The 141997-nt window shown below is 37.4% G+C and overlaps 13 protein-coding genes, 1 long non-coding RNA gene and 2 other non-coding genes across 34 annotated transcripts in view; 6 read left to right on the plus strand and 10 right to left on the minus strand.

The window, feature by feature from the left end:
* Window positions 1–7647: 7647 nt before the first annotated feature.
* LOC103721951 lies at window positions 7648–19858 on the minus strand. Of its 10 annotated transcripts, XR_003388503.2 has the most exons (16): window positions 19679–19851; window positions 19426–19590; window positions 17920–18018; window positions 17683–17814; window positions 17525–17593; window positions 17355–17451; window positions 17145–17247; window positions 15466–15676; window positions 13200–13313; window positions 11444–11575; window positions 10238–10318; window positions 9222–9439; window positions 9004–9127; window positions 8632–8829; window positions 8309–8418; window positions 7756–8226 (listed from the first exon to the last, which is right to left on the minus strand). XR_003388503.2 is itself a non-coding variant. In XM_026810364.2 (14 exons), exons 1-13 carry the CDS (start codon window positions 19778–19780, stop codon window positions 8332–8334), a joined length of 1509 nt encoding a protein of 502 aa, XP_026666165.1. In that variant the 5' UTR covers window positions 19781–19851; the 3' UTR covers window positions 7756–8214; window positions 8309–8331. The 10 variants fall into 10 exon arrangements, 4 of the variants coding, with proteins under 4 accessions (XP_026666165.1, XP_008810567.1, XP_008810566.1 ...); XR_003388502.2 differs by lacking the exons at window positions 8632–8829; window positions 9004–9127 and having other exon boundaries at window positions 7648–8023; window positions 8127–8214; window positions 9323–9439; XR_606383.4 differs by lacking the exons at window positions 8632–8829; window positions 9004–9127 and having other exon boundaries at window positions 7648–8023; window positions 8127–8226; window positions 9323–9439; window positions 19679–19850.
* A 2420-nt stretch (window positions 19859–22278) lies between these two features.
* On the minus strand, window positions 22279–31242 carry LOC103721950 (prosaposin-like). Of its 3 annotated transcripts, XM_017846377.3 has the most exons (6): window positions 31070–31242; window positions 29127–29225; window positions 24827–25023; window positions 24501–24698; window positions 23820–23879; window positions 22279–22711 (listed from the first exon to the last, which is right to left on the minus strand). In XM_017846377.3, the coding sequence occupies exons 2-6, from the start codon at window positions 29218–29220 to the stop codon at window positions 22556–22558; spliced, it is 705 nt and encodes a 234-aa protein (XP_017701866.2). In that variant the 5' UTR covers window positions 29221–29225; window positions 31070–31242; the 3' UTR covers window positions 22279–22555. The 3 variants fall into 3 exon arrangements, with proteins under 3 accessions (XP_017701866.2, XP_017701867.2, XP_026666163.2); XM_017846378.3 differs by lacking the exon at window positions 23820–23879; XM_026810362.2 differs by lacking the exon at window positions 31070–31242 and having other exon boundaries at window positions 29127–29236.
* A 215-nt stretch (window positions 31243–31457) lies between these two features.
* TRNAS-UGA lies at window positions 31458–31539 on the minus strand. Its single transcript has one exon. It is a non-coding gene; the product is annotated as a tRNA-Ser (tRNA).
* A 2255-nt stretch (window positions 31540–33794) lies between these two features.
* On the minus strand, window positions 33795–38936 carry LOC103721963 (WEB family protein At2g38370-like). Its single transcript, XM_039124917.1, has 2 exons — window positions 38329–38936; window positions 33795–35539 (listed from the first exon to the last, which is right to left on the minus strand). Exons 1-2 carry the CDS (start codon window positions 38530–38532, stop codon window positions 34022–34024), a joined length of 1722 nt encoding a protein of 573 aa, XP_038980845.1. The 5' UTR covers window positions 38533–38936; the 3' UTR covers window positions 33795–34021.
* Window positions 38937–49377: 10441 nt separating this feature from the next.
* Window positions 49378–50969, plus strand: LOC103721949 (LOB domain-containing protein 15-like). The gene is made up of 3 exons (XM_008812342.4): window positions 49378–49701; window positions 50044–50290; window positions 50398–50969. Exons 1-3 carry the CDS (start codon window positions 49688–49690, stop codon window positions 50767–50769), a joined length of 633 nt encoding a protein of 210 aa, XP_008810564.2. The 5' UTR covers window positions 49378–49687; the 3' UTR covers window positions 50770–50969.
* Window positions 50970–53320: 2351 nt separating this feature from the next.
* Window positions 53321–53401, minus strand: TRNAL-AAG. Its single transcript has one exon. It is a non-coding gene; the product is annotated as a tRNA-Leu (tRNA).
* A 3302-nt stretch (window positions 53402–56703) lies between these two features.
* LOC113463733 lies at window positions 56704–64748 on the plus strand. Of its 6 annotated transcripts, none has more exons than XR_005511195.1 (3): window positions 56704–58765; window positions 59969–64316; window positions 64398–64748. It is a non-coding gene; the product is annotated as an uncharacterized LOC113463733 (long non-coding RNA). The 6 variants fall into 6 exon arrangements; XR_003388508.2 differs by having other exon boundaries at window positions 59969–60120; window positions 60218–64748; XR_005511194.1 differs by having other exon boundaries at window positions 56704–58363; window positions 58488–58765; window positions 59969–64748.
* Window positions 64749–65325: 577 nt separating this feature from the next.
* Window positions 65326–67955, minus strand: LOC103721948 (peroxidase 4-like). The gene is made up of 4 exons (XM_008812341.3): window positions 67698–67955; window positions 67347–67538; window positions 67086–67251; window positions 65326–65976 (listed from the first exon to the last, which is right to left on the minus strand). Exons 1-4 carry the CDS (start codon window positions 67905–67907, stop codon window positions 65585–65587), a joined length of 960 nt encoding a protein of 319 aa, XP_008810563.1. The 5' UTR covers window positions 67908–67955; the 3' UTR covers window positions 65326–65584.
* A 7878-nt stretch (window positions 67956–75833) lies between these two features.
* Window positions 75834–84417, minus strand: LOC103721947. Its single transcript, XM_008812338.3, has 4 exons — window positions 84118–84417; window positions 82974–83169; window positions 81877–81952; window positions 75834–76413 (listed from the first exon to the last, which is right to left on the minus strand). The coding sequence occupies exons 1-4, from the start codon at window positions 84155–84157 to the stop codon at window positions 76273–76275; spliced, it is 453 nt and encodes a 150-aa protein (XP_008810560.2). The 5' UTR covers window positions 84158–84417; the 3' UTR covers window positions 75834–76272.
* Window positions 84418–85640: 1223 nt separating this feature from the next.
* On the plus strand, window positions 85641–86715 carry LOC103714403. The gene is made up of 3 exons (XM_008801642.4): window positions 85641–85878; window positions 86132–86225; window positions 86325–86715. Exons 1-3 carry the CDS (start codon window positions 85830–85832, stop codon window positions 86440–86442), a joined length of 261 nt encoding a protein of 86 aa, XP_008799864.2. The 5' UTR covers window positions 85641–85829; the 3' UTR covers window positions 86443–86715.
* A 4123-nt stretch (window positions 86716–90838) lies between these two features.
* Window positions 90839–93920, plus strand: LOC103714402 (BTB/POZ domain-containing protein At1g01640-like). The gene is made up of 3 exons (XM_008801641.3): window positions 90839–91137; window positions 91281–91454; window positions 93227–93920. Exons 1-3 carry the CDS (start codon window positions 90961–90963, stop codon window positions 93692–93694), a joined length of 819 nt encoding a protein of 272 aa, XP_008799863.2. The 5' UTR covers window positions 90839–90960; the 3' UTR covers window positions 93695–93920.
* A 1555-nt stretch (window positions 93921–95475) lies between these two features.
* Window positions 95476–97982, minus strand: LOC103714401. Its single transcript, XM_008801639.3, has 4 exons — window positions 97872–97982; window positions 96986–97093; window positions 96699–96869; window positions 95476–95735 (listed from the first exon to the last, which is right to left on the minus strand). Exons 1-4 carry the CDS (start codon window positions 97947–97949, stop codon window positions 95649–95651), a joined length of 444 nt encoding a protein of 147 aa, XP_008799861.2. The 5' UTR covers window positions 97950–97982; the 3' UTR covers window positions 95476–95648.
* A 17524-nt stretch (window positions 97983–115506) lies between these two features.
* LOC103714400 (protein NUCLEAR FUSION DEFECTIVE 4-like) lies at window positions 115507–118901 on the plus strand. Of its 2 annotated transcripts, none has more exons than XM_008801638.4 (2): window positions 115507–116991; window positions 118277–118901. In XM_008801638.4, exons 1-2 carry the CDS (start codon window positions 115850–115852, stop codon window positions 118701–118703), a joined length of 1569 nt encoding a protein of 522 aa, XP_008799860.2. In that variant the 5' UTR covers window positions 115507–115849; the 3' UTR covers window positions 118704–118901. The 2 variants fall into 2 exon arrangements, with proteins under 2 accessions (XP_008799860.2, XP_008799859.2); XM_008801637.4 differs by having other exon boundaries at window positions 115513–116991; window positions 118274–118901.
* A 4604-nt stretch (window positions 118902–123505) lies between these two features.
* On the minus strand, window positions 123506–126349 carry LOC103714398 (protein NUCLEAR FUSION DEFECTIVE 4-like). The gene is made up of 2 exons (XM_017844569.3): window positions 125104–126349; window positions 123506–124708 (listed from the first exon to the last, which is right to left on the minus strand). Exons 1-2 carry the CDS (start codon window positions 126216–126218, stop codon window positions 124300–124302), a joined length of 1524 nt encoding a protein of 507 aa, XP_017700058.2. The 5' UTR covers window positions 126219–126349; the 3' UTR covers window positions 123506–124299.
* A 905-nt stretch (window positions 126350–127254) lies between these two features.
* LOC103714397 (ADP,ATP carrier protein ER-ANT1) lies at window positions 127255–133298 on the minus strand. Its single transcript, XM_008801633.3, is given in 4 exon segments — window positions 127255–127620; window positions 127623–127893; window positions 128906–129277; window positions 132916–133298. Coding segments are annotated over 4 exon segments (987 nt in total). The 5' UTR covers window positions 133219–133298; the 3' UTR covers window positions 127255–127579.
* A 3028-nt stretch (window positions 133299–136326) lies between these two features.
* Window positions 136327–141997, plus strand: part of LOC103714396 (RNA-directed DNA methylation 4) — a 9613-nt gene continuing 3942 nt past the window's right edge. For both annotated transcript variants that reach the window (XM_008801630.4, XM_008801631.4), the window contains exons 1-4: window positions 136327–136684; window positions 136828–136911; window positions 137802–137896; window positions 140930–141004. In XM_008801630.4, the coding sequence (XP_008799852.2) occupies window positions 136567–136684; window positions 136828–136911; window positions 137802–137896; window positions 140930–141004 (372 nt within the window). In that variant the 5' untranslated portion in view covers window positions 136327–136566. The remainder of the gene's footprint in view (window positions 136685–136827; window positions 136912–137801; window positions 137897–140929; window positions 141005–141997) is intronic.

The raw sequence follows: 141997 nt of genomic DNA on the forward strand, positions 1-141997 counted from the left end.
AGTGTATTCAGCAATGATTTCTATCAAAGTTGAACAAAAACAGTATTCAACTATGCATCTTGCAGAATATATAAACATATAGATGAAACAATATAACAACGGTTTTAGAATGTTGATCTATCAAGATGCTTTGTAAAATATTTAAATCACATAAAAAGAAAATCTAACAATTATAATAAAATAGTGGTAAGAAAATATCTGGCCTGTGAGGTGTGAGAGGCACGCCAAAAGACGCACTGTCCTAAAACCGTTGTTGCCTCCCCACGTGCAGGTATTGGCGGTCAGCGACGGCTCCAAGATACAACCCAAACGGCTCACAGCGGGCCTAATCTACAGTGCACGTCTGTAGTAGGCAGATTACCTAGTCTATATCGGTTGCCCAATAATATAGAAAATTGTAAAAGAGAGAATGGTGGTAGAGAGAAACAATGAGAGGAAGAAGAAGGGTTTTGTATTGTATTTTTTGTTAGATACAAGGAATGGCTCTTTTATAGGCCTTTTGTCATCCAACCATAACGGTTGAATACTTATGGCCTCATTAAGGCCATAATGAAAGATAATGGGAAGTTTTGAAACTTCCAAATGGAATTTGAAAAACTTAAAGATTATAACAACTCTTTTTTAAAAAATTTGGGGGTTACAAAACTTTTCAAAATTTATTCAAATTCCAACACTTCCATGCTGCTTATAACTCTGTCATCAGAACCATAGCATCAAAAATCGTGACGCCACCATAAGGCATATCATACACACTTTTCAATTCTTAAATAGGATAACTACCGAGTTGCAGCTGCCACCGAGAGACACCAGTTTCGTGGCAGGGAAAGGGACCTGTTGGTTCACCTGCAACATCAAATTTAGTCCATTATATGGGACTATTCCTCTATCATTGCCTTTCTGACAACTACTGGTGGTCTAAATTGTTTGACGTATGACCTCTAAAACTTCATTCTAGTGTCAATAATTGATGGTTTTATAATGCCCAAATCACAAGGGACTAATTCAGCTGGCAGATTTCGAGTAGACATCAATTTTGCTCGAACAATTAAACCACATCCAGAATGAAAAGTATTTGTACTATATGCTTGAAACCAAGCTAATTTTTGTAAGGTTGAAGTACTGATGGTCAAATAGAAGCAAGTGGTCAGCAGTTTGTTTTACTGAAAAAAAAAAGCTGCAGCAGCAGGGCGATCGAGTTAATCTTGCAAAACTTTTGATTCCATACATGTTAAGGATGATGAAAAGTATCGATGGATAACGATAATGTGAGGAGAAGCATTCATTGATGGATATGATTCTCCTCTAGCAAACGAGCCCTTATTTTTAGTACCTTGGCAAGTGATTAGGTCTATATTGGGTCTCCAAGGATAAATGGTTAAAACATCGCTTAAACCGCCTACCAACCGTGTATGGCACAAAAAAAAACCCGGTTTGGTGATGATTCTAGGCTCGCATTTAGGTATACAAAGTAGTAATCTTTTTATTCATAATTTTTTTTTCTTCATTTCTCTCCTAAATGAACTTAATTATACAGATTTGGATTTTTTGCGTAAATACTATTCTAAATAATTTTGCATGAATATTCTTTCAAAATTGATATTTACATATATACCCTATTAAAATACTTGTTTTGTTATTCTACCCTCTTTTTATTCTTATTTTTGCATGTGTACCCACAATATCTAATATCGTTAAAAAATTAATAATTTTAAATTAAAATAACTAAAATACTCTTAATGAGCAGATGCGCAAAAAGAAACATTTATAAGGTATTCGCAACGGGAGATTAAAAAATAATTTTAATATTTTATTTTATTTTTTAATTAAAATACATATGATTTTTATTAAGTGTGTTAGAAAAATTGTTATATTAGAGGTATTTATGCAAAAATAGTGTTTTATGAGGGTACAGAAATAAATATAAATTTTAAGAAGCTATTCACGTAAATTTGAATTTTAGAAGGGTATTCAAGCAAAAATAAAATAAAATAAAGTTTATATATTTTTATAAAAATGCAGTTAAAAAGAAAAAAGACAGAGAGGGAGTAGTTATAATAAAGTGTCTCGCTGCTGACGGACAGATGGCATAATTGTAGAATAGAGGGAGGCTCATCAATTAGGTATCATGGACAATGCTTAGGTAAGCTTGTACAATAATAGCATGTAAAGTCGTACCGAGTCATGTCTTTGAATTATGGGGAATGTTAAATTTCTATTGGTTGATTAACTATATAATATGCCATTGAAGTTATCAATCATCTTTTAATATATTTATCTCAGTCACCAACCCACCTTAGCTTGCACTCAATTCCTTGTTTTGCCTTCATTTGAGTGGCCATTATTAGGGAATTTAAGTTTATCTTCCTACTAAATTTGACATGTGGCATATTCTTGATATATGCCCCCGGGGCATTCATTAACAGGACCCTTGAATTGCTTGGCCCATTCAATTTAATTCTGTTTTGGTCTGCCTTTTTCTTTCTCAACTTTGACCTTCTATTCCCATATCCCTTGTTAGGGTTAGGGATGATTGTGTCCTAAGATTGATAGTTTAAAGTTTAAGTCATTGCTGCAGGTTTTTTATCACTTTATTCTCTCTTATTTGTCAATGAGATTATCTTTCTTTTACTAACAAATAACAATGACCTCCTTTTATTATTCCAACTATAAGACCTTATTTTTGTCACCTTATTGTTCACAAGTTGCACCTTCACTCATCAATATCATTCTCTTTTACAGCACCAAAAGAAGATAAATAGAACAAAGTTTCTTCAATAATGGGGACAGCTTTCTGGAATGTAACTTCCTATGCCCAAATATTTTATGATACTCTTATGATTAGTAGATAGTTTGATTAGGGCTCTCTATCACTCATTACTTGGTGGTAAAGCATATAAATACACTCATATAACATACAAAGAGCCAAGTGCAATACTTCAGTAAAATCTCCTTAGTCATAAAGCATATAAATATACTCATATAACGTATAAAGAGCCAAATGCAATACTTCGGTAAAATATCCTTAGTCATATATTTGGAAGAGAAATATATGATTGAATGCGATGCTCAGAGATATTCTATTCTTTGATTTATATAACTGAGGAGCCTAATATTCCAATAGATTCTATAGTGTTTCATTTATATTGGACATATTTGTCCCTTGTGACCCTTTCCTTGGCTCGGAGGTTGGAAGGGCTTTAACATGCTGCGATGTAGATCCAACATTACTATATTTTTTCCCCCTTTTGTTTACTATGTCAGGTCGCTAAAAACATCTTCTTTTTTTTTTAAAAAAAATTTTTATTTGAACCTATTAGCATGCTATCTTCCATGAAAGCTCGAGTCTTGTAACCTTATATGTCATGCATCGCCAAGGTTTTGAATCTAGTGAATTATATGATAGATAATTCTCCTTCCCGTTATCTGAAAAAACCACTTGCATCCATGTTTCTAGAAGAAATAGAGAAAAAATCAATGCTCCCCTAACTCGGAAATCTCACTCAAGAAGTAAAAGATGTTCATGAGAATATCAAATAAGTATTGAACAGCACAATTTAAATAAATGTAAATGCTTAATTTATAGGTAACCTAAAATGAATAAAGCTCTAACCACCCAAATATTATAGAGCTCTTCGTGTCTTTCTTCTCAAGGTCCTCTAGCATCTAAAGCAATGTATTTTTCATGATTCTAATAAGTTAAATTTTCACATACTTCCTTCGTTTAAGTTTTCGCATCTTCGTCAGGCTAAAAGTTCAAATCTATTCAAATGTAATCACAAGTACCATGATTGGCCTATGGTTAGCTTCAATGGACTTGTGCTGCAGTATCTCCTAGTTCATATAGACTATGAGCCGGATTCACTCTGTTACCATTTGTAATAATTTAGGATCTCATTTAAAAAGACCAATCGAAAGATATTATCTGAATTTTTTGGTCCTATATAAAGATTCAAAATCTACTAAATGTATAGCTGATGTAGGATTAAACACATGTTCACACGGTTCCTCACAAATTTGAAAAGTGCTTATAAATCAAATTAGAACAATTCATGGGTAAGAAAGGAACAAATTAGTCTTATTTCTGGCTCGCAAAGAGAAGACCCTGGCTAATCATCATTCAAATGGGTTGGAAAGCAAACAAAACTTGCTGATGGCATTCAACCAAGGCATACTCTGATTTGCAGGAGGAGAATAAAATCCAATGCTAGATTTCAGGCCCTGCGGCCAAAGATTTATGCACGGCTTGTTCTGGAACACGTCGGGACACATGAAAGCAGCAGTGCTTGCCATTTTGTTTTATTGTTGATCCACTACATCCCTTGTCCATGCATCGTCAAAAGACACTTACAGAGCACCAGATGGATCAATCAACCACATCTTTTTTTTTTCTTTTGTTCTTTTATTTTATTCATGTTTTTAGATATTTTCATAACGAATGACATTTTAAGATATTGTAGCTCAGAATTTCTTTAAAAAATCAGATGTTCTTAAATACCTTGACGGAGACTCAGAATAAATAACCAACTAATCCACAGAGTGCTAACACACTGCCACTTGCTAAAAAATTACAAATGATTGGAGAAATGGAATGGTCATCAGAAACATCCTTTCAGAAATTCGAGAACAATGAAAAGAAAATTATGAGTTGAGAATAATCCTATGATCCAATTAAAAAAACCAAAATAAGCTCAAAATTGATTAAAGAAGGCAGATCTAAGACTGGATAACATTCACACCCGCAAAATGCTATAACTTGGTCTTGGTGTTACTGGTACACCGACTACTTGTACTATTTTTCTTTTTTTCATTTGTAATCATAATCTTTGTCATCACTTAGAATTTTTTAGTGAGGATTTGTCGCCCAATAATTGCCAACACATATAAGGCAAAATGTCATCACCATCCGTGCAATAATTGCCAACACTAGCACATTGAATGTGATTTTTTGATTTTCCTTTTTGATGGTACGCTTGTTTGAGAGTTTTGAATAGCTGACACCTAAATGACAGGTACGGCTACTGGTTACAAGTAAGAGGTCATTTCTACCACAAATAACAGTTTTGTATTTGACTAAGATTCTTCTAAGATCATTGCGCCTTGATGGATTTGGTTCTATAAAGATGATGCAAATCCTATCTTTTTCGCTATGTTTTTTTTTGATGGAAAAATTATCTTATAATTCGTTTCTTCTATATGGAAGGTTTTAGGTGATAATAAGTTTCTACCTTCACATTAACACGCCTGGAAGTGCCAAACTTTTTTAACAACAGGAACAATAATGGAGTTGAGATCAGGATTGGTAAGTGAATCTGGAACAGGGGTTTGGTGGTGGTGTTTTAATGCAGAAGGGTGCCATTGTCCGTCCACATCTTGGGGTCCCTTTTTTTAACAGCAGCAACTCCACTCAACAAGCAACAGAGACATGGGGGCACACCCATCCAGTGCTTGCAGGCCACGATACATAGCGACCAAAAGCCAAGGGCCGGTTTGCATTGCCTTTGTTTTCCGTTTCTGTTTTCAAAATACTAAGAACAAAAATAATGAATAAAACTGAAAAACATATATGATGAAACAGTTTTATTTTTTCGAAACTGCTAGAGAAATCTTAAGAACTTTGGTTGGCAAAATTCATTGTTTTCAAATTCTATCTTCAACGTCACCATCTTCATGCTTTTTTCAGGGACAAAAAAAAAAAAAGAAGAAGAGAAACCTTAATTCTCCTCGTGATAATTTTTTTTTATTGCTCAAAAAAATAGTGGTGCCAAACAGCCCGAGTATTTGAATCATTTGTGATGAGGTTATGGTGATCCCATGAGCTAAACCGAGCAACACAATTTAGAATTGAGGTTATGGCGGTCCAATGAATTAAGAATAAGTCATCTCCCATATTAATGTCTTATAAGGACCTATTATTCTTAGTTTCTATCAGAGAATGAGATGAATTTAATGATCTTCTAATAGGGCTTGGGACCATTTCTATCACCATCATATCATCCTTTCAGAGGATTGTCTCAATCAAGATAGCCAAGCTGGAAGCAACACAATGATCGAAGTGCTGACCAGAGTTCCTAGTCTTCAATTATGCCTTAGAAAAAGTGAATGGTAGTGTCCAATAAAATGAGTACTGAAGAAAGAAAAATTTGTCCTTACAATCGCACACAACATACGTTTCACAGGGAGATGTGATGTCAATTTGGCATTAAAAAAAAAGTTAGGACACCTGGCTGATAACTAACAAGGTGTCGACTCAAGACTGAACTTAGGGGATTTATCTGTAAGTCCAATAAAGAGATGAACAGATTTTAAAGGATCTGCAGGCCAGCTCTTTCTCATCCCTTCAGTAGCATCTTGCTTTTATCATATAACCTTACATTTTTATATGAGGTTAATGCAGATGCAATCCCTTCTAAATTTTTTGCTCTTAAATTATGCCTAAATTTTTTGCTCTTAAATTATGCCTAAATTTTTCGCTCTTAAAATGATTAATTGTTGGCGAACCCTGTTTCCACCGGTCTTCATACTTAATTAAGAGTTAAGTTAAACAAGGTTTTCTTCTAGATACTCACCAAGTTACTCTCCTTGGCACCTATACGGCAATATCCTCCGGTGATTTGGTAGGTAAGTCGGTTGGGACCGATCTATCTTCTCACGGGGGAGGGACTGATATGCCTTCTCCTACTACTTCCCTCTCACCTTTTAGCTGCCGATTCTGCCGACATTTTGTTTTCTCTTTATGGAATTCGGGCTGACCCCTCCAAAACTATTTCGGGATAATTCATGAATACAAGCCGAGCTCGGCATATATATCCTGTGATTTTGTTGGTTGTGCTAGTCCAATCCATAAATAATATAGAATTTTCAGCCGAATCTTATAGAAAAATCCAACTAGGCTCTTCCATAAACCTGAAATCCAAAATTATGATAAATCAAATAGGAACCACCGGGAAGAAAGAAAGTTTTGCGGCGAATCTTCCCACCTGATGACAGAACATCCATCAAATGAGATCCCACCAGATGGCAGAACAAAGAACTCGTTGAAGTAACTATCAAAAATTAAGCGAAGTTCTACAATCAATTATCAACCTGTTGTTTATCAACATTAACATCACTCCATCGTTCATAAGAGGGGAAAAGAACAATAAAGCTATCATGTCCCACTCACATCCCTTCCCACTTCCCCATGCTGATAGGGTGCTGGTGTGCATCTTAGAATCCACCGAACCCAAAGTGAATTACAGAGGAATTAAGTGAGCGTACAAACAATTGTGACAATTGAAACTTTGCAGTACAATTGCCGGCGAGAGCATGCACATGCAGTTACGTCAGCTGGCATATATCACGTCTTGTAATTGAGATTAAAGGCTGCCTGAGTGCAGTGTAAAGCTCAAACTGTTCTTGTGCTGCTTTACCCAGACCAACAAACAAAAAGAGATTGTTTTCATAAAGAGAGAAAAATAGAGACAACCAAACATAGGTAAGCACAAAACCAGACGAGGTTGTCATATGAGTATGCAAACTCCCATTATTCGAGTCCAACGGGTTTTGTCCAGAACCCAAACCATCACGTCTATCGATGTTTAACCATATTTCCATCCGCAAGTTCTTTTCCCTTGAAACCTCACAGAAATTTGAATCCTTTGAAGAAAATTTAGAATATCAACATCATGTTACCCTAAAACATGATGGTTAGATACATAAGCCATGATCAGATACATAAGCATACATCTTGCTGCTCAAATTTAAATGCCCACTTAATTATCGCGGGCTGTGAGCATAATAAAATATGACATTTGACAATACAAACTAAGCCATTGAGAATCCAGTTCCACTACCTGGTACAATACCTCCAAGCCAGACCTAATATTTTAATTCTGACATAGGCAAAAGATATACCTGATGGTCACATCACAAAGATTTCATTTACGGAGGGGTCAAGATCATTAACCCTCTGGATATCCGCACATGCAAGCAAATGAGAGGTACTTACAAGTAAAGCTCAATTGATGCCAATCAAGACAATTGCCTGACAAAGGCGGACCTAGTTGATGAATTGTGGAAGGAGCACGCTTTGATCATGTGTGAATATACAATAGCAGAAGAAACTTCAATAATATATAACAAGTCACCTGCTGTAGCACAAATCAACTACAATTTTCTGGTATTCCTGCTCCTTGCTGTTTGTCTTCATCTAAGAAGTGTATGTCATTTTTCTCTCTGCCACGTAGTCTACCAAAAAATTTCAGGGACATTATTCATTGATTCATCAATGGATGGACAAAGATGAAATAAAAAAGAATGCTGAACGTACCTGTTTGGTCCTTCTAAAGAAACTTAAGGTGTAGAAATCGCCTGTAGCTTTGCAAGTTTTGTTTGGCGCTGTCCCAAATGAAATGCTGTGGCTAACCACAAGATACATAGCTGAAATCAAAAGAAAATGACTCAGTCTAGCTGAAACCATACCATCTGATTTCATAAATATGATATGTATATGCAAGTCTTTCCTCATTATTTTCCTTAGAGTATTCTTTACAATGTTAATTTTCTTGTCCCCCTAAATTATATCACAACCCCAATAGACAAGGTAACCCTTTTTTTTTAAAAAAAAAAAATTCTCCCAGTTGAGAAAATAACCTTCCAATTTCAAACCCAGAACCCCTCACCAACAACTGAGCTGAGGAGAGGGGTAAACCTGTGGACCAAATCTCATTGGTGATTGCTAGCATATCAATGAACGGACCATTCAGTTAATATATCACTGCTTGCATCCTCTATAGCTATAATTTCGTGCAGATTGGATGACAACCTTCTGATCAGATATTGGCTGAAGACCTAATCCAGTTCAGATGGCTAAAGTCGTTAAATAGTAAGTTCTTAAAACTACTTTCAAAGAACAGTTCGAATTAATGTATCAATTGTAGGTAAGGGTTCCAAGTCAAGCTCCAAGACGAGATATTTACAACTTGGAAAGGTGCATTGTTTCATTCTATGAAGAATTCCATTTACCATCATTATCGGAAGAAGCCGCCTAGGATGGTACATCAATGGCTCCAACAACCAATTGGTGCAATGGCACATCATAGCAAACCAAAATACGCTAGAAGCAACATTTTGATTTTTTAATGAACTCCTAAGAAATGCAAAAATCTCATTATGGCCCACTTTAAACCAAAATCACCAATAAAACAGTAATGTTGGTAAGGTAACTATGTTTGTGGGCTAACCCGGACAGAGAAGAAGGTTTATACAACCCTCAAGATATCATGCATTCATCACTGCACACTATAGCTATAATCTATGTCTGAGAATGTAGAAAAAAACGTACTGGCAGTGCATAGAGAGATACTGCAGATGTATGGTTGTTAAGGTTGCCAAAGAGCAACTTGTATATTCCAGCTGCAGTTGCATCACCGAGTCTTTGAACTATAACATCTATGCATACCTGCAACAACATAGTTATAATGCGATAATAACAATAAAAGCTCACTGAGATACAAATACAATTGTACAGTTATAATGTAATAATAACAAAAGCTCACTGAGATACAAATACAATTGTACAACTTCGGAAAGAATATAACTGCAGAAAAGCAGACTAGATTCCTTATTATTTTACTGCTATTTAATCCAGACGGTGCACCTATCTCGGTGCATCTCAAACCATGACAATAGAACTGCCTCAGCAACTTACCCATCTAGAACGATCCTACTAAAATAGTGGGAGCTCCATGGATCAGATACAACCATATGTCCCAGCCTGATAAATTCTCTATTTCCTCCCTCTCTTGCCTCTTCTTCATTCATTTGCCTTCTGTTTAAATTCTACATGGCACTAAAACACATATGACCCTAAAGTTGAGAATCTTCCATGCCATCCTTAGTAAATTGTGTAGAAATCACTTTGCTTTTCTAGAGATATGACCAGCTGCAGAGAACGAGTTCTTGATTTTCACAAATTTATGTTTTATGTATGTCATTCATGTTTTACAATAACAGATTGCTAATTTCTGGTGTCAAACCTGTTTCCAAACCATGCCCCTACTTCCCCTTTCACTTTGAAGTGCTCCCATGCTTTCATTCCCATGTTCCCTCCACTACCTTCAAACATCTAGATTCAACCACGGAAGGGTATCCTAATAGGGAATCATGCACTGCATGTACTTTAGGTTAGTTTATTCCATACCACCATTTATCTTATTTTCTAAAACAAAGACCTTTAGCTGAAAGACACAACTATTACCTTGGCTTTGTACTTTTCATCCCGTGAGACAACAGTGAATAACAGTTCCCTTCCTGGTCTTGTTACAACATATGTAGTTACCTGCAGGGCATCAAAAAACATATAAGCAAATAATCCCATATAAGTCACTTATCAAGTCTTCAAATTTATATATCAATTTTTCCTGGAAAAAGTTGTTAGCTATTGGAAAGTACTACATATGAAACCTGAACTACAATTTACATTAAACCTCTTTTTGCTTAAATAATGAACTCAATATGATAATATAGGAGAAACAACAGGATAGAATTTTGGTTCATCTCGCTGATTTGACTCAGCATTGTATATATGTACAAAGGTGCTAAACTGCATTTTAAAGCAATTCACTTGGTATGGACGGTACGATACACTTGGTACAGACCAGTACAAACGGGTACATATAACCCTGATTGAAGTACTGGTTACTTTTGGAAGAAGGTAATTCTAAGTGTGATGATTTAACCTATTCTGGTTCGTGCATGTATACAAAGTTCTTAGATAGATGGGACTTGGCCTTATGGTTATAGTTAACAACATGAAGTTCTCTCTGAAATTACTAACTATAACTGTCAGAAAAAAATCTCTGGTATATCTGTAAATCCTTGCAAGTAGAAAGTATTGCTGGCTGACATCAGATTATTGATTAGATTATTCATTTAGTAACTACCAAGGTAATCAAGACCAGCATCTACTTGGCAGATTTGGGAGCAAAAAAAACTTGCCATAAGGAATGTGAATTTATAAATGAAACAGGTATTTTATTCATCAAGATAAAACAGAGTAATGCTATAGAAAGTAGGTAGTTGAAATGGTCTATTGGCATACAGAATCACATTTTGTCTCAATATGGGACCTTGTACCTGTAGGTTACCAGTATAGGTCACTACACCCCTCAACTGACACATGGTATAATGTTGACATAGCTTAGCACCTGTACCATGTGTTGACAGAAGGGTGTAATGGGTCATCATACTGTAACGGGTCGGCATAGTATGGCATCATGCACTGGCCAGTATGGGTCCATACTCGGAACCTTGAACAGAAGCCCCTATCAAGTAAAGGCGATTGGTCTGATGAAACGACAATTTTGGTTAATATGCCAACAAAGAATTGCTAGGAAAATGTTTTAGAAAGCAAAGGATTGTCAATTTGTGTAGGTCCAACCAAATGATTATTTACAATCCATACCTTTCTAATAGTCTCAGAGGCAGCGACTGCAATCCAAGTTGGCCATACAGCCAGAGCAACCATATTTAAAATTGCAACGAATGGTGCTGAGCAAATAGCAACAGTAACACCAGCAACAGTAAGAATGCGACCCTGTTTTGTTAGAAAAATATTTCAGAAGATGTTAAGAAAATAAAATATCACTCCCCTGTCACAAAGTAGTGACCACAATAGGCTAAATTATCCAAGTTCATCAAGATTCTGCACTGCAAACCATGCAAACCTTGAGCTCTCCATAAGCTGTTCAATTAATGTGCATCTATAAAGTGCTTAAAAGACAAAAACATTTTAAAAAAATTATACAGTATTGTAAACAGATCAATCAGAAAATGACAGAGCAAGCCTTCATCTTCCAATAGTTCAAGGGGTACACGGTACACCAGAAAAGAATGTCAGGTTATCTTTGGATTTTCATTGTCTACACACATGGGCCCTGTTTGGATGCATGTTTCCAGGATCCATCGGATACAACTCGAGGTTTGGAGTACATGGAATTAGGAGAAGCCAGCCATCCCACAACCCAGAATTTTTAGGAACGTAAATTCATACAAAAAAGGCAAGTTATGGTATCCCTAAAATTCAGGGATATCAAATTTCATTGTTCTCCTTGACCAGGCTTTTTTTTCCTGCTGACTTTGCTTCTGCTTATGAGACATCCACAGTATCATCTGGACCACCAGAATCAAAACAGGGTCTTAGTGTGTGTCATCTAATGTAACTACCAGCTCTCACTAATCAATAAGTTGCACTTTTTGAGCATAGACAATGAATACATAATTCATCATTTTGGGGATTAACTTTTTGCAAGGCTGATAGATAACTACCATAGTAAAAAAATCCTACAGACAGATTTCATTCTGTACACATGACACATGTGAATCTTCATCAGGAATTTACATATTCGAATTCATTCATGCAATTCCTCATCCAACCAATTTATTCCTTTCTTTTGAGCACAAAACAAAATCCTCCATGTTTGCACTTACTGATGCAAGTTGTCATCCAACGAATTAATTCCTTCGAAACTCATTCTTTCGAGAACAAGACAAAATCCTCCCATTTCATGTCACATGCTTTCTCAAAATCAACAATATCCACACAATTCAGCCCTATGTTGAGCACTGATACATTCATAACCAGTGAACAAGTTGCAAATGTTGCGACTTGCTTTTATTGATTGCCTCAAATAAGTGACCTAGTTTTCTTTTCCACCCACCAAGACAACATGGATCAAAATTTTATAAATTTAATTTGACAAGTTGTTTGATCTAAATTTCTAAAGTTCCACTTCATTTACTATCTGTTATAGCATTATGGATGAAAAAAATGTCAGCAAAGCTTTTCTGTTAGTATAGCTATTTTTTTCAGCCATTAAGTTATGGTCCCGGCAATCTGGGGTCCTAGGAGGGGTGGACTAAGACTAGACCTAACCTTTGGCCTTTTTATTAATAGAACTAGTATTTTAAGAAAAAAATGTAAACATCAAACATCTCTGAAATTATGCCAGAACATTCTCTTAAACAATAAACAGAGCCAAGTTTTGAAAGCTTAAAACCCCTGTAAAAGCTAAATATATAGATTTATGAATTCTCAAGTCCTAGAAATGCAAAGATCCTGCACTAAGCCAGTTCCAAGAGCTAGGTCATATTTAGTTTAAACACATCCAACAAGAAAAAGAAACTGAATCTTGGAAATGCCCTCGCCATAAATAGCATACCGTTAAAGTAAGTTGTCCAGCAAGAATAAAAACAGCAATGAAGCTGTTTATCAGTGCAAACGATCTTCTTCTAGCAAGAGGGCTCGTGACAGTCATGGCAATTATTGTTACCTTCTGCCATTGACAACAAGAAAAAAGAATTAGATAACTTACGACCAAATATTTTAGTATAAAGTAACCAAATACATAACAAGACAGGGAATACTATCAATAATTCTTAATGTTTCCAAATGACTTTCGGGTTAAGCAATTCTTTGGATATTTAAGAAGAGATCGAGAAATAAGTAGTACTCAATCTGTTAATAACATGAAGACAGGAAGCCCAAATATTTTTTGCCAGTATTATGCCACAAGACATCACACAAGCGATCCAATTTTTCCTTCGTTGATATCTGTGTTTTGATCAGACATAGTTGCTTACATGCAACTGGTGTTCATAATTTCCTGTATAACATGACTGCAGAAACATGTCACACACAGGTAGTTATATTGGTTCACATTTTCCTGAGATCTGCTTCAAATTATTGCTTCCGTCCACTCATTCACAGACACTTACAAAGACTTTTTTCTACCATCTTCTTTATGATTAACAGGTGTCCAGGGACTAAGAGGTTGATAAAACTAATTATTGCAGAATGGTTCTCCATGATCTATGGTGGAGAGGGAAAAGGTAGTCTGATCTGTTCGTGAAAGCTTGAGATCAGCATTGGCGGAAGCTTGTTTAGGTTCTATTCAGCTAGGAAATAAGCCGCTCAAATAGATTCTAAAGCTCAGCTCATAAATAAGCTGAGCCTGAATGTTAAAGGTTTGCAAAAACACATAGGAGCTTGGCCTGGCTTGTAAGAAGCTCATTTGAGCTCGGCTCAGGCCTCATACAAGTCGACCTTGAACATCTTCTGTTAAACTTGGCTCAAGCTTGATCTGAGATAGATTAACCCTTTCATATAGCTAGCTGAGCCTGAGAAGACTACTACTTGGCTCAGCTTGGCTTGTTTCCAGCCATTTAACAAAAAAAAAAAACAAATAGAGGAATGTGATGATATATCATATACGTTAGTTGTGATGTTAATTATAGGTGAATAATTTGTCAATACAGTAAAGGCAAGAAATAAGAAACTTGCTCAATAAAAGTGGAGAAAAGGACATTAAGGACTCACACACACACACACACACACACACACGCACACACACAGAGAGAGAGAGAGAGAGAGAGAGAGAGGGACTTTAATTGCTCTTTCATTCAAGAAGCAATTCTCAGTAGGGGCTCCATAGAGCCCTATAGGTACAGATGCAAACACACTGCAATCTTAATAACTTTCAGCATTTCCTCACCTTCTAACAGACCATACCTTACACTCGGAAGCTCAAGGAAACCAAAAGTCACCTTTCCTATTTGAAAATGAATTCCCAACAATTCAAAAGCTTAAGACAATTACTAAAGGAATTCCCAACAGCAATCCTCCATGGACCATCCTAATTTTGTTCATTTACTAACTTTGAATGAGATATGGATAATAAAATAATATAAAAATTCAAAATATACATAACACTCTTTTTAGTTTGAATCAATTCATTGTGACAGAAAACTCATCCTCGAACTATGAGAGCTTTGATTTTCCAATGCACTTAGAGCCCAAACAATTATTCTATTAAGGAATGTCAACCCTTACTATAACAATCGCAGCTTGATCTACACTAGATTGATATAGATTATGCAATTCACACCTTCAAATAGAAATTAAAAAGTAAGAGATAGGGAAGAAAGAATATATCATTGTACATCCTAGTTACACCATCCAGATCTTAAAAGCAAGATTTGCAATCTTGATACCATACACAAACCCGTACCATTTTGGTACAATGTCGGTATTGCCCAGTACAAGGTCAGCTCAGTGTACCGATACTCAGTATACCCCTTATACCGCGTACTAGCTCAATATTAGTATCGGTATGCATCAATATGGACCATGCTTAAAAGCTTATTATTGTATAAATCGTGTTATTCTTCAGCCTTAACCCATTCTCTTAATCAAGAACCAGAAATGATGAAGAAAAGCAAAATTTTTCATTTAATTTATGAAACCTGACTCAAATTAAACAAACTAGACAAATAAAAGTGAAGAAAGAAAGACAAAGAATCTTAGTGGCCTCATAATTTAACCTTCTAGAACAAGTAAAGCATGTACTAGACAAATATTATGAGATTATAAATTAACAACATATGAAAATATTTAACCTTATATCTTAAAATCATATAATAGCAAACCTGAAAATAGAAGAAGGAAGACACAACCGCACTCAGCCACAGAAATAAGGACACATAAAGGAGATACGTTGATGACATTATCAGCCAAAGCCCTTCCAACATGACAAAAAGGTGAGGTTTCACCGTATGAGCAAGTGATTTTGGAGAAGACTCTACAAGGACAGATGTCTCTTCTTCAGCATCAGTATGTTGATCTTGAATATCTTCTCTACTTAAAAATAGGTGAAGGCATTAATGAAAGTACGACTGTAGATGCATAAATAAAGATAAAAAATCTAGAGTTAAGTAATGAATATGAAGAAACAAATCAAAAATACCATGGTCATGTTACCTAGAAATCAGAGTCAATATGACTGCACAGGTTTATATTAACATGTCAATCCATACCATGGCCATGTTACCTAGAAATCAGAGTCAATATGACTGCACAAGTTTATTTTAACATGTCGATTCACAAGTTTATAAAATGCAACACATATAAGTTAAACCAGAAGGGGTATCTCGATGGAAGTTTACTAGTTTGGATCTCTAGAGTAGATTACTTGGATCTTTACAACAAAGCTTCATATGTGGTACTCCATGGTATCTAAACTAACTAAACTCTGTAATGGTTGCTTTGTAAGTTGAAACGATTCCATTTTGGAATCTCCTATATTAGCCATAGTTTCCTTGGCAAGCAAAGAATTGAACATTATTAGTATGGTGGCTCTAGTAAACAGAATTAATTAGTATATACAAGTAAACTTTTTTGCAAGCTATTCTGCACTTTTTAATATTCTCTCCTTAGTTGCCTTCTTGTGTTTATATCCATGTCAACCACTTTGCACAAAGTGCTTCCATAAGATTAAAGAATACAAAGAAAACCATAATTTCTTGAAGTTGTATCTTTTATAGATTTCGATTATGACGAGTATATTACATGGTGAGAGCAATTAGGCTTGCATAATCTTATCCGAAAAAAGTTCGTTGCATACGGAACGGGAGCCAAAGTGACATGGAATTGCGTAGCATATAAATTAGGCTACTCTGTTTGAATCCCCAGACCTTCCACCTGACTCTCCTCACCCTAAGGATCTTCAAATTCTAACTCAGGCCATTTCTTGCATCGCCTATATTTTCCTCCTTTTGTGTTAACTTTCTTTTCATGCCTTACTCTATTTTGTGTTTCTTTGAAGGTATGTCCTATTGCAGGAAGCATTAAATACGTGCATGTAGCTTGATGGAGTCATATGAGATGAAATATGTGTGATTTACTTGGTGCAACTAAAACTTTTCTAAGTTCCCATTAAATCATACTAAACCCAACTTATGGGCAATTCTAATTAAGACTTTATATGTACTCCTTGACCATATCATTTACTCTTGCAAATTAATGCTTTATGAATAGTCCCTGATTCTTTTCTTATTTACATGCATAAAAAAGTTCTCTTTTTTTTTAAAAAAAAAAGAGCTAGAAAAGGAATTCACATGCTCAAAAAGATTTGAAGCAAATGCATCACTGACTTCTGATTCACATGCTTAAATACACAAGAATTTTAGAGTCTGCAGTGTCCAGCATGCGACGTGAACTTAGAAAGGGAAAAAACTGTTCCAATTGCTTCCCCTAATAAGGAATCATACTGCACTATAATTTGCAAGTTCATTCAACGCAGAAAAGCAAAAAAAAAGTTATTTAATACCTGGTGGTAGATAATTCCACAGAATCATGGTGTGCATCATGGCTGATTCCTTTAGACGACTGTGCAGCAAGCTCCATCAAGAGAGCAGAAAACAGGAGCAGAACTAAGAGGACATCAGATGTTGATAAAAAGTCATATGTGGAATAGCAAAGTCAGGAGGTAGTATAATGGTATCATGAACCCTGTCTTTCTTCTAAAAGGTGTACATACATGATCCTAGCCAAGCCATACTTGCCGCACACAATGAGCCAAAGAGCTGACCAAGTGTAGCGCCAGCACCAACGAAGCCAAACAATCTTGAGCCTGACTGAACACTAATTGAAATTAAAGATTATAAATGTGATTGCAAATACTTGATTGCACTTTATTTACATAAATACCTCACTGTCCATGACATCAATTACTCGTGCCCAAGTTGATGAAATTGTAACAAGATTAAGCAACGCAACCTTCAGAAATTAAAGAAACTTCCATTCAAAATATTGTCTTTAGCTATTAACAAGATAAGAACTGACATTAGCAATTGTAACAGTCATACCCATAGAAACAAGCTTATTCTGACCATAATATAAAACCAACCATGGTTACCCCATCCTGCAGAATTGCTAGGACTATCTGAACTGACATTTTCTTTTCCATTTTCAGATGGGGCTGAATGAGGATCTGAGACCTAAATAAGGAAATGTTGTCTGGCACAAGTCAGAATTAGCAACAGAAATATGATCCTTAATAGAATATGACTTGAATGCCTAATTATACAGTTGCCGCTTCTTACCTTGGAGGCAGAATGAAGTTGTGCAGATGATGAGGCATGCCAAAGAATGAAGAATATAAGAAGGGATACACTAAAAAATCTGTGTATCAAAACCAAAGCCTGAAAGTTGAAGAACACGTATCAGCTGGGAACACCAAGGCAGTCAAAAACAATTACGATGAAAGCAAGTGCTCTTTTTTATTTCTGTTATTTTAACTATATAAAGGCACAAGTTCAGCAAATGATATAAAACTTTAAATCAAAAATGTACAAGCAGAACACTTGAGAGTTCATTATCAAACATGGAAAATTATTGACTGAATTCAGCCAAACACCTGCCAACCAAATGCAACCATATATTGATGTCTATTAGCAGACAAACAACTGGTATCGGTCTCACAGAGGTGAGTAAGCGATTTTAATTGGCAGCAACAAGGACACTGTGACATCTTTAACTTATGTGATGCACGAAACCAATATGAAAATTATACGTGTTTTTTCTTTTTAACTAGAATGCAATCAAAAGTTATTTACCTCAGCACAAAGACCAAATTTTACCTTATCACTTTCATGGCATGGATATCTAACAATTGATCCTTAAAAAAACATAAAGAAAATACTTAGAATGCTGATGGAAGTTGCAACATTCTAGTTTTAAGTTTGAGCAGAACTAAACTCTCTCAAGTTGCCTGTTCAGATGTAAGCAATTATTTCTTAAATTACCAAATCTTTTAATGCTTTGGATTACTGAGCTGCGATTTACCTCCAGACACATAAATGAGATGACAAAAGAAACACAAAAAAAGGAAAGCCCGATACATTGCCTAAATTATCTTTGATCAAGATTGCAGAACTCACGTTAAACTCCATCATCACTTTTCAAATAGTCTTCTACTTTGCATGCCACATCCACTCCAGAAACCCTATTTAACATACAACTCTATATGCTTCCAGGCTTTCTAATGCCCAAATCACTAACTGTCACACTGCAATTTCATCAAACGGATTCATAGTTAACTATCTGTATGCTATTCGACTTGACAATTGCCCCTTATCCAAATATATACCCCTGAAACCAATAATTTTGTGGAGCATACACCAAAGACTTCTTAGGCGTCCTTACTTCCTACAACTTTATCAGATCGGCCTTTCTTTGATCCCAATTTTATAATAAATCAATACCAAAAACAAAGACCCAAGACTAGCACAGAAAGAATACTTTCCAACCGTCTCCATATAGTCAGAGTAAACGTGCTGGGATTTAGTTTTACCCTTTATTCCTCTTTTAACCCTCTCCAATTTTTGTACACAGAATTACAAAGATGAGTAAACTTTGACACCCTTCACTCATTAGTTGTTCATTCTTCCAGAGCCCGCTAGGTTTTTCATCATAACAAACCAAATATCAACAAAGAAACAAAAGAAAACACACATATGAAAAGGAAAAGGAAAATCTTTTACATCAAGAGACGGTTAAAAGAAAAAAAAAAGGACGCATAGAAAGGGAAAAAGAGTCTTTTGTCGTACCCTAGATTTGGAGAGATTGGGAAGCGAAAAGATTAGGGTTGACAGCGGAGCAGCGACCAGCGTCAGGAGAAGAGAACCCACAAAAAGACCGGGAAGATTGTTCAGCCCCAAAGATATCGCCCCTTCGTCCCGAAGCGGAAGAATCACAAAGTAGGCGCTCAAGATCTGCAAAATTATTGCAAAAAACTTCGATTAGTTGAGGAAAAAAGAACGGAGCATTCAATTGGGGGTGAATTTTGGGGAGAGGAAATACGAAGAAGAAGCAGGAAGCGGAGTGGATCAGAGCCGAGATCTCGTGGGGATGGACGAAAACGATCGAAGAGATGATCGTCTCCATGCGAGATCTCATCCCCATCTTTTCTTCTTTCCAGCGTCGATGAGAAGGAGGGACGGGGATCGGATGCTCCGACCTCTGAAATCTTCCTAATAAGTAATAACTATGTTTTTAATTTTAAGACGGCATTGAAATTGCCGACTTCTTGTTGACGACTTTGTTTGCGACCTTCCGCCGCGAGAAAAATCCCTGTTTTTGGCGTTGATTTTAATATTTTTTTGGCTAAGAATGTCAAAATACTTTTGAAGTAAACTCCCGGCAAATGTGGTTTTGCCAAGACCATCCATGGCCGCCTTCCAAATTATACAGTACGTCTTTGATGTGTTGGATCAAGTAATTTGTTTAAACAATTGGTTCTTATCATCCTTGATGCTGATGACGGTGACAATCTGAAATCTTAAAAAAAATTAGTCAGAAGGTATTATATATATATTTTAGCCCCCTATAAATATCTATGATTTATTCAATTCATAGCCGATGTGGAATTAAATATACATCTGTATGAATCCTCACATATTTATTCTGTTTAAGTCTTAGCATCCTTATCAGGCTAAAAATTTAAATCAATTTATAAAAGTCATAAATACCATAATCAACTGGTGGTCAGCCCAAATGAATGACGTCTGTATCCTCATCAAATTTAAGAGAATACACCGTGTTCCTCACAATTTTCACCCAGATTACCCATGTAAAATTAGCTAGCCTTGATCTTTATCCGCTTTATCTCCGCACCAGTTTTATGGTGATCACGTAGGATACGAGCATGCCTTTGAATGAGCCCATGAAGCCCCTACGTTGGCGTCGCTTCCCGGCTTCGAATTTGACCATATCAATGGCGTCCTCTGCTCTTAGCCACATCTCCGAAGTCCCTCACCCAGCTCGCCACACTGTCATCTTCCTTTCTCCATTTGGACTCGGCATCTTTTAGAAAGCAATGAATCCGCTGCAATTCTGTTTTCACCCATTCAATCCGATTATGGATTCCATCCAAGAAAACAGCTTCTTGGTTGATGAGGTTACCCAGTTGAAAGATCACAGAAGAGAGAACAGATTTGTCCATCTCTTCCTCCCCTGGCTCAAAAGACATTGAGTGGCTTTAGACAATCTTGGACGACCTTTCCTGCAGCAAGCTTCAAGAGACCTCTATCATGGATGCTATCATCTTGCACTCGATTGCATTCGATTCACAGTGAACAAGCTTCTTTCTCAATATTTTTTTTTAAAAAAACTAAAAGGGGTATTTTGTCCGAGGGAAAGAAGTCCCTGCTCCCTCTCTCTCTCTCTCTCTCTCTCTCTCTCTCTCTCTCTCTCTCTCTCTGCTGTCAGAAGATGCTGTCTTCAACCTTCTTTCCTTCTCTTTAAAGACGAGGCAGGATGCTGACTTCGAGTAGGAATTCAATGTTAATTTCAATTAATCCCCAGCATTACACTATAGGCTCGTTTGGTTCGCGGGAAGCATTTTCTCTCCCTGAGAATCATATTCCTAGAAAGAGGATGCTTAGGAAAATACTTTTGGCATGTTTGGTTGATCATCGGAAAGTAACATATTTCCAAAATGTTTATGTTTGGTTGACCATCCACTTTCTTAAGAAAGTTATGTATAATTCCTATTATACCCTTAATAAAAATTAGGTCTTTAATGCCTCTTTAATGCTGAAGGGTCTTTTTGGAAAAAAATATAAAAATAGAGTGATTCCCGCCTTTTCCATTTCTCATAGAAAAGATTTTCCTATTAAATGTGGGAATCATATTCCCATGGGAATACAACTTTCCCATCTCTCTCCTTTGAAAACTCCAACCAAACAAGAGGCATCTCATTACTTTGCCATTGACCACACTTTCCTCCCTTCTTTTCTCGCGAACTAAACGAGCCCTATAGTAATTAATTAACTTCACACAGAGCAAAGTTACCCTTGCATTGAATTTGCTTTTTTGAGAGAAATGGAAGACTTAGGTTGCATCATTTTTTTCCGCTTTAGTCCATTTCATCTGGTTTTCTGTGTCTCGCCATTTCTTAGTTTTCTGTCTTCCGTATCTGCTGCTTTTCTTCATGTTGCATTTTCTGTCTCTCCATATCTTTCACTGCCTTGGTATTTCACTGCCTTCTACCAATACACCTAATCGACCTCTGGCTTCTCAAGTCAGTACAGCTTTGCTCATTGCATATCCTGTTAAATATCTTGCCCACAGGAGGAACTACCATCCATTGGCTTGCCAGGGATCGCTAACTAGCCAGTAACTTGTCTTCCCCTGCACAAGTGCATGGGATTACCAAAAAGTCCCATCACTCACATATTACTACTCAGAGATCAGTATCAGTCTCAAGAAAAAAAAAATAATTATTACCACCAAATTAAATTTTAACACATCTAGTAGGATGGGGGGGCAAGGAGTTGGTAAAGTCACTGGATATTAGATTTGAAAATAAATAAATAAATAACTTCATCCAATGCAAGAGCAAGCTGCTTTGATGAACTGGCGGGCTCAGATATTCACATCCCACAAATAACAAAGCGAACTACTGAGGAAGCTGGTAAGTGCCATAACATATTTCACAACCTGAATAGAGTACAAGAAACAACCAGGCTTGTTCCAACCAGTGACAGATCACGCAAATTATAGCTATGGAATATGAACACAGCAACGGATACTATGAATACAACAATAAGATGTCATTTGAAATTCACTCCTTCCCCGCTTCCAGAACCCCTTTCATATGATTTTTCTTGCATCCCCTCTCTCATTCTGTTAATGTTACATACCTTCTTGCATCAAGGATGTCTATAAATTCATACTTCATTCAAAGGATGTCTCCACCAGTAATCCAGTTCCAACGACATTTTCTTGGCTGGCCTCACAAGCATGGATGGAAGCACAGACATCAGTAGTCTCAAGAAACTTCTCACCATTGACCAGGATCAGTGGAACATAGCGGAAGACCAGCTTCTTGCACTGTTTAAAGAGAGGAAGAAATAAATAAAACTTCTCTAATTAGTTGATTGCAAAATCCAACTGAAAAGAGTCAAACCTTGATATCAAACTCCAGCAAGTTACTATGCAATATCAAACTTTAGGACTGATCCACAATATCTGGGTGAAATGTAAAGATGCCTACAAACTGGGCTAGAGCCCCGATATTGCACCCTTTTTCCACTTGCAGAATGTTCCCAGTTACAAACTTCTGAAGGTGTCCTAACCTGGGAAATTCTCATAACGTCTTCAAAATAAATGGCTCTGCCCCACCACTATGCTTTTAACAAAAAAAAAAAAGAAAGCATAGGAGCCTAGAATTGCATTTGCAATCAAAAGACAGGGCTATGTATCAATGCGTTAGACCATGGGTGTCTTTGTTCCCATTTATGCGAACAGCCTAAACTCCCTACTGGTCAGAAATCATTACTCAGCCCAAAGTGAGGAACTTGGGTTCTCAATTCAGGCATGTTTGGTTGTATGCAAGTACTTGGAAGCGTAGCAGGCATCCCCCCAAGTGATTTGAACCATAGGAAACATATGAAACAAGCATTTTCCACTGAAAATCCACTTTAGGCTTGTCACGTCCTCCCAGCCAAACAAGCTCTTTTCAGCAAATAACTGAACTAGACTTTGACCTAGGGACTCCAGAATCAAGTTCTATGTGGGTGAGCAAGGCATGTAGGCTGCTTTAATGACCTTCCACTCATTCCCTTCTTACAACGGGCTCTCTAAGCACCACCTGAATGATAATTGTCCTCAAATAATTTATGGACTACTTCAATGCCTAAAACTTTCTTTTCTTCCATCTGTTGTCCTCCAAAACAAACAACATGAACTCAAGTTCAAACACTTCTAACACCTGCATAGAAACAAAGATGACCTAATGTGAAGATGGTGACTACCAGGGCTACTACCAAACATGGACACCCCATTGTTTACAGCACTTCCATCCACTTTTCTAACAACCTCCAACTAACTTCTGCTGATGTTCAATTTATTCAGATACCAAAACTCATGCATTCTTTCTGCTTTCTTTTTTTTTGAAAAATAAAGTTATGGAGTATCAAAAAGGAGCTGAAAAGCTAACCTCTTGACCATAATGGTCCATCTTGTTGCATTCCTTCATAAGCATTTTAACTATCTCAAACTGTCAGTGTGCATGAAGAAATGGTCAGAATTACACATATTATAAAGCACCATATATGTTTATAGCAAGTGAAAATTCAAGACTAATTTCCAAATTATCTCGTATGACAGGGAAAAAATGGTATACATCAAACAAACACATACTACTGCTAAAGCTTCGTAAAATTTGCATACAAATCTTCAATCTAAAAGATATATAGGGTGAGAAAGAAAAGGAAGTGAATTAGGAGAACGTAGGAGAAGACAAAAGAACTGTTGAAAAATATTAGAACTAAAGCAGCCTAAAGAAACAAGATAAAACTTAGAAGCTCTGCTTAAGATAATGCCAGCCATCTGCCAATTAAACAAATAAAAAAGCAATATGCACAATATCACGACACAAAGGAGCTGGACAATATATTAGAAACAGAAAGAAAGAGTGAGAGTTTGCCTTTGATATGGCTTCTATCATTCTTGACATTTTCTAATTCTAAACGTTAAGAGCAACTGCACAATAAAATTTTCTAATGGGTTTCCCATCTTTCCTTTTAGCACGCGCACTCTACTCAATAGGTAGGTTTTGAAAGGCTTCTGAGAAATTGATTATGGAGCTACAAAGTTAGCCACACAAGGTGGTTATTACCTCCGCATCAGGATCTTTCAACTTGGTGGTTATCTCAGCAACAACACGATGGCAGAGTGTGCACGTCTCCTCACTCTTTTGTAGATTGACAGCAACCATTTTCTCACAGAGATTTACCTTTGTGCAGAACTCCTCTGGACGTATGTTAGTAATTTCACCGAAGAAAAGAGATGCATAATAGTCCACCAGCAAAATACACTGCCAGAAAAAAACAGAAGCTACAAAGGAGTTATTCATCATGATCATGCGTTGAATGACTTTTACCTGGCCTAGGAGCCTTATTAAGCATCAACCAGCTAATTGTCTAATATATAAGTAAAGATTGCCTGCTGTTCAAAAGGCTGCAGCTGGGAACATGCTTGATGAAGGGTCTCGATTATCTCAGTTTGAGTCTTGTTTTCACCAAGAAAATAGGCAGCCTGAGCAGTAAAATTTTCACACATTGCACAGAGTTGGTCATCCCTTAGGACTGCTTCAGAAATTTTATTCTCGTGTCTTGGTGCCTCAACGACTACTGGGGAAACTAGAAACAACGGAAATTAATCATCAGCTTTACGACTTTTACCAGCTTAACATAATTTAATTTCTACAATAAGTTAACAAGTGCATAATAGTGGGGAAATCATTAATTAAGCAGAAATAGGATTCCAAGGCCAACCAAGCTCAGCTCTGACCCTTGCATAACTAAAAAAGGATTTTGATGGGCAAAGTACCAGAAATAAATCAAAAAATTTTAACAATAACAAGAATAAGCAGTTCTTGTGCATATACAGGTTAGTTCATCAATTTCATTTGCACGTACACATATTACCTCTTTTGCCTAAAACACTGGAACCACTTTTACTACCAAACCAGCAATATTTAGTCTCATTAATATTTGGCAATCACCAAATAATTCCATGGAAAGATCTCTACATATTTTCCCATACTCTCGTAGCATGAAGATGTGGTAGGCATAGTCACCAGTATAACTTTATCAGCATAAATACTTGTGCTACTATTGAATTTATTGTACTTTGGCTTGGTTGAATAGGTACTGAAATTTGGGAAGGTTGAATGGTTATGGTTTAATATGTTCTGAAGTTCAATACGGGCCTCCTTGCCACAACCTCCATATCAGTTGCAAACAATTTTAGCAAAATACAGATAGCTAATTTAACAAATGCTGTCTCACAAAGGTTATCCCCGACATTAAAATTAACAATGACATAGATACCTTTCATTACTCCCTTGATCAGATTGTATGATACTTAATACAGCAGAAACTCCTAATATTTTGAAAAAAGAAAAACATGATACTAGAAAAATCTTCATTGTAGGACTACCCATAGTAATAAATAAAATTACAACATCAATTTATTAGTTACAGATGAACTCTGCTGGTATTTTTCATAAAAGTTGAACTCAGCTATTGACAATGCTCTAGATTGGGAAGGCTGCAGATAACAATGAACAATTTCTTATTACTAAGAGTAACAGGTATGATCACAAAATAGAAATTCAGCAACAAAACTTAAAAACTTGATTCATATACAGATGGCAAGCTGGTCAACATTGAAATATGATACAGGTGCCTGGTTTCAATGAAGCAACTAGCACTATCATTACCCTCGATTCCACCTAGAAAACATCTATGGAGTCCAGGTAGCACATTTATTGTGAACTGGAACGCAAAATCCTCCACTATTGATTGGACTTACATGATTGAAATCCCAACGCAATATTAACTTTTGGGCTGAGCCACCATAGACAGGAGCCAGAAGTCACAAGAATGAATTATCAATTCTAAAATGAACAGTTAGTCATTCAACTTCAAGCAGATCTTTTGGTGTCTATTTTACTTTACCATAAATGCAGGTTTCATCTGAACATGAAAAATACAAGGCTATTCAACATATTGGTACATATAATAACATAATCACTTGTTAAAATTAGCAAAAAGGATTATCATAAGACCAATATTGTTATATAGACCAGAACATCATATGGTAATTAGAAAATAAAATCATGTCTCTGTTCCCTAAAGACTAGCACAAATCTATATGTCAAATTTCAGATTCTTCCCTCTTGTTTAGACTCAAGGTCTGTTGAACTGTGCCGAACTGGCCAATTACCAGCACAGTTCATTCCATCAGTTCAAAACGTAATCCTAATTTTTTTGGCGATTTTGAATTGAAATCAGTGAAAAAAATTATGCGCTGGGTTTTGCGGTTGCGATTGGGTAAGAGGGGATCCCCTGTTTTGAAATGAACTAGGGGATCGTTGTTTCGATGAGCTTTCGAGCCCCCCCTTCTCTCTCTCGGCCTCTCTGTCCCCCTCCTATCCCTTCCTCCGTCCCTCCCCTCCCCCTTTCCCTCCCTCTCTTCCTCTCTCTCCTTTTCTCTCTCTCTCTTCTTCTCTGGCTCTCCCTGCATTGGTATGCCCTAGATATGGTTCCGTATCATGCCAAATTGATTGCCGACTAGTACCCCCTGCAGTACCGGTTTGTTGAACCTTGCTTAGACTCTTTTACAGTCCTAGCGGAACCATGGAACGATGCAACCATGCAGCTTACATAAATACGAATGAGAGAATATATAAAACCTTAAGGGCCCATTCTTTGGTAGGTAAATATCATGGAAAAGTTGGTCAACTTTTCCATTGACTAACTTATCCTTGTTCTCATACTTCTCTAGGTGGGTAAGCTATTTTTCCATAGGTAGCATTTACCCATGGGGGGAAAGTCTTACCCACCTGGGAGGTGAATAAGTCATTTTTCCATCAGGTGGTAAAATAACCTTTCTATTTTGTTCTCAAAATACCCCTAACATTAATATTATATTATATTATTATTACATAATAATATATATTATATATCATATATATATTATATATTATATATTATTATATATTTATTATTATAAATGTATATTATATATAGAGAAAGGGTATTATGGAAAATATGGATAGATCTCAGCCGGAAAAGTAGTAATGCAAAAGAATATGAATAACAAATTCCGAAGCCACTTTCCAATGCATAAAAGAACATGGATAAATTATTTTTTACCTAAATATTGCTTAAGAGACACTTTTCCAGAAAAATACAGATTTCCAAGCAAGTTTCTTAGCCCCCCAAAAAACGAGCCCTAAATATAAAGGTTCGGTTAACAAACAGAAATTAGATGACATCTTTGGTAACTAACTAAAGGGCCTTTTGTAATATTGCTAAAAATTTGCATTTTACATATACTAATTGTATCATATAAAAATGGTGCTACATTGGAATAATTACAAAAAAGCAATTGCAGTTTAGGAAAAAAATTTACTATATCCATGACTCAACCACTATTCCCTTCAAGCTGCACCTACGGCAGAAGCATTAATTTGTTAAAAAGGGGGAACAAAAAGCAACTCATGGCTCACCTATAATAAAATCTCGAATGATTATAGAAAAACTAGATGTCAATATGGCTTCTTAGTTAAGAGGCATTGGGTCATGTTACCATACTTGTGAATGTGGGAACAATTTCTAGATTTTACTAATAGAGATATACCTAAGGGATCACTTGGTTGGGGTATGTCAGATTATAGGGTAATCTAATGATTCTTGAGAATCATTTATCTAGAAAAATAATTGGCAGGGGACATAAATTTTACAAGTTTGGTTCGTTGAGAAATTACTCCTGAAAATGGCATCAAAAAAAGATTATTATATTTAGTTGGAGGTAATATTATACTAAATACTGCCAAATTTTCAACAATGCCCTCGAATAAACAATTCAAATAATGCCTTTTTTTTAGGTCCATTTTTTGGCCATTTATAACCCATTTACATGACGGCCGTCAACATGCGCCATTTCAAATATTGAAATATATTTACATAAGTTAATAAATATTTTTAAATTAATTATACATATATTAAAAAATATATTTCTTATTATGAATAAATTTTAGTATTTTCAATTTTTTATTAAGTAAATGGTCAACTGGTGTTATGTTTTGAGTTGGGATTGTAGTGGGATTGACAATATTAAAAAAAGGTATTTGTGGGTTCAAAAAAAAAAGTGAAAAAATTTCCATCATGCAATGACAATTTTAGATTACCTGCACTAGTTTTTTCGATTTTTTATAAAGAAGTGGGACCACCAAACCCCTAAATTGTGGATTCTTGGCTACTCTTGGTAATCTGGTGTGAAAAAAAAGAATACACCCTTCTGGTGGTTTTATTTTACCTTCTCTCTTAGTAAAATAGACATGTGACCCACCATCTACTTTACCATCTCTCTTAACTACTTTTCATACCAAACATGGTAATCTGATATGGAATTTATTTTTCTATGCTAGATTACCCCCAACCAAATGAACCATAAAAGCAAAGGACTAGCTATATCCCACAAGTCATCAAAAGTTGATGCAAAAAGGATTGAACATTGTCAATAAGCTGAATAGAGTGAAAATACAACAATAGATAGATACATTAAACTATGTTAATGTCTATGCTGAAAGTTCAGAACAGCCTGTGAAACAAAAGAAAAATTAACTGCTCATGGCCATGCAGAACTTTTTGACCATCAAAAATAAAATAAAGATAAAGGCAAAGTAAAAAAAATAAAAAGGAAATAAAAAAGAAAATGCATCATGCAATACCTGTAACATCAAAGGTCACCAAACTCCTGGCATCTGCATTTGACCAGCTAACAACCAGTATGAGAAGAAGCAAAAACTCTTTTCTCAAGCCCATGACACCTGTTACACAACTTTACCATAACCTTAGTAACGGCTATCACAGGTCCTCCAGCTACTGGCATTGATCAAACTTATCATAAATCAACAAAACTACTACTGCTACCACAAAGGACAAATGTGAACCCTAAATCCAAAACAATGGCATGTGTTCATCAAATTAGTTACAATTCAGTGAAACAACTATGGCTCCTTAAAACATTTTAAATTTAATTTGTTGTATAAGAAACCCTAAGTGGCATAAAAAGCCAATACATCCTGTTAAGTGAACATCAGAAAGAAACAGCACCATATCTGAGATGATAGTATCAGTCATACAATATGAATATGTTTAGAACAGCATTGGAATGACACAAGCAAAAGCTTCTCTGATAAGAAGCTCTAATGGTATGGCAGTTCATGCAGACAATAGTTGGGTCATACTTTCTTTATATAATTTTAACAAGGCCATGGGATGAATGCATTCACCAATTACATAGCAAAGAGGTCAGTCCCATAAAGAAACTTTGACATATTCCTCCCGCATACATAATGCAGGAGTTTCAACAAGGCTTGGACACAACTTATAGTGCATATGTTGCCATAATGTTAAGCTGCTTCTAATTAAACTTCATCACTACTTGTGACTATTCACTATACAAACCTTTTTTCTCGAGAACAATCTTCAGATAAACTGATCAGGGAAGAAAGAAAAGATACATTTAAGTGCTTCTTACACCCATAAAAGAAAGATGCAGAAGAATGGTGTGCCATATAATAATTTTCCAACTCCATAGTTGGTACTTTTCCTTTATTAGAAGCCTAATTATGTTGCACGATCAAAAATTAAAAACTGACTGCTGATATTAAGAAGGATTGGTATTCCACCAACTAAAACATTATGCAGTGGGTGTCAAATGTTATGCAGGGTAGCATATGTGAGCATGAAATGTGCTACTAAATATTAGCTGGAAGGAGGGTAGAATAGTCATATCTGGCACCTGGACTAGCTAACTTCTCTACTTTATTTGGATATAGAATTTAATTAGCACTAATATATTGTTTCCTGAATTTACACATATAAATCCTGGTTTTCCTTTTTCCTAAGCGCCATGGTCGTAACTCCATTGTGTCCCCCAGTCTCAGTTCTCAATTCCTTGAGCTTGTATAGGGTTATACTCTATATGATGCCATCCTGAGATAATAGAACAGTATCCATCCAAGCCCGAGTCTGCATAATGGACAATACATCCAACCCAGGGTGCACACTGAGCATGCTCATAAAAAGGACTCACTTTTTTTAATTTGAATGAGCCTATACACCATCCGATGTGAAACCAAAATTAATATCCCTCTCCTCTTTCCTATCACTAAAGGGCACCTTGATTAACTTGTTGCACATAAATCAAAATTCGATCTTGACACTTATAACAAATTTATGACACCAAATCACAGCTAACCTACACACTAATATCAAAAAATTAGATCCCCAGGGCTACCTTTAAGTAATTACATGTCCAAGATAGCATCAAGAAATTAGAAGTTTCTAACCCCGCATCATGAAACAGAATTAATAGACCAAATTTCCATTAGAAGAATCAATCAGCACAAAGCTGGCAGTTCACGAATTATCAACAGGAAAAGTCAGTTAAATCCACACATGATGACAAATACAAAACCCTAATTCCCAAACCCTTGTCCGCTCTCCCACGGGTATGAGACCGAGATCCAGAAGACGGAATAAATCAAGAAATACCACATGAACGAATCCGATTCCATGAGATGTAACCAAAATTAAGAAAAGAGACCCAAATTTCGGATCACCGGAAAACGATTCAAAGGAAAAGGGAAAGAGCAGAAGAAAATACCTGAGAAAAGGCGAGTAGGGGCGAGCAGAGAAGCGGATGATTCGGGATGGAGAATGGGAGGTTGGGAGGGGTTTATATCAACATCGTCCTTTCAGGCTCGCGAAAACTTGGAATTTTGCGAGGAAAGAGGGGAGGAACGATGGCGACATGGGATGGGCCAGGTCCCTACGTCAATAATTCCTGGGCCACGAAATAAAGGTTTTCTACATAACGATTAACGAATCTTCGTCCGGTTACGCTCGATCACTTATTAATTATTATATACTAACAAAGGTTTTTTTTTTTTGCAACCGTTTCTACATAAGGAATCTTCGTTTATATACAGAGAAGGGTTTTGTTTTTGCAAAAAAAAAATATTCTTTCCAAAGGAAAATTTAGGAAATTAACGCGTCGACAGCAGGGTTCGAACCTGCGCGGGCGAAGCCCAACAGATTTCAAGTCTGTCTCCTTAACCACTCGGACATATCGACGGTACAGATTGACTGAGTAGAAGTTTTTTATCTTATTGACTCCTCCCAACATGCTCAATTTCGAATTTTTACCCCTTCTAATTTTATCTTTCATTTATACCGAAGGACAATTATGCACCATGTTTGACTTCCAAAATCGCAATGGTTGTTGCAGATGACGGCAAATGTTGACTTTGGAATGAGTGAGGGAAGGATCGGGGTTGTAGACGCAAGCCGGATCCGTGCTTTTAGATCTATGTGGTGGATGAGTCAATGGTAGATAGAAGGTGAATCAATCTTTCTCCCGGAAGATATATTGGGAAACATCAGTCACCATATAAATTCTTTGACATGTATTTTAATGGAACCTTAACTCCGAAAAACGGGTTATAAAATTATAATGTCAGTTTGTTGTAGTCAAACTGGGGGTTGGTTTTCAACATTCTTAGGGCCATAGGCTGCACAGCTGACATGTTTTTATTTTCAACACCATGTTTTTGCTTTTTATTAATCAAAAGAAGATGAGGCATAAATTGAGAGAAACAATTATCTTTGCAATACTTAATTTTTTAAAAATTTTTATATTAGGAATGGCAATTTACTCCATCCTATTGGGTACCTAACCTAGCTCGACTGTGGGGTAAATTTTATCTAACCAATAGTAAATTTGGAACAAATACAGATAAAAACTCTACTCATTCTTTATACAAATCTCTTTTTCATTCTTTATCTTTACCGTTTCACTTAAAAAAAAATTAGACGTGTGAAAAGTTACATACCATTGTACTTAATTACTTTTTATTTAATTATTTTTTTAGTATAAATGATATTTAACCTTTCAAAGAATAATATTTTAATTGATTATATTTCTAGTATTGCTAAAAAAAATTAGTTTGTTATATTCTATACTTTTATTTTTTTAATATTATATGAAGTACTAAAATTTGTTTATATATTTTTTATTTATTTGATTTGTATGTAAAAATAATTTTTATAGTTTTCTTCGTGAGAACAGCCAAATCCGTCCAGTGTAAATCTATCAGTCATGTTCCACCCCGAGACGGAGTATGGATCGGTACAGTTTTTTTTTTTTATTATTGGTACACCATCTTCTCACACCAGTGCACCACACGTAGTTGAGTATAGCCAAAAAAAAATCAGAAAAAAAAGAAGCTGACCGAATCAGTAGGAAACATTCAGTACAGGTAATGGCCTAATCACATCCCTAATTAACCCTTATTTTAGCGCCTCGTTTTCTGGCAAACGGCCGCTTGAAATGACGCTGATCCAAACATGGAACTCCCAGCACTCTGAAGTTGGTGTGCGCTTTAAATATCATTTTCCTAGTAAAAAAAAAAAAAAAAAATTTCATAGGTACCTTCATAAGAATCAAATTTTAGATAAATATCCTTTCAAAATTAATATTTACATATATATATATATATATATCTATCTTCATAAACTTTATAATTGTATCAATGCTCCCAATGCTTCTAATATAACAGTTGTTTTAATGATATTAAAAAAAAAATTATATTAATTAAAAATAAAATAAAATTTTAAAATTATGCTATTGTTCTTGTTTTTTTCTCCTAATATCGGGATTGCGATCTATTTATATGTATACTCATTAAGAATATTTTAGTTATTTTAATTTAAAAATCGTTAATTTTTTAGCATCGTTAGATAACATGAGTACAAATGCAAAAACAAAAATAAAAATAGGGTAGAAGAACAAAACAAATGTTTTACGAGGATATACATGCAAATATCAATTTTGGAAGGGTATTCATGCAAAATTCGATATTTAGGAGGTTATTCATGAAAAAAAAAATTCTAAAAATAAAGATGTCCATTTTCAACAAAAAAAAAAAGAAAAAAAAAGGTGCCTACCTTTCAACCTGCCTGCTTCAAAAATAATAAACCAATTCTTACAAGGACAAGAAGCACTATTATATGTTCAGAACAGAACCCCTTGAAAATACAATAAACGTAGAACGGAACCCCTTGAACACTATTATATGTTCAGAACAAAATTTGAAGGGTTAAACAAAAAAAAAAAAACTCTTATTCACGAGTAAAAGCAAGAATATTACGGAACTTCCCAGCCCCTAGAGCAATATTTTATAGATGATCCTCAAAAATCTCAACTTGTATGAACTACCAAAAATATTCTCTGAGATCAACTCCATTCAGCTAGTGTTATCATGCAATTTCGGCGGTTTATTCTAAAAGCATTTGCAGTAGTATTATCTGTTTATGAAAGTAGCCGGCTCTAACTAAAGATACCCATCATTTTATTCCAAGTCGTACGAGCAAGAAACTGGTTTCGCTTTTCACAGCCCAAGTACCAGCTTCTACATATACTGAGCATGAGATTTACACAAAAAGTTCAGACCTACAAGCACTGAAGCTAAGTTGCAATCTACAGAGAACAGAAGCAATAAGATTAAATTCTTGTTCTCAGAAATAGTTGTTCCACAAAAGCTGAAGCCACGAACAGCTACTCGTGCTTGACAATATAGCTTAGTTGAGGATTCCAAGCCTGCTTCTTCTTCTTCCTTTTATTTTTATTTTGTTTCGCCAAGAGAAGTGAGAAACCAGCAAAACCAAACTTCTTCCTCTTTGCAGAGAAATTCTTGTGAGTGGTACCATCATCTATCCTTAGGGGAGATAAAAAATCATGTTTTTTGCTTAGAATTTGACCCAGAGAAACCTTAGGCTTTCCTTTGATTTTCTCGGCTACATGTGTCTCAAAATCTTCATGGGCCATAAGCTTCCTGCTCAGTATCTGCCCAATTGACAATGTTGGCCCTACCATGCTCCTTGACCCACCAGTAACCAAACTCAAGCCATTCACATCAAGCATCTGTGAGCCTCTTCTATGCGGTGTTGAAGAGTAGTTCTTGAATTTTGTAGAGTTAATCACAGCGCGCCTCTTCTGACCATGTTCGGACCTCCATATTCGAAGAGCTTCTTCAATACCAAACTTCTCTCTGTTTGCAGCCTCTTCCCTCTCTAGGGCCTCTTCTAACGCCTTCCTACTGGTTTCAACATCTGCTATAGCTTCATCGACCTTTTCTAGTAGTTCCAGTTTAGACTGCTTTGCTTCTTCTACCTCAAGCATAGCAGCTCCAATTTTCCTTCTCGAAATTTGATCAGCCTCATTAGCCTTGTGAATCAGCATGGCATATTCTTCAACTGGAAGTGTGACTTCAGAAGAATTTTGAAGAACCGCAACTGAATGCTCATTGTCTCTTAAGGTTTTGATTTCCTTAAGGATAACAGCTTCTGCTGATTTGGCTGCCTCTTCCATCTTCTTGGCTACAAGACACCTGACCTCGGCAGTCTTTATTCTTGACTTCGTTTGTTCAATTTCAGCAGTCAATTTTGAAATTTCAGATTTGGCAGCTTCTGTCATCTTTTGAAACTTCTCCTTCTCAGAACTCAGTTCTTTGATCCAACTCAATGTATCCGAAGGTTTTTCGCAGTGCATACTCTTTGCATCTTTAAATAATTGTAGTGCCTTCACTGTCTTATTTAGATCTTCTTCTAGGCATGAGACCTTATCAGTATTTGAACTCAATCTTTCACGGGTTTTCTCAAGCAAATGTCTCTCCTCCTTTATTTCCCTCTTTAGCTTTTCAATGGAAGATCGTATCCCAGCTAAACCGCTAGTAGTCCTGTTCAGATTGAACTTTGCCTGCTTCAATTTCATTAAAATTAATCCTGGAGATTGCTTAGTACCTATATTTTGACCTACCGAATCTACAAGGTTCTCAAAATACATGGGCCATTTTTCTTCAGCATCTAGAATTGGATGTACCTTAATACTATCTGAATATTTGTCTAGAATTTTAGTGACTTCCGAGGCTTCTTTCTGTAATCTCAACTTTAAGCCATCTACAATCCTTTTCGTCATTTCAAGTTCTTTCAACACATTAAACGTTTCTCTTTCCTTCACAATAAGATCCATCTCTAACTTTACAGTCTGTTCCTCCACTTTCATAAGCTCAAGATCCTGACAACAATGAGGTTCAAAGAAGACATTTAGCTTGATTATCAAGAGAACAGATTAATCACAATATGTGCACCGACAATATACGTAGGAAAAATGTGTTTGTTGAAACCACAAGCAAGATGTTGGAGCCACAATCAAAGCATCTATGTAGTAATTTGAACAAAGGAAGGAAGCATGCAAGCCTTCAACTGGAAAAAAAGGGCTCCTTAGAAGACAAGAAAAAAGGAAAAAGGCACAAAGTCAGTGTTGCTTGTGCAGAACATCAGAAAGTGTAAAAACCAAAATAAGGAAAGAAGTGCAACTGGTATAAACTTGCACCTATAATTTCTCTAATTAGAATACAAATAAACTCATAAGGAGAATCAACTAGTCATGTGAATGAAATCCTGACATCACAAGTCATAGGTTGCATTTTTTTGTTCCTTCTTTTCTTTTTGTTGGTTAAGAAGATACCTTCATGTTTAAGCATTTGAAGAATTATAAGATAGATAAGTGAGTTAGGTAAACTAGAAAGACTACATGATGATAGCCAAGCAATTTTCAGGGATACAAAAGACAACAAAATGAAAAAGAAATATCTATATAACAGCATTTGGAAGGATACTATTTATTATCTAAGATAGACAAATGGTTTCCAATATTTTATGCCCCCTTGGTTAATTTCTAGTTGGCACAGACGAAACCGTACATGATTTCATCTAAAACTGATGTATCATCCAAAATAGCTCAAACATTCATGGGTTATAGGGATCAAGCTTGGCAGTTATGGTTCACACAAAACCTGTGTACCTTTCCCACATATGTACACGCATATTTGCCATTTTTATTCTTTTTGCTCAAGCACATCTTGCATGACTAGCCTTGATTTTTTTCTAAGCCAATGACCTATTTTGCTCCATGGCCAACTCCCTCACTTTGTTTCTAGAGCTATCAAACCTAAGCCTTGAGTCTTGACTATCACCATCTTCATCATTGTGCATTGTAACTTCACTTAGCAATAGTTTTCAGACCTAAATTCTCATCATATTTCTCTCTTATGATTGCCCTTGCCTTGATGCATTTCAATAGATTGCCCAATTGCCATCTTTTAGCTGGACTCTCTACTAGATATCCACATCTTGAGTCACCGCTTCCTGTTATTGTCACCTTGCAGTCTCAGTTACCTAAATTATAACCTTCTTCGTGTTCAAATTTCTTGAGGCTTAAGTTCTACTATTTGTTTATCATACCTACATCAAGTGGTCAACTATGTATGTCAACAACTTTCCTTCTTCTCTTCCTTGAGAAACTCCCAAGTTAAAAAATAAGTACATCATTCCTTCAACATAGTCAGGTCAACATCTCAAAAATTATAGCCTTTTAAAGGCTTCCACTATTTATTCTTCCCATAAGTCTTTTTTGCACTCCTGCTATATATGGATCTTTTCATTTGCTCATCTTTCATCAAGGTTGTGTATTTAAAGCAGTTCAGTAGTTGACACCATCAACTTACAATAATATTGTCATTCTGTACTTCAATACCAAAATATCATGTCACTTGTTTTATTCAGGGTCTTTTACATTACACTAGGAACTAAAATATTTCAATGGAAATGGACAGATTTTGGTAAGAACCTATTTGAAACTGACTCCATCTTCAAGTTTTAATCAAATCATGCTACAAACAATCTATTTCAGTTTCTCTAGGTAAAGTTCTGACCTCTCCTACTTGGTGCTTCGGCCCATCCTCTGGCTGCAACCATATTGTAGGATTGGTGCTACGGTTCTTGGTGCAACTATGGATTTCGACCCCTATTCGGATCAAGGTCATGGCAACCATAAGTTAGACCATTGGGCCCAACTAAAAAGTACAAGCCAAGGACGCATTCCCTTATCGATGTCAACCGTACACCGAAGCAATGAAGGCAAATGTTATGGCTCTATAGCTTCTTTTATTTCTATAGAGTTAACAACTTAAACCACGTATGGATGAGACATGGTAAGAGAGATCTTGTTATGGAGAAGTTTCAGTAAGAGCAAAAAACAATAATTAGTAGCCTCATTTTCATGTCCTTATTTTTATTTTCCTTCCCTTTTCCACTTTTTTTTTTGGAAGGGGGGTGGGGGGGAACAACGCAAGTTGACAAGTTCTTTCTATCTTTTTGACCTAAAAAAATCATATTAATGCCACTGGAGAAGAGCTAACTAAGCATTAGATGTTGCTTGGTCTATTGGTATCAAGAAAAATGGATGTGGGGAATGCATGCAGAGTGTGGGATGATGTGGCAGGTTTTTTTCCCTCAAAGTTGCTGAATTTCCATTCCTTCCCCGGTCTTTTTCCAAGAATCCCTGCCACCAATGATCAGTTTATAAAAATAAACAAATAAATAAATGACCCCACCTTCAACTTAACTCCAAAAATAAATCAAAAGCAATCCTAGTTGGTAGATATTCAAACTTATACTTTAATTCAAAACTTCAACTTGTAGTAATTCATTCTACATGGCCCCATCTTCTACTTCTCCGGCTTTCACAAACCCTTCAAAGGGTCTGCGTTGCAATTTACAATACAAGTACTCCATGTCCCACCAAAATAAAATCTGTCCCTCTTTGATGCACCTTATGCTTCCAAAACAATAAATCCACATCATCGTAGTAATCTGTTACACACCTAACCACGCCAATTTGAACAACAACGTAAAGGACGGTAATAAAAAATACAAAGAACATAACGAGACGCATAAAAATCCAATGACAAATGAGAACAAGATAAAAATGGATCCAAAAGCAGGGACGCCTTAAATCTTTACCTCGGGAGGGAGGATGACCGGCCCGAGCTGCGGCTTCCAAGGGGCTCTCCTCCCGAAGCGTTCCACGGCCTCCCTCACCGACTCGAAGGGTGCCGAGGTGTCGACCTCCCATCTCCGCACCCTCTGCGCTTCCTTCGCCGCCCCCGAGGAGGAGGAGGAGGAGGCAAGGGTTTCCGGCGGCGCCGCACCAGTAACCACCTCCATTGGAGAAGAACCCGAGGCTTCGTACGAGAATGCCTTCTTTCCTTCTCTTCCTTCTTGTTCTTCTTCTTCTTCTTCTTCTTCTTCTCTGTCCTACTCTTCTTCTCTTTTTCGAGTGAAGTCGAGATCGGAGTAGAAGCGGAAGAACAGCACGGCCGCAGACAGAGGGAAGGGGGAAGGGAGCAGCTTTTGTTAGGAAGCGCTGCTTTTATGCGCGCGAGTGTTCATAGTTCTTTTAAGTGCGGTATATGATCTATCCGTCCAAATATGGCGTCAAGTCTCGCCGTCGCTGCGTTTGACTAGGTACGCCCTTAAATCTGTGGTTACCGCATATGAATTTGTATGGGAATGTACGGAATGTATTATTTGAAATGGGTACCATGCCCGTGAACTTGCCTGAAGTTTGTCTCGCTTCACAACTCACGAGTGCGTGAGTACCGTTTTGTTTGGGGTAGTTCTATATACACCCCCCCTATTGCTCAGGACACCCCCCAAAAACCAAAAAAAAAATACCCAAACTAACCTTTAGTGTAATTACCATATTGCCCTTGAAATTTTCTCATACACCCCCCTTCCTCCTCCTCCGTTTCGTTTTGAAAAGAAAAAAAAAAAACACCCCTCAAACCCCCCTTAAACCCCTCCTCCCCCGTTCCCCCTTCTCCCTCTCGTCGCCGGCATTCTCCCGATCTCCGACCACCTCGCCGGCTTCTCCCGGAACCACCTCGCCGGCTTCTCCCGAAATTTTTTTTTTTCACGGTTCGTGCTCCGTTCGGCACTGGATCGCCGAACAAAAGGCTTCTGTTCGGCTGAACAGTGCCGGACAGAAGCCTTCTGTTCGGCAACCCTCAACCGAACAGATCTGTTCGGCTGCACAGTGCCGAACAGAAGGCTTCTGTCCGGCACTGTTCAGCCGAACAGAAGCCTTTTGTTCGGCGATCCAGTGCCGAACGGAGCACGAACCGTGAAAAAAAAAAATTTCGGGAGAAGCCGGCGAGGTGGTTCCGGAAGAAGCCGGCGAGGTGGTCGGAGATCGGGAGAATGCCGGCGACGAGAGGGAGAAGGGGGAACGGGGGGGTTTTGGGCGTCGGCGAGGTGTTTTGGAGGGGAAGAGCGGGATGGGGGGGGTTTGGGGGGTGTAGAGAGCAATTTAGGTGAGGGGGTGGGGAGGGTGGGGGGTAATTTAGGAATTTTTAATTTTTTAGGGGTGTCCTTAGCAAATGGGGGGTGTAGAGAGTATTTAATTTTTTTTTAATTTTTGGGGGGTGTCCTGAGCAATCGGGGGGGTGTATTTAGAACCACCCTTTTGTTTGTGGTTGATTACCCAAACTACCCCCATGTATGGCAAAAATTACCCATATGGCCCAAATTCCGTGGCTCTCAATTAGAATTTGACACGTGCTTTGCACGTGCCATAAGAATGCGTGGATTTCACTAGAAAGAGGATAACTGAGATTTGAGCATCGAAAAAGGTCAGCTTTCCACAATATTATTTTATTTTTAATAATTCTAATGCTATTTACATTTTAGATTTTTCATAAATAAAACGACTTCTTGTGCAAGAGTCCTTCGATAAAATTATTTTTAGAGAAAGTCCTTTCATAAAAAAAAAATCACATATTTTTAATGATAAAAATTATTGATTTGAATTTGTGCGCGGGACAACGAGTAGGGAGAGGATTCGATCGTCCTGCTGCCCCTCCAAACGCCCTCTGGCGCGACTACCGGAGCATGCCTCTTTCGCGGGCCCCACCCTGTATATATAAAAAGAAAAGGAAGCCTTTATCTTTATTAGCCTTGGGAGCCCGGCTTCGCCTCTACCCTTGGGAGCCCGGCTTCATCCTCAGGAGTTCTCATAAAATGCAGTACAAATAAATGTGCAATCTAGACAAGGCAAGGGGTAAAACTGAGTAATAATCAACAACATGACATGCATGCAAATGCTTTTTCTTTCATCTTTTACATTATTATTGATGCATAGCATAGTGCAGCTTCTAACAGTAAATAATATGACAAGGCCATATCAAACCAGGAATGATTAATCTAACTTTCTTGGTGGCAACATGGCATGGAGACCAAGGAATCTTCATAAGTGCATTGATGAAAAGTTCTGTGCCCGTTTCCATTGCATGAGGGAATGGGAATTGCTTCGGTGTCTGAAAATTCAATCCAGTTTTAAAAATATTTTTCTATTTAACTAATCATGATCCAAACTCATCGAAAAATATTATCATTTCGATTTTCGTTCTAATCTATTCTAATTTCAGCTCCAATCACAAACCAAACATACCTTTACCTATTCTTGTCGTTTGGTCAAGAAGTCGATGTTTCGATTCGTAGAAAGAAAAGGATTAGCCTCTCCTAATCATGAAGGAAAAAAAAGGAATGAAAACATGCCATGTGATACTTTTGCTTTTGTGACATCAAATGACCAAACTTTAGACTTATGAAGATGATTGAATTAAGCCTTGCATAAAAAAGTTAAGCGCATGTTTAGAATATAACATTAGGTGGGAGGTGCCAAGAAATGATATTCTGCTATGCTAGTTCAATTAGCAATTTTGGATTAACACCATTTTTTTTGCAGACAAAAGGAAGAGCTTTCCTATATGGTGATTAATGCAATGCAGCTTGGGAAGTCTGAGAATTTGGTGGATTACTATCCCAATTATAATTTCCAGCACAACCTTTTCTTCTTTTCTTTTTTTTTGATAGTTCCAGCATAATCTTTCAAATTAAAGTATACTCCAAAGCCAATTTTTGTTTCTATATTGCACTAAAACAAAGATGTCTCTTAACTGGCTTTTCCTCAGAGAGACCTGAATCCTCTAAGAAAATAGGCTATTTGAGATTTGATATGGTGATGGCGATGGTCCCAGGGATGCCTGATTGCCCTGTTCACAGAATATGTTTCTATAGTTATTGGATGCTTACATTTAGGTCAGTTTACTGGAACTTACTTTCGATGGTAAAGAACATGCAGAGGCCTTCAGTAGCTCAATAAAGTGGAGCTGTTTATGTTTGATCTGAAAGAAGCCGGAGATCACTCAGGTGGTCACGATCGAGTTATAGGGCTACAATTCCCCATGCAGAGGCGGTGACCGCATTAAAGGCGGAATAAGTGGTTGTAATAGAAGCCACGAGAGAAGCACTTATTGATAGATTCTCTGATGCATGGAATAATATTTTTTGTTCATTGGTCCAAGGTACAAAGTACTGATGCACGTAGCCAAAAAAAACATGATTAGCTACTCAGCCACTTAATTAAATTCTAAGAAGCTATTAAATGCTTGATTAATAAAATTGTGGTCTAATCATCCAGCATGCAAGATGTTTGTTCTCCTATCAACCTTCTTTTCTTTTATTTTTTTCAAAGCCATTTTGTTTTATCTCGGGCATAAAGGAGACTTCCGTTGAAAGATGCTAGTTACATGGCCGTAGCAGGAGAGCAATAAACTCTATAATTTTACTAAGGATTATTTGGTTTGCAGAAGGGGGAGAGAAAATTATGGCTAATAGAAAAAAAAATCTTATATTTAGTTAGAGTTTCACAAAAAAAAAGTAGTTTTTTATTAAAAAACTTCTCGTATTTTATAAAAAAATTATGCAGGATATATAAAAAAAAAGATACTCTTAAGATTTTTTAGATGGAACGGGTAAAATTTTTTTCTTTATTAAGGGTATAATATGTATTTTATACAGCTTTTTTAGAAAAATAAATGCTCAACTAAATATAATCCACTCTATATATAATGTGTTGCCACTTTTTTATAGTCAACTAAATATGTAAAAAATTACTTTTTTTCGGCATCATATACTTAGGCATCGACTTTGCAAAAAAAAATATTCTAATAAAAAAAAATTCCTCAAACAAAATGAGTCCTAAAAATAAACCAAGGGCTCATATCCAAATACAAGCATCTCCGAAGTTTCAAATCTGAAATCTCCACCCCTTGAAGGAGGGATGCAACCATTTTGCTATCTTTTTAAGCAAAGCAACCATTATGCTGCTGCAAAAGTTTGCTTTTAACACAGCATTATTACCTGATCTCTCTTGGATTGTCCTTTTTCTTGTTTATAAGGGAAAGCAAGATACATCTTTGCCCGCTGTATTTATTTCAAAAAAAAAAAAGGTTGAACCCTCATTATTGCATTGTCTTCTTGCAATCGATCAAACTAGATGATGAATGCATCAACCCTTGTCCCCAAGGTTGGTGCCAAGAAAGTGTGAAACTTTAAGTTCACATCATACCTTGTCCCAAAGTCATATTGGACCTTGCTTAATTGATGCTGGCTTCGGAACATGCTTACTATGGGGAAAGAAAAACCATTTGCCTTGGAAGTGACCTTAAAGGTCCTGTGCCAACTCAAGTAAGCGCTTTAGATTCGCATGGTTATAATTATTATATAGTTCTAAGAAGTTCCATCCTGAGATCAAAAATTTAAGAACATCCAAAGAATTCCATGGTGTGCGTTTCCTATTGGCGTTTCAGACATTATAGCAATGTGCAAGAAATTTTAATGTACTGAATGTTGATATGCAATACATACCTAAGAAAACAACAATTCTTACATACATCATTTTACCAAAAAAAATATTGACATAAATTATATTCTTTGTTGTATGTTATACATAGCATATAATGATGTTTCATTGACTTGGTTGTTTTGGTAAGGACTTAACAATCTCCATGGTTTTCCCTTGTATATTGAGCTTTGGATGCCAGATCCAACTATTGCATACATATAAATTTTTATTCTGTAGATCACCACCATGTTTCAGTTGACTTCTTAGGGATTATTATTATTATGATTATTATTGAAGGATGTCTTCTTAGGAAATTACACTCCAAACATTGTGACTTTTGAGTAAATTTAATAAATTACATGGATCTATCTATCCATTGGCTACATTGGATCAAGGTTCTATAAAAATTATGATGATGCGCATGTAGACTAAATTAATAGTTGATAGGAACATAAAGATAAAAACGTGCTGCCTGTGAGAGTGTTATATGTCAAGTAAAGACCTTGCCTAGCAACATTTTCTAAGGCTAGCCTTGGCCCCTAAAACGATATCATCAAAAAGCCCCCTACTTGATAAATGACCAATAGTGCCGTTTTGCTTTTCACTCACTGGATTGATGGCTGTTGTTTGATCCATGCTCTCATTGTTCATTTGCATGCACTGGGGTCAGGTGGCTATTAGCAACATGACTGATCTGTGATTGGGCACCAAGGTTCCAATTAAGCAACGTTCATACACTGTTTCTCAGAGTTGGGGTATACATTCTTCATGCCGAGATGTGCAGAAGCCAAGGTTGCCATAACAAACATAGAATAAAGTTGGCATGGGAATCTGCTATGTGTTTCATTCTTCGTCTCCTCCTCTTTGAGGAGGCTTTGCTTGCTTCACAATCTCTTTGTAGATTAAAGGAGCTAGTTGGGCCTTTCCTTGAAAATAAAAAAAAGTGGGAACAACAATCATAAAGATGATGATTCTCTCAGAAAGAGCAAAGACATTCCTTTATCCACATCACCTCTTCTTTTTGTCAACATCATATTTTCTGACAACTGCCTTCTACCAACATTAATTAATTGATCATCAACAAGATCATCTCCATTCTTTCCCTCAATTTGTGCCAGAAGCTAAAAACACAGTCATCAAGATCTCATCACTATTCATCAATATGCTCCAACCTAGCCTATGAACTTTGCAATCTCCAGCACCACCATCACCATCTATTGTAGAACTCTGAACTAGTCTTGCCAAGTAGTTAGAACTTCATTTGTCCAACCGTGTAACTCGTCACCCTAACTTGCAGAAATGAGAGCTTTCCTCTTTAGATGCAGTTAGGGAGTCAATTTTTTTTAGTAGTGGGTCAGTGATCATACCAAGTTAAATTTAGCCATACTTAATTAACAAGCTTCGTTAATAAACCATTATATATATATATATATATACACACATCATTACAACCCCTTGAGAAAAACAAAAATAGGACCAACATTTAATTCCAAGTCAAGATCTAAGCGCAGCATGTGCTCCTTATTAAGTATATCTCAAACAACCGGAGCCCTACAAGGCCACACTTTGTGACGAAACAAAGAGCCGGCATTTACTTGTCTTGAGGTTCATAGTCCTTCCTCTCCTACCACCCTGCCCATCTAGGCCGAGAGATGCTCTCCAGTACCTCAAGTCGTCCCCAAAGCCCCCTCCACATCAAGCAAGATGACAAGTTCTACTCGAGGCTCCTCTCCAAGGAGAGCTCCCTGGCCAACCCTTCCTTCAGGGTCTACTATGGGGTGGCACCAGGCTCGGTGCCCTTCCGGTGGGAGTCTCAACCGGGCACACCGAAGGATGCCGTAGCCACCTCCACCCTCCCTCCCCTCACCCCTCCACCTTCCTCCCACTTTAATCCCATGAAGTCCATGGCTACCAAGAAAAAGAAGAAAAAGAAGTCGTCCTCAAGGCTCAGCCTCATCACCGCCTTATTCGTTAGGCTCGATCCAAGGAAAGCTCGCCTGGCATCGCCACCAATGTCATCCTCATCAGTGTCATCATCATCATCATCATCATCATCATCCTACTCTTCTCCGTTTGGGTCTTCAGTTTCTCATCAACGTAGCCGATTCTTGAGCTCACGGTCATCATCCTCTTCAAGAAGGGACCATGAGGACTATGACAATGAGCCGCCAAGGTCAATTTTGTGCTTTCAGGTGCGACAGATTCCAAGGTTACTATTTCATCGCAATCGTAAAGAAAAAAAATGTCGTGAGTCGTGAGACGTTGATCTAGCCTTGGTATTGCTCATAGAGGTCTTCTTGTTCAGGCCGTCCACGTACGTTTCTGGTAGAATATCTCATCCGCCTTAGCAGATTCAGAATAAATGGGCAATGTTTGTATGAATTTAAGCATGGCTAGCTTTCTTATTTTGTTGCCGTTATCATCTCTCTTCTTCCTGTAATTGCACAGTTAATAAGATGTGAAATGGAATGGAGTTCAGTCGGATCTGTGTTAAGAAAGGGGCTTCGCCCATTAAGTGTCTCATAGTAGGCTTTTGGAGCTGTTTGGTGAAAGCAGTGGAATGTTGTAATAGTACTATATATGCGAACTTTGTGTATTATGTTGCTAGAAAAAGGAACAATTATGTCATTATTTTCAGGTTTAATTGATATGGAATGATGTGTACTTGGATATTGTAACATACTGATTTGATTTGTCTCGTCCACTTGTTCGTTTTTTAAATAGAATTGACTTATAGGAACAGTCCATTTTATCGCTTTTACAGGGGCTTCAGATATTAAAAGTATAGTTTGAGGATTTGCCCGGGCCAAGAAATGAAAGATGGGTGCAGCTACCTCAGCATCTAATGTGTTCGGGCTGTAGATTGTTAAAATATTTGTAGAAAAAAATAATTTTATTTTTTTTATTTCAGCACATTTGGTACATCTCAGAGGTTATATATATTTTTGTACAGACTCTATACAAGAAATATAATATTGGCTGATTTAGAATCATGCTAACAAAAAAAAAATAATACTCGTTGATACAAGTTATTATGTGATCTCTAAAATTACTTTAATAAGACCGTACTAACAAAAAAAATAATACTGACCGATACAGAATCACGCTAATAAAAAAAATATTATGGGTTGATACAGGTTGTTACGTGATCCCTAAAATTATGCTAACAAAAATTTCGAAATTTTTACTGCTTCTTTCATTAAAAATGAGTAGCAAATTTTGAGGAAGAAGAAAGGGGGAGAGTGAAGAAAACGAGGTTTTTATACCGTGTTTGAACTTTGACTTTTCTCATCTTTACACCACTTTACACCAAGAACCGTAACGCAGCACTCCGTAGCACTTTCTTTTGCGTATTTATGTCTTTTTTTCACTTTACGAATGTAATAAGATAAATTTTGACATTACAAAAAATTGAAAGTATATGCGACGTTCTAGAGGAAGAAACAAGAGGCGTAGAGACTGCATGAGTTATTTTTCAAATCATTCCCACTACATTTAGGACATTAAATGGCAAATAGAAAGAAAAGGACAAGGTAAAATCACTATATACATATATATATATATATATAGAGAGAGAGAGAGAGAGAGAGAGAGAGAGAGAGAGAGTAGCTCGGGCCCATGGGCAACCTCAAACAATAATCCAGCCCACCCACTACTTCGGCAGAAATGAAAGGACATGTAAAGGGGGGCCAGTAGTACACCCGTGCGTTCTAATTTCTATGCAATTAATCTTCTCTCCCAGTGACCTAATCGAGAGTTTGGCAAACTTGGATTCTTGTAGAATGATGAACTCAAATTAATGGCCAAAAACAAGAATTTTAACTTTTAGATATAAATATATAGCCATGCTCATGCAACGCACAGGCGCAAAGTTTGCTCAATCTCACATATCTAGCATGATGCGTTTTTCTTTAAAAAAAAATCCAATATGCACCTAACCTACTCTCCATCTCTTATTCTGTCCTCCAAGAATAATTAGTGTTTTGAAGCTGCTCTCATGGAAGACTCACTATTTGAGCAGGTGGTATTTGGGCCCTTTGACATCAATGCCATTCCAAGCAAGTGGTCCACAGGGTAGTACTTGGGCTCCTTGACATCAATGCCATTCCAAGTGGTCCACAGGGTTTTTGTCCAACCCAAGAGTGGTTTTCTTTCTTTCTTTTTTTTCGGTAAACTGGATACATCGATCATACAACCCTAATATAGATACATCATAAAGTTCCAACCCAAGAGTAGCTTTGTTTTGAAAGTGAAATAGAATTAAATACTGGTATGAAACCCATGCATAAGCCAGAAAAATTTAGGAGAGATTTTTTTTTTTTTTGGTCCAACATTCCAACTACCATGGTTGAGTTTAACACTCCTGGCATCACATGAGGTGCTTGATTAGCCTCGCAAGGCATGTTCTAGGCATGATCGATTGATGCTTCTTAGTATAGTTTGACGGTCCAATTTGATGACTTAGATCTCGACAAATAGTTTCCAAGTTCTTGGGATTTTATGCTAATAAGGTAGGAACTATATAAAAATATCGATACGCATAACAAAAGTAGATTTTCTACTATCTGAATCAAAGGATGCAAATGAACCAGCTCGTGCTTCAATTTTGCATTGATTGGTTTCCAATCAAAAGTTACATTGATTGAGCTGGGTTATCAAGTACATGTTGTTTATCTTGGGCCAGGCCGGGTCTGAGCCCATTTGATCTGCAGCTGGTGCCCATTTCTTTACCTTAGCCCGTGACCTGTAGCTTGTGAGTGTGCAAACTAACTGGAGCAATTTATCGAAAAGGGTCCAGCAACAATTTTAGGCTTTTTAGCACCCTTAACTCCATATTAGAACGTCATGCTTTCAGAAAACATATTATATTTGTGCAACTATTTTTCACGGATGAATTTGCCAAAGTTAAAAGATGTGGAGAAATTTCACAAAAGAAGTCAGAAGTCATGCACTTCTGTAGCTTCTCTTAAAGTGCTTCTCTTGATTTTTAATCCTTGAGTGGCCCTTTACAGCTTCTCTTATCTTCAAACAAACAAAAAGAAAAAAGAAAGAAAAGAAGAAGAAGAAAGGGTTTCTTGTAGTATCACTTCTCAAATGATATTACTAAATACCTAAGCTTTCAGGAACTACTTTCGAAAAAAGTTTCAAAATAACTTCTAAGAAAGGGTTGAAAAGCAGCCAAAATGGTGCAACATCAAATATCCTTGGAAATGGTCTGATCGCCCTCATTCAATAGTTAAAGTGGGGTGAAGCGTGAAATACCTTTTTGTTACTCGAGCTCTTCTATGCTAGAAAAGCAAGGAAGATGAAATGAAACAAATGGGAGCTCAAGTAGTTGGCACCCCATCTTTGTAAGCGAGAGTTCTTGGATTCAAACCTTATAAGTAGTGTCAAATAACTATCATATTTTATCCAAAGGAAAAACATTAGTGATTACAATTCTCTAAAGAAATGTAATAATATCATCGTTTGCGTGAACTTATGTAATATATCATTGTTTTTTTTTCTTTTTCTCTAAATAAAAAGAAAAAAAAACAGTAGGTAATAGCTTTCAAAGCCAATGCGAAGCCAGTATGCATCATTTGCCACCATGAAGTAGTCCCAATTGATGAAAAAACATTATGTCTGGAATTAACTTTGCACCTCCTAATTAGTGAGAGAGAAAAAAACCTTCTATCCACGCCCTCAAAACCATTCAGCAATACCGGAGGCAACAATAGCAAAATATCGGTCATGCCTAATTAAATGCACAATCACTAAAGCAAAATCTTGATGGAGTCGAATAGTGTATAACTGCACAAAGTTAATCCATTTTTGTTGAACATCATTTAAGATTTAATCAAAAATCTCCCACTGTGTGCGGTCATCCGCTCTCTTCTTTCTCTCTATCTCTCTCTTCCTTGAGAAATAGAGACATATCTCAGCTGCATCCTCTTGCCCTCAATCACAAGCATCCGGTGATAAGAACATTGTTTCTAGTGAGATTCCGCAACAATTTCAGATGACGATTTCTTTGAAATAGACATCAAACTACCAGGAATTAACATCACAATTAGTGAAAACCATGTGCTCTCTGAACAGTTCTTGCGTAAGTAAATTGTATATGCTTTATTTAGTTGGCTCAAAAAATGGACCTCAAGATGCGACAAATCTTTCAAAATCTTAATCCCTAATAACCCAAGGCAGCCAAGACCTTCCCTTTGATTCCTTACAGAAGTCAACATCTAAAGGAAGTCCACGTGAGCAAGCAATGCCACAGCTGGCATCACGGAACAAGAAGAGCCCCTGTCTCTCTCTCTCTCCCCCTCTCTCTACCTCTCTTCTTCTCCAATGATCCAATTCTTGTACATCAGCAGCAGCAACCAAACAAAACTCACCATTCCTTGTCTTCACCATCTTCTTTTTGTTATCATCAAAAAAAGAAAAACAACCATCTTCTTATTGTTCTCTTCCCTTTTGTATTTATCTATGATATAAGCTTAGGCCCACTTTCCTTTATTATCTTGCCTTCTAAGCACTCTTTCCTTTCTTCATATTCCGTCTTTCTACTTTCACTTCTGTACCTCCATTTCTCTCCCCCCACCTCTCATTCTAATTCTGAGCTCCATCTCCATTGCCAAGGAGCATGCCTGAATGTCCACAGAAAGGTAAGTAATAGGAAAATGCAAAATATTCTTCAAACATGCAGGAAAAATCTATCCCTGTTTTTTGTTTCAACTATATATCTATATATATATTCTTTGGATTTTTAGCTTGTCGTTAAGAATCGAAACTATATGCACAAGATGCATCTTGAGCAGTCTTTTTATTAATGAGTTGTCCTTAAATAACACAAAAGACCTAGCCTTGATTCACATGCTCCATACAAAGGGAACACTAGAAGTCTCGATCCTTGCACCAAAACCCTAATCATGATGGTACATGTAGAGCCAAACTTTTTGTTTCCTCGCCCTGAGGAATTTTTCCTTTGTTGTATGTTTGCCCCACAGGGAGAGATTTGATGAGGTCGGCAAGAAGATCAAGAGAGAAACTGATGACACCACCGATAGAATGGGAAGGCGACTAGGCCCAGTGGGAACCCTAAATACCATAACTCCTTGCGCCGCTTGCAAGCTCTTGAGGCGGCGGTGTGCTCAAGAGTGCCCCTTCTCTCCTTATTTCCCACCTCATGAGCCCCAAAAGTTTGCTTCGGTGCATAAGGTCTTCGGTGCAAGCAACGTCTCCAAGATGCTGATGGTATTATTTCCACTCTCCGCAAAATATTCCATCGTTTATCTTCTCCATTTCAAATCATGTGATGAGGTTCTTGTGATGCACATACTTCTTTACTTATAATTAATTAGGAGGTTCCTGAGGCCCAGAGAGCTGATGCGGCCAATAGCCTGGTCTACGAGGCGAACATGAGGCTCGGAGACCCAGTCTATGGATGCATGGGGGCAGTTTCAGGCTTGCAGCAACAAGTTCAGGCCTTAGAGGCGGAGCTCCGAATGGTAAGAGCTGAGATCTTGAAGCATAAGTGCAGGCAAGCTAGTGTTCATGTCCTCCCTACATCTCATGCTGCTTTGCTTGCTCCCTCTGGGGATGTGTCCGTCGCTGCACCTCCTCGTCCAGCTTCTTCTGCTTCTTCCTCTTCCATTTACACCACCCCTCCTTCGACCTCCTCGACTGACTACAGCTCCATCAACCCAAATGGAAATGTCGCATTCTTTGGCTGAGAAGCTCACAAAAAAATTTTGTAAGTCATGATCAACAACGTGGAATAAAGGAGGCAAGAAATATTGGTTTGTTGGGAGTAAAATTTCCTTTAAAAAAAAAAAAAATCTCTTTCTTTAAATTCAAGCATTACTACTTGATGTTCCAAAGCCCAAACTCGCCTAAAATTTGCTGAATAATAATTTTCATTATCTTTCATCTCTTGGCCTTCTTCCAATGTTTCGTATGGATGAGCAAATTTTATACGTCTTCCAGTCATGTTATTTGTGGAATTTTGTGTGTGAACACCATGTCGATCTGTACTCATCTTTTGGTTGGACAAAGCACGAACGTTTTTTTTTTCTGAAAAGGATGTATCGAGTGGATCTGATTTTAGAGAAAATAGAATATGGCTTTTGGAGGACGCACCAAACGCCATTCCAAGCATTTTTCTGTGATCATTGAGAAAGATAACACCATATATACAAACTCCCATCCGTTAGTCACTACAAAAAAAAAAAAAAAAAAATCTTATCCGTTGAGTGTAGATCTAGTTATATATATACAGTAAAACCATGGAATAATGAAGTGTTTAAGAAGAACTTTTTTTTCTCCTTTTTTTCTCTCTTGCTTAAAGTAAAGAGAAATGGATATTTGGACTCCTTGCACCTACGTGTGTGATCTGGCTGACTGAAACTAGTGGCTTCCTCACATGTTTGTCTGTGCACTTACTCTACCTACCTCGGGGGTCGGTAAGCTGGGAAAAGAAACTTGAGAACTGGTCATGTGGATAACTAATCCTGACTTCTATTCTCCAAAAAAAAAGGCAAAAAAAAAAACCCGGACTTTATCATGTGTCCCCCTACAATGGTCTTGCTTAATATGTTCATCAGAGACTCTATTATTGCTCCATTCTATATCAGATACCGCTGCTGCTGTAATTTATTTGGGTACAACTACATTTATTCAATTAAAGCAGCAATTCCATCCTCTACTTTGACTGTATATGGATTGGTTGAAAGTAGCAAAACATATGATCAAAGTATTGTTTTTCATTATAATTCATCTATGGGTAAATCTCTAGGGAGAAAAGCTTTTTTTTTTTTTTTTTGGGTTAAGAAGGGGATTGATGAGAGAGAGAGAAAGAGAGGCATTGTGTTTCCTTGGTTGGGTAGTCAATGATCTTGCCAGCTAATTTATTGCGAAAATTAGAGAGGGTTTCCTTAGCGTGCGGAGTTCCACCAGGGTGGAAGGGGAAAGAAGAAACATTTAACAACACTATCATATTTATTGGGAACTACATGACTTCACAATCTCCCAACTCTTCCACTTTTTCTTTTCTGTCCTGTTGTCCATTCTTTATTTTTGAGAAGAAGGTAATTCCATGGATGTGATGGGCTTTGGTCTACGGTCGCATCATAGTTTGTCCTTACTCAACTCTAATTCCAAAAAGAATAGTTACTTATACACCCAATATCATATAAACAAATACTTTTCTCCTAGTTAAAATCTCAACTCCGTCTTCATGCGGCAAGTAATTTTATGATGCGGTTTTGAAGGAAGGATTGTTAAGCGAGATTTCTTTTTTTTTAAATAGATGGGTTGTTCAGACTTTCTAGATGGACTATAGGTTGGTAACGCTTTCATTGGTCAACAATAATGTAGTCTAGCTACTTATATGGACAATGTGAAAGCAATATTAGTTCTACATCCCAACTCCTAGAAAAAATATGAAAACAAATTTCTTTCTCCTATTCAAAATCTCAACTCGGAGTTCATGAAACAATGTTAATTATAATTAGTTTAAAAGCAAGAGTTTTAAGCAAGAACTATTTTTGGTAGATGGGTTGCTTGAACATTTTGAATGGATTAGGTTGATAACGATTCAAATGATCGATGCTATTATTGATCCAAAAAAATTATTAAACTCGATATAGATCATTATGAATAATCATGTACAAAGTCTGAAAACAAGATCGGCTATATTCCAGATTTAGTTGACTATTGAAATTTTGAAAGCCATAGCATCAAATTTTAATCAGGAGAAAAATGTAATTCAACCTAGGCAGAACTTCACTAACATAAAAATAGGATTTTTCATCTATTTCTAACTATTGAAGGAATCAAACTTAATATAGAAAATGGATTTTTAGAGAATAATAGAAAACTTGCAACTTTTCTTTTCAGCTAAAAGAATAATCTGATTTTTATAGAGCGAACCTTACTTATATAAATGAAGAATTTGCATTTTGGAGTTTTCGAAAAATGCAAGAGTTTAGCCTAAAAATGCCAAAAAGAATCACCAATAAAAAATAAAATGAACATGGTCATCAAAAGTAGTAGTGATATTTTTTGGACTAATTTTCGATAGAGTTTTGAATAAAATTAGAGAAAAAAAATTTGTATTAGATTTTAATGAACACCAGCCTACTAGTATTATTTTGACAAATTTTTGGTAAAAGATTGAATTAATTTCTCTAAGTTTTGGATAAAACTTTATGTTTGAAGGAGGAATTTAAATAAATTTTTGGAACAAATACAATTAATTTGTCTAATTTTTTGGAAAAAGAATGCTGTTGAGAGTGGGATTTGAACCCACGCCCTTTCGAACCAGAACCTTAATCTGGCGCCTTAGACCAACTCGGCCATCTCAACGCTCTCTGACTAATTAACGTTCTTTATGTTACTTATAATAAAAGCTTTGCAAGTGCATGGTAATTTAGGGAGATTGCGATATAGAAAGATTCACTATGAGGTAGGATGAGGGTGTCATAATCTCTTCTTGTCAAATAAACCACTTTTATATTATTGGATGGATGCAAATGTAATTATAGGCATATTTAATGATTCCATATGCATTGACCAATAAATATCACCTACAACACAACATGCATAGAATGCATAACTCATGCTCATATTTCCAATTCAGAAAGAGGCTTTAGCCCAATAGTGAATCTAATTTTATATTATTAAAATTTTAGAATTGCATTGTGTCAGTGCAAAATATTTGTCCTACTAACAATCGGTTAATATAGATTGCATCTAATAGAGTTAGTTTTTTGTTAAATTATCCTTTAAGGTATGCTTTAGATCCTTGTCAAATAATTCATTCTTTCTCACCCTAGCCCTATTTATTTAGCCAAAATCATCCCCATCCATATGGATACCTTCATGACCTCCCTTTTCTCCAAACATACCTAATTTCCTTCTTATGTGCAAAAGGTCCGGCGTGCCCATGAGGCACAACTTGCTCAAATTTTTCTTCATATGTGCAGGTGCAAATATTAGAGACTGTTATTCTTAACATAACAGACCTTCCATCAATTTTGTGGCTATAGAGGAGAAATTATTAGGTGAATCAGGTTCGCCATGGACCTAGGATGAGATCATCCTAAGTCACGTTTATGCACAAAGAAGAAGAAAGAGAAGGAAAAATGGAGTGATTTCAACTTAGGTCTAGGATGGACCTCATCCACCCAATAATTTATCCTAATGGGGTCTACCTCATGGAAGGTCACTCTCTTTAGCCTCCTATTTCATGAAAAAAAAAGGGACTAACATCCTTCATTGCTCCGAGTTAAAGTTCAAACTAGTGGGCTCTGATCCTTTTTGGTGTGGCCCAACATTCGTTACTGAATGAAGAATTAACAGGTTATCGAGCAATTAAGTTGCTCTGCGGAGAAAGACGGCAAAAGACTACATTTGAAAGGTCAAATAAACATCAAAACAAAGAAATATCATCCACAATCAGATCTCCTCCAACCATTATTGAACTTTGATCCAACAGATATCTTAAAAGAAGGTGGTTCCGCAATAGAGGGCGAAGGAGATCTAGAACCATTTCATGCATGGCTGACCCTGCAGCTTTTCAACCTGGGATGTCCCCGCTGAATGAAAGAATCAAAGGCTTTAGACAGCACCAAGTTAATGGAAGAGGATTTGTGAAGAAAGATGCGGTTATTTCTTTCCAACCAAATATGCCACCTGATAGCCATCACCAATTGATCTCAGCCTTTTTAAGATCTCTCGGTGATGCGGGATTTGCACCCCGTCACCAGCAGAGCCCACACACCAGCCGAGCAGGGGAAGAGAGAGTGTCCCTCAGAAGGTATTGTCCGCTTTGGGTCCGATTTGGGGGTCGAGCGTACCCGGAGCCCTCCTCACGGCGCCTCACGGTTTTGCCCCACAAAAGGCGCCTCCTAAGGGAAGGGTGATTGAGCCCCCCATTATATGGCACAGACCTTCCCGCTGATTAGCCGATGTGGGACTAAATTCGGGGAACCCCCCGTAACACAGCCCCCCCAGCGGGGAGGTCCTGTGCTCGGGTCGGCTCCTTGCTGGATAGGCGGAGGGCCGAGGCCCTCCTTCTAGCGCCATCTGATGCGGGATTTGCACCCCGTCACCAGCAGAGCCCACACACCAGCCGAGCAGGGGAAGAGAGAGTGTCCCTCAGAAGGTATTGTCCGCTTTGGGTCCGATTTGGGGGTCGAGCGTACCCGGAGCCCTCCTCACGGCGCCTCACGGTTTTGCCCCACAAAAGGCGCCTCCTAAGGGAAGGGTGATTGAGCCCCCCATTATATGGCACAGACCTTCCCGCTGATTAGCCGATGTGGGACTAAATTCGGGGAACCCCCCGTAACACTCGGTACCTTCTTTCTTCTCCAAGATGCCCACAGATCTTTGCAATCCTTTGGTCTGTCCATGATGTTCATCAATGTTCTAATGACAAACCACAAGATTCTTGAGAATGAACATCTCAGAAACAGGTAAGAAACTGATTCTATGTTGGCTCCGCAGAGATAGCAACCTGTTGATCTTGCCCATCCTTTCCTTGACCATCCTTTGGTAGCGAGATATTATACAGCATGGATTAAATGAAAGTGGTGTATGTCGAGGGTTACGAGGGAAATCATGCTTTACAAAATGGTCAAGTGCCCATCGACTGGAAACAAGATATCACTGTCACTTTTGTCGGGATTCATTCCCCTAAAAGAAGGTACATGGTATTGTCCTCGAGGAGAATTCTACCAGAGTGATTGAGTGAATTCAAAATCCAATTCGTGCAGCTGGCGAGATGTGAATGATTCACGACATCCTATGACTTTTGGATGAATGCTCCTTCCATTAAGCCATTCATACCTACAGAGAGACAAACAGTGCGGCTGACTGGATGGCATCCTTTGCGGCTCAGTATTCTGGAGATTTTATATGGGACAACCACACCTTGGTTCCATCGTCTTTTGTATTCCCTTATTCTTTTTGATCTTATGGGCTGCACCCACACTCATTATGTGTGAGGCACTTTTGTACCCAAAAAATAAAAATAAAAAAACTATTTTTTTAATCCTTCATCATGATTGCTTTATAAATATTATTTTTTTTTTTGCACATCTACCCATTAAAAGTATTTTAGTTATTTTAATTTGAAACCGTTAATTTTTTAACGGCGTTAGATTGTGTGGGTACATTTACAAAAATAAGAATTAAAAAAAGGATAAAATAGCAAGACAAGTGTTTTTCGAAGGTATAAATGCAAATATTAATTTTGAAAAGATATTTATATAAAATTCGATATTTAGGAAGGTATCATGCAAAAAGAAAACCTTTTACCGGTAAATTGACCATCAGTTTTGCAAGTTGGGTGCAAGACCATATTGCCGGTCCAATTATCTTGATCCAAACCCTCCTGGTTGCTTGGAGATTCCAGGTCAAGTCTAGCATAAGGAGTGGAACTCAAATCATGAAACTAAATTTTGTCGAGTCAAACTCGAATCAGCTCCATATGGATCTAATCATCAAATTGGGTTCAATGCTGGGGGATCCATAGTTGAACCTAATTAACTTCAAGGCCCATCGTGGTGACAAGTGGTCCAATGTTTGGGCTAGTGTTGACGGACCGTTCTCAAATCGGGTCCCTTTCCCCCCTTTCTTTCGTACAAAAATGTGGCTTCCAAGGGCCAAGGCCTCCGTCGGCTCCGACGATGAGACGGCAACGCAAGCAGCGGACGGGCAAATTAGTTTCTCCTTCCTTTACTCTTTTCAAATTTTTAACGTAGATTTGGTATTATAAAAAAGCTTTCTTAATGTGCGAAATATGGCAGATTCTATTTTCATTTCAATGCATGGGCCAACGAGGGAGAAGGGTAAAACATATGCCCTAGTTTCCGCTAGTTTTCGCTTTTTTTCCCATTTTTCTGTTGATATTCTAGAGTGCTTACTTGTTTGTTTCCTTTATGTGATGCTTCATGCGATACTTCTTTCTTCTTTTTCGAATACTATGCATTTCGAATTGTTACGTTGCTTCTTGTGTATGATTCTTTTCATGATGATCTATATTTTAGATAATGTCATAAGGAGTCGAAAACGTAAATAATAAATAATAAATATCATATTTGGATGATATGGAGGCAATGGAGAAGCAAGAGAATAAACAGGAAGTACATTAGGAATTTTTAGCATATGATTGTTCCAATTTGTATGTGCAATGATTATTAACTGCAGTCATGACCATGACAAACGATTTACTGTAAGATTTATTAATCTTTATATATTTCATTTAAGGGTCATCTCAAATTTGTCTAATGTATTTAACAAAGTTTAAATTGATAAATCAGTTTATTTTTGAATACAAAACAATATTGCGAAATGAAAAAATAATTAACAGTTACTACTCTGGAAATATGATGCCACAATAACTGTTAGTGCCATTTCATTATTTTTAGAAACATCCCACTGCTTATTGTAGAAAATATGTCTTCAATAAAGTCAAGCCTTTTTTACCCCAATAATAAGATAGTGCAATGGAAACCTGTATGCACTTATCTGGATTTACTAAACAATCAGGATTGCTGAAACATCAAAATTTGAAGCCGTTCAACATTATTTTGTACTTATACATGTTTATCAAAACAGGCAGCTTTTTGGTAACCAAAACAATGAAGAGGCGTAGCATCTTTTGGTTATGTAAATATAGTTTATTTGTAATGCATTTATTTTTCTCGGAAATAGATATTTCAGGAATTCTACAGTGGTTCTACTACTTTGGATATTTGTTTTCGGGCATTTAAACAACTCGTTGCCGGAGGTGATCTTTCTCTAGAGGTTTAAGCCTGCAATCAAGGTATCCATATTAAAGTAATTCTTTAGATAAAATGGTAAATATCTTCTGTTCATCGGTACACTTGTGTGTATCTGCACACTAGGTGATGGATAAAGGCACATATCTCCAGTCTGGTGAAGTTTATTCCAGGGCATATGCATGGCCCACTACCAAATCCCAGGAAGCTCAATATTCTCTAGGGTTTCTGCACCGAGACATCATGAGTCATCTGCAGCCAACATGACAAAAGGGAGAAAATGAATATCGCTGTTGGTCATGAACTCGCTTTAAATCTTCATGGATCGAACTTTTCAGAATCTTCGAAAACCTCTGAATCATGGTGAATAGAAACACATCCAAATTAACTGACCAGCCTTGCTTAATTTTGCACCCTAGTATACCAAAATAAAGTAGCATTAGCCCCAGACACACTTATAGAATTGGCGAAGCTTAAGTTCAAGTCTGTGGCTCCACACCATCAATTTGGAAGTCCTGAGCTTCTTTCCTAGAAAAACAAGGTAAGACTGTGCCCTTCCGAAGAGTTTCATTAATAACCTGAGTCTTGCAGCAAAGTCTTGACACCTGTATGTTTGCTGATAGTTATGTTGTAATTGTTTATTATATATTGCTTTGTTGGTATAGGGCATATTATTGACTACATACCTGGCAAGGTTCGATGCTTTGTTACTCCTTCCTTGAGTTACCCTGTGCTCTTCCTGCCAAAAAATACCCTGTGCATCAATAATCAGCAAATTTATGTTAATATTATTAATATTCTATAATAACTGAGTTTGTTACTCTGAGAATTTGCAGAACTGTTGGGTTTTCTCCAATGAATTTGATGAGTCATATAAGAGCTGCAGTTGTATGTCATGACTGCAACGAGAAGTGTCAAAAAATTGTCTTTCAGCTCCAAATCTGTAAGTTTATCATACTCATCTTGTTCTTCTATCTACTTGTTATGTCTTTTGAGGAGAGACTGTAAAAAATCATCATGGATATCCTTTCGATCCCTTCTTCTGGAGATTATTCGTCCAACATGCGGTACATTCTATTCCAAGCTTGTTCCAATCAAAAGCTGTTGTTAAAAGCTAACTTGTTTGAAATAACAGTCAGAAAGGTTAGGTATCTTGCTCCTTAATAGTCATATATTACTATTTTCACATGTCATCGTCAATTTTAATCTCAAGATGCTGCTGAGATACTGTCTAAAATATGGCACTGCCATTTTGTTATTTTTCTGAAATTTCGGGTAACATCCCATTGTGCCATGGCATAATGTATTCTTTTCCTTGCTCAATAAGACAATTAAACTTGGGACTATCAACCATGTTAAACCCCATCGAAAGGCTTTTTTGGCTACATTTCAATCAGTGAATCGCCTCTTATGGTTCCAGAACATTAATATGTACAATCATAACTGATTGACCATGCATATTAGGGCTATTTTCGATAGTACCTTAATACTGAAATGGAATGCAAATCCTGGAATTCTAAGTGGCAAGGAAGCAAAAGAGGAAGATATAAGTTTGAAGTTGGCTAGAGTTTTCCTCCTCTTCTGGTGGCTCTATGCTCATCATCAGATTGCCTATCACGTTGAGAGTGAACTGCATAATCCAAAGTTATATGTCATTAAAGAGGATTGAAAACCTAAAAAAAAAATTTACCTTGTTCGATATATCTCTGCATATCATGGATGCCTCCTCAAGGACAAAAAACTGTTCCTCCAGCTCATCTGTCCAATATCTTCATGGCCAGTTCATTTGATGAATTGGAAGTATTTGTTAAGGGCATCAAATGAAAGCAGATCAGAAATCAGTCTCCTTAATCTTTTATATTTTTCTCCACCTGTTTGTAGTAAGGTTGTGGGCCCCAACACTTGCTTCCCTGATAAAAAAAAATCGACCTCACTATTCCATCTTTTCTGGATAAAAGGATCTTGCTTGCTTCTCTCCCAGTCACAAAGACAGTGAATCTTCCAAGATGCTCGTTTTGGACACCTCGCCATACCTGGTTTCAGGCCACAGCAAGAGAAGTGTAAATAAATGTATTATTAGAAATGATGGAGATCTTCTTAGCAAGTGCTGACTTATGCTGTCTCTTTATGAAATTATTAATTTCAGGTGGGCTTGAAAACTCTGATGCAAAGATGAAGCTCTCTCTATTAGTGGCCAACCTAGGCGACCTGGGATTTTTCTCATTTGACTTCTGTCTAACCATGATTGTAGCAATATTAGACTTGTAAGCATGCGCACAACAAGGAAAATCAGGATCTGTAAGTTGTCCGGCTCCATTACTGTATCCTCCAACATGCCGATTCTGCTACTAAACTTGGGTATACTGAAGCACTAAAAATTTATATTTTCTTGCAGCATCTTATGTCCTTTGATTTCTTTGGCTTTTGATGACTAAGTTTGTGCTTTCTGCCATCTGTTCTTAGATAAGTCAAAACCGTGCCGGTTATTTGTTCTTGTGATGTGTTGCATTTCATGAACTTAATGAAATGTTGATGGGCCATGCCTATCTTTTTCTCGAAAAAAAGAAGCTATTTCCTTGTTTTTCTCCTCTGACTACTACACCTGCACAGGTATGAATTATGCCAAGGATTCAAGTCCTGGCAAGACATCTGGCAGGACACCCGAATACAGTACCATCTTATATGTCGGGATAAGACCGTTCCGCTATCATCCCAGCATCCCGATCGGCACATTTTGGGACATCCCCTGTCCCAACTGTTGGGATGGCGGTGTGTTCTATTTCATGAGAAAACTGGGACAGCCCTGTCCCACATGATTTAAATTATGCAAATAAAATATGATGGTTTTTTTACTGACAATATTGTTAAGTTGTTCATTTTTAAGTTGGTATCTAAAGTGTATGTAAATAAATCTTTTCACTTTGTTCATTTAGTTAGAGAAATGGGTGTATCACCCTTAATGTCTTGTGACTTCTAATTTATTATGCAGTGTTTGCTTCAAAAGTGATCTGAGGTGATAGAAAGCAAATGGCAGAGGAAAAAAATTGCCTCTTGGAAATGATCTTTTTGCAAGTGCAAAAAAAGAAATGGTCTTTGTTCCATAAGGGCATGATCGGATATGTTTTTTCTTTCTTTCCTTGCAGAGGAAAGATCATATTCATAATTTCTGAATATAACCAATCTTTATCACATCTGCTGCTAACGTTGTTGTAGTGCTGGTCAGCTGTTTGAGATGGCAGCAGTGCAGTTAGAATACAATTTAGGACTACGATTGCAATTAAATCATGTACGAAACCTGGTTGAGAGTAGAATGACTGTCGGATTTCTGATTAAGCTCAAGTGGACTTCTATGGATAACAGATATTACTTTTGTGATACATCAGGTCCAGGTGCACTTGCATGACTTAGCTGTAGCCTGACTATGGTCAATCTAGTTAGACCAGAAGATTTAGCAATATATAGATGGATTTCTGTTTTTTTTTTCGGTGGAAGGGTAACAATATATAGATGGGGTCACAAAGCATTTAGTAGCTTAAAAAGTCAACATAAGCGTGCTTTCTGTTGATGTTTTTCTTTTCTTTTCTCTTCTGCTTGTCTTCCCCCAACTTTTGGCATCCAATTAGAGTATCATTCTGTTGAGCTGCTTCCTCATTATCAAGTAAAGAGTAATCAAGAGGAATACATTGAAATCCAAATATTTCTTTTCAGTTCTCTGTCCTGATTTATGGCCAAGGGCTGCAAGTTGTTGCTGTAGCTGCATCATTATATTCATTGAGTTTAATTCAACATGGTTTAAAATTAAGAGTTACAAATGCAGGTTGCATGCTGAGCTCATAATGTAGCCTTCTCTTGTATCTACTGTATATCTATTTGCTTTGCTGAGCTGTAGATGGCAACTTTTGATTGGTCAATGTGAGAACAGGAGCATGTGTCCCAGCCAAGCCAAATCTGAGAGTCATGTTAGAGGACAGCACAGGTAGTGTTATTTTGATTTAGTTATAACGGATATAGAATAAGAGAAGCATCTAGATACAAAGACAATTTCTAGCATGTTATATCAACTTGGCATAGACAACTAAAATGTCCTGCCTTAGATACTTTTTAATGAAGACCAAGTTAATATAAGAAATGCACATACAAACTTTGTTTATTTTAGATAGGATCTCTGCTGACGATGCCTACATTTCAGAGTATATGAATTGTTTATTACTATTGGAGCACTTGCCTTGCCTTTTGTTTTACAAAATGTAAAAATAAGAAATGAACCTGAATTGACTGCAACCCAATAAGCTAACATCTGTTCTCGTGCCAGCTTAATTCGTATGTGCTGCAGAGGGCCAACCCAGTTCCCTAATTAAAATTTGATAGTTCAAGGAGAGGCCATTATGCAAGCTCACTCTATGTCAATATCTTTCTTAAAAAGGATTGCATTGTGTCCTAGGGAAGCAAGTTTGTGAGCTTCATATGAATAGTGATATTGCAAAAATCTCTAGTAAAGATTGTTTATGTCAGGCATGAAACCCACTTGATCTCCAAAATATGCCACTTCTATCTATATATGGTTGTAAGAGATGTGAACAGAAATCCTAGAAAGGTGAATTTAAGTGACGCGAGAGCACTCTGTTATTGGAATTAGAATTTATAGAAGTTCAAGAAATTAATATAATTACGAGTGTTTTTCTAGATACAGCAAATTTGCTTCAGTCAGAAGCTAAAAAACATTTAGCTCATGAAACTTGTGTAACATTTCTCGATCGTTGGTTACTAGAAGTTTGCTATATTAAGATACAGTGAGTTATGTAAAAATAATTCTAATCATAGTGATGCAATAGGTTAAGCAAATTTTTATTTCTTCCTTAATGACCATTTCACATGCATGTAAAGATAGGCTCTAACTTTGTATTCGGTGAAAGATTGTGCAAACTTTATGCTCGTTTGTTCATACCAAACTATCTCTTCTTTTGATAGATTCTAGCTTTAAAGCCACCCTTTTGTTTTTCGCATTATTTTATAATGTTTCAATGATTTGCTTAATGTATAACCTTGCCCTCCTACTCATTTGTGGTGCCATCACAAGGTTTGAAATTCTATGGTGCAGGGTGTTTCCGTCATGTTGTTATGGTACGCACTGAGGTAACCCCTGTATCTATTTTGGTTTATGAATATTTGAAATATGACAGTATGGTACAGTATGATACACCGTTGGTAAGTCTTGTTACGGGGAGTATCATACGACCATTGGTAGTTTTCGAACTGTCATCATATTTAGATTTTAGAGCTTAAAGAGTTAGTCCATGGGTGACCCAAGTCATTTGTTGGCTTGGGGTAGGGCTAGGCCTAAACATCAAGGCAGCCCCTGGGCTGGATTGGTTCAATCCCTGGGCTGGATTGGGTCAATGAACATTAAATCCTAATTTCCTGACTATCTTTTGGTTTTGGATTTGATATTTGAGACCAAAATGTTGGACATAGCCTAACCGAGTCCATAATAGATAATAAAGATTGGATAGCTTTACCTATATATTATTGAAGTCCTGCTTCTTTTGTTTTTCCATTTCTTTTTCTTCACTGGGTTTCTTATATAACTCATGTACTTGAGCTAGAGAGTTTTGCCTGTTATTCAATCATAACGGCTGACAACGACCACTATAGGAGCCATTGTTTCATTCCACAAAAATTTAATGAAAGCTGGACTAGTCCAACAGTGGATGTTATTCTATCACAAAGTCGATCAGGGAACATTAGGAATTTATTCTATTGTTCTGATACTGTTAATAAAGGAGTTAGCGATCAGCATGGGTTACAACAGCCAGTTTCTGGTAGGCAGAAAGAGTGGCAAATCACAGGTCAAAGCACAGGTATGGACATAATAAATCCATATATATACATGGAACTTATTCTTGGTGACCATGTCTAATGATCAGTCGTATGGTTAATGGTTTCTTAATTCTTACCCATGCATTCAGTACGAGCCAGCGAAAGGTCTAATGGTGGCTTTGTATTTTAATAGATCTACACGATACTTGCTGCACTGAATATGCCTTCCAGATATCTTTTTCGTGATCATGTGAAACTATTTAACGCTTTTTCAATTCAAAAGATCACCAAATGGCTGTAGCTAGGTTGAGCAGGTAATATTAATATTGTTGGTGTAGTTTGATCTTAGAGCTCAGCAACTTCATCATAACCCAAATCCAAAGGAGGAAAATAAAATAAAAAAAGAAGTCAGTAAAGAAACAGTAGAGCTTAGTGTCAGCTTCATGGCATCTTCTTCTCTGATGGTTTCATCAATAAGTTACTAGTTATAGATTTTAACCTTTTTGTCGTTGTTTAATATCATGCACTCCCCAACTTTTGAAAAGTTCAGAAATTTTCTAGAAGTCGTCCATGTCATTTTCCAGTTGGCTGGAGGCAACCCACGCGATACTACATTACTACGCCTTTGCTCTCAAAGCTCACCAAACTCTGTGGATTCTTCTTCCAACATTAAAGAGGTGCAAAACTTGTCTTCTTCCACCATTCAGGCAAATGCGCAAAGTCTACCAGAGTATTTCAGCTGAAATATTCCTCAGCAGGTCATGTTTTTAAAAAAGCTGAGCTTTTAGCTGGCGGTTGGAGACTAACATCAACAGCTATATTAGGAGATCTCTAATTAGAGACCATATGGGCAGGCTTACCTATGCGGCAGGTACTTCTAGGGATGGCAATTTACTCCGTCCCATCAGGTTTCCAAAAATCCGACCTGCAATAAATTTGAGGCAGGTACAGGTAATGATAAAACTCGTTTTGAACCTAATCAACATATCTCTTCGTAAATTTCTTCTTTGAGGCAAAAAAAAAAAATTGATTTGTATGTAAAAAAAAATGATTATTGTAAATTTATCCGGCTTGCTCTATGTAATTCTATCTGTACTGTGTTGACTTGAGACTCTATCCATCATGCTCCATCTTGAGGCAAGTTATGGGATGGTAACAGGTAAGGCCTATCTTGTCTCCACCCATTTCGATTGCTAGGTATGGTTGCAATGTGCCTAATGTTGGGCTAAGAGCTGCATGGGAGTGCTTATGCCCGGCTGTAATCTGGTTCAAAGTTTCACAAGTTTGGGTGTAGGGAGACTGGGTTAATGGTTATGCTTGATGCTTCCAGTTTCAATCCCCTGTTGAAAGATATGTGGCAGTTCAGAAACACTCTGCTAGCATTCAAAGCCATACATATCTTTAGGTAGGAATCAATCTGCAGCTAATCGAGGCTCAGACGGAGACATCCCTTCTGATGCAGAAGCTATCCTTCCTCCGTTTTCATATTAAGCCGCCGGTGCTGATAGGGCCTCTTTTCCTCGTCTGTAATTTTCTTTTTCTTTAGCCTCTGCCTCCCATGTACCCCAAAAGCCAAAAAAAAAAAAAAAAACACTAGCCGGCCTGACCACTCCTCAGCTTAGCAATAATTCTAAGAGTATTGCTCAACATTCCTTCAAGGAATGTATTGATTCAAATGAAGTGACATTGAGACTTGTAATAACTTTGATTAATTTGGCAACTTAATAATCATTATCATATGCTTCAATAACCAATGCTCTTAAAACACACCTGACCGCCAAAGTGGAATTCTTAATACACTGACAGACGAAAACAAACATGAAGATACAGAGCACAACGATGGTTTTCGAATAAAAAAGAGAGCCAATCTCATGGCTTTAAACACCTTTCCTGTTATCAATTTCTAAGGTGGTATAACCAACCATCAAAGTGCCACTTGTCTCCCTTAATTAACCCTCCTGCAATTCTTCCTGATCTCACCGCGTGTTCCTGTGAGGGGGTTAATGTCTCCCATGTTGATCATGCCGGTGACAAAGTCAGAGTTGAACGTGCTAGGGTTATTGCTGTAGGTCGTAACTTGGGAGTCGGTGGATCCACCATTGAAGAGCTCTTGGTCTGAGTGGAGGAGGCCCTTCTTGTTGATGAGATTCTTGTAGTAATTGTTGTCGAAGCAAGTCGGAGTCTGGAGATCCAGGGGTGCCAAGTTGTTGTCGCCGGAGCCGGCCGTGCTCGGGCAATTCATCTGCCTTGTCTTGGCAAAGGAGCTGTCTATGTCGGTGTCATTGTATACATGGGCTCTAAAGTTCGTGCACCGTGCTTGGCCAATGGTGTGGCCACCTGCAGGAATAGAATTAGGATTCTTGAGAAACTAGAATATGATTAAGATGTGTGCATGGTCATTAAGCATGAGGTTAACCTATCAGTCTTCCAACTAGGTTGATTTGACTGTTTTTTTGATTGGATCAGTTAATTTGACTGCTGTATTGCATATTTTGTCCACAGCGCAATAGAGGACTGGTAATACTTGCATGATATGTTATTAATGTAGGTGGTTACATACGACCTTCTGCTATCCATTTAAATTGATGTCATACCTTCTGATGTCTTTAATGTGGAACATGTGCCCCTTCTTTTTGAATTACATGTCACGCATCAAAGATGTCATTGATGCAGATGGCCCCAGTTCATATGAGGCACTTGTGTGATGCTACTAGGTGACACGCAACCTACACGCTGTTACTTGATAATTGCTTCAAGTATAAGATCTAGAATTTAGCACAGCCCGGATATGCCGGCCAGCCAAGGTAAGGGAGCACTTGGGGTAGCAAATAGAAGCTGCCACCAGAATCTGAACGGCCATTAAACAAATTGGTCTATAAGCGCGTTTTTTACTATATATATTGTTTAATAGTTGTCCATCTTCTGATAACAACGACCATAAAGAGCTATGTGTTATTTAATGGCTGTCCATCACTATAGAGAGCTATATAGTGCTCTGTCGTGTGGCCCATGCATGACAAAGGATCATGGTTAGCCAGTGCTATACTTTCTGGTAAGCAAGCAATTGAAAAAGTAATGCAGGGGGCATATATTTTATCTAGAGATCAAAAAAAAAAAACAGAAAAAGAAAAGAAGAAAAGTTAATTAATCACATAAGTCAAGGAATTGTGGTAGGCCATGAACTTTATATTAGGAACAATTTTTTCATGTCTCTTTCTCCTTTCCCACAAAGTCAAGGTAATTGCCCCAGTCTTAACTGTGGAGGAGCCCCTCGGGGAGAGAACTTTGTGCTTCAGCCAACCATAGAAAGATAGGAAGGAACAAGACTAACCCCTCACCAGCTGGGCTTTATCAGTAGTCACAAAGTTGATTAAAACGTATGACGAGATGTTCGCATTATTTTATCATGTATCGTATGAATTACTTTGATGATTCGGTTTCCATACCAGAGAGGGCAACCATGTCCTTGGTAGAAAGACCCTGAGCTGAAAATTTAGAGATGAGATTGCTGAGGCTCGAGTTAGGAGGAGGAATGTTATTGTTAGCTCCAGAAAAGCTTGCTGTCGTTGAATCCCTCCTTCCCAGCTTCACATTCCAGTTCGGTCCTCCAAGCTGCGAAGAAACAAGCTCTCTAGTTAATTCTGAAGACTAGTTTTGACGAGCAAGACCATATACAAGGACAGTGGACCCGAGATCACAATACTCACAATGACCACCGAGTCTCTCGCGGTTATGGCCAAGATGTCGGCACAAGACACAACGCCCGGGCACACCTTCTCGACTGCGGCCTTTATGCTGTCTACGACATCGAAACCCCTCACCGAGTTGTTATTTGGTGTTGCAGTCTTCTCCCCTTGGAAACTGGATGTGTCATCCAATAATATGGACCCATCGCAACCCTATAACGAAGGTAACATACTTGTCAGTTGTCACACACTTGGTATAAGGTTCAAAAAGTGTTTGCTCAAAAAAAAAAAAACAAGGTTCAGAGCGAGGAGCCATTAACTGGAGACCAGAAAATAAAAGAGCAAGCTAAGTTATATAAGAAAGGATAGTACTTGGACGAAGCAATCATGGAAGAAGAGGCGAAGAAGAGAGGCACCCATGCGCTTCTCCTTCGCGATCGCAGACTGCACGACAGGTTTCACAGCACTGAAGACTTTGGGGCATGACGAAGCATAGTAGTTAGTGGAGAGCTGCGCCGAGGTGCTCCCAAGAAGGAGAAGAACAAGTGCAAGAGGAGCAAAGGTTGTGGAGGAGATAGCCATTGGTCTATCAATGGCGGATAGGAGCGTGCTAGGCTTGAGGAGGCCATGCCAAATAGGTGGCCCATTATATAGAAGTGTGATGACGGTGGGACTTGATTAGATCATGCCAGCTTCATGGCTTGATGTACTACTACTTACCTAATCCCATAGACTTGTTTGCAGGGAACCAATTTCGACGAGATGTGGAATCAACGTAGAACAAGTAGATGGTTTGGCTATTGATTTTGAAAGGGTCCATCATCAGCGGGAGTAAGGCTTCGTGGGCGTGTTGTCGTCAAAGGGGAGCGTTGGCTCGGAACGAGCCCGTTTGCTTATTCTCGCGGTGGAGCGGTCACATACGCTTTTTTTTTTTTAAGGCTAAAACAGATATCTCATACAATACGAATATAAATATACTTAATAAAATCAGAAACCCCATTAGTCTTTTTGAATACATGCTTAGTCTGAATTTACCATTATTCAGATATCTCGAAGTAAGAGGTAACCCACCCAACCACCATTCGGACTCTTTTGGATTCAACAAATTACTGTAGCTGAGGTGCTAGGCTATCTTCAAATGGGTGGATTTTACAGCGGTGCACTCTCGGAAAGGTGGCCGAAAAGTAGCGTTGGATGGTGGATTTTGTGGCACCTTTATTAATTGGAAAATACTCAAGTAACTCGAAAAAGTCACTTAATTTGTCCTGGGTACTGCCATTGCTTCGTTATGAAGTGTGTCATTAGATGAAGCGACATGATTGATGCACGCAAGGCACCTCAGTGACCTTTTTTTTGAGTATGGTCCATTGTTTTAAAAAGAAAAGGATATAATTTTGTTCTCGTGGAAAATAAGAGAAAAAAGAAAAAAGAAAAAGGAGGGAGGCCAAAAAATAAAAAAACAGAGAAAGATAAGACGAGGAATATGAATAACGTCGCTTGTCATGCAAGTGCTTAAAGCACGGACTATTGTTGGTTGATATTGTTTTCTTCCTTCTTTTCATTAAAAAGAAGGAAAAGAACTTTTTTTAAGAATAAATGTGGAGATGTTGCTTCATTAGATGAGGATTTGGATTCAGACATGGAAAACCTGGCTGTTGAACCAGTCATATTAGACCGATTAATTGTTACAAGAGTAAACTCTTGTAAGGCAAGAAACAGGTGAGCTAAAAATCTGGAAAAACTGGAATTTCTACTTCATTCTAGAGGGTCTCAGCATATTAAAAATCATAAGTAATTGCTTGTAAGATGGGGAAAAAGACCTGAGACAATGCTTAGCTAGAAAGGAGAAAAGGACACATGATACTATAGAAATTTGCTTACACAACCCTCACAAACAACTGTGAGGAAACAGGGTTAAGTCTATCTAAATATGCATGATCATTTGTGAAGACCATATGCATTATGGGCCTATCGCAGACTAACTCCCTTGTAAGCAAAAAATTTTCAGTCGTTTGTCCCTTTGCCTTTGGACATGATGCAACACAAACAACTGAAAACTACTTAATTTGCCTGCCTAATCTCTCCTTCTCCCCTGAATTACATTGGCAACTTTTCTATCGGATACAATATGTTATTGGAGTAGCTATCCATCTCTATTTAATTTGTCTATCCAAAACATACTGGTTAGTATAATATGTTTTCAGTAGAGAAAGTTAAAAGGGGAAATAAACAATTGATTACCCCTGTTTGAATTCATTAAAACATTTTATGAGATGATGAGGTTTGAACTTCTGAGGAAGGGACAGAAACATGATTCATGCTAAGCAATTAGGCTGCTGTGAGCTTTTGTCGCTTAATCATCCTTCATCGGTCAATGACTTTAAGCACATGCAGAAAGGCCAAATACACATCCTTTTCATGAGTATGCAACTAAGTATAGACTAATGGAGATGGAGACACAAAAAGTCTACGAATATTATAGCTAGAGTTGTATGCCGGATTGCCGGTGCTTGTGATTGAAGTAGTTAGCTATTTTCTTTCGGAAAACTTGGTACCCACCTAGATAAACTCTTCAACACTTTTGAATCCTTCTTTCTTTAACACTGGAGACCCTTGAAGATAATAGATATAAATTTTCTTATAGGTGCACAACGTCTTGGTCATGAGCTTTCTTCAAATTGGAATTTTCTTTGCTTGATTTGTTCAAAGCTAGTTGAGTTATTTATAAGTTCATTTGTCTTGTGAGATTTGATTAGACGAGGTATGACTCAATTATACAACTTATATTGACAATTCGATGTTGTGCTGGTGTTCTAGAACTCTCCTTTTGACTTGTAAAAGCAAAGACTAGAATGCATGTTAGTGGTAGTAAGTTACATCTCACAGAATAGTTTATTGTCTAATTTGGAGATGAAGGGTGGGACTAGAGGAACTCAGTCAACTCCTTAAGTTCCTCAATCAAAAAAGCTAGTTGGAAGGTATTTTTTTTAGTTCCTTAATCCTGTGTAAATATTTAAGATCTCTCCAGCAAATAGCCAATGTGGGACTAAACATATACACGCACGTATCCTCACATACTCCTCCAGTTTAAGCTCCAACATCCTCATCAGGCTAAGACTCCAAATCCATTCCAATATAATCACAAGCACCATGATCGATCCGTGGTCAACCTCAATGTGCCAGTGCTGCAGTGTTCCCTAGCCTACATGGGTTATGGGTAGGGTCCTCTCTGATACTATTTCTCACAACTCAGGATCTCATCCAAAAAAACTAGCCGGAAGATATTTTTTGGATTCTTTAATCCTGTATAAGTACGTAATATCTCTCCGACGAATAACTAATATGAGACAAAATACATGTCTGTACGGATCCTCACACCGAGTGCCTAATTGTTCGATTTATGAAGTATTTCCACTATCTGAAATTTGCTGAGTAAAGAAAGGAAGAAGTTTGGAGTAATTGATGGAGGTTTTTGCCCCCATATTCTCAAGTTGCTCAAAATACCAGAACCCATCAATATAAGCGAATTTAGATTTTCTAAAGTTTTTCAGGTTACAAGGTCGGTAACTTGCAAGAACCCTCCACTTCTATTTTCCTTCCATCATCACACTCCGCTTATTTAGGTAGTAGCTTTCTTCTGTTTTTCTTCAAGACCTCTTTCAAACCTTTGGAGTGGGTGATGGCCAGTTGACCCAGGTTTTATTGGCTATAATGACAAAGACAGCCCCTACTATTACACTTAACCCAAACACCGCATAAACCTAATCCAGTAAGTTACTTGACCTAGTATAAATCAAATGGCTCTTTGGACAAACTTGGAATAGCATGTGTTCCATGCTCTCTAGAGCCAATTAGAATCTACGTACCAACAAAGTCTTGCTTAAGAAGTAAACATGTAATAGGGAAATCAGATTATGACTTAAACGCATAAATTAAAGGGAAATAAGCTTGTGATGCTGTTTGTTGGGATATCAATTCCAATGCTATAGATTTAGCCACCCTCTTCACACTAAAAAAATAAAGATATAGAGTAGAACCTTCCTACCCTCCTCCTTACAGCCTTCGTAGAGTCTCTCACAGGTGATGTTTAATCTTTGTGGCTTGTTTTGGTCTCTGTTTTGGCTTGGGGTTTGTGCTCTGTTTCCTACTCTGGAACTTCCTACTGAATAAAATCAAATTTCTACTGTGAAAATGATAAGGTGAACGTATTCTTCTTTCCTTTTCTCAAAAAGAATATCGATCGCGATTCGCGAAAGATGACCATTCATGAAAATAATCTTTGATTGTGCAGTGAACGTAAATTACACCAATCAATTAATTCAACCTTCAACTCTGTTCATCCAAAAGAATTTGGCATCCAGCTTTGTGAACTTGTGCATGTGTTTGTGAACGCGAACTTCCTACTGAAAGCTTACTTGCATTCATATACTAGATACATGGACTAATCCACATTCCAGAAAAAAAGCTAGTTGACACTTTCACAGTCAGTCATATTTGAAGATTTACCAAGAGAGTTGAATACTAGAACAATTCCCCAACCTAAAACATTGTCCATTACCTAGCGGCATTCCTGCTAGAAAAAGTGGCTCTACACGCTCCAGGTCACTCCTTGATGGGTTGCAATCAGGTCTACCATCACCTTTCCACTACGTGACGCCATTTTGGACTTCTGATTGAACCGAGAGGGTGTGATGGATTGTTTCACCTGCAGGACCATGCACCAACCATGGCCTATGTCACCAACAACTCCCCATACGATATCTACTTCATATCCAACCATTCCGTCAGTATCTACTTCATGATAGCAAATTTTGGAGGAGATTTGGACTAGCTGGCGGAAAACCATCCGAAAGAAAGCCATGAAGCTCGCCTGGAGCTGTCTTCCATCGACACTCTTGTTGGGAGTCATTGGATAGAAAGGAACAATTGTGCGTTTAGGTTCGAAGCGAGGTCGTCAGTCAAAAAAATCATGCAACAGTGACTTTTCTTGCTTCGTAGTTGGACAACTTGCCACCTTGGAAAATACAACTCGCCACTGCAAGTTCTTCTCAAGGCCACCTTTGGTTCTTGTCGAATTTTGTGTAGCTTTCAGCGTCCTTCTCAAGCACTGCCGAATTTTTCTTTTTTTTCCATTCACTTCGATCTCTTCCATTTCATCTATTAATTTGGATCTTCCAAAAATCTTTCAAACATGCAATCTACGTACATTGTCGCCATGGAAAATATGTAATCGGATGCCAGGAGTGGGTCCTTCACTAGACAACAACTATGCAAATTTAAAACAAACCTGTAACTCTCCTGTACATAGGAACCTAACAATCAATAAACAAATGGGTGGTTAACCCTTCGTGTTTCATAAAATAATAAAAAAAATCTGCTTCATGATAACAACATTATTATACTGCTAAGAAGTCCAAGACATCCAACCGTCCATGAAGAAATAAAAAAAAGAAAGAAGACAGAGAGAGAGGCAAACGTTGATTTTTCCATGTCGTTTGCTTGCATCTTAATTAAAGTGGCCGGAGGAAGAAGGCAAACGGGCAGTTGGCTTCAAAAGCCAGTGTATGATTCTGTATCCATGCACGTTCTGTACAACTCGAGATGATTAGAAGGTTAAAGTCCACATTCTTTTAAGCTGTCGGCAACAATGATAGCATTCTTTCAGCAAAAAGTAAAAACAAGCACTGCAATCAAACTATGGGTTATTAATGTGTCCGCCGTCTAAACTGGTTGGAGAGTTTGGCCTCCATGCATGGTTGATTCCTCATTGGGTTGGGTTAACTCGAATGTGGTTGCTCCAGTAATAGCCCTTAACATGCTGAAAGTGCAATAATAATCCAAATTATGGCCTTAAGTCACCTGTGGATTGTTAAAAAATGCGATATGCTGTTCCAATAGACCGATCGCATAAGCCCTTTGGTTCGAATTCCTTCTGATTTTTGTCTTTACAAGTGAAAAAACAGATGCGATCAGAAGAATATGTTCAAGAAAAAAGATTCCAATTTTGGTTTGAAAAATAATTTTCAAAATTTTAGAGACTACAAGTGAAGTTTGAATTGGTACTTTCTCCTTCGAGACTAATTTAGACCGAACATATTAATTAAGAATATTACTGATTTTTTTTTTCATGGGGCTAGCTACAAGTTTATACCAAACCTGAATGACTTTACATATGAACCACTAGTGAGTAAAAGATTTACATATTAGTACTGCAGGTGAAGTTTGAACTACTTTACCTGAACCACTACTAAGAATTTCGTGGTTTTCTTGCATTTGTCTCACTGCACTTCATGCTTAAAACACACATAAAGCTTTCTATCACAAATATGTAAAGATGTTTTTTTTTGTGTGCGTGATAGAAGGTGCTGTTAGTAAAGATCTTACTTCTCTATTCATTCGATCTATTAGAAAATCATAATGGACTATTATATTTTCTCTATCTATTATCTATGTGCATGCATATATGGATGATGTTGGTAAGTCTAGCTCCAACAAAATGACCAGAAATCTCCTTGGTCAACAAATTAGTAGTATCTAGTCAGACATCGATTCACGGCAATCTCTTTAGATCATGTGGTTTAAATTGTATTCTTGGACCTTAATTAATTATTTCTAGCTAATTCAAAGTTACATACGGTTCCAGCGTTGTTCTTGCTTGAATTATTATATCAGAGGGGCAATCGGATCCTTCGCTAACCAATCAACAGGGCAAAGAAAGTCATAGGAATACACAAATTATTCCGGAATTGGGGGTGGTTGATTTTGGAGACTAAAGCCACTAGGGAGTTCCTTGATAGGGTGTGAAAGAGATGTGAATCAAGAGAAACCGATTTGGTCAATGAATTAGGCACTAGCTGCTTTCTCACTTGTCCTAGCTAGCTGTCACGCATGACTAATGTTTGCATTTCCCCAAACTTGGAACCTTCCCATGCTTGTCAATAGCAATATTTGTTTTCAAATAAGATTACTTAAAAGTTTTCTTCCATTCTGATGTTGGAGATTAGTTATCCCCCATGCAAGTAATCAAGCAAGATTGGTTCTGGGCTTTGACATGCGTTGAACTGCAAAAAGTGATCACATGCACGAAAGCTGTTTATAGATATTGAAGCAAAAAGCTATCGCATGCACGGAAAGCTCTTTATAGATAATGAATTGAATATAGTATCCGCTTTCATGAGTTTCCATTGTTCTCTTCGATGAAGTTGCAGAAGCTTTTACGAATTTGGCATCTAATTCTTACAAAAGAGATACAGGAAATATACTTTTATCAAATATGGCTAGAAAGCATAAGACCCCATCCAACTTAAATCAACCAATGAATCTGGGACAAAAGTGAGGAGAACATGATATATCATGAGAATGGCGACGTGGAAATAGATATCATTTCAAAATGCATCTCGCTCAAGAAGTAGGATTCATACGGAATACATGAAGCATATCGATAAACTTGTACGGTGTGAAAAAAAGGCCTATTCTCAATAATGAGCAAGATGAGGCAGCTCTAGCTTCATGTCTTCTTCTTTTTTTTTTTCTTTTTCAAACCCCAGACATTCTAGCTTCCCATGCTCACTAGCCTCCTTGAGGGGCAGGGATCAAATAATTTTGGGCTTATGCCATCATAATCATAGCCACTCAGTCTTGTCCCTATTAATTAAGGTGGGGTTTATGAATTCCCATCGCCCAAGGACTCTTAACTAGAGCCATGTCCTTCAGATTAAGAGAATGTGATGCCCCACTGTTAGGCTCCCAACCTCAAGAATGGGGCAGAGTTTCGGTGGCCTGTTGGGCCATTATGGATCACTCGTGGTCCCATTCACGCAATGCAATTCACACATCGTACTTCATGTAAGATTGAGAATCGATGGATCCTGTAAATTGAACCCTATCAGATTAATCTTGAATTGACCCTATTTGATCTGACAAATTATAGTCTCAAAAGCTTGAGACCCATCGCAGACCGACCAAGTGATGGCTGTGTTCCGAGTATTAAGTCGGAGAGCTGAAATCAACGAAGTCAGATGTAGGTCGAGCTGAACTTTGGCGTCCTAAATCTGGCAAATCTCCGAGCGACAATGCTCGCATATGCAGGCATTTATGCCCTAACTAGCAATGCTATTGCTCCTGAACGTCCTACGTCTCAAGTCACTCCGTCACGTACTGCAATCCGCCGGAGCAACGACCCAAACTTTGCGAGTCCACATGAATACCGACCTTTGAATGGCAATCGATGATGGTTTTGTATCCAATGGATGTGTGACCATCACGAACAAACTCTTGCAGCTATGTTGCAGCAAGGAATAAGCTTTCTACGAGAAGGACGCATCCTTGATCTTTGTTACAGAGATCACCATGTAAAAAACTGTCAACAAGACATTCAAACCTCAAAAATTAGTGTGCTTCTGTTTATTTATTTCCAGAATACAAAATGTAGTTTCTGTACTTTTCCTAACCTTCCCTGCCATACTCTGATGAAGAAATCGAATGCTGCTATATTTTCAGTCCGAGCTATTTCTGCTATTGTCCAGAAATCTGGTTCCATAATTATAACATATATTACATTCTTGTAGATCAGTTAGGACAATGCCCGATCAAATGGAACTGAGCCTAGAAAGGAATAAAGCTGATCTGTTGTTTTTATACAGCTACAGAACAAGTTAGCAATCCTAATGGCAGTAAACTGCTCGATTCTCATTCACAATAGCTACAATCAATAGGTAAGTGCTACATTGGCCAATTTTACATTGGGAAGGCAACCAATTCTTCCCAAAATCCCCAGTTACCTCTCATATGGTGATATCACTGTACCAGCTCCCCCCGGGTTAGCACTCTGCTGGTATCTTACTGCAAAGTAAATCCCTATGTAGGCATCTGTTCCCCTACTATTCCAGTATGCGCTTTGAGAGTCTCCTGGGGCACTTTGAAGATATTGATATCTCTGAAGTAGGCTCTATTCCAGTTCACTCTCTGAGACGACCTCGTCAGGCAGTTCGAAGGAATCAATCTCTGCAAAGTAAGCTCCGTGTTTCTCAATAAAATCTTTTGGCGGTATTGATATGCTGATGGCTTCAGGCATTGTAGAACGCCGCTTCTGTGAATATATCAAGCAAGGAGAAAGATTTAATACCATGATATATTCCAAATACCAGTAATATATCCACTGCAAAGCATGGCCCAAGCAGAGAGAACCGACGGAAGATGGACAGCATAAAAAGTTGAGACAGAGTATACAGCAGCACAACGAAATTTTACAATTTATGGGAAAAACCAAAAAAATAATTTCTTGGTTGCAACAAAGATATGACGAACATTCTGCAGATATTACAAGGAAAATTACACCAGTCACTAGCATTAGAGCTTCACTTCATAGAAAGGAAGCAAAATATAATCCCAAGAAGCTCAGCTGCCTCATCCCTGAGTCTCAAACTCCCACATCGTACTAGTAATATCGAAAACTAAAACTATTTTATGAAAAAAAAAATCAAGCAATACTTTTATGTTAGGGTTCTTGCATACAACACACTTGGTCATCACATATTACAGAAGCACCCTTATTCATGTTCACAACACAACCTTGGAAAATGCATAATATATCAAATAAAAGAGCCATTCTGGAAAATACATAATATATCAACTAACTTATGTAACATGATTGTCATTTAGGCAAATTACATATAAACCTTGCATGTTCATATAATTCCACATAGGAGTTAAATTTACATGAGTACAGTAAAAACAAGTCAATTTACATGAGCGAGGGAAGGGGTAAAACTGTTTTATTACATTCATACTTATTTAAACCATAGTGAACAAGTAAATTTCTAGTAATTCAGAAATGGTTCTACTAGAAAGGGTATTTTATTCGAATTATTATAGATTTTCCTGGGTCATTATGTAAATAAAATTAAAGGTGGGCATATTTCACAAATATGAGATAATTCGGGGTGCTACATGCAAGAAACCCGTTTTCCAGCCTATTCTCCAATTTTCCTGATTAATTACTAGTTCAATATTTAAAAATTTCATGGTCAGCTAAGTGGACGTAGAAGTTCTTAAAACAAACAAAAAAAGAGAATCCATGTTTTTGCTAAAATATGCTCAAAGAAATGGATGATGAATCTGAAGAATTGCTAAAATAATACTTGTTGACATACATGTAGAAGTGGAGAACTCAACAGGGTCTAACTGATAACCAATGAAAAACTGCAGCTAGACCCCAAATGACTTGCTACTTATGCAAATCAGGCAGTGCACTTTATGATCGAAACAATGGCCCTTGCAAGAAATAGGACTAACTGAAAGATTCTCAAGGGTGATCTAATGTTGGAAATAAGTTCTCCATCCGGTAATTGGTGGAACAGGCATCTTTAATAACATGAAATACAGAACTCCAAGTAACCCAGAGAGCAGTATTTGGTTGCCCAGCAAAGCAGGTTAAATCAAATGAAACCAGTAAAGACATTTCCTATCTGGTCCTGCATATGCCCAAATTTCCATGCACAAGTAGAAGCCACTAGTTTCTCCTAGACCATATATTGAAATACCACATATGTCACCCAAATTGCTCAGTTATAGAGGAAAAGCAGCTTTACTTAAGCTGCAGAACACAAGAACCTAATGCTTTTCTTCCTTATAGATTTGATTTCATTTGATTGCATAAGACAACTCAACTTAGTGAGCAAAAATTTTTTAAAAAAAGATTCAAACCACAAACAAATGTGTGATACCTCACCATCCCAACTAAGATACATAAAATATGTGCCAAGATGATAATCTTCCTCCTTCAATATATGGCAATTGATATACTAAAACTGGTGAGCAAACATGAGAATATGAGATATTTATGAATTCATACGCAAATCATCAATAAGTGACCGAACAGTTCACATACAGAATTATAGGTGCACAGTGGGCTGCCAACCAACAGTTCACTTGACTTGCAAATTTAGTAGTCTGGGTGAAGATGCCACCAGTTCTGGTTAATCTGAGGCTTGAAATTCTTGGCTCTATATCAATCCGGGCCAACTTTTTCCAGGCCAGAAAGGCTTAAACATATGATATAGTTGGGAATTCACAAAACCAACATAAACAAGCCCTTAATAGGAATGCTTTGCCTATACTTTGGCAAATAAAGATTTATAAAGCCAACACCAGATAGCAGAGACAACACTTGATGGTTATGGTTATGGCATAAGATAAAAGTTGACTTACTAATTGCCTGAGCGTCAAAGGATCAAAGTGGTTAGGCCCTGTTCCATCAAATCTTCGGCCAGTCAATGCTCAGCACAGTGTTAGTTTTAATAGTTGGGTCCTAGCTTGAACTGAATTCATGTGGATGCAGCCCAAGACTAATCTTAGGCAAGGTATTCAGAATACTGGCTGGGCCAGGAACTAACTTTCCCCAGCAGTCCAGATTGCCTGATGTGCAAACCCATTTAGGGTAAGCTAACCATGGACATAAGCAGAATATCTAGCATATACATCACCAATCTATCTTATGGATTACTTTCATGTTAAATACAAATTATATTTCAAACATAATAAACATGATTAAATTTTCCTGCAATTTAATATTTAACAGAACATTAAGCCATTATATTTTTCCCCATTCAACATGATAAGAAAGTTATGGGTTTGTCCTCTAGAAAATGCATAAATTATCAATGCATCAAATGAAAGCTACTAATATTTCTCCAAAAAAAAGATGTTAACAATGGAAGTTTCAAATGGTGCTAAGTATTGTTATGATTTACAATATTTCTCCTCTTCAAATGTAACTAACTGGGTAGATTGGTAGCACAGAAATATATGCACATCATTTTACTGAAAAGATCGTAAGTAATGAACTTTGCTAACTTTGAGCAATTTACAGATAATAACCACAGCTACCGAGATTGGATGCCCATCCACTAAACACCATGGACTGTGCCAGTGCCAAACAAGCATGTGGCATGGCTGAATGCCCAATCCAGAGGCAAGGGAACTAATACTCATGCACACCAAGCACTAGGATGTCATGGTACAGCACATGCTATGTCAACAGTGCCACGCCAGAACTGCATCAGTGCATGCCAATTTAGAACCTTGATTGTCATCTTTCTATGAACATCAATGTGAAACCATCAATGGTAGATAAAATGAAGTGTTTATCAGACCTCAATATATATGAAATAACTTTGTTGATTTAGTTTCAAACTTAACTCTAAGTGCTCATCTATACTTTTTTTTTTTTTGCCAGCAGGGGGCGGGGGGGTGCTGGGGTCTTATGAGTTCGTCAGATATGCTGATGGATAGAATTTATTTAAATTGCAAAAAAAAATGTTATACAAAAATCATTAACATGTATGCTCCCCTGTTAATCTCAATCTTTAAAATCTAATCTTCCCTCTCTAATCTCTATTTCAAAAATTGAATATTTAGTTCATTATTATTCTTTATTTCATAAATTTTAACAAATGATTAGCACAAATACTTCCTACAGAAATATGACATAAGAAATAAATTTATCTTAAGAAACATATTTAAATATACTTCCATGGCAAGGGACATGTCAGTGTGCTGGTTTCAAGAAAAATACTTTAAAATAAAGAACCAGTGCTGTGGTGCATAAAGGACACCCTTAGATCTGAGTTTAGTTTAGATATATACTGCAGATTATGAATAGCACCATCAATTATCATTAAATATCAACAACAAAATAAAGAAAATGAACAATACAAAAATGATAGCTGGAGACAGAATCCTAGCTCCACAGTAAGAACAAACTTGCATTGTACAGTGTGGCCAATCAAATTACTTATCAACACCCTTAACCTATCTATGAGATTTATGCCAAAGTTTTATATAGATATTTTTTTCTAAAAAAAGAAAGGGATTTGAAGTTCATCTTTTGAGCCAACATTATACTTTCTTGACAGAAGGGCCCAGGGCAGGTACGGAGTCATATTGTCTTGCTATCTAATTTCAGTCATGGTTTGAAGTTTTGATGGAAATCATTAGAAATAAACATTACAGACTCTTGTATTATGCAGTTTCATAATTTTATATATATCTCCGTGTTCCAAGAAATCCTAGAGAGCTTTAATTGAGAATCTAAGAAATATCGATTGTATGGAATGAAGCAAAAACAGGATTTACTTAGCTAAACAAATCCATGTGCTTATGACAAGTAAATGTACATTTGTTTTAACCCATTTCACTATAGAAGGGATGGAGTGATACTACTGGGAGTGAATGGTTCAAATCCAACTGGTTTTGAGCTAAAAAACACATGATTCATCCAGATTAGGAGTAACTTCTTAGCCACATAGGGCTTAGGTTCGTTTCAAGCAACTTCAAGCAGTTTACAAATAACAAAAACTTGCCATAGTCATATATGTTGAATTAGCCACTGCATAGTAATTTTGTTTCATGTAATGAATTTAATTTTTCTTTTTCTTTTTTATGCGAATCAATTTAATTGAGTTTTTATTTTGAATAATAGAACATTAGTTGATTCTATTTCACCTGCTCTTTTTGCTTGCTTATGTTTTTGCCTGACTTAGTAGGTTTTATCAGCTACTGGCTTTTTGGGTTTCTTGATTAGGATTTCAATATATCTATTATTTCAGAAAAGTTTGACTAAATATTGTCTTCAAAGTTTTGGTTATTGCACAGAGTTTATTTATAAGACACATAATCATGTATATGAAATTATACAAAGATAAAACCACCTGATTATGCATGCATTCAGTGAATCCTAAAATACTTACACATATACATTTTACAATTTTTCAACTTGTAATTTGATTTTTCTTACACATTAATATGAATATATGAAAAATTCTGCATAAATTTCAATGATAATGAAAGATTTCTCCAGATCTTGTAAACTTTCTTTATAGTTTCTATTTTTGATGCATTTCTTAATAATATACCATTCGACTGGACATGCTTTCTTCTCGGTAATGATGTGTGGCTTGTTGATTATGTTAACCGCCCAGCTGTCAATTATACACCAATTTGCAACATGTCAAGAAAGGATTACCATATCAGTTTCAGAGAAACACATTAATAATTAAAAAATTGATTTTTTTTCCTTATGGTGGAGTCTCTTTACGTGCAATTGCATGCACATCAGTTTCTTAAAGAGTTTTCAATGAAAAATCATGCACAAGAAGCCTCTCATGCAAACAACAGATTGAGAATTCTTAGACATTAACAGAATTTTGTACAGGAATGTGAAGTTCGTTTGTTGACCATAAGAAAACCAAACAAGCAAAGACAACCAACAAAGATTTTTCTACATGTGCCTTCTTATTGACTTATCAAATCTAGGAGACTTTTCCATCCCTTGAAAGAAAACATGTTCAGGATTCGTGCTTGGGGTTCATATAAAAGTAGTAGTCCCCTTGGGTAAACATAAACAGATTTTGAAGCAGCTGCTGTAGGTTCAAAGATTCATAGATGTGTTCAAAACATTGGTAAATTGATGTATAACAAGATATTTCTACAAAAACTAGCACTATGCATGTGGAAAACAATAATGATTAAGGGCATGGAAGTAAGGAAAAACCTTTTTGACTTCTTGATATGGAACTGAAAATGCTTTTGGGTGATCGTCTTTGTCATCCTCCATCACCAGTTTTCCCCTAGTAGAAATATGTGAACCATATTATAACATCAATATGACTGCATGTAATTTTGAAAAAAAATGAAGAAAAAGACATTCTTGATTTAAACATCCATGCAAATACCCATCAAAGGTAAGTAAATAGACCTGAAACATATAAAATGCGGTTAATCCTATTGTGAAACAAGAGCAATCCAACCGTCGGATTTCCTTTTCCTCTTCCCATTCTCACTTCTGTAGGTTTCCCCGCGTGATAGGAAGATCTGCAAGAACTCTTACCCATATCTTACAAAGCATAGTTGTCTTTTTTGATGATAAAGAGAGGCTAAAAGGAGCCACACAGCTTTTATTAATAGAGATAAAAGAATTTACATCTTGGAAGAGAGAACAAGATCCGTTACAGAGATAAAGGGATGAATAATAAGAACCCCATGAAAATCAAACAATAGGAAAAGAGTAAGAAATATTTTTAATTTTGTTCCAAATTCTCCCGAAAGCTAGTAGCTTTTTTTGATTGCATAGAATAGACATTTCTCATTAATCAAGCATAGTTGTCATGTGTTGTAACTTGTAACACCTCACATTTCTCATCCAATAGACAAACACAACAAACAGCCATCGAGTAAAACAGTTTAGGCAATGTTCCAGTTAACTGAGTTTAGATGCTAATATATCTTCTATATGTATACTTTTACCTTCAGCATGTGATGACACAATCTACTTTAAACCAACACGCAGATAGCTCATGGATTACCCTGCTTGTACCATTTTCAATTTCGCATCGTAACATAATATGAGATTAGCTATAAGACCAAATAATACATGCATGCGCATATGAGATGCCTAAAGTACAACAAGGTGGATGGCCATATGCTCTCTTGCTTCATGCAGGCATTGACTCACATGCATGCATGTGCACAGATGGACATATACATTACCTGGCATGAACCATGGGCAAGAGAATAAACTATCAAATAAAAAATCATCATGGATACTTGATACTTCACAATAACTTGCAAAATAATAATCATATGACATACTTCATACTTCTAGTTCTTGCCTCTGGTGGACAACTCAATGTTGTGGATGGTGTAGCTTTCTCCTTACGCCTTCCTGCTGCTTTTTCTTTACACTTTCTTCTTCCTACCTCTTTTTCCTTGCACCTTCTGCCTTCTGCAGTTTGTCGCGTGTAAACTATAGAATGGTCTGATTTGTCACGTTGGGCAGCATCATCAACTGCAAAATATAAATTCAGAAATCTACCAAGAAAGCAGTTATGTATCTGGAAAAAAAAAGCAAAAAAATGTTCAAAAAAGTCAACTATTTGCAGCTCATTATAAACGATTCCATGCCTTAACAAACTGCAGTGAACTCTCACTGCTCCAGTATCATATCTAATATCACAACATGCATGTAGATAACATTTAATCAAGCAGTTCGTAAGCACAAAAGGAAAAAAACTGCTGCAGTCATGTTTTTCCCAAAAAAAATCTGCCAAGCATCCTGAGAGTGGAATTAACTCAAAACCTGAAAACTCTACGGAACATAAGGAACAGAACAGGGCATATTACCATACAAGATGCAATACCAGAATTTCATATATTCTAGAGGTATACAATTATAAATTCTGATGTACATTCACAGTCCACTCATATCTCACAATCATCAATGGAATTTCTCTGAAGACATGATAACTGGCAAAACTGAACTTTACCAACAGTACTATAAGTTCCCAAAGAACACAAATTATACAACTTTATTATCCACTTCTACAAGAATGGCTATTTTAATTTCCCAGGAACAACAGATGCACCATCAGCCGTTACTAACCATAGACAAACCACCAAAAAAGTAAAATTACAGCCTTTGTGGAGCTGCTCCTCCAATCTTAGTTTCTAAGCCTCTAAAGAACCTCCAAAATGTGATAAATGTGCTGGCGCACAAAAGATTTTCTTTATACCAATGAAATCTAGCGCCAACATCTATTTCCTGGGCATCTAAAGCGGCGTTGACTGTCACAGGAGCTCCAAGCCCTAGACTTCGCATCACAAAATGCTTTCACATCACGAGTTCGGAAACCAAAGTATCTACAAGCCCCGGCTTTCTAATATCAAGGAACCCTAACATCAAAAGTTTCAAGAACTCGAGGGGAAAGGAAAAGAAACAAGGAAACAGGGAACTTACCAAAATCCAGGAATGTCCCTCTAGATTTCGGAGAGGGCATGGAAACAATCTGACCTCCATGGTCTCGGTGGCTGGTGGAATTGAAGCCAGAGTTGGATCTGGCGGAGGTCTCGTCGGGGCTCGAGGACTGGGGCGGTTTGGGCTTTGGCTTGGGATTGGGAATGGGTTTTAGGAGAGAACTAGAGATGGAGGAGGAGAGGGAAGGGGCGGCGTTGGTGAGGTCGGCGAGGGGTTTTCTCTTGAGGCTCCCCCTCCTCTCGGTTCCAGGCTTCCCATTATAATCCTGGTTCCAGGCTTCCCATTAAGAAATAGAGACGCGTTCGACAGAGGGAGCGCGAGAGCGAGCGAGCGGAAGTTGGTTCGGACTCCACGTGGAGAGAAGACACTGGATGGGCAGGGAAAGCGAAAGGAGGGCAGTGATTTTAGGATCTAGTACCAAGCAGCCGATCAGATGGTGTTGAGAGCAAGATGGCAAAAGGCAGCTTTCTAGGATAAGGAGGCTTGGGTAACGTAGTGACCTTTGAGATTCGTGCAAGGTTCCATGATCGAATTTGTTTGATAAATGGCTAAATAGGCTGCTCAACAATTTAACTTTCCTACTCTGTTTGATTTCTGTAGTTCAGATTTTTATTATTATCATCATAATCATCTGTGGATTGGGGTGGCTGTTTCTCAGGAATAATTGTCCCATGGTTTTTTCGTTTTTTATTTGACTATGTTTCACTTGTTTGCCTTACTTTAAGATGAATGGACACCATTTTTCTTTTACTTGCATCATTTCATTTTATCTTAATAAAATTATACTGATTTAGTCGCAATTTGCTCCAAAAAAAAATTAACGGAGGGTGGAAAGGATATAACAAATTATGCGTATATAGTACTCAAATAGATATGGATGAGTATGTTAATGATAGACCGAAAGGACAAGTATGATTACAATTTGATGTGTTAACACAACATGTATGATACAATTTTCGCATTTTTTTTCAATTAGTAGCATGAAAATGGGATACTTTGAGATGTTAGGGACAAATAAATCAAGATATTGCAATTTGATGTGTTAACACAGCATGATGCAACTTTTGTGTCTATTCTTCCTTTTTCAATTATTAACATGAAAGTGAGATACCTTAAGAAGTTATGGACAAATAAATATTTAAGTTGCTAGATACTAGACCAATAGTACCGGGCTTAACAAAAAAAAAGCTACGAGCCCTCTTCCCGAAACCCGGGCCACTCCAAAATAAATAGCCGCATCCAAATAAAGCGAAGGAAAACGACATGCGTCTCTGAGACCCATGCCTTCTGCCCATAAGTTTGGCAAGCCAGTGGGTTCGTTGCCGCAAAACAATGGGACCTCCACATGCAAAGGCTGTCTCGCACCCTTTCTGGTCATCAGAGCTCGGAACCAGCGGCACAGCCTCAGACAAACCATTTGAATCAACTAGAAAAATCTCACCAACTTTCCGGCGACTCCCTCGGTTTTTACCCGCACCCCGGGAAAGGCAAAAGCCGGAAACGATGAAACAAAAGGCAGCCGGTGGTTTCTGTCTCTGTTCCCAGGTTTGCAACTGAAACCAGGGGGCACACCCAGCCTTATAAGGAAAGCGTCGACGCCCACTCTCCCACTCAGAACTCCCTCATCTCACGGCCTACAGGGATTGCAATCTGTTTTCCAAGCCTTTGTTTTGTGAGACTCCAAGAGGTGGAAGATGAGCTCCTTGCAGACTTGGGTTGCTGAGCACAAGCTCACTAGCGTGGGTAAGTACCCCTAAAACCGCTTCTTTTTGAACCACTTCCTCTATTTGGTACAAACTGATGATAATATATACAGTTGGCAGTATTTTTTTCTATTCTAATTTTAGTTGTCCATTTTTAAAAACTTGTAATAAGCTCATCACGTTTTTTGTTGATGAACACCGAACTTATGACCATGCTCTCAACTATGTAAGGTGTATGATCTGCTTCAAAGCTGTGTGTTTTAAGGTGAATGCTCTTAAATTTTTTTTTTCAGGAGCGTTCTGGGCTTCTGCCATTGGAGCCTCCCTGGCTTACACACGGAAGAGGGCTCCACTTATCAAGCCCAGCCTTCGGCTTATACACGCCAGGTAACAAGCATTTGGCCAGCTACTGTGTGTTAATTAGTTTGATGGCTCCAAGTTTGGGATTTCAATATAAGCAGAGTCTGGTCTGGTGGATTATTATAGGATGCATGCCCAGGCTTTGACGCTGGCGGTGCTCTCCGGCGCGGCGCTGCTGCACTACTACGACGACAACCTTGCCGCCGATGATGACGAAAAAGTTTCTCCCACCGCCCTGGTTTAGATGATTTTTATGGTGTTGTACGGTGTATCTGTCGCTCTGTTGAAGGTGGCGATAAGAGTGGGCAGTGAGTTGTTTCTGGTAGCGTAGGGGGGTAAAACTTGATCTTCTGCTCACATCTGGTCCACTTGTACTTAATGTGAACGTTGCTATGTAATTTTGAGCTTATGAGATTCTCTTTACAGTGCGACCTTCTTTCTTTGAGCTTAAGAGACTTAGACTAGTGTGACTAAATAAATTTCAAATGGAATCGATCCTATGATGCTTCTGTGATCAGTGTTTGAAAAAAAATGGTAATATCGTTTTCTACTTGTAGATTGGGTATAAAATGGATAATTTGTGCTAATTCCTCGGCCATCAAAGGGTAGATAGAGAATAGTTATTGATATCCCTGAAAGAATTGTAGCTGCTTATATGAATTGGGAAATGGCAGTTTGCTCGCTTCTCTTAGAAAAAATTTTGGTGGAGGGATTCTTACTCGCTTGTAAAACTAGATGGAGAAATTATGTCCTACAAGGTTGTCATTCATGGCCGCTTATTTTTATAGCGGTGCACGGAAATGAATATTTGATGAATGGGGCATATAGAAACAAGCGGTCATAGTTGGCAGTGATGCGGGGAATGAATTCTCTAAGTATCATGCCATGTTTGTTCAAATTATTGTATTAGAAAACGGAAAATCAGTTCACCCTCAGACAAATAACTTCACCAGTCATAAAAAAATATTTCATAATATAATATTTAATCAATATAAATATAGAATGTTATATGGATATATAATAAATGTATATAAAAGATATATATTTAACATAAATATAATTTTGTTTCTATTTATAATTTATAAGAAAAAAATATATAGCATAATTTCAGATCAATATAAAGTAATTATAAAAAATAAGTATAAAAATATAAAATAATTCATGTAAATTTAAGTGAATTTTCTATAAGGATAATTTTACAAATTTGATTGAGTTAGTTTATTGATTCTTGTCGAGTTTATAATTGATCCAATGTGAGATGATTCAATGAGTGATTCAACTATGAATCAGATTCGAATCTGATGATTTTTGAGTTGGATCATGGAGTTTATAAACAGTCGCGGCTATCAGGCATTATATATCATTTACTAATTATCTTGGTAATTACAATAAATTTTGCCTTGGACAAACAGTGGGTCAGTGACTGGTGCCGTTCTCAATCAATCTAACTCAACTTGATAAAATTAGCTTATTCGAGTTAGGCTAAGTTGGAGGTTGGTGATTTGTTGGTCATATTGGGTCTGAAACTTAAATTGTTGGTTTAGGATTGCTCATAACCCACATCGTAACTAACTCGGACCAGACCTGAAAAAAAGTCTGTAAGCTCACCAGGGCAACTCCACTAGATTAAATTCCATAAGAGGTTATGGATTCCTATTTTTTGTATGCAGAAGCTGTTCTATCATGAACACCAAGCTCTAAGATGCGTCTAATGATGAAATCTCTTACATTATGGATTCTTATCTCTATACCTATTAAAAGAAAAGGAGAGAAAAAAACTCAATCCCTCTTCACAGTACATGAAAATTAGAAGAAAAATTGTAGAAAATTTATCTTAAATATCCAGAACATTTTTTAAAAAACAATTATCTAGATATGTTAAAATTATCTAAGAATGCTAAACATATCTATATATGTTAAAATTTTCTAAATATGTTAAAAATATGTGTAGAAATATTTAAAATTATTTTAGAAAAATGTAGCAATAGAAACACATACATTTATAGTCCTCACGTAGAAATTATTTTAGGAAATACACGAATTATTTTAGTGACTTGGAATTTTAGAAAATATTTGAAGCTATCCATTTAGAGATATCACCAAGTAATATTTGAAGCCGTTAGAAATATCAAATAATGCTTCTGAAAAAATTCCCACCGGCGGGAATGCCGAAATATTGAATATCATTTCCATTATCGTCCTTCGCTTGTAATTGACAGAAATCATGAATCAAATGTAATATCTATTTATAATTTATCATCTTATCTAAAAGAGAAAATAATCTTTGTTTTTCAAATTTTTGATCCGTATCGGTTCCTACTTAATTTATTTCATTCTCATTTTACTTTTTTTTTTCGTGGACAAACTTTCCGGACAGGCACTAGACTCTTCTTAATTTTTAAAAAATTATTTTAGAAAAAACATAAATATTTGAAGCCTTAGAAATGTCACCAGGCATTAGACTCTTCTTAATTTCTTTAGAATAAAACTTAAGAGGAAAAAAATATTTGAAGCTGTTTGGTTGGAAATTTCTTAGAGGAAATAATAATTTCCAGAAGCTTGCTTCTTAATTATTTTAGATAATATTTTTGTTCCATATAGAAATTTCTTAATTATTTTAGAAAATGCAGAAAAATCTTTTTTTTTTATTTATTTTTTGCCGAGTTCTATTTAAATTTGACATGCGAAATTTTTTAAAAAAATTACGTTCCAGTCAGCATTGCTGCTGCAATTGAAGTGATTGGAAGAATTACGTGTCATAGAATGGCCGATAATGATTAAATATATTCCACTTATAATTTATTTTTCATTATATTCATCAAGAAAATATTTATTCTTCTATTATATGGTCTCATTCTTGTATTTTCTATGGACAGACTCGGTCATCTAAAGATGGAATCCTCTCACCAAATCATACGATCACCAATATCATACAGTGGAGGTGGTTGCAGAGTCGCTCTTTGGATATCTCATTATCTTGAGGTAGTTAGGGTCTGCCTTGTTGTCAAGTTCCTTCAGTGGGCTCCACATACATTGTGATCAAAACCTGGCAACCATAGGCTGGTTTCTTTTTTTCAATTGATAAGTTGAATATATTTTACAATCCTTGTATACCAACTATAGTTTGGTTGGACAATGAACAGGGGTAGGTAGTCCCCTGTACACAACCAAAACCAATGTTCTTCTAACAGTCATTACCCTCTCCATGTTGTTCATAATTTACACATCCTGGTTGTGTGAGAGGAAAGATGGTATCATTATTCTTCATGGCTTTGGGTTGGAAAGTCCCTCTCACCTTTTTGGTTTAATTATTCTGCCCATCAGCCCTTACCATTTGTATCATTAATCAACTATTGGGGATCTTGTTCGCTTAACATAGAAAAAGTCCAAAGTGCCCTTCAGATTCTTCATTCAAATGGATCGGGCCTTCCCGATATCGTTGGATCCGACAAGAATGCTACCAAAGAGGCTCTTAATGTATACAAGCAAACTAAAAACTAAGATAAGCAGCAAGCAATTTCAAATATTGGTCATGGATAGAGCTGATCGTGGGTCCGGCATGTGCATATACGTGCTACAGTTTAAATGTGCCCTAGCTTGAAGCTTGATTAAAAATAAATATAGTTAAGACCCGAGACCTAACCTATGATCAACTTTAGTCATCGAGGAGATTAGAACTTATCAATTAGATGAGTATTGATACCGCTTGGATCAATTTGTAATCCAATGGAAGTGGGAGAAAAGACAAGATAAATTTCTTGTGCAAGGAGGAAGATAACTTTCATTCAAATACTTGGATGCCTTCTCATTACAATTCATGACTATTTATAGGCAAGTCATGGGTAACATAAAAAGACAAAAGAAAATGAAAGGTCAAGAGTCACCTTAATATGGGTAACTCACACAATAAAAGACATCAAAGCCAAAACTAAATTCTCTTAGGGAATTTAAAAGGTCAAAAGACACATGTCTCTTAAAATACCTATAACTTTCCAACATAACTCGAATTTTAATGTTGCTTGTTGGAAAGAAGAGAAAGAGACCTGAAACTTTTATGTTAATAACTTTTCTAAATTCGGCCATTTAATACTCTGAAAATGGCATGCAAGTTGTATGACGTCCATGCACCTGCATCAAGTATTGTAGTTATTGACACACATCTTCCCACCTAATGTAGGCTAGTGGCCACTACTTGCAAGTTGCAAGACCCTGCAATTAAGGTTATATTTATACATGCATATAAAGATTTAGTAATCCTCATCAAAAAGCAGATTTTGTTGAATACAACACTGGCGCATCAAGATGCAAGAAAAAGTATGATCGCCTTCACCACGCATAAGCATGGACTTCAAGATTGTATTTTCACACATTTTGATAGGTGATCAAGGACCATCACCACATCAGACCATCCTCCAAGGGCAAGTCCTCAAGGAAGGGGTGCCGAGCTAATGCAAATCTGACCAAAAGTTCTTATACAATTTTCTTCTCCTTCTGGGCTGGGTCGGGCCACATCATATAGTTTTTGTTCATGGCATTGATTTGAAAGGTTAAGGACAATATCGGTATTTCGTTCTTCCATGGATATGGTTGAAGGGGAGCCTTCTCATCTACTCAAGCTAAAAAGATTCTAAACCAGTTGGTACCCACCATAAACTGGAGAACAATGGAATTTATGACACCTCTAGGCACATATACGCACAGAGTAGAGGTGTTCAATCTCTTGAACTTCTCATGAAACAGCAGAAGAGAAGAGCAGGCAACAATGGACTGCTGCATCTGTGGTGCCACGGCCTCTTTTTTCAAGCCTCCAAGGAACTCCATCTGCTCCAGCTGCTATGAGGGAGCCAAAGGCTTGATGGCTTTCTCCAAGGAGCTAGACGGCAATCAAGATGCCGGCATTCCTAAAAATTCTCATGGCTTGAAACCCAACATATCCCAGGTAAGCTCTGTTGTCTCTCTTAAATTTTATCGATCGAACTTTATGAATACATGCACAGAAGATGCAGGTGTTTACTTCTTTAAAGAAAAATAAATTGTTGACTGTTCGAGTGCAAAAGTGATCAAATTGTTGGAATTTTATAGGGGTTATTAGATGCTTTCAAGCATGTGAAGAAGATAAAGGAGAAGGGGGAAGAACTGAATGAGAAGTTGAGCTTTCTGGATGGTCTTGTGTTGGCGTTGAGGGATGGGATCCACACGGACATTATGGTGAAACCAGGCACGGGGGCTCCTATAGCTGCCCATAGAGCTCTGCTGGTGAGTTCTCAGAGCCATTACCTCGTACATTAGATGATCAAAAAACTACCCACTCTGGTGGTCTCACCCTTGGCGATGGTATTCCTCCAAAAGACTTTTGTCATTGAATTAGAGTTTGTGAGAGACTGTTGAATCATCTCATTAAGGCTTCCCACTCTTGTGAAATGTATTGTGTGAATCAATTTCAAACCACCAGATTTTATGGGAGGAATTGATGGGGCCTGAAGTGGTGGGCTATAGAGGGCCAGGATCACCCAGGGCCCGCTATAGCCCAATCCATAACACATAAGATCTGCCCGTCGTACAATCTTTTATGATAAATGGGTATAAATGTTGAGGGACTTGACTAAAATAATCAAGTTCTAAAGGGGTTTATATGTAATCATTCCTCATCAAGGTTGAACCAGTTGTGGTACGCCCAAGAGTATATATATAGTTAGGGGTTTAATTACTATAATATCAATATCAAGTTTCAACCACTCTGCAATGCTTCGAATAGACCCAGGTGCCTTTAGACGTAATAGAAGATATATATAAGGCCCTGCATATCATGACTAGTTGGAACATAATACTGAGATTTACACTAGCTTCTGCATTCCAAATGCCAGTGCCAGCTTAAATGTGACAGGGGCGAGACCTCCAATATCCAAGTGCTTAGACTAGTTCAATTGAAGTAATCACAAGATGTCTCGGTTCCTATGAATCCCAAACATCATGCACTTGTTTTAAATTGCCACCCCATCATCTTGTCTCGGTTGTTTCTGTGGTGCACCATTGATGTGGTGCGCATGGTGTAAAAAATAATTTCTCAATATACTTGGCCAATTGCCTGATCTTCTTTAATTTTTCTTTTTCTTTTATAGGGAGAGTGATAATAAGAACATCAAGAACATAGCTCTAACTCTTGAGAGAGAAAGCATTGGTTGTACTTTGTAAAAAGAAAGAAAAAAACAAAAGTGAAACTAGTTTTTTTTTTGAAAAAAAAAATATTTTGACTTTTCTTCTTAGAAAATACTTCTCACACAATATTAATACTTTATAAAAAGAAAGAAAAAGAGAAGACCAAAGCTAGTTTTTTTTAGAAAAAAAATTTATTTTGACCTTTCTTCTTAGAAATTGCTTCTCACACAATATTATCAAATATATATTTTTTTAAAAAATATTTTTTTTACTTTAAAAATTGTAAAACTATATTTTTTTTAAAGCAAAATCGAATGCATAACATCATTCTTTATAGTGGAAGGGTGCAACCACTGAGCATTTACTCCAGTTTGTTGGAGCAAAATAGATGTTAATAACAATGAAAATAGAGCTAAACAATGAGACACAAAATAGACTCAAATCCACTTCAAAAAACATTTCACTTTAACCATGAAAAACTGAAAATATAACTTACAAATATGTAGAAAAGTAGCAACTAAGAAGATATATTTTTTTTTATAATCTTCTTTTTTTAACACAAAAATCTGTTCAAAGAATTTCTCTTACCAAGCTCTCATTACTCTCTTCTTTTTTTTCAAAGAGAAACTTAAAAAATACACCATAAAACCCTTGGGTTGGCTTTTCTCTTCTTTTTTTTCACCATAAAGCTGGACTTAAACTAAGAGACTATTAAGTACACTAAGAAATTAAAAAATTAGATAGAATGTCACAAAGCAAAAAAAAAAAAAACATTAAATTACAGAGTCACCGCTCCTCCTAATAATTCAGTTTAGTTGAACTGTCTCCTAGTAACTGTGATCCCCCTCTCATGGTTTCCTCTTGTGCTGCAGGCTACAAAGTCCGAAATCTTCAGGACAATGCTAGGCTCAGATGTATGCAAAGCCCCAGCAGAGGATACCATCTCTCTCTCGGAGCTCAGCCATGACGAGCTCAAATGCCTCCTGGAGTTCCTCTACGCCGGTTGTTTGCCCAAGGGGAGTGCAGACAAACACCTATATTCCATGTTAGTAGCAGCGGATAAGTATGACATCCCCTTCCTCAGAAAGGTCTGTGAGCATCAGATACTAGACTCCATGGACTCATCAAATGCGCTTGATATCCTCGAGGTTTCAGAGGTTTGTTCCAATAGAATGTTGAAGGATCACGCCATGAACTCAGTTGTCAGGCATGTGGAGGATGTTGTGTTCTCCACGAGATACGATGAATTTGCTCTGAAGAATGCTCGTCTTTGTGTGGAGATCACAAGGGCTTTTCTCAGGGAGATGAAGGATAAAAAAGAACATGGGACGTCCAATTGAGTTGGAGAAATTTTTAAGTTGAAGCCTATTTGATGTTTAAACGACCACATGATAGAAGATCAAATCAGTGGGGAATATGTTCCATTGTGGACATGAATGCATATTACTACAGCGAAATGAGTGACGAATGCTCGCCCAATTACATGAAGAAGCTGTGTATTGAAATTTTCTTTCTTTTTTTTTTCAAAAAAAAAGAATTAAAACCATAGATAAGATTTAAAACATAGCAAAAGATGTTGATCATCACTGGTTAGTACTTTTAGACGATTACAATCCATTACTAAGCACTTCTTACTTTTCTAAAAATCTGAAAGTTTTTCTTAATCCGCTATCCAAAACACTCATTTGGTCATCCACAAGCACATGCAGTTGCAGCCCCAAACACGTAGTTGATAAAATTAACATACCAGTACTATCTGAACTGAGACTTTTGTGCATTTAATTTCAAGGAAGATAGGAGTATATATCCGAGTATGGATGTACTCTGCGCTATTTGTGAGATCCATCCGAGTGTATATGAGCTATTTGCCTATATGATATATAGGACCGGATTGTTCTCTTGCCATTTCCTCTCCGTCCTTCTTTTTCGTTTCATTTTCCTCTTGCCTTTTCTGTTTTTCATTCCTTCACTATGGTATATCCTCACTATTTTTCTCAAACAATATTATTGGAAGACTTGATAAAAATTAAATTGTTTGACACTAACATGGTGCTGTACCTATGTACATCCAATGGTTAATCAGTAATCTCCGTTGTCCATGATGATCGACCACATCCAAAAGCTTGAGGGAAGAAAAGAAGACTAATTACGACATGGAAACAAGAAAGATTGTTAAGTTAGTATGATAAATGTAAGCTAGAAATACTAAGAGTCTAGGACAGGGTATGCAAAATGTGATTCTAGTGGAAATAAAGATGATATAAGGTCTCAAGATCTATGTTTGGAGATTGTTGCCATTTCCATTAATAATAATGGATATATCATCACATTTATGAACCAATAAACAAAAATATATAATATAATTATAGCTAGGTAAACGAATTGAGAAAGGCTTTTAGCTTGTTTTGCAATCATCACACATTGAGTAGTAGAGAGGCACAATCACAAAGCAAATGCACCAATAAGGAGAGCCCATAGTTAGTGTGCTAGGAAATAGAAAGATTAGGATAAGGAATGAGTTCATTGAAGTGTTGCTTTTGCACAAATTGAAATCTAAAAGTGGCGATGCACTCACTTAGATTGTATAAGCATATGTAACGAAGAAATGAAGAGATTAATGAGGGAAGAAGCAAGAGTTTGTGGAGAAAAGTTATGAAAGAGAAGGGAAGGACCAAACATAGATGAAAATTATGATGTAATTAGAAAAGTGAATTTGCGTCAAAAAGAACTCCAATATTTTTTTGCAAAATCAATAATTAAGTGTGTTTCTTATGCAAAATCTACATCATCCAGAATGCATGCTGGAGGAGAATAAAAGATCTCAGCCAAATAGACCGGATGGGACTCGATGACTGATATTACACAACCGAACGATTCCTCACATTCCATTTTTTACGACTGTTGGAAAATTGGTGCTAGAAAAACAATCTTTCATGATCAGACCACTTTTCTTGGACATCATAAATATGAATTGCAGTGTGGATGGTGAAGGAATCTATGTATTCACTTTCTCTCTTAGTTTTTATTTTCTTTTGGAGATGATTCATCTCTAAATTCACCTGATGGAGGCACTTTCCATGCTTTTCATGATGCTCAAGTCAAACCAAGGATTCCAAGAACAAAACTATTCGAATTTTAAGATTTTATTTATGTAATTTGTCACTTATCCATATCCTTATACCCATTTAACCAAAGAGAGAAGCAACTATCTTCATTAAAGTAATCTTCCAAATCCACAACTAACCAAAAGCAAGCTTGCGCTTGTGACAGAAGGTCAGAAGTCTTCTAATGTCATTACTTCTCTTCACTTTCTCTGCATTTCTCGATGGCTTGCAGCACTGCTTGCCTCACCACCTGAGCATCCATGCTCTCAGTTTGATGCTGCAAAAATTTTCAAGATTGAATATTTACAGACATACAAGAGAATTACGTTTCCATGCATCTTTATGCTTCAGATAAGCAACCATTGAAACTCAATTGCGCATGCTTGTATATTTCTAGGCTTATGCCTATGATATAAATGCATGGAAGCATATGCATACATACGTACATATATGTATGTATGTATGTATATGACTGTGTAAGCATGCAACACTGGTTGCATTCATGCTCCATCATGCTTTTGTGCATTGGATTCATGATGATGATTAATACGATGTTTATGTGAAGATTATTTCATAATATGTGTGTCCATGATGCATGCATGGGGGAAGGCGAACACCCCTGACCACCTACCGGTCAAACAGATTAAGCTCTAGATCTAGACAGGACGAACTCTGACTATGTGTAAGAAAAAAAAACCTAGAGCACTGTTCCCAGGGACGTGGCTGCTAATTAACCGACCCAACCTAATATTGCATACTGACAATATATCTAGAGAGACAGTAGCATAAGAGAAGAGAGTACTATATATATTTCTCCATGCATCTAACTAATTTCATGTAGACCTTAAGGAAATCTACCTTGTGTTGTCTTACCTTTATAAAGTGTTTAGAGACAAAAAAGTTAATCAATAATGGATGTTGATGAGAAACTAAGTAATGAAAGGATCAAATGTATTCTTTGACACATGGATGCATGCCTAAAGTACACATAAACCATCATCAAAGGCAGTAAGACTAAACATACATGAAGCACATGCACATAATGCATGGGACATTTAAGGATATCTATTTAAGCATATTATAGGCTTATTGTTTTTTTTAAAAAAAGTATTAGCCAAATATGCGATGCAAGAAAACCCACTAGTCCATGATCTTAATTTACATGCTGTGGAAAACAAGATACGTGTTACATATATCTATGTTTTTCTTGAAGAGACTTAGTTAATTTTTTTTTTCTTACTTCTCCTCCAACTGCTTCCAGGCGAAATGTATTGGTGCAAGAAACATCAGCATCGAGCACATCAAGGCCCAGATCCTCAAAGGCCTCCAGAATAGAGACAAGCAAACCCGGGGAGCTCCTCTCTAAGAATACATTGATAAGGAAACCCTTTTCCATTGTTTCAACTGTAACCTGGTATAAGATGTAGATGGAGGCCAAAGCATGCGAAGAATTAACGAATTTAAGTCCATAAAGCAAACCGATCATATATAAGATAAAGAATTATTGGCTATGACATCGAAATGTACCGCAGGCAAGGAGTTAGCTTGTGCCAAATCCCGTGCAACTGCACCAACCTTTTCCTTCAACTCTTGAATATATTTTGATGCATCTGCTATGATAGAAGTTCTGCTAAGCTGTAAGATCAAATGAGAAAAGAAGAAAGAACTGGGATTATTAAGACATAATTTTACAATAACATTAGGCATGAATTTTGTTGATAAATTGATGAAGTCCTTGCCAGTGTGGCAATTCCCGAAGTTTAACTGTGCGATTGACTATTACGCAGTAATTAACATCTCCTGGACGACAAAGAGAAGCAACTATATACAACTGTGGAAGGACTATCATATTACAGTTTAAAAGAGAATGGTCGTTTCCAAAGACTGGTTTTGAATAGTGAAGTTTCTAAATATTTCATGTTTTCTAATTTAAGAGCTAATCATTATTTGCATAAATTGATAGATAAATAATCAGATGCTTAAGGACAGGGACCAGGGTGGGAAAAGGAATAGCATCAGGATGAGTTTGTTGGCAAAAAAGATTTCTAGAAGTGTATGGACTTTTAGTATATATAGAAGACGGTGTACAAAAAAATGATAGAAATATGCAATTAAGGAATCAAATATAGATAATCGAGTATTAGAAAGGAAATCTTTTTTTGGTGAAAGTATTAGAAAGGAAATCATGCATCTTCATGTGGAAACACAGCACACCCGATTCTTTTTTTTTTTGGGAGGCTGGGGGGAGGTAAACAGCATGCTAGAAGACGATGATGAAGAAGGAGGAGGAGGAGGAGGAGGTTTCAATTATTCCCAAGTAAAACTACAAAACCAAATATAGCTATTAGAATAAAAGAAGAAAGAGAACAACTCCAGCAAAGGGCAAAGAGCTTCAGAAATTTAAGTAAATTACCGCATGGGAATTAGTAACAGAACGAAGGAGCTGCAGCTTCCCATGCAGAGCAGCTTTCTTCTGCTCCCTTGAGACCATCTCTCTCTCTCTCTCTCCTTCTCTACTGTTTAGACGGAGGTCTCACATCTATATAACTCGCTGCCACCCAGAGTGTGGCTTTTCTTGGTGATGATTTAGTGCATGAAATTACCGAACTACCCTTGGTGCAGTACAGCAAACTTATGGAAATGGCCTAGAGCTGTTTTATGTCCTAAATAAAAGCTAAGATATCTATAATCCAAAAATATATTTTTTATTTACAATTTTTTTTGTCAAAAATTGTGCAGAAGTATGCTGCCATTAATTACAAGAACACGTAATGCATGTGCATGAAACATGGATGACTAAAAATCACGTGAGAAGAAGCATTAGCTATGGCATTGTTTTATTTATATAATTTGTCTCTCTTTTTGAGAGAGGTTGAGAAGATCCAATTGAATCCATTGAGCTATTGTGAAGGGTGATATAGATAAATTTTCACTTCCAATCGATGCATTCTTCTTATTTATTGAATTGATGATTGTACCGAGCTAGCCGCACATTAATATTTAATGGTAATGCTTGGGAAAATGGATTATGATTTTTTTTTTGAAAAAATGATTAGATTAGTGTTGCTTCGGATGCTAGGTGCAAGGCACTGTGAGAGATGAATGGACAAGTCTTTTTCTATATATTTATGAGTTAGAAGTAATCAACACGGCTGTCTTTCTATCATCTTCCTTATTTTATCCTAGTGTAATGGGGAAAAATGGATACACTCCAAATATAAGCTTTTTAGGCGATAGTTGGTGCAGCTTAGCTCGATGGAACTATAGGATGGCATAAGCTAATTCGTTATTATTTTATGGCATCAGATATTCTCCTGCTCTAGAGAAACAACAAAGGAGCACACGGAAAAAGCGAGCCACCACCTTAAGGTTTCGTATTCCCATTTGAGTGCTAAATTCTTGGATTGTTTGCATCATCAACAGACGGTCCAATCAATGGCAGCTTGTTACTACTAATCATATATAAAATTCGAACGCTCCAAAGAGTTAATAAATACCATCACCAGGAACAAAATAGCTTGCATTAGTCATAACAGCCCATGCACAATTTCACTAGTTTATCACATCTTTGTTGGTTTCATTAACAAATGAACCAAATATATTTGTTAAGTGAAATGTCTCATTATCTTAAAAGATGTGTTGATGTTTGATTGGAGATCAAACTATTGTTGAAAGACTAAATTAAGTTCGAGTTTTCTATCGCAATTTTCTGTTTTTTATAATAATATAGTGGGAATTCCTCTTAAACGCAGAATTTTGTCTCGGTTCACAACTTGAGGAGGAGAATGCAACTCACAATTAGGTTTATGATTGAGATGAGAGATTATAGGAGATCATTTGGGAGCAATTTCGACAGAGAAGTAGTGGATAACCAACAACCACTGTAGTTAAAAGATCAATATAAGAACAATAATTTGATCTTATCACGGTTGGATGCATGCTAAAATCCTGCCATCTCTCTTTAAATCTATCTGTCTCTTTGTCCATTGTAAAGATCACCTAGTAAATAATTAATCACAGAATCCCATTTCAATTCAATAAAAGCCGGGTGGTTCCTGCCTCCCTTATCATCAAAAAAAAAATGTTGCTATTATTTCTAAATGATGGAGGCTGTTACCAAAACTTAAAGAAAAAAAAAACGACAATTGGATTAGCGAGAGAGAGAGAGAGAGAGAGAGAGGGTAGAAATAGCAATATTAAGAGATTTTATTTGCTAATAAGGATGCTTTTTTCTTTTCTTTTTGAAAGGTAAGGTGGCAATTCATCTGGTTTTTCTGTTCATGAAAAAATGTGAAGGGGATCGATGTACCCCGGTCAAGCAAGTGAGCAGGAGAGCGAATTAAAAGCAACAAGATATCAATTCGAAATGCCGTTGGACTCAAGGGATGGTGGGGTAACGCGGAGAGGGACGTAGGTTTATGGAGGAATCTACGCTGCAGCTCGTGAAAGGGGCACCTTCGAAAGCGTCAAAATAGAGGTTGTTTGGGCATCGCAATGGGTTCGTGTGGTTAACGCAAACGCGTGATTTGAGGATCCTCTTTATAGATGCAAATCGTGAATGCCTCCAAATTTCCCTCACGGGCATCCTCACAAATTCGTCAGCTTAGAATGATGACTCGGGCTTGGTGGAGAATCAAATTAAGAGAAGACAGGAAAAGAACAGCTAAATAAATATGCAACGAAATTACAAAAACCAGAAGGAATCATTAGAAAAGAAATAAAAATGCACACTTAAAAAAGTTTGGCATGTCATACACTATTCGTTCTCTACACAATATTATCATATGTAATTGACTTCAAGGTCATTATCGTAGGCTTAACTCTTAGGTGCAGTGGAAGAAGTGCGCATCGATCCATACAAAGCGGTAGGACCGTTGCCTGAGATAAGAGGGCTTTGGGTGGTTTGGGATGGCTGTCGAGCTGAATTATTATCTAACCGAGCTATGAGACTTTATTTGGTGCATCGTATGATGTGTGATCATGAAAGTTGGCTGCTTTTGGTTTGCTCAGCCTGACTTTTAGATCAATCGGAGTTGACATAGCCCGATTATATCAAGAAGTCGAAGAGTGTATCCCGATTGCCAGATTGGTTGTGAGCTAGACGAATCCAATTGTACCCCATCATCCGGTTTATTTTATGCCATATCAACATCCATCATTATATCCAATCACTTATAACCATGAACATTGCTTAACACACACACACACACACACACACACACACACACACATATATATATATATACAAAATTAACTAGTGGATAATTTTATGTGCAAATGTCTACATGCATGCATGTTTATATGACACTGTACGTGAGAACATCATCGACTTTTTGAGAGTGACTAGTAAGAGTCTCCTAATCTTTTCATTCGCATCAGATGGATTCCTAGAAAAGAACTAAGGGGGAAAAGAAAAAAAAAAGCTTCACTGTACTTATCCATTTCCTGCTAAAAACATCAGAGCAGAGTGATTGATAAGCTACCATGCAGGGCCTCCTTGTCAATCCCTATGCACTCCAATGTCAAATTACCACGAGAGACCGGTGCTCTCAGCAAGGAGGAGAGTGGTGCTGAGAAGCAACGCTCAAAAAAATATTATGAACAGAGGCAATATTGTCGACAAGTTTATGGAGCCAACCTGGCGTGATGTAAGGATAAAATAGCTCACAAGATCTATATATACTTACTATAGCAAACTTTTTTTCATGCCATAGAATAATTAAACAGCCAAGCTTGCTGACCAATCTCATTTATATATAGAATGCGACAATTTATCCCGATTGATTTTTTTAAATACTGTAATTTATATTTGAAAGAGCATTAATTCATTCTTAGGGAACGTAGTCTGCAGGTAGAATTAGATGGCACGGATTGGACGAGTCCGACCGGATAAAGTTGCAAAAATCTTTTTTTTGACATACAAATCAACTTTTTTTTTTTAAACCTCGAAAAAGAAATTTGTGAAGAGTTTTATATTTTTGGATCGGATTCGACATGGATTTTACCGTATCCAAACCCATTCTGGATCCATTGTGGATCGAGTAAAATTCATTCTATTAAAATTAGGTCGAATCAGATATCTGATAGAGCTAGCAGAGTAGATTGCTACCTCTATTGCTAAGCAACTTGCACAAGGAAGAGCTTTCACTTTCAAAAATAATGAAAAGAAATCAAGGTGGCATTCCCTCTTCTAGTCAAAGAAAAAGAATGAAAATTAAAAAAAAAAACAATAGGAAAAGGCCCACATCAATAACAAATACAATAGTTGGTGGTAACTGTAGGTGTCGCCACGCTAGCTACCTGACTAGCTCTCAATCCAAACTCTGCACTGTTTTGCATTGGACCATATCGCAAGGACAGCTCAAAAGTTGTCGACCTTTTAGGTCCAAACTTGAACATATTCGGCAGCTCCGCGATGCTTTTCTACAAAGAAGTCGTTAATTATTTACTTTGTACTCCATCATTCCTCGCTATATCACGATATATTGTGATGTTGAAGTGCTGCAAGGGCTGCCCTATGTATGGTGTATACGACGCACAAAATAAAGAGGAATGCCATACCCAGTCATAAATTCCGTATATGAAGTGACCAACCGAAAGAGAACTATAGGTGACATTTTCTTTTTTTACTTTTCATTTCTTTGAGAATAAAACGGAAGCATCATTTAGAAACATTACCTTCATCAAGTATTTGAAAAATAATGCCACAAAGTTTTAACTCAGAACGTCCTCCTATGTGGAGGAAGGGTTGCGACCATTAGGTTCCAGAAGTGATTTTCGAAAGTAAATCATGATTTCAGCCAAAAAAAAAAAAAAACTGCTTCTAGGATCTAACCATGCATCATCACATCAACATGTATAACCCTTGCACATAAAAGATGATTGGCCAACATGTTATATGAAAAATGCTAAGTGAAGCTACACATAGATTCACCATAGCTTTTTTTACTTTCAGAGATTTATGTGTTATTTTGTTCATCAGATTCATCAGGTAGTCTTCTATCTTAATATCGGTGGCATGCACATGCACATCTATTATCATCGGCCAATGCCACCTTATACGTGCCTCAAGGCTCAACACATCAGCTCAAAATATTGTTCGTCTTGATTAAATTAATCAAGGCATGCAGCAAGCTAGCCATGCATGATTAATATTTTCTAAATATATTTGCATATTGTTAAATTATTTTTTTGCATTGAATTGTGAATTCAATGGTCTTGAGTCATGGATGAACCTGGATGATCGAAAGTTGTGGTGAATCAAGTTTGTGTGTTTGTAGACGCTGGCATAACTTCTCCCTCCAGAATTCGTGCCCTCTGACAGCTAAAATCCCATGTTTTGGACCTTCTGTTGGAGATGTTAACCAGATTCCGTCGGGTACTGGCCAAGTACATGAATTAAAAATCCCAATATTAGCTCACTTCTTGGCTAGCAGCCACAGGGGGAATAAAGTAAAAAAAGGTCCTGCAGCCATCTCGTGACCTTAGAACGCATGACAACTCATGAGAGATGGGGGGGCATCCATGTATGGGTAGTCTTTGTTTCTTCTTCCATTTGGTCATGGGGTTTTGATGCGTCCGTTCATTGCTGGTCCAGTGCCTCTCGGGCACTGTCCTCAGGCCACAGGGCCAAATCACGTACCCTTCTATTCACATGCAATTGCCCTAACTTGTGATCATTGCCACACAAGAAGCCACCCATGCACTCATGGTTTTGTCTGTAGCCTTCTTGCTGAGGTGTTCTGCTTGAAGTTTTCAGGACATCAGGGCTTGATTAGTAGGTTTTGCATGCACCATAGCCTCTCTTTTCTCTCCTCAATATCACCGGGGATGTCGGAATTTGAAAGCCTTGTTCCGGCAGTAACCATTAATTAAAAACATGTTTGGCTTCTGGGCTGCATGCTTTTTTCTTTGTTTAAGAACTAGGATAAACATGTTGCTTTAGAATCATCTCGAGCATCTTTAATTTCGATTAAATCACCAACCAGCAGTATTATTGTATCGATCGATATATGGTGAGTGATAGATTAGCACATGTAGATTATGCATGCCACCTACATGATATGTCCTACCTTCGGGCGATCGCTCTCCAATATATGGATGTATGATGAGGGATCAAAGAGGTTTGGCTAGATGAATCTAAAATAAAACATGTTTATTAACTGATTTTATCAAGAAATTAATTAGATTTCATGACTCGTAGGATAGAAAAAGTTTCCACTGCTCACCAAGCCTGACCAGCATCCTGCTTAACTGAACCATTTCCTGATATCAGCTTAAATGGGTTCCAGAGACCGTGGGCTGGAACATGTAAGTGAAGAGGTTGCACAACATTGGGTTCAGCCCAGCCCAAATTTAAAGGACTTTTGTTCCAGCCCACGGTTGCTCACTATAGTGGGAAAAGTTATATATGTGACGTGTTAATTTCTTACCTCAAGAAACCGAGTGTCACTGTCTTTATATTCACCACAGCCAAAAAGGTTGAAGGAGATAATTGCCTATTCAAATATGCGACATTTTTTTCTGTTTAATTTCTGGAATCGTTTGAAAAGCCAATAAAAATTTTATGAAAACTACAGAAATATAGAAAAAAAAATTAAAGAACTGCCAATTTGTATGCATCAATGAATCCTTCATTAAGCAATTATTCCTCCTTGATTGATTGGCCATATTTGATAGCTAGAATCTTCAAAACAATCATTAAGTTCTCCTTTCCTAATGGGCCACATTATGAATTAGACATATTGATGGTTTGGCCCTTTATGTCTTCATTCAAACTAAGTTCATTCAATCTTCCTATTGAAGGGGACACATTACTCTCCAAAGTTAATATTTTTTATTAGATTATGATAATGACCTCATAAACATTCTTACCTTTTTACTTTCTAATGGGCCTCTCTTCCCATCGGACCAAATCTTATCTGATTCCTGGTTCCAAAAGACCATAGCACTTCCCTGCAAATTAATATTGTTGGGAATAATTCCACCATACATGTTTAGGCATTCGTGCAAAAGATCCCAAGTAAATTATATAAAAAAATAGTTTTATGGGCAAATAAATGTAAAAAAGAGTATTTAAATCAAATTCAAATCGATCCTAAAAATTTTAAAATCAAAAATCATACTTGGAAGAAGAATATTATGGAACACCCAAATTATTCCTCTTTTCATTCCTAAACCTATGTTGCGAATTGAGGGCCATCACTTCCATTTTGTCAAAATTTCGCTAATGCTCTGGATTTCGTCAGACTTGTAATAGAAGTGCAACTTGAGCAAAGTGAGCCAAGTGGAGGGTTAACCCCTACCCCGCCCAATTTCAGAACTACCTAGTCGTAAACTAACTGTATTAGAACTTGATCAACCCAATAAAACTAAATCCAACTCCATCTCTAACCTAAATATAACTCAGACGAGGTGGATTAGCTTTGGGTAAGAGTTGGTTAGTTAGGTTGGCTTCAACTGGGTTAGGTCAAGTTGGCTGCATCAGCTAGCTTTGGGTAAGAATTGGCTTTATTGGAAAAAAAAATATTGCCAAATTCAAAGTTGGTCCACTCCAAGAAAACAATGTGGGATAGAATTGGGGAAGTTAGGGTAGGCCTTAACCCAAACTCTGAGTTTGGTTATCAGATTTGGGTCAAACGGCCCCAATTTCAGGCCTGAATCATGGATATTGATATGTTGACTACCCTATAATGCATTCAATAAATAGGTTGGGGTGTCTTGTAATCCTCGTCCATACAGAGGGAGAGAGAAAATCTATAAGGAAACAAGTGACTACTTTAGCTTAGATCTTAAAACAAAGACCAGCATCAAGAATTCCTATTCTATTGTTCTCTAGATTCCTCGTGACGACTCCTTGATCCCCGTTGCCATAATATCTATTTAAATGCTGACCATCCAATAAGATGGATCCATCAGTGACACAACCTTTGGAGTTTATGTGCTTATGTTTCTGGGTCTACCCAAGGTGCACCATAACTCTTCTAACCACCATAACTCTTCTTTGCCTTCTCTATACTTCATGGCCAAAGGGACCACCAAAGGCGCAGTCAAAAAACATTCCTAGGCTTATCGCAAGCTCTCTTGATTGAGACCTAATGCCGCTAACAACTGCACAAATTCCAGTTGGCAATGTTATGGCAAACATCACCATGAACCCACAACTTGATCTTGCTTTATTTTTGGTCTCCATCTCCCGAAGAAATGGTGCAACTAAGAGACTAGCTAATATTGGTACAATAGCATTGAGGAGGAGATGTGTCTTGGCATCATGATTGAGCTGCGGTTGGAAGATCACATCTGCCACAACAGTGTAGATCTTAGCACTCAAACCAACATAGCTTGTGGATAGCCCAACTGTAACACGGCTATCAGAAGGAAAATTTTGGATGCAGATGATGTAGCACGCAGCGTTGATCCAACATATGCCATTTTCAGCCAGAGCAGCAAGTGTAAATGATGCCAGCAGGATTCTAAGATGAGTGCTCTCTAGGAAGAGAAACTGCACGCCATAAACTACCAGCCCAAAAGTTGTACGAAACACCGGAACCAGCCAGAGGGGTAGAAAAATGGCAGCAAGACCAGAAAACCAGCCAAAGAGCTTTCTTCTTAATCTTTTATTTCATCAATTGTTTTTAGTATGTTCTTTGATGTATAAGATGATTACTAATAATCAGTCTTTTTTTTTACATGTAATGATCTTCCATATTTTGCAAAAAAAAGGGTAAATGAGTTTAGTTACCTCCGAATGGCCGTGCAATTTCTTAGTCCCAAAAAGTGAAATGAGTTTTCTTATTTTCTGTTTTCCATATCTTTTAATCCCTGCAATCAATACATTTATTTAACTAGAAATTAGGAAAAAAGAGAGTCAGAAATAGAGCATGAAAACAAATAAAAGCATTTCAGCTTGCCAATGAATTTACTAAATAACCAAACAGCCAAAACAGGATCTTCATGCCAACAGCCAGTCTGTAACATCTGCATCGGATAGATCTTAGATAATTAGCAGAGTACTGGAAAGAATCAAAGGAATTCTTCTTAAAGTTCTCATTTATTCCAAATAGAATCACTATAAAGATAACAAAGAATAAAAATAGCCATCCATTTTACATTGAAAAAAAAGAATACACATTTGACATACTCTGAATTAGATGGGTTTTCCTTGGCTCCCTATGTACATGGGAAGTTGATCCTAAGACTGCCCTTCCAGAGTAACTCTTCGGTTTGCATTTTATTTCCACTGGCCCTCCACTCCTTATTGCAGCAAGGATTGATAGAAAAAGAAAGTTCGATGTATGTTGAAGTCTCACCACACATGTAATCGTAGGTGCAAGGTTGTATTATAGAGATTTACGAGGAAGAGTTTTACACCACACATGTAATCTCACCACACATGCAATCGTAGGCGCCATCTGTACCCTAGAAAACATTTATCATTTCCAACATATGTCATTTCCAGCTAGGACAGCGAGTGTAAAGAGATGCCAGTAGGATTCTAAGATGAGTGCTTTCTAGGAAAAGAAACTGCACATCATAGCCTACCAGCCCAAAAGTTGCACCAATCACCAGAACCAGACAAAGGGGTAGAAAAATGGCAGCAAGACCAGAAAACCAGCCAAAGAGCTTTCTTCTTAATCTTTTATTTCATCTAATAAGATCGATCCATCAATGACACAACCTTTGGAGTTTATGTGCTTATGTTTCCGGGTCTACCCCCGGTGCACCATAACTCTTCTACAGTAATATCATTTTCAACCTCATCTACAGTAATATCATTTACTCCCCTCTCCCTCCATTCCACCATAACTCTTCTTTGCCTTCTCTATACTTCATAGCCAAAGGGACCACCAAAGGCGCAATCAAAAGCATTCCTAGGCTTATCGCAAGCTCTCTTGATTCAGACCTAATGCCGCCAACAACTGCACAAATTCCAGTTGCCAATGTTATGGCAAACATCACCATGAACCCACAAATTTATCTTGCCTTATTTTTGGTCTCCATCTCCCGAAGAAATGGTGCAACTAAGAGACTAGCTAATATAGGTACAATGGCATTGAGGAGGAGATATGTCTTGGCATCATGATTGGGCTGCGGTTGGAAGATCACATCCGCCACAACAGCGTAGATCTTAGCACTCAAACCAACATAGCTTGTGGATAGCCCAACTGCAACACGGCTATCAGAAGGAAAATTTTGGATGCAGATGATGTAGCACGTAGCGTTGATCCAACATATGCCATTTCCAGCCAGAGCAGCAAATGTAAAGAGATGCCAGCAGGATTCTAAGATGAGTGCTCTCTAGGAAGAGAAACTGCACGCTATAGCCTACCAGCCCAAAAGTTGCACGAAACACCGGAATCAGCCAGAGGGGTAGAAAAATGGCAGCAAGACCAGAAAACCAGCCAAAGAGCTTTCTTCTCAATCTTTTATTTCATCAATTGTTTTTAGTATGTTCTTTGATGTATAAGATGATTACTAATAATCATTTTTTTACATGTAATGATCTTCCATATTTTGCAAAAAAAAGGGTAAATGAGTTTAGTTACCTCCGAATGGCCGTGCAATTTCTTAGTCCCAAAAAGTAAAATGAGTTTTCTTATTTTCTGTTTTCCATATCTTTTAATCCCTGCAATCAATAATAGAGCATGAAAACAAATAAAAGCATTTCAGCTTGCCTATGAATTTACTAAATAACCAAAAAACCAAAACAGGATCTTCATGCCAACAGCGAGTCTGTAACATCTGCATCGGATAGATCTTAGATAATTAGCAGAGTACTGAAAAGAATCAAAGGAATTCTCCTTAAAGTTCTCATTTATTCCAAATAGAATCACTATAAAGATAACAAAGAATAAGAATAACCATCCATTTTACATTGAAAAAATAGATTACACATTTGACATACTCTGAATTAGATGGGTTTTCCTTGGCTCCCTATGTACATGGGAAGTTGATCCTAAGACTCCCCTTCCAGAGTAACTCTTTGGTTTGCATTTTATTTCCACCCGCTCTCCACTCCTTATTGCAGCAAGGATTGATAGAAAAAAAAAGTTCGATGTATGTTGAAGTCTCGCCACACATGTAATCATAGGTGCAAGGTTGTATTTATAGAAATTTACGAGGAAGAGTTTTACACCACACATGTAATCTCACCACACATGCAATCGTAGGCGCCATCCGGACCCTAGAAAACATATGTCATTTCCAACATATGCCATTTCCAGCCAGGGCAGCGAGTGTAAAGAGATGCCAACAAGATTCTAAGATAAGTGCTCTCTAGGAAAAGAAACTGCACGTCATAGCCTACCAGCCCAAAAGTTGCACCAATCATCGGAACCAGACAGAGAGGTAGAAAAATGGTAGCAAGACCAGAAAACCAGCCAAAGAGCTTTCTTCTTAATCTTTTATTTCATCTAATAAGAAGGATCCATCAGTGACACAACCTTTGGAGTTCGTGGTGCACCATACCTCTTCTACAATAATATCATTTTCAACCTCATCTACAGTAATATCATTTACTCCCCTCTCCCTCCTGTTCCACCAAAACTCTTCTCTGCCTTCTCTATACTTCATGGCCAAAGGAACCACCAAAGGCGCAGTCAAAAGCATTCCTAGGCTTATCGCAAGCTCTCTTGATTCAGACCTAATGCCGCCAACAACTGCACAAATTCCAGTTGCCAATGTTATGGCAAACATCACCATGAACCCACAAATTTATCTTGCCTTATTTTTGGTCTCCATCTCCCGAAGAAATGGTGCAACTAAGAGACTAGCTAATATAGGTACAATGGCATTGAGGAGGAGATATGTCTTGGCATCATGATTGGGCTGCGGTTGGAAGATCACATCCGCCACAACAGCGTAGATCTTAGCACTCAAACCAACATAGCTTGTGGATAGCCCAACTGCAACATGGCTATCGGAAGGAAAATTTTGGATGCAGATGATGTAGCATGCAGCGTTGATCCAACATATGCCATTTCCAGCCAGAGCAGCAAGTGTAAAGCGATGCCAGCAGGATTCTAAGATGAGTGCTCTTTAGGAAGAGAAATTGCACGCCATAGCCTACCAACCTAAAAGTTGCACTAAACACCGGAACCAGCCAGAGGGGTAGAAAAATGGCAGCAAGACCAGAAAACCAGTCAAAGAGCTTTCTTGTTAATCTTTTATTTCATCAATTGTTTTTAGTATGTTCTTTGATGTATAAGATGATTACTAATAATCAGTTTTTTTTTTTTACATGTAATGATCTTCCATATTTTGCAAAAAAAAGGATAAATGAGTTTAGTTACCTTCGAATGGCCGTGCAATTTCTTAGTCCCGAAAAGTGAAATGAGTTTTCTTATTTTCTGTTTTCCATATCTTTTAATCCCTGCAATCAATACATTTATTTAACTAAAAATTAGAAAAAGAGAGAGTCAGAAATAGAGCATGGAAACAAATAAAAGCATTTCAACTTGCCTATGAATTTACTAAATAACCAAACAGCCAAAACAGGATCTTCATGCCAACAACCAGTCTGTAACATCTACATCGAATAGATCTTAGATAGTAGCCGAGTACTGGGAAGAATCAAAGAAATTCTTCTTAAAGTTCTTATTTATTCAAAATAGAATCACTATAAAGATAACAAAGAATAAGAATAACCATCCATTTTACATTGAAAAAACAGAATACACATTTGACATACTCTGAATTAGATGGGTTTTCCTTAGCTCCCTATGTACATGGAAAGTTGATCCTAAGACTGCCCTTCCAGAGTAACTCTTTGGTTTGCATTTTATTTCCACTGGCTCTCCACTCCTTATTGCAGCAAGGATTGATAGAAAAAGAAAGTTCGATGTATGTTGAAGTCTCGCCACACATGTAATCGTAGGTGCAAAGTTGTATTTATAGAGATTTACGACGAAGAGTTTTACACCACACATATAATCTCACCACAAATGCAATCGTATGCGCCATCCGGATCCTAGAAAACATATGTCATTTCCAACATATGCCATTTTCAGCCAGGGCAGCGAGTGTAAAGAGATGCCAGCAGGATTCTAAGATGAGTGTTCTCTAGGAAAAGAAACTGCACGTCATAGCTTACCAGCCCAAAAGTTGCATCAATCACCGGAACCAGATAGAGGGGTAGAAAAATGGCAGCAAGACCAGAAAACCTGCCAAAGAGCTTTTTTCTTAATCTTTTATTTCATCCAATAAGATGGATCCATCAGTGACAACCTTTGGAGTTTATGTGCTTATGTTTCCGGGTCTACCCGTGGTGCACCATAACTCTTCTACAATAATATCATTTACTCCCCTCTCCCTCCTGTTCCACCATAACTTTTCTCTGCCTTCTCTATACTTCATGGCCAAAGGAACCACCAAAGGCGCAGTCAAAAGCATTCCTAGGCTTATCGCAAGCTCTCTTGATTGAGACCTAATGCCGCCAACAACTTCACAAATTCCAGTTGCCAATGTTATGGCCTCCAACTTCTACGGACTCTTCTACTTTCCCATCTACAGTCTCTCCTTCCCTCACCTCAAGATCCATGACTCTCTCTCTAGTTTCAACCTCATCTTAATATATGGATGTATGATGAGTGATCAAAGAGGGTTGGCTAGGTGAATCTGAAGTAAAACATGTTTATTAACTGATTTTATCAAGAAATTAAATTATATCTCACGGCTCACATAAGAAAAAAAGTTTCCGCTGCTCACCAATCCTAACCATTTCATGACATCAGCTTTTTTGTGTAGTTAAATGGGTTTCGGTAATCGTGGGCTGGAATATGTAAGTAAGGAGGTGGGACAACATCAGCATCAGACTAATTCAGGTTCAGCCCAGCTCAAATCCAAAAGACTTTCTAGCCCATGGTTTCAACAATAGTTTGATCTGTAAGATTTTCACAATAAGATCTTATTTGACTAACAATTACACTAACTCTAGACATAAAAACTTGCACCGATTCATTCTTTCTCATAAGCAAGGTTTCAAACTCATGCCTTAGAGTCTGAAGTTTTACAGCTATTACTATTGATGACCCTTGGAAGTCCATCTGCAATGTTGTCTATGCATGCTTCGATGTAGTGGCTCCTGCGATCCTTGAGAATATTGACTTATCGATGGCTTGCTGAATGAAGAATAGTGCCTTGAAGTCCTTTTTTCTGTTCTCCTTCAACCGGTTTTAATCATCAGAATCAGCGTACCCGTTCTCTACTAAGTCCCACAGATCTTGGGATCTGAATAGAGTCTTCATCTTAATGCTCCAATACTCATAACACTCTTCTTTAAAAATCGGAATTTAGGGTTGTGAAAGGCTGAATGTGTTTCTGTGGGAAGCCATGATCAGACACTGCTCTGCTACCACAAATATTGGAGGAAGAAGAAGAAGCAACGGGGTAGAGAAAGAACAATACAGAAATCAGATTTTACTATTCACGAAATAGAGTAAATCGGATTTTACTATTTACAAAAACAAAGAACTCTATTCTTTAGAGAGAAAAAAACACAGCGATGGCGACAACACTTGCTTGGATTTAGAAGTAGGAAGAAAGTTCCTGCCATTGGAGCCATCAGTGTGGCCATGAATGCCGGCCTTGACACCATGTACTCACTTTTGAATAAATGATTGGAGAAATGTTAAATGGATAAACAATAGGCTGACATGCAGAAAGATAAAAAATGACATTAGAATGCAACGATTAAGCAGGTCATTTAAGAGTTTATATTGGAGTAGGATCCAGAGGCACGAAATCATTATTGGCCATGTTCATGGTCTAATTGATCAAAATTATAATTAGCACGAGCTTTGCATCATTTCCTAATCATCGAAAAAGAAGAAGAGGAAGAACTATCAATAAGCTAATTGAAAAAGAAAATTACATCAGAAGGTTGGAAGAAAAAAAAACAAAAGGAATTGGACTTGAGTCGATAATCCTATAAATTTTTCCTAATCAATTTGATCATGCATGTAAAAAAAAAAGGTAGCGATCTGAATAGAGAGCTTACTTTGTTGAAGAGTAGTCCAAAATAAATGGCATAAGACGACCAAAAAAACTAAAAGAATAAGACGGAGAATAGAGTGGAAGTCTTTGAGAATCTACGATACTCGGCTATCCGTCTCAGGTTGTTCAAGAAGACCAGATCCAATGTAGCACTAAACATATAGCTGAAGAAATACAACTAAAAGTTTACCTTATTTAACAGTTAAAAGACTCCAACTTCCACGGACCTTTCCACTTTCCCAGAGTCTCTACTTCCCTCACCTCAAGATCTGTGACTCTCTCTCCAGTTTCAACCACATCTTAATATATGGATGAATGATGAGTGATCAAAGAGGGTTGGCTAGGTGAATTTGAAGTAAAACATATTTCTTAATTGATTTTATCAATGAATTAAATTATATCTCATGGCTCATAGAATAGAAAAAGTTTTCACTACTGACCAATCCTGACCATTTCATGAAATCAGCTTTCCTGTGTAGTTAAATGGGTTCCAGAGATCGTGGGCTCGAACATGTAAGTGAGGACGTGGGACAACATCTGTATCAGGCTGATTCGGGCTCAGCCCAGCCCAAATCCAAAGGACTTCTGTTCCAGCCCACGGTTGCTCACTATAGTGGCAAAATTGATATATGTAACGTGTTAACTTTCTTACTTCAAGAAACTGAGTGTTACTTTATTTTTATTCACTAAAACAAAAAAAAGGTTAAAAGGAGATAACTGCCTATTGAAATATGTGACATTTTTTTCTGTTTAATTTTTGGAATTGTTTGAAAAATGAATAAAAAATTTATGAAAACTACAGAAATATAGAAAAAAAATAAAGAACTGCCAATTTGTATGCATCAATGAATCCTTCATTAAGCAATTGATTGGCCATATTTGATAGCTAGAATCTTCTAAACAATCATTAAGTTGTTCTCCTTTCCTAATGGGCCACATTATGAATTAGACATATTGATGGTTTGGCCCTTTATGTCTTCATTCAAACTAAGTTCATTGAATCTTCCTATTGAAGGAGACACATTACTCGCCAAAGTTAATATTTTTTATTAGATTATGATAATGACCTCATAAACATTCTTACCTTTTTACTTTCTAATGGGCCTCTCTTCCCATCTGACCAAATCTTATCTGATTCCTGGTTCCAAAAGACCATAGCACTTCCCTGCAAATTAATATTGTTGGGAATAATTCCAACAAAAAAATCCCAAGTAAATTATATAAATGTTTAGCCATTCCTGTGAAAGATCCCAAGTAAATTATATAAAAAAAACATTTTTATCGGCAAATAAATGTAAAAAGGAGTATTTAAATCAAAATTCAATTGGATTGTAAAAATTTTAAAATCGAAAATCATACTTGAAAGAAGTATATTATGGAACGCCAAAATTATCCCTCTTATCATTCCTAAAGCTATGCTGCGAATTGAGGGCCATCACTTCCATTTTGTCTAAATTTCACTAATGCTCTGGATTTCGTCAGACTTGCAGTAGAAGTGCAACTTGAGCAGAGCGAGCCAAGTTGTGGGCTAACCCCTACCCAGCCGAATTTCAGAACTACCTAGTCCTAATCTAACCGTATTAGAACTTGATCAACCCAATAAAACTGAATCCAACTCCATCTCTAACCTGAATATAACTCAGACGAGTTGGATTAGCTTTGGGTAAGAGTTGGTTAGTTAGGTTGGCTTCAACTGGGTTAGGTCAAGTTGGCTGCATCAGCTAGCTTTGGGTAAAAATTGGCTTTATTGGAACAAAAAATATTGCCAAATTCTAAGTAGGTTCACTCCGAGAAAAAAATGTGGGATAGAATTGGGCAAGTTAGAGTAGGCCTTAACCCAAACCCATGGTTTGGGTTATCAGATTTGGGTTAGACAGGCCCAATTTGGCCTGAATCATGGATATTGATATATTCAATAAATGGGTCGGGGTGTCTTGTGATCATTGTCCATACAGAGGGAGAGAGAAAATCGACGAGGAAACAAGTGACTATTTTATGTGCTCAAAAGCCAGGTCATTATTTTTAGAAAGAAGAAGAACCTTTTACTTTAGCTTAGATCTTAAAACAATGACCAGCATCAAGAATTCCTATTCTATTGTTCTCTAGATTCTTCGTGAATCATCCTTGATTGCCGTTGCCATAATATCTATTTAAATGCTTCCAATAAGATAGATCCATGGTGGGACCAACTCAGCGACACAACCTTGGAGTTTATGTGCTTATGTTTCCGAGTCTACCCGTGGTACACCATGCCAACTATCTCATCCTACTCTTATGAGCTCTATTAATTATGTACTCGTCTTGGATCGCTGCTATTCATATCTTATCTCAGATTATTTAATGCATATGGTGTAGGATATAATTTTATTAAAAAAAATTGCCATGGAAACTACTTGTTTGGAATTATTTTGTTTTATATTTTTATTCATAAAAACCCAAAAAATAGACTAAATGGCATATATAATAAAATATTTTAATTTTTTAAATAACTTATAAAATTTTAAGCATTCGTAAGCATAGATTTATTGATTTAGGAAGGAGTGAAAGTAGCAAATAAGGAATAGCATAAATTCTATATATCAACATTAATCTTCACCTGATAGTTTATAAATTTACAGAGAAATAAAAATACAAAAGCAGCATACGATGCTAAACAAGCCCTTGTATTTACATTTGTAATATTAATTGATATTTTCTAATCACAAGTATGCCTGCCGGTGATTCATTAATTATTCCCACCGTTCCGTCAAAAACGCTCATGCCCGTGTCATGCACACGTCAGTTAGCGTTACAAAGTTTCCGGTGCCAGTCTCTACCATTAATTAACTCGGAGCCTTCGGTACGCCACAAGCCATACATTAACATAGAAACCAACAAATCTTTATCCGCCACGTAGCCTACCTGGCATGGTCCTCATCCCTATCCGCCAATGGGAGTGAACCATCTTTTTCTGGGCTCCGTGAATCGCACCAGGGTTTGGCAGGCCCAAACCAACCATTGGGGAACCATCTTTTTCCCCATTCTTATGTTCCCACCCTTAAATTAGGGCAACATGACACATCAAAACCTCCCTTACATCTATTTCCTCCAATATTTCTCTTGTAGCTGAAAGAACTTGTCCTCACGGAACAAAACCATTTAATCACGGCTAAGAACGGACCAAACCATTCAATCACGGCTAAGAACGGAACAAAACTGCCCAAAGTCCTCATCTCCTTTTGTCCTATCTTTCACTTCAGTTTCCTTCCTCCATGTCAGGTCTTATATCTAGCAGCTACAAAGAAAGGTATCAACAAGAGTCCCACTTCCAACCTTTTCGTGCCATGTCTTGATTCTAGCTATAAGCTGAGGTAACAGCAAGAAGCCTGCAGCATCTCATACAGGTCATAGAGTGAGAAAATGGGCAGCTCATCGATCCCAGTCCTCCTATTTCCATGGCTAACCTTGGTGTCCATCATCTGGCTCCAGTCCATCAACGGCACCAATTCGGTCTTCCCGGACTACTCCTCCCAGCTGAAGTCCCGGCTCAAGATCTCCCAGGTGAAGCTCAACTACCTCACCGTTGCCTCCGATGCCGGTAAGCTCTTTGGGTGGTGCTCGGGTGTCGCAGCTCGCCACCTTCCCCTATGGTTGGCCCTCATGATCGGTGCAATCATCGGTTCGGTTGGTTACGGTGTCCAATTCCTCTTCCTAGCCAGCAAGATCGCATCGCTCGCATACTGGCAAGCCTTCTTGCTCTGCGTGCTCGCCGGGAACAGCGTTTGCTGGATCAACACCGTATGTTACATCGCAGCCATGAGGAAGTTCCCGGTGGACCATGGGACTGTCGTCTGTTTGGCCACAAGTTATGCCGCTTTGAGTGCCAAGATCTACATAGCTATGACGCAAGTGATCCTGGGAGGTGACCCTAGTGACAAGAGCATCTACCTACTACTGAACTCCATTGTGCCTATCCTGACAGGGGCAATCACTTCCCCATTCCTCAAGGAATCAAAGCCGGCCGGTCCAAAGACTCGCGCCGGTCTTGTGACAATACTCGTGATCGCCGGTGTCACAGGGTCATATGCGGTGGTGGAGACGGCGGCTCCGGTCTTCGGTAGCATGCCGAGAAGGCTACCGCCGTTGATTCTATTGGTCATGGTTGTGTTGTTAATAATCTTTGTGCCTTTGGTGAATGTCATAGAGTGGATAAAAGAAGGGAGTTGGAGTTTGGCAAGGGAAGGGGAAGGAGTGGAGAAGAGTGTGATAAAAGTTGAGGATAAGGAAGTTGATCGGGAAGGTGGTGCAGGGTGTGGAGAAGAGGAGAGATGGGAAACTTGGGTGAGAAGAGAATATCGGGTGCGGGAGTTGGTGGCAAGCATGGAGTTTTGGTTGTATTTCCTGGTGTACGGGTGCGGGGGTACGTTGGGATTGGTATACGCTAACAACTTGGGTCAGATATCGCGGTCTCGCGGGATATCCGACACCGTGCTGGTCTCCATCTCCTCGTCCTTTAGCTTCTTCGGGAAATTGTTCTCGGCTCCCTTGTCCGCGTTCTCCAGGTCAGTATGAATACGTTATACGGGATGCGATATGCTGCACTTAATACATATCCATATCTACAGTTGATCACAATTTTGTGAATGATGGCAATAATCCTCGAACCGACGTTCATGTACGGAACTATTCCTAGGAACGAGAGGGGATGTGGCAGGAACTTATATGGCGGATATGCTAAGGATGTAGGAATAAGGACAGGGAATGAGTTAGGTGTTCCGGATACATCATGGTTACAGTGTAGAGGCAACACTTGTGGAGGTCATGCGCTGCATGCGTGACATATGTCATTCGGAAGCTCCATAGTCAACTATCCTTCCGCATTCTATGGATAATATTAGACGTATGTCTTGCATTCAGTGCAAGAAGCTACGCACTCTTTTGGATTCTAACGTACTTTGTGATAGGGAGTAGTTGATATTTCCTAGAAGCAGAAAACAAGTTTTCCATACAAATCAAAGAACAACACAAGTTTGATGTTGTTGCCTACATTAGAAAGACACACGTACACTGCAAATAATAATAGCTAACTCTCATATATAGATATGATTCATATCATTAATGGTTGTGATTTTGGTCATCCCATATTATGCATAACAAGTAGCAAACAAAAGAGCCCTCGTGTGAAGCATGAATGCACGTCATGTGTTAAGCATGACGCATTTCATGAAGGCCATTTTATGTGCCACTAATAATAGATGTGATCAGGGTAATTCTTTATATATCTTTTCTAATACTGTTCTTTGTTTCGTATTGTAAGATTGTATAGAAGAAAACATTTGCAGGAATTTACAAACATTTGTACGTAACTCAGGAGTACGTACGTGTATTAATATTGGGCACACCCATCCTTCACTTGGTGCAGGTTATTTAAGTAGTTTTCACAGCCATGTATGGATCTAGCATCTTGCAGGAGGACATGTGACATTAGGATTCAACGTACGTCTACTAAGCTAAGAAATAATAAAATAATAAAAATGCAAAACCCGTCAAAGATGCCACCTTCCAGCTGCTTCTCCTTGCTATCCTTGTCAAACCTTTCTTGTCCGGGTGTACGTCCACTTCACATCGAGCAAGAGTGACACCACAAACAAACATACGTATATATGTAGGGGAGAGAATGAACGTCCGATGCCGCACCCCCCATCACCATAATAGATTATTTTTTTATATTATAATCTAATCAATCATCAGATCATTTATAGATTAGTTGAGTACTTTTGATTCATCTGTGTAGATTGCAGAATACTTGTTATTTTGATATGCTGTTCTTGCTTATAACAACAGCAGGCATATGGTTTCGAGGCCAGCATCAATGGTGTTGTTGATGATCCCAATGGCAGCTTCCTTCTTCTTGCTGCTTAACCCCACCAAAGCCTGCCTGTTCATCGGCACAGCCATCATAGGTATGTGCACAGGGGCCATGACTTCCATCGCTGTCTCGGTGACCTCCGAATTGTTTGGCTCGGAGCATTTTGGTGTGAATCACAATATTCTTATTGCCAACATCCCTCTTGGATCCTTGCTGTTTGGCTACATTGCGGCATTCATCTACGACAAGGAAGGTGGCGGGGGATATGGTCCATGCATTGGAACCCAGTGCTACCACAAGACTTTCATCATCTGGGGTTTTTTTTGCTCCTTAGGAACAATCTTAAGCTTTGTTTTATACATTCAGACAAAAAAATGGTCCAAGAAAAGAGAATCGGGCTGCTGATCAATTTGGAGGGGTAAAAAGCCAATCAAGATTGTAATTAGAGAGAGAAAGAGAGAGGTGTCCAAGATATAGCGCTCCCATGTACTTCATGTTGCTTGTTTATGTTCCCATGCAGTTAGGTAGATTTATCTTTTATACAAAGTGAAAAAAGAATAAGGATTTTGTTCAATTATTTATATGGCAACCCTTGATTATCTAGAGTTGAGTGCAACTCATTGGTCGGTCTTTGCATGGAGCCAACATGAGCCACTTATAAGGCACCAGCATATCAAATACTAATGCGTGAGTGTGTAAATATGCTCTTTTTCCTTGAACTCAAAGAAATATATGGCGTGCACTTCCCAAATCCTCATATCCAAAGTCAGATCGCCTAGCTTGCATGAGGCATGATTTAAGAGAATTAGTGAATCCCACCTAATGGTCTTGTGGCTGCATTGCTGAAAACGTTTGCAAGCTCTAGTCATTTTAGAGTGCCATGACATTACTTAATTAGTTATCCATTCAACATGGCAGAAGGAGATTGATTCCATACGTGAGGATAGGCAATTAATGGGGTGCCATATCAGATGGGTAACCAATGGGCCATATCAATTTGTGGAACTTTATTGCATTCTTTTTCTCTTGCTTGCTCGCATGGCAAATCATCAGCCTCATGCGTGCAACTTACAAAAGTAGCCACAAAATCTTGTGGATCTAACATTTTTAATTCGTTTTGAAATTTAGTATTAGCTCCATCTATTTTAACATTTATTGCATGTCTGACAAGCTTAATTTAGCGAAAACAACCGTCTCGAGAGGTGAAGTCCCTCTAAGCCTCTGGCTGTGCTTGTGCTTCTGACCTGTGCCGTGCGTTTGTACGACGTCACATGGAAGTAAGATCGACAGTCGACGCTGCCGTGTCCTTGTGAAATTCTCATCAGCCGTACAACTTTAATACGCCGCTTACATAGGTTTGAACGCCAGCATCAATGGAGGCCACCGCCACCATCTTCCCATGGGACCTGCCTGTCGTCAGAAAAGCTTTCGAATTCAATGGACCAGTAATCAAAACGTTCAAGGTTATCCAATCCGACTGTATTACTCTCAGCGATCCCTGGAATACTTGGCTCTCAGCATTTGGGACCAACCATTCATGTTTTTGTTGCAAATATTTCTTTTGGTTCCTTTTATTTGGCTATGCACAGGGCACGGATCCATGACAATGAATATAGTGGAGGACGCGGTCCATCAATAGCACATCTAAATCTTTCTTTTTATACTTATTTGCTTAATTGCAAGAGGAAACCTCATAGCTAGTATTGAACTTTTCAATCTAGAAGTAAGTAAAATTCATTAACTGATCAATGAAAATAATTTTTATATTTGCCTCTTATTTATAAAAAAATCTATTTTAGCCTATGTGAACGAAACTAGAAAGATGAGCCACCAAGATGATAGCTTGGTGGTAAGAAGGCAATAATTCCGTCCGAGTTATCCGGGTTCGATTAAATTCGGAGACTGGATGTTCCATGCTCGGTTGGCTCGTTGGCGTTTATGCTTTCCTTCCACCTGTAGCTTGGTGGTGCCAGGTATGACGTATTCACCTTCGGATGGGGAGGATGTAAGTAAAACGGTGTCCATCCGTATCGAACATTCTTCTGGCCGGATGGGAGCCTAGTGGGGGCTGCTACCCGTGGATGGGCTGGTTTCTTCCTCCCTCCTACCTCTTTTCCTAAGCGAGTAAAAAAAAAAAACTAGAAAGATGACAAATTAAAGCAACCATAACAGGGACAACGTATAGAGGTGCTATAAAAATAGCAATACCACCAGTGCAAGAGCTTTTTTTTGGCCTATAAGGCCGCACTCGCGACCGCGCGTGGGCGCGCGTGGGGCTCCCATGGAACATTCAAGTCGCAAGTCAAATCTCAAATGGTTCCTCGTGAGCAGTGAGCACATAGGCACTTGGAAAACAAGCACCACTTTCCACACTAAATCCCGCAACTTCAAACGTGTTACTAATTTTTTTTCTTTCATCATAACATCAACTTAGGAGAAGTACGTCATGCTGATGAAAAATTAATAAGACACAACACTTGTCTCTTAAATCTGTCCTCTTTTTAGGTTCCACTATTATTGTTCTAAATAGAGGGTGGTTTACCTCAAATACGCGCCATTCCATCTGGAAGAGCCACCACTCCTCACTCTAACGCCCATTGTGCATGCAACGAGCACCACTCCATTACTTGCTAAGTTGCCTATTTGACATGGCACAAGACAATTGGTACAATTCATGGGTTGTGGGCCAATCATGAGATGCCACATTGGATAGATAACCGAACGTACCAAATAGGGTGCTCTATGCATATTATTTCTCGCCAGCATGGTAAACCATCACCTCAGACGGATGCCTTTCAAAATATGGTGGTCGGTTTGGATTATAGTGGCATGCATGAGTAATGGAGTTGGGGTTGCATCTCCTTTTGTGCAAATCTATTATTGGATCCCCATCGGGTGGCTTTAAGATCTATGCAGACAAATAAATAGAAAAGTTCGGACTACCTTGAGATCTACATGGTGGGTGATCTAATTGTGCATTTGTATGAAAGAAAGTGAATTCTTTACTTAAAAGACACAACCCCTATCTTGGGTAGTGTTTCGTCTCCTACGGGCAGACGATTTGGGTTGAAATGGGGGTGCATGGGCGCTCATTGCTAGATCTCCTGCTTTAGTTGCAAAATCCACCGAAAGTGCCGCCATGATTATGCTCACATGACCTTTGCCGATTGTTCCTATTTAGTGCAGGCATGCTACCTATATTGCTCAACTTTTCTCAGTTTCAAGGGAGATTCAAGCAGGCCCGGCTAGCTAGTGTGGAGTCATTGAAGTCAATATCAGGCACTTTGTTTTGGACTGATTACTTTTACTTATCCACCAGGAGGACCATTTCATTCCCCCACCAATTCAGCACATCGAGTGCCAAATTGGCAAAAAATTCATGGTAGTGGTATCATCATCTCGTCAGCATGACACTGGCAGGGAATTTAATTTGTAGGACCAGGTCTAGTTGAATTCCATGATTCAGTCTCATATTTGGATTTGGCTTGGATGCTTTCACCAGGGGAACACTTCATGTGTCTTTTCATGATACAATGATTTCTCGACCTTTTCGTGCAAACGGCAACATGGCAGCTTCCATGAGAAGCAAAGGCAAGATGCTAGAATTGAGGAGATGAAAAATCTTTCTAGGCGTTACAATGGCCATTTTTATGTGAATTTTTTATTTTGATGCATCCATTTAATCCATCTTTTACCATGAAGTCAAAAATTGCAACTGAAAGATTCAAGATCTGATAGATCTCTCTCCTGAAAAGAACTACTATGTGAACTACCGGGGTTACAAATATCACCTTACCATGAGGAGAGAAAACAAGGCACAAATTCTTATTCAGTAGATATATATTGGATTGGAGAATTATAATAATCCAAAACTTTGCCCAAAAAAATGAGCTGCAGGATATTATTTGGATTACTTGATCCTGCATAAGTATCCAAAATCTACCCAATGAATAACCACCGCATGGATCCTCATATATTTCTATCATTTAAGACCTGACATCCTTAAAAGGCTAAAGGTTCAAATCTATTTAAGTCTAATCAAAAGCACAACGATCGACCCGTGGTTAGTCTCAATGGATCTGTACTGCAATATTCTCTAGTCTACATAGGTTATGAGCCGGATCCGCTCAAGTACAATTTGTAATAATTCAAGATTTTATCCAAAAAAAATACTAACTAAAAAATATTATCTAATTTTTTTAATTTTATATAAATATTCAAAATTTACTAGGCGAAGAACCGCCACGCACGTCCTCCATAGAGCCAAAAGTAGATTTAATGATAAAGCTAGAATCTACTTTTTCAAGCATGCGGTGCTACTTTGATGATCTACGGAGGTCGGACGGCATCTCGCCTACATCCTCTCAATAAACAAAGTGGGATTTACATCAAATCAACGAAATGGGTGGAGGATATTCATTAATTAGACAATATCTCCAGCATTGTTTGCTTGCAGGAACAAGTTTCTTTTACTACCGTCAGTGGACATGAATCTGTGATTGCTATATATTATAATAGAACTGAAATGTTAGTTTTTCCAACTTTCTTGGTTGTTTTGACTGGATGGTTGTATTAGTTGTAGATGGAAGAGAAGGTACTTTGTTAAGTATGCCTAGCCTTGCTTGGGAGCTAATTTTTGAGGATGAAATGGACGTGGGAAAAATACGGCGAAAAAGTTAAAAATATGGGGCGAATTAATGTTATTCAAAAAGCTATTATGGTATGAAATCAGCAGAACCAGGAAAAAATAGACATTTTAAGAATTAAGAGAAATTCTAAATTTAAGAGATACTAGCCTAACCAGTATATATGTAGTAGTTCTTGAAGCCTGTCAAACACTGAACTGCCATTAGTCCAGAGGGACCACACCACTGTAAGCACCGTTTGCAATAAATCCAGACCACCTATCCACACGACTGCCATTATTAAACCAGAAAAATCTCAAGTAACTTCTCTAGTACCCATTTCCCATGCAATGAATCTTTAGCTTCACACAGATCCAGGTGCAGAAAAGAGGGAGATAGTCCTGTAAACTAGCTTTTTTTTTTTTATTTTTATACAATGGTGTCTCACACAAAACGCACATAAGTGCAGCCAACAAAATCAGAAAAAAAAAACCGGCGAAGAGATGAAGTGGCTAATTTTTTCATATCCCTGAACAATTCAGTCTTTTCTCAAGAAAAAGATTCAATTTTTGCACTTCCACAAAACAAATTAAGAACATCTTCATGACCTGAGACTACCTGCCAACCTTATGGGGTGGTACTAGATTCTGAATTCCAGAAACTAATGTGTGCTGTTATTTCGAAGAGCGCTTTGGCAATAAGAACAAGAGTGAAGTTATAGCTGGCCATATCTTAGTCAGATTCTGTTGTGTGACTTTATATCTATTGGATGTTCTGCTCTCTCTGTAAACAGTTTTAGCAATAGATAGTCATGGCTCATCCACCGATCTGCAAAAACTTATTGCTCGAGGGACAAGAAACAATAAAGGTGCGCACCTAAAAATTTCAGCTGCTGGCCTCTCATTAATAATAGTTCTGTTCAGTTGGGTCGAATATTTAGACACCAAAGTGGAGGAGGACATGATGGATGCCTGTAACTTGGTTGGCAAGGAAATCTAGCGTAGATTTAATAGGAAGAAATCGGTCGCCCAAGAGCAAAGAATGGCCTGGTAATTCCAAGCGAGTTCCTGCTTGTTTTGTCATGCAGCATCAGTAAAATTAATATTTTTGATTCCGATCATCCCTGTAACTATTTCAGGAATTTATTTCACGCAAAAAACAATTAGGAATATTCACATTGATCTAGCAAACTTCATAGAAAGACCAATGTGGTACATAAGCTTGTGTTAAAAATCTCCATCAACTTGCAAACTGTTGTGGATGGGGGCACAAGCAGGAGCATCTATAGATTTTGGTGGAGCTCAAGTGCTATAGGAATTAGGATATCATGTATAGCAACTTAATCTATGTGAGTCATCAGATCTTTGAGCAGTCTTTCAGCAAAATTTTCGAGTTCTGGCATAGAGGACTGTACAAAGGAGAGTGGCAACGGAGCAAGTGGAACCCCATATAATAAAGGTTTTCTCGTAGCATCTGATCCCGTTGCAGCTATGGCTTCCTTCAGCTTCTCTCTGGTAGAGAAAAGCAGCAAAGTAACCAAAGAGAAACGACCCTACTGGTATATTTGTGACAACAATATTGTGGTTCACGCCAAAATGCTTGGTGCCAAATAGCTCAGGAGTTGCTGAGACGGCAATAGAGGTAATTGCCCCAGTGCATCCTCCAATAATAGTAGTACCGAGGTACAAGAAAAGTCTGCTTGGATTTAGCAGCAGGAAGAAGGCTCCTGCCATTGGAGCCATCAGTATGGCCATGAATGCTGGCCTTGACACCATGTACCCACTTCTGAATAAATGAAAGGAGAGATGTTAAATTTGATAAGCAATAGGCTGACATGCAGAAAAATAAAAAATAACAGTAGAATACAATGATTAAGCGAGTCATTTAAGAGTTTATATTGGAGTAGGATCTAGAGGCACGAAATCGTTATGGGCCATGTTCTTGTTCTAATTGAAGAAAATTATAATTAGCCATGACCTTTGTATCGTTTCCTAATCATTGAAAAGAAGAAGAAGAAGAAAAGCTATCAACAAACTAATTGAAAAAGAAAATTATATCAAAAGGTTGGAAAAGAAAAACAAAAGGAATTGGACTTGAGTCGGTAATCCTATAAATTCTTACTGATCAATCTAATCATGCATGCAGAAAAGAAAAGATGGCAATTTGGGTAGAAAGCTTACTTTGTTGAAGAGTAGTCCAAAACAGATGGCATGAGACGACCAAAGAAACCAAAAGAAGAAGACAAGGAGACCAGAGTGGTAGTCTTTGAGAATCCACGGGACTCGGCTATCTGTCCTAGGTTGTTCAAGAAGACCAAACCCAATGTAGCACTAAACATATAGCTGAAGAAATATAACCAAAAGTTCACCTTCTTTAACAGTTGAAGGCCTCCAACTTCCACGGACTCTTCTACTTTCCCATCTACAGACTCTACTTCCCTCATCTCAAGATCCATGACACTCTCTCTAGTATCAACCTCATCTACAGTAATATCATGAACTCTCCTCTCCCTCCTGTTCCACCATAACTCTTCTTTGCCTTCTCTATACTTCATGGCCAAAGGGACCACCAAAGGCGCAGTCAAAAGCAATCCTAGGCTTATTGCATGCTCTCTTGATTCAGGCCTAATGCTGCCAACAACTGCACAAATTCCAGTTGCCAGTGTTATGGCAAACATCACCATGAACCCACAACTTGATCTTGCTTTATTTTTGGTCTCCATCTCCCGAAGAAATGGTGCAACTAAAATACTAACTAATATAGGTACAATGGCATTGAGGCCGAGATATGTCTTGGCATCATGATTGGACTGCGGTCGGAAGATCACATCCGCTACAACAGCGTAGATCTTAGCACTCAAACCAACATAGCTTGTGGATATCCCAACTGCAACACGGCTATCAGAAGGAAAATTTTGGATGCAGATGATGTAGCATACAGTGTTGATCCAACATATACCATTTCCAGCCAAAGCGGTGAGTGTAAAGAGATGCCAGTAGGATAGATGAGTGCTTCCTAGGAAGAGAAACTGCACGCCATAGCCTACCAGCCCAAAAATTGCACCAATCACTGCAACCAGCCAGAGGGGTAGAAAAATGGCAGCAAGACCAGAAAACCAGCCGAAGAGCTTTCCAGCATCGGAGGCGAAAGCAAGGAAATTGAGCTTGACTTGAGAGAAGGATTTAAGATCTTTGAGCTGGGATGAGTAGACTGGGAAATCAGAATTTGCACCATTAATGGTTTGGAGCCAGATGGTCCCAACAAAGCTCAGCCATTGCACAGAGGGAGAAGGCATGGTCTGAGAATTTTTTTCACTGCCAGGAGCTGCTTCGGGTGGTGCTGTATTTATGGAAAGAGATGGTGCTAGTAGCAATCAATGGTGACTTAGACTGTTGTGGCTGTGAACCTGATAATGTGGTTTCTTCTTAACCAGTATGAAATACTTGACTTCTTCAAGGTAGAATTAATACCTGAAGAAATGATACTGTGGAAAAAAAAACCTTATAACTCTGGTGACATGTGCGTCACTGCAGACGAGAGCATGTTGCACAAATACTAGCTGAGAAGCCCAAAGGTTAAAACACGGTGCAGAGTGAAGTGCAAAATAACTTGAGGACAGAGTACAGTAACAGAACAAGTAGTAATGTGAATGTGAGGACTCAAAAGGCCTAACAAACTTATGCAATTACGCCATCAACATGTCGGAGGATTTTAAGGAAAAGTACCTTGCATGCACCTGCCTTGCACATCATATGTCACAGACCAATCAAATTCAATGTAGATTAGCAGGCCAAGAAAGCCAGAACCCACTAGTCTTTTAAGTTTCCAGTTACAGGTCAATTCTAACTGGACCACCTTGCAACCTGACATACTGTTTTTATGTGTTGCAGATTATTCCTTAGTGGGGGAAGTTTATTATTCCGATAGCTTTTTTCAATCTTTTATTTCATCTATTGTTTTTAGTATGTTCTTTGATGTATAAAATAATTACTAATAATTAGTTTATTTTTAAAAAAATGTAATGGTCTTCCATATTTTGCAAAAAAAAAAAAAAAAAGCTAATGAGTTTAGTTACCTCCGAATGGCCATGCAATTTCTTAGTCCCAAAAAGTAAAATGAGTTTTCTTATTTTCTGTTTTCATATCTTTTAATCCCTGAAATCAATACATTTATTTAACCAGAAATTAGAAAAAAAGAGAGTCAGAAACAAAGCATGGAAACAAATAAAAACAGTTCAGCTTGCATATGAATTTGCTAAATAACCAAACAACCAAAACAATCAGTCTGCAACATCTGGATAGATCTTAGATAATTAGCAGAGTACTAAAATGGAAAGAATCAAAGATATTATTTTTAAAGTTCTCATTTATTCCAAATAGAATCACTATAAAGAGAACAAAGAACAAGAATAACCATCCATTTTACACTAAAAAGACAGAATACACATTTGACATACTCTAAATTAGATGGTTTTTCCTTTGCTCTCTATGTACATGGGAAATTGATCCAAAGACTGCACTTCCAGAGTAACTTTTTGGTTTGCATTTTATTTCCACTAGCTCTGCACTCCTTATTGCAGCAAGGATTGTTTCAAAAAAAAAATCAGAATCTATCAATATAGTAAACATGGGCCCAAATTTCTTATATGGATCCTCATCAATTTAATCCCCCTCTCAGCTGTTGCTCAAAACCGTAACATGCCTGCTTGCAATTCGATGGAGCTGGTCATATCCTGCAAGAACTCCTGCTCCTGCCATTCCTGAGAGCATGTTAGCAGCTGCTCCCCTAAACAGTGCAGAGAAACCCTCCTTGCAGACTATAAGTTGTAAGGCATGGAATGCGCCGTGATACTTGGAAGGTTGTCCTGAAGTCAACATCATTCTCCTGCGCAGTGTGTCAAATGGGTATGCACAGACCCCAGAAAATGTTGTCACAGTCCATCCTAACACAAAACTAGCTAAAAAGTTTCCCTGCAACAACAAAAAGCCATTGATGTTGAAAGATAACAGGAATTAGGGAGTAATAACCAAGAGAAACCAACAAACTATTGTCCTTCAGGCATACGGTTATATCTTGCTTCACAATGCTAGAAGCCTAGAATAAATAAACAGGAGACATGATGGACTTGGGAGATCAACAGAACAATAGTGGAGATCCATGTTAATACATATATCTATATATATATATGATGCAGACCACAGAGAGATCGAAAAGAGTTTCATATTCTGAGGCAGTTGTGAGCAGTTGCGTACTCAAAAGAGAGAAGGCATTATGATATCTAATGCATGTAGGAAGGGGAGAAAATGTACCCAAATAAACTCATACACTTTGCAATAACCATAACCATCAAGCCTTATCCCAACTTTGGGTCAGCTTCACTTTGCACTGTTATTGTAATTAATAAAAGGATTTGTAGCTGGACTTCCTTTTATTTTTATTTTTTTATGCTTGGTTGCGTCCTACAAATACAGGAACTTTGCCTTGGGAAATGGACAAATGGAGTGCCTTTCTCTACACTCTAGAAAAATTTCTGTATCCGCTCTCCTCCTCTATTTACATTCATCTTTTTCTAACCTTTTGATTCAAATATTGCTCTCCATGAGAGAGAGAGAGACAAGAGAACTGCAACAACCAGCAACAAAAGTGTAACACATTTACTGAAGAAAGATCATTTGGTCATGCAGAACCACAAAAATCCATCTTCCTGTCATCATCATCAAATTTGCCCAAGACCGCCACAGCCCATGTTTCCTCTCACATGAATTGCAGGTGTTCGATGCTGATTTTAATGTAGATACCTGGGGTTAAGACCTAGGTCAGGATTCACTAACAATAAGATAGTCCAGTAATGCTCCAATGATACCAACTGTTCTAGAATGAATCATAAACTTCTCCTTATACCTAGAAATCAAAGCATGCATGGCCTATCAGGTACCGCAGTATTTTAGTTAAATGAGCTCATTAGAAGAGTTTGGTGGTTACCTCCAACGGTCCAACTAGAACAGCAGGCTTCACAGTGTCGTAGATGCCAAAATAGAGGCCCCGATACAGAGTGATACCCATTATAGAAACTCCAAAACCACGATACAAACCAGCAATACCATCACTTGCCAGTGTCTTCCTGTATACATCTAGTAGTCCTTTAAACTGGCGTTGGTTGTTAGCTCGGTATTCAATTGCATCCGTTGCAAGCCGGGTTCGTGCATAATCTAAATGATATAAAAGCAATGAAGTTGTTGCTCCAGCAGCACTACCAGAAGCCACATTAACTGCTAACCACTTCAGATAACCATCTTTCTCCTTTGAGCATCCAAAAAGGCTCTGGAAGTATCCCTTGACTGCAAAATTGAAGGCCTGCGAGAAAATGGAAAAAAAGGGCAACATTTTTGATAAAATTATTTCAAGTCATAACACATATGAAAACTATAGTGAAACCACATCAATGGATATTGGACATACGTATCAAGTATGATAATAGCACCGCTACTCTCTAAATTCAAGATCTTCAGGCATGTAAGGCATAAGATATAACTGTCCAATAGTATTCCCCTCCTTGAGGCCTATACTGTTTAATTTTGCTATCTCTCCATTATTTCATGTAACACCATGTGCTTATATACATAACAATTTTTATTAGAAAGTCAAAAAACTTCTTTTTACATATAAGGTAGGAATTTTAGGAAAAGAAAGCAAGTAGGATGTATGTTTGCACTACCACCGGGGTTGCAACAAAGATGAACAGTTTCCTCCCTACTTAGCAGAAAAACCCATCTCATCAAGCATCACATGCAACTAAAAGTTACTGCAAACACTGTAGATGAAAGGTTTCTATTTTTACTGAACAGGGTTTGGAGCTCCCAAAGCTTCAAGAGGAGGAAAACATCTTCATGTGCTTTGCTGCAGCCAAAGATTCGTCAACAAGCAAAACAAAGAAACTCATCTTTTTCCATAATACGATTAGAAACTAAAGAACCTAAAGCTTAGTGCTGAATAACTAAGCATTAGGTTGGTTTAATAGTACAGTTTTCGTTTCATTAATTGCCAATCCCTCATTCTCCATAGATTGATGGTTAAGTCGCCAAGCCACTTGTCATGCAGTTGTCTATGATGTGACAGCTTTCATGAGCTAAATAAAGTTGAGCTTGCAGGCAAGCTTGATGGCGAACCTGGCATATGGAGAATGAAAGGATGCAACAAACGGTGATGCATCAATGCTGAAATTGGTCTTGGGTTTTGTTTCAACTTAGAGAATCATGCCATCCAGATGGATATGCACAATTTTGTTCACTGCCAAAATTTCTAGGAAGTGCCAGCTAAAAGTAAGGCTACTAGGCTTATAAGCATATCATTTGAGCCATATAAATGGTGAGGTTTGCCTTTGATACTTTAGAATGGTTCACTAAAAACTGTGGTTGCCTCACGGCAGACTAATTTAGAGGTTTGACTGGCATATTGTTGGTTACTTTGGAAAGGGAACAATTAACAAGATTTAAATGCTTTGATGCTTAGAGCATCCCAATGCCCTAAGTGTACAATATCTAACAGCTCTGGCACATGTTTAGCGCAAAAGAGCTTCCTGTAACTGAAAATGTAGATTATTTATAGCATACTTTAGACTTTTCCCTTAAATCAGGATCAAATCCATAAGATTGATTGGTTTTGGCCATTGCCGTCCTAGTGCTATCAGTAAGCTTGCTGCCTTTGGAAAACATTCATGGATACATTCACACAGAAAAATTCGTAGCATAAAGTTTCCAATGCAAAAGTTAATATATAAAATGGGAATCAGATAAGGAGGATCGGGAGTATGTTCTTCTATCACTAATGTTCTGCCAACATATGGCAGGTATACAGGCTCAAGCTGAAATGCAGAGAACGAATGGTTCATTTCTCCAGAATATTGTGCTTTTTTTTAAGGCTAAATGAGTTCTCTGTCAAAATTGTTGTCAACAGTTGCTGTGCAACATATTTGGCTTACATAATTTTGCATACCACAATAAAGGCCCAGACGACCATCATAAGGCTTATAATGTTTCAGACTAAGATGCTTAGTATTCGATGTCAATTATTAAAGATAGCTAAGAACCAAAATATGACAGGCAACATTGCCACTCTGTCATACTGTTCTATCATATATATACATATATGTATACGTTGGTTTATTACTCCCCTTCTTATATCGAGAAAAACATATAGATGTTTGCTCCACTTTCGAAGACCTTCAGAGCACTATCCCAAACCAGAAGCAGACTTCTCGTATCCAAATACTACAGGCTGGCTCATGCATATGCAAAGGGAACAGAACTACAGATTGACCAGCCGATTCCAAGTTTTCTAAGCACAGGGAACGCTATGCTTCAAAAACTGACTAACCTTCACAATGTGGCTGAAAGGTTCTGATAGGATTTGCCATCCTCAGATCATTTCTTGGAGTAAAGATTGTTGGCAACTGAGCAAATATACGTAAAAGATTCATTGGAAAATCATTGATTAGGTATGGAACTTGCTTTTTAAAATAAACCATCCATTTTCAGATCAAAAGGCATAGTTTAAATCTTCATGATTTTGCAACTTGAGACTTCAGTTCTCATTCAACTTAACATTCGTGGATTTACCATGTGTTGATAGGATATACTGTTTCAAATTTTCAAAAAACAAAAAGGTTCAATTTTTTATGGATTTGTGATGTGTTGAGGAGACAGACCTTTTGAACTCGTCAACACACTAAAAAGGTTCAATTTTACTGGTATCTTGATTATAAGTGCAGCTGCAACCTAGAATTACATTTTTCTATAGTCTCATAATTACTTAGAGGGTCACAATTAGATTGTCTAGATAAATGATTAATATCAAGCACTGTATTCTTAATGTCAAGACCAATAACTAGTCCTTTTTCTCTTTTCCAATTTTTTCCACATGTTCTCTTGATTGATAGATATGCTTTCATTTTGTAAAATGCACTTGCTTTTCTCTTTTCTTCCTTTAAAGACAGATTATACTTTTCACAAAATTGGAGGTCAAAAATGTAAGAAATGAATCACATTAGGAGATTCTCTTATTTGACCAAAGAACCAAGCTCACATCACGAAAGTAAAAAGCACCAAGCCTATAAAGTAAAGGAGCAAAAATATGGAGAAAATCATCTTGTCTGAAATCATGGACTTTCGATTCTTTTGTGTCATGCTAATAAGCAAAAGGAATATAAAAGTAGCAATGGAAGAATTAAACCAAAATTTTTATAAAGCCCAGCATCCCACATTTATATTTTAATGACTTAAAATAGCACGATAAACTAAGTCTTTCTCCCAGAATGCCATCCAAAATTCAATCCCTCCAGTTGCGAAGAAATAAGCATGTACATTGTTGAACTAAACACAAGCCCCTGCTTCTCAATGAATGAACTCATAACAGACACCAAGGATTGAAGTATTCTGTGCTGATGGAGTGCAGGTAAAGCACTGCAGCTATACATATCATGGTAAGCTATGTTTCAGTGCTTGGCAGATAAGACATGCACCGACATAGCAGCATGCCAAGAGCTGGCATACAGCCAGTAACATGTCAGTGCCTCATGCTTGTAAGGATGGCACATATGATGCAGTGTCGTGCTGCTACCGATACTTGAATTCGTGGTAAACACTGATTTATAGACTTCAATCCCGATAGATCTCACATTCTATTACAGCAGGGTAGTCAGTTCTCAGTACCTAGCTAAAATGAATCTCTGCGATTATCTAAAGAAATAACAAAATTTTATCAAAACCCAATTTAATGAGCACTCATCTACTGACAGCGTGATGTAATATTCCAATTTTAAACCCATCTAAACAAATCAAAATTTCAATAACAAACAATATTCATGAAACTCGATTCAAAATAACAATGAAAAGAGCACACAAATCCTGATATCAATCCAATAGAATCAAACAAACTAGAAGAACAAGAATTGGAAGAAAAAAGGTGATTTTTGTTGTTTTTGGAAGAACACCAACCTGGGTGGGGAAGTATCTGATGACATTGGCCTGGTTCCCTCTCCAGAGGGAGAGCACGCCCTCCTCTCTCAAAACCCTCGAGAAGCAATTGGAGATCCCGTTGTAAGGCCGCCGTAGGTGGCCTCTCTTTAGCATCTCCCCCTGGTTCTGCAGCAGGAGCTTCACCCGCTCCACCGGCGCTGCCGCGCTCTTCGCCACCACCGCCGCGACGCCGCCCATCACGAAGTCCGCCGCCATTTTCCCCGTCGGCCTCTCAGCCGCCTTCTCCGCCGCGTCGATGGCGGCGCCGGCGGGAGCCACCATTCTCCCGTCGTCCCCTCGCTCTGGAGAGGAGAAAAAACAAGATTGGTGTCGACGGTCGAGCCGGCGAAGAGATCATAGCTTTAACGGATGGAGAGGGAATAAAAAAATCCGAAACAAAGAAGTGGGTGTAAAAGATTCGAGTCTAGATTGGTCGGACTTGTCGCGTCCCAGCCCAAATAGGAGACAGATTCGTGGGACGATGGACCGATCAGCGATGCCTACGTCATCTCTTATTTAATTTTATCTTTTTCTTTATAATATTTTTTAAAAAATTTAAATTTACGTGAATATCTTTTTAAAATTTATATTGTATCCTTCCGGGAGATATTATTTTTGTACAAATATTTCTAATAAAACTGTTATTCTAACCGCATTAATAAAAATCATATTTATTTTAAATAAAATAAAATAAAATTTTAAAATTATTTTTTTGTTTTTCATTGTGATCGTCTTATAAATATTTTTTTATATGTCTACCCATTAAAAATATTTTAATTACTTTAATTTAAAACTGTTAATTTTTTAATGACGTTAGATGGCGTGGGTATATATACAAAAATAAGAATAAAAAAATAAAATAATAAAATAAGTATTTAATGAGGATAAACATGTAAATATTATTTTTGAAAAAGTATTCGTGCAAAATTTGATATTTCAAAGATATTCATGTAAAAAAAATCCTTAATTTTATTTCTTTCTTTGTCTAAACATGGGTCACATCAATGGGATACTAGGACAGCTAACGTGTGTCACATTTTTTTTTTCTTAAACCTTTAATCCGAAAATAATAGTTTTCCTTTTTTCTGAATCAGCTAATGTTACTTTGATAGAAGATCGCAGCATCAAATTCAATTGTGAATCCATCTTTTATTTGTATGTGTTTTGTAATGCCCTCCCGGATTTTCCAAGTAACAGAGAGAGGCCAAGTCCGGGTGTTCTGCCTCTTATTAAAGAAACAGTATTTTTCTTTTTGTTGGCATCGTTGGATCAGCCAAAGCTAGCAATCAAGTGTCCTGAATGGTATTGTCGACTAGATGGAGTTATTCCAATAAGTTAGTGATATTGTGGACTAGATGATGCATATAGTAATACACACTAAAGTTGATGTCCATACTGAACTTTTGCATATATTAATACATTGTGATGCAGTTGTCTGAAATATTTACATATTTAATGTAGTTTATGTGTGGATTATTTTGATCTGATTTGACATAAAAAATATAATGGTTTGGTAAAAAATGAATATCAATTTGAAACAAAGTTTTTAAACCTTGATACATCAATTATCTCGATGAACCAAGATCTTGGTCTATTGAGAAAAATAAAACTAAGATTCTCCAAGGTCCAGATTGTTTTGGACCAAAGTATCAATATCTCAATTAATATGATAAGTTTGGAATTAGAAACTATATTTAATTATTAATTTTGAGTTTTATTAATAAATAATATATTTATGGAGCTAACAAAATGACTGAAAAATATCGGCCACCAATATCTCGGCTTTATCAGTTTATATCGATTGAGATAAAAAGATTGAGATTTATGCATGTATCATATGATGAGCTGCCAAATATTGTTATAGACAAACATCTTGGTCGACAAAAAAATCTTTAATTTGAAAAGAATTTAATTAGGCATGAATTCTATTATTCAAACTAATTCAAATATGAATTGGATTTGCATAGTGATTTTCAATCCAACTGCAACTCTAGGTGTGATGATCAACATAGTTTAGAAATAACTGAGAACCATCTTAGATTAGGGTTGTGAATTAGTCGAATCCATGGTATATTTGCATATGTACTCAATAAGAAATTTTGAATTCAATTTCGGATTTGGATTTATAAAAAATAAGTAAGCTCTGAACTCCAATCTCAACTCAATTAGTAATCCGATTCGAGGTTTACTTTTATAATAATAGTTTATGGTAGATTATAACATGAAAGGAGCACAATTTGAAGTGAGTGATTGATTTGAGAAATATCAATCACTTTTCCAATATGTTTAAATTTCTAATTATATTGAGTTTGACTAAAATATAATAAAAATCTACATATTTATTGGGATTTTAGAACTCATATAGCAACGATGAGAGTTAAGGAGAGCATGCATAAGAAAAAGATATAAATCAAATATGAAGCAAAAAAAAAAAAAACTCAAATCATGTAGCTAATTTTCTCTATGGTTCTATATTTGTATATACTCTATATACATTGTTTATTTTTCACTATTCAAGTTACATCCAAAGTTCAATCCAACAAAAAAAATCGAATGTGTAGAATATAAATTTGATCCAATAAAATTATTAAAAACTTAATTGAAATATATATTAATTATTATAAAATAATTAGATAAGATTATTAAGTTTTTTGGGATCATTTGCAATCCTACCTTGGATCTGTTGAAGATAGGAAATTGATGATGTCAAACCCGATCGGCCGGAAGTTACTCAAGTATTGCAAATTTTGTTTTACCTATCCCCCCTTTCCTCTTAGCCATGGTCTTTCTCTCCTTCTCTGCTCTTACAAAACTCGATGCTTTTTTTTTAACCCCTTCTCGATTTGGTTAATGGTTATGTACATATCATAATAGAGTCCCACATTTGGACATTATTTATTTTTGAGTTTTTTGTATGAATATCCTCCTAAATATCGAACTTTACATGAATACCCTTCCTAAAATTAATATTTGCATGTATACCCTCATAAAATACTTGTTTTGTTATTTTACCTTTTTTTTATTCTTATTTTTACATATGTGCCCATGCTATTTAATACCATTAAAAAATTAATAGTAAATATTGTTAATAGGTAGATGTGCAAAAAAAATATATTTATAAAGCGATCACAATAGAAAACAAAAACATAATTTCAAAATTATATTTTATTTTTTATTAATATAAATATGATTTTTATTAATGGTACTATAAGAATCGTTATATCATTTATGTAAAAATAATATTTTATAAAAGTATAGAAATAAATATAAATTTTAAAAAATATTTATATAAATTTAAATTTTTAGTAGGGTGTTCCTGAAAAAGAAAACCCATAATTTTTTAAGTCTGTTTCTACATAAGCGCCATGGTCCGTTGCGAGTCGGCGATGCCATTCGCACTCCCTGGGACTGTTGGTTTTCAGGCGAAATCCTCGCATCCGATATAAATATATATATTGATAATTTTGTTAAAGAAAAACTATTTGCAGGGAGATATTTACATGGAAATCTGAGCCCAGAAAAAAAAAACACCCTTCTTTCCACCTTTCTCTAGTTCTCTCCTTATTTCTAATAAATTCTCGAAAACCTAACCCTAATTTGTTATAATTCTGTTTTCTTAATCTCGAGGCCATGGCAGAGCCCGGCGAGACCTCTGCTTCGTCTCCTCCTCCGTCCAATCTGACGAAGGCGAAGCCGGTTGTCGTTAGGGTTAAGAGAAAGCCTTCTCAGGCGAGACTCGATGCCTTCTGTGAGTTTTTATCTTGTTTTTCCCTCTCTCTCGTTTTCTGTATTTCTTTTTTGTTTCCAGCTTTAATCTTCTCGAGTTTACTCGCTTTTACGAAGTACATCGCATTATTTTGATTGTGGAGCTTCTTTTGGTGTTGTTTCCAGGGTTGGAGATCAATGAAAGGCCGCTTAAAAGGGCCTTGGTGGATCTTGGAAGCCTCTCCATCTCCGATTCCTCCACGGGAAAAGGCACTTCAGACCTTCAATGCTCTGTTGGCTCGGCCTCTAAAACTTTCATCCTGTGCTTCATGTCATAAAACCATGTCCTTCCTGTTCTAGGATCTCAGGCAAATTTAGTGTAATCAGTCGACCAGATGGACCATTAATGCTTGGATGAAAGCTCTAGCTGCCATTGCCCACTGACTTCTATAGTGACATGAAAGCATAATTAATATATGCAATTTCACAGTTTGATGCCCTATGCCTTTCTAGATAGTTTATCTAAAATCCGCATTATGATAAGGTAGCTATACAAATATGGAAAAATTCTTCTAAAGTAACTGAAAAATATCTTCCAAAAGTTTTGACATGGATTTAGACTTCTTGTTTTAAGATTTCAGTTACTTTGCTATGTTAAGCCTTGGATTTTTTTATTTTTTCATGTACAACAAGATTTTAGGTACCGTGCATCCTAAATACTTGCAGTAATTTGCATATATGCATGTGTACAAGCATGTGTTAGTGCATGTTTTCTTAATCCATTGATTTGAATCCAAAATACTTGCCAGATTTATATGTTGTGTGATCTTATGCCTATAATTCAGAGATTTGATGAGAATCTTTTTCTTTCCCCTTTTTTGTTGTTTCTTATATGACACGTCTAGTGTTAATATTTTGTGATTATTAAGAGGAAATAGGATGGGTGCTGACAAAAGACATCATAAGTGATTCCCTGTAACAATAAAATGGAAAGAGTTAAAATACTAAAAGGAAACTTTGGTTGAGGAGTGGAAATATTGGACCAGAAGCATTTAGACTTTGATGTTTTCAAATAGTATTCAGTTTGTGGCTTTTCTGCATGACTTTCATGATCTTTCTCTTTGTTCATTCTTTTGTATTTCTTCTTTGCTTGCATGCAGTCCACGAGGAGTCAAGAACAAAGAAGCTATTGGTGCAACATGTTGAGACTATGAGGCACTCTGAAGCCATTAAAGATGTTTTGCATTCTTTTCTGGTTGGCATCACATCTTTCTTCTTCTTAATATATTTTCTTGCATATTGTCTTCTAAACATGCCAACCAGATAATATTCTACTTATGGGGTTATATATGTTGGTTAAAGGAGTAACTATGTCATGCCATTCTTATTTTGCTGATTAAAGTTATTTATGGAAAATGAAATATGTTTTTCAATGCCTGTAAACTGATGCAATTATTCCATACGCGAACTTGGGAATTGATTATATTAAATCATTCTCTAGGAGAACTAAATATAGTTCCTTCAAATATGCTGGTTTCAACTTGATCTTTTTTCCCACAATAGACTGTCTTTTGAAAATTTTTGCCCTTAACATATCCAGAAGCTGCTCCAAAACCAAGGTGTCTTTTGATATTTCATGTCAGACCAATCCGTGGATGGCATTACATATGTTAGAACAATTGGTCTCTAGTCGATTAAAATGGTCTGTTTTGCCTGCATAAAGAAATTAAGTGCCAGGAAAGTTCAGTTATCATTTACCTTCTTTCAGTTGGCTCGAGCTGCATTTTTGAAACTGCAAATTCAGCTGGCTTGATTGGAGTTTAAGGTTATTGGCAGGAGAAATGGGAAATTTTTTGCTGGTATCTAGAGAGGTTACAAGTTGGAATATGGTTGTGCTTGGTTAGTCTTTTCTCTCTCTCTCTCTCTCTCTTTGAATTATGTTGCACTAGGGACATCCCATGTAGATTTGTTTGGAACTGTTGCCGAGTTCACGCAGTCTTGTCCCTTGAATAAATACTTTCTGGAGCAAGAAGGGAAATTCCTAATAGATTCTTTATTCGAAAAAATGTGCAAACTTGCTGTGAGTTTATCCCAAGTTAATGCATGCTTGACAAAATCTGTCATACATGTGCCACTGCAATTTAAGTAAGAGTACAACTTGCTCGAATAGGTATGTTTTCATGCTTTAGTGGTCTTTCCATGATCAGCTGCGTATTGGCATCATCCCTTATTTACATCCTAGCTCTTTGCCATCATTTGAAAAGCTGCCACCCGAATTAATTTTGTTAGTTCATTGGCTTTGTTTTACAAAAGAATGGAGATGATTTTGATCCTATGTCATGTGGAGTTGGATGAACATGGCAAAAATGTGATTTGAAGTGGGACAAAACTCATGAACATATGAACATATGTAGAAACTAGCAGCACAATTTTCACATTTAATGGAAAATGAACATATGTAGAAACTAGCACACAACTTTGTAGTTTTAAGATTCACTTTGTACATGATTGAATGACCGTAAAACTGGTTGAAGTTGTTTGCTCACGAGCTTTGTAGTCCAGAAACCCCAAAATAGGAGGGGGGCATGCTTCACTGTAACACAAAACACCTCCTTATGGTCATGTTTACCATCCTTTGCCACTTGTCCCCTCCCACTGGCCTCCCTACATTCAACCCAAGCCTTCATGCATACTGCCACTATCCCACTCCCGAATTCCTTATATGCAGGAACTTAATAGATACACTCCCTTTCTTCCTAACAGAACTGGTCCACACACTCGCATGTGTGCACACAATGCTTTTTAGAATTGAGTATTTTATAAATCCATATCTCACATCAGTTTTCAGGTCTGGATGGTTGTTTTCAAAATTGAATCTTACAAATCATTGAATGTATTTCTAAGATACAAACATGCCAACTAGAATCAATCTGATGTAGATCCAACCATGACAATTTTCCCCCGACCCAAAAAAAGAAAAGTTGCAACCCATATTTTCCCTATTGCTTAGGGTGAAAATTCTTTGTATGGAAACTATTGCAGTCAAAGATTGCAATAAAGGCAGCTTACTTTGCAAACGCATCATGTCAATATAAAAAATTGAGTTCAATGAAGAAAATCTCATCACATGGGGACTGACAATGAATAAATGAGATTAAAAGAAGCCGTTGAAGTCAAGCCGGTAAATGGATAGTCTCCTATACTAATTCTTTACAACAAAGGGGGTCCTTATTGTTGGATCTTCAAATGAAGAGGTCTAGCTAAGTGACTGGTCACATAGAGGACCTTAGCCTTGTGTCTACAATGATAAAGAAATAGGAAGGATTTGGTTAATTTTATGTGGCAACTCCCAGGGTAAGGAAGTTTTTCTAGGTTGGTATAATTTCACGTTCTTTTCTTCTTTCATTAGAAGTTCTTCTTTGAATGAAATATTGCTTAGATATTCCACTATTGTATTGATCTAGAAATCAATAACAAGCTTTTTTATAACCGAAATCAGTGAAACTCCTGTAGTCAATCCCATTATTGTACATTTAAGTTCTTGTATTACGAATCTTACATGCTGAAAGCAGATCTGAGGGTGGTATAGAGCCAAAAGAACAAAGATTGGTTGATACAAAACTGAAATAGGTAGTTCATGTGCTTCAGATAGATAGTTCATGTGCTTCAGGTAGGTAGGTAGAACTTGAATCAAGTTTTTGGGTGCTTAATCCGATTGTTTTGGGGGAGAATCCAGAGATAAATAATCTGTTCGACAAATTTCTAAAAAGGAAGCAAATTTTAATATCTTGTGTCATAAATATGATGGTAACTTGCATTTGCTTGCCTTTGTGTTTGTTTTTCTCTGTTATCATTGATGTTTCCATTTAATGGCTATAATTAAAGAAAATGTTACGCATATGATTTCCTGTTTAACTAAAATGATGCTTGTTATGAGACTGTAGCATTTAATGCTGAAAATGCTATTCCTTAATATTTTTAACTTTTAATTATGATTATCCAATATAGCGTGCACTTTGTTGGAAGTCAGATTAAACTTGTTATTCTTGTATTTTCTTGTTTTACTTTCTCTGCGATCTTGATGCTTGAGTGACTTTTGAGAAACGCAAACATATGGACAAGCACACTTACTTATTTTCTGTTGTTTTTATCTTGTCTGTCTTATTTTCTTCTTTGAACCTTGAAAATTTTTTCCCCTTCTGGCACTGTCATGCGGTGTTGAGCAAATCCATAAATGGCCTTGCAGACATGTATGTGACTGTTTATTTTTTCTTCTTTTTTTTTCAAGCAACCCGGTTCTAGTGGTTCAAAAGAGTTCAAAAGGAAGATCGAAGAGCGGAGGAGTGCACATAAACAAGATAAAGTAAGTATAACACCTATTTCTATCTGTTTATTGGAAGGTGAGGGACCTTTAACCCCTCTTTTTCTGTTATCTCATGACTTTTTGTCCCTCATAAGGAGATTTGATTGATATTGGATGCCAGGCCTGGTCCATATACAAGTCAGACTACAGGTGGTCATACATGCTCCATTTTGAACCTGGGAATGATAGCCTATTCTGACCTCAAAACCAAATCAATATATCCTTAGCTTGTGTATGTTTGCTCTGGGCTGCTGGTCAAACAAGATTTCTTCTTGGTTGGTTGACCTGATAAATTTTTCAACCGTCTAACGGTCTGTTTAGATGCTTCTAAAGCCCTGCAAGATTAGTGGATTGGGCAGCCCATTTAAGCATCGCTCTATTAACCAAACACCTCCCAATCTAAATTTTTTGGGGGTCTTTTTTAACTTCCAGCAGTCCAACGGCTAGGATTTGGGACTGGGATTTGGGCAGGTCCTTAGAAGATGCAAGCTAGACAAGCCAGCAGGCCCAATTCCTGCATGATTTTCAACCCAATCCTGTAAGAATATCCAAACAGGCCCTTAAGTTGTCTGGAAATGCAAATAAATATAGTCCATGCCCACATGCTATTCGAGCTAGGGCTGGCACATACCGAGCTTAAAAGAGAACCTAAGAATAAACCTAAGACTGACCTGTAACCCAAATGGATATAGCAAGAGCTGGTCCATATGCATCTTGAACTGATGGGCATTAAAACTGTTCTGGCTTGATGTACTGAATTTTGTCAAATGTAACCTCATATATGATATCACTACATCCTAATATTGTTTATTATATATGCCTGAAAAAACTAAATGCAATAATGGAAGTATGACCAGTTAGTACCTAAAATATTGGTCAGGAACATGATAGACATATGTCTCAGACATGATATACATGTCTCAAACTTGTACATATATATCCGGGCGTATGGTTGACTTTGCCGGGGGTGGGGGGAGATGAGAACCTTAAATC

Source organism: Phoenix dactylifera, chromosome 3 (genome assembly GCF_009389715.1).
Source record: "Phoenix dactylifera cultivar Barhee BC4 chromosome 3, palm_55x_up_171113_PBpolish2nd_filt_p, whole genome shotgun sequence".
NCBI classification, from domain to species: domain Eukaryota; kingdom Viridiplantae; phylum Streptophyta; class Magnoliopsida; order Arecales; family Arecaceae; genus Phoenix; species Phoenix dactylifera.

Bases quoted from the DNA above. Each gene is read 5' to 3' on its own strand.
- LOC103721951 (XM_026810364.2), bottom strand. From the start codon at position 19,780: ATGGGGATGAGATCTCGCATGGAGACGATCATCTCTTCGATCGTTTTC. The intron at 17,452-17,524 runs GTATTTATGTAA...ATTAGTGTTCAG, and splicing joins TTGATGTCATGGACAGTGAG to TCAGGCTCAAGATTGTTTGG. The intron at 11,576-13,199 runs GTATGCTATTTA...CTAACAAAACAG, and splicing joins CTGGACAACTTACTTTAACG to GGTCGCATTCTTACTGTTGC.
- LOC103721950 (XM_017846377.3), bottom strand. From the start codon at position 29,220: ATGGGCTTGAGAAAAGAGTTTTTGCTTCTTCTCATACTGGTTGTTAGC. The intron at 23,880-24,500 runs GTAATAACCACC...GCACACTGACAG, and splicing joins TGAAAGATCCTGATGCGGAG to TTTGAGATAGTTAAAATGCT. The intron at 22,712-23,819 runs GTTAGCTTTTCA...CTCTTTAAACAG, and splicing joins TGGACCATTATGGTCAAGAG to TGCAAGAAGCTGGTCTTCCG.
- LOC103721963 (XM_039124917.1), bottom strand. From the start codon at position 38,532: ATGGAGGTGGTTACTGGTGCGGCGCCGCCGGAAACCCTTGCCTCCTCC. The intron at 35,540-38,328 runs GTAAAGATTTAA...CATTGTTGTCAG, and splicing joins CGGTCATCCTCCCTCCCGAG to GATCTTGAGCTTATGAAAGT.
- LOC103721949 (XM_008812342.4), top strand. The intron at 50,291-50,397 runs GTATTATTTCCA...ATAATTAATTAG, and splicing joins ACGTCTCCAAGATGCTGATG to GAGGTTCCTGAGGCCCAGAG.
- LOC103721948 (XM_008812341.3), bottom strand. From the start codon at position 67,907: ATGGCTATCTCCTCCACAACCTTTGCTCCTCTTGCACTTGTTCTTCTC. The intron at 67,252-67,346 runs GTGAGTATTGTG...GTTTCTTCGCAG, and splicing joins CGAGAGACTCGGTGGTCATT to CTTGGAGGACCGAACTGGAA. The intron at 65,977-67,085 runs GTATGGAAACCG...CTATTCCTGCAG, and splicing joins GGACATGGTTGCCCTCTCTG to GTGGCCACACCATTGGCCAA.
- LOC103721947 (XM_008812338.3), bottom strand. From the start codon at position 84,157: ATGCCCTCTCCGAAATCTAGAGGGACATTCCTGGATTTTG. The intron at 83,170-84,117 runs GTAAGTTCCCTG...TATATTTTGCAG, and splicing joins AGGGACATTCCTGGATTTTG to TTGATGATGCTGCCCAACGT. The intron at 81,953-82,973 runs GTATGTCATATG...TATTTCTACTAG, and splicing joins GCAAGAACTAGAAGTATGAA to GGGAAAACTGGTGATGGAGG.
- LOC103714403 (XM_008801642.4), top strand. From the start codon at position 85,830: ATGAGCTCCTTGCAGACTTGGGTTGCTGAGCACAAGCTCACTAGCGTG. The intron at 85,879-86,131 runs GTAAGTACCCCT...TTTTTTTTTCAG, and splicing joins GCACAAGCTCACTAGCGTGG to GAGCGTTCTGGGCTTCTGCC. The intron at 86,226-86,324 runs GTAACAAGCATT...GGATTATTATAG, and splicing joins CTTCGGCTTATACACGCCAG to GATGCATGCCCAGGCTTTGA.
- LOC103714402 (XM_008801641.3), top strand. From the start codon at position 90,961: ATGGACTGCTGCATCTGTGGTGCCACGGCCTCTTTTTTCAAGCCTCCA. The intron at 91,138-91,280 runs GTAAGCTCTGTT...GGAATTTTATAG, and splicing joins TGAAACCCAACATATCCCAG to GGGTTATTAGATGCTTTCAA. The intron at 91,455-93,226 runs GTGAGTTCTCAG...CTTGTGCTGCAG, and splicing joins CTGCCCATAGAGCTCTGCTG to GCTACAAAGTCCGAAATCTT.
- LOC103714401 (XM_008801639.3), bottom strand. From the start codon at position 97,949: ATGGTCTCAAGGGAGCAGAAGAAAGCTGCTCTGCATGGGAAGCTGCAG. The intron at 97,094-97,871 runs GTAATTTACTTA...TTGATCTTACAG, and splicing joins CTGTTACTAATTCCCATGCG to CTTAGCAGAACTTCTATCAT. The intron at 95,736-96,698 runs GTAAGAAAAAAA...AAATTTTTGCAG, and splicing joins TGGAAGCAGTTGGAGGAGAA to CATCAAACTGAGAGCATGGA.
- LOC103714400 (XM_008801637.4), top strand. From the start codon at position 115,850: ATGGGCAGCTCATCGATCCCAGTCCTCCTATTTCCATGGCTAACCTTG. The intron at 116,992-118,273 runs GTCAGTATGAAT...TTATAACAACAG, and splicing joins CCCTTGTCCGCGTTCTCCAG to CAGGCATATGGTTTCGAGGC.
- LOC103714398 (XM_017844569.3), bottom strand. From the start codon at position 126,218: ATGCCTTCTCCCTCTGTGCAATGGCTGAGCTTTGTTGGGACCATCTGG. The intron at 124,709-125,103 runs GTAAGCTTTCTA...TCATTTATTCAG, and splicing joins TTGGACTACTCTTCAACAAA to AAGTGGGTACATGGTGTCAA.